This window comes from Scomber japonicus, chromosome 9, assembly GCF_027409825.1.
Source record: "Scomber japonicus isolate fScoJap1 chromosome 9, fScoJap1.pri, whole genome shotgun sequence".
Taxonomy (NCBI): Eukaryota; Metazoa; Chordata; class Actinopteri; order Scombriformes; family Scombridae; genus Scomber; species Scomber japonicus.
This window is the reverse complement of record NC_070586.1, coordinates 10,304,704-10,448,882: the sequence shown is the minus strand read 5'-3', so window position 1 is coordinate 10,448,882 and position 144,179 is coordinate 10,304,704. Positions and strand designations below refer to the sequence as shown.

At 38.1% G+C, this 144,179-nt stretch overlaps 9 protein-coding genes and 1 long non-coding RNA gene across 11 annotated transcripts; 4 read left to right on the top strand and 6 right to left on the bottom strand.

Moving 5' to 3' along the window:
• Positions 1–3,054: 3,054 nt before the first annotated feature.
• On the bottom strand, positions 3,055–4,707 carry LOC128364553 (uncharacterized). The gene is made up of 3 exons (XR_008321775.1): positions 4,678–4,707; positions 3,377–3,508; positions 3,055–3,077 (listed from the first exon to the last, which is right to left on the bottom strand). It is a non-coding gene; the product is annotated as an uncharacterized LOC128364553 (long non-coding RNA).
• Positions 4,708–15,714: 11,007 nt separating this feature from the next.
• ckap2l (cytoskeleton associated protein 2-like) lies at positions 15,715–27,041 on the bottom strand. Its single transcript, XM_053325475.1, has 9 exons — positions 26,978–27,041; positions 24,893–24,959; positions 24,439–24,496; positions 21,945–23,215; positions 20,703–20,898; positions 19,183–19,341; positions 18,284–18,344; positions 17,168–17,321; positions 15,715–16,281 (listed from the first exon to the last, which is right to left on the bottom strand). Exons 1-9 carry the CDS (start codon positions 27,015–27,017, stop codon positions 15,936–15,938), a joined length of 2,352 nt encoding a protein of 783 aa, XP_053181450.1. The 5' UTR covers positions 27,018–27,041; the 3' UTR covers positions 15,715–15,935.
• Positions 27,042–28,055: 1,014 nt separating this feature from the next.
• LOC128364852 (interleukin-1 beta-like) lies at positions 28,056–29,179 on the bottom strand. The gene is made up of 3 exons (XM_053325474.1): positions 28,948–29,179; positions 28,609–28,773; positions 28,056–28,312 (listed from the first exon to the last, which is right to left on the bottom strand). Exons 1-3 carry the CDS (start codon positions 29,177–29,179, stop codon positions 28,056–28,058), a joined length of 654 nt encoding a protein of 217 aa, XP_053181449.1.
• Positions 29,180–35,142: 5,963 nt separating this feature from the next.
• Positions 35,143–36,906, top strand: LOC128364851 (interleukin-1 beta-like). The gene is made up of 5 exons (XM_053325473.1): positions 35,143–35,362; positions 35,520–35,684; positions 35,981–36,114; positions 36,260–36,338; positions 36,875–36,906. Exons 1-5 carry the CDS (start codon positions 35,143–35,145, stop codon positions 36,904–36,906), a joined length of 630 nt encoding a protein of 209 aa, XP_053181448.1.
• Positions 36,907–38,580: 1,674 nt separating this feature from the next.
• On the bottom strand, positions 38,581–45,848 carry LOC128364850 (uncharacterized). Its single transcript, XM_053325472.1, has 8 exons — positions 45,629–45,848; positions 45,290–45,454; positions 44,860–44,993; positions 44,504–44,714; positions 39,717–39,899; positions 39,378–39,542; positions 38,948–39,081; positions 38,581–38,802 (listed from the first exon to the last, which is right to left on the bottom strand). Exons 1-8 carry the CDS (start codon positions 45,846–45,848, stop codon positions 38,581–38,583), a joined length of 1,434 nt encoding a protein of 477 aa, XP_053181447.1.
• Positions 45,849–58,517: 12,669 nt separating this feature from the next.
• Positions 58,518–59,866, top strand: LOC128364550 (interleukin-1 beta-like). The gene is made up of 4 exons (XM_053325101.1): positions 58,518–58,737; positions 58,909–59,073; positions 59,366–59,499; positions 59,645–59,866. The coding sequence occupies exons 1-4, from the start codon at positions 58,518–58,520 to the stop codon at positions 59,864–59,866; spliced, it is 741 nt and encodes a 246-aa protein (XP_053181076.1).
• Positions 59,867–68,763: 8,897 nt separating this feature from the next.
• Positions 68,764–126,014, bottom strand: LOC128364546 (metal transporter CNNM4). The gene is made up of 7 exons (XM_053325095.1): positions 124,598–126,014; positions 103,206–103,349; positions 102,810–102,944; positions 99,667–99,836; positions 80,651–80,747; positions 70,856–71,034; positions 68,764–69,021 (listed from the first exon to the last, which is right to left on the bottom strand). The coding sequence occupies exons 1-7, from the start codon at positions 126,009–126,011 to the stop codon at positions 68,764–68,766; spliced, it is 2,397 nt and encodes a 798-aa protein (XP_053181070.1). The 5' UTR covers positions 126,012–126,014.
• Positions 126,015–127,702: 1,688 nt separating this feature from the next.
• Positions 127,703–130,467, bottom strand: LOC128364548 (UDP-glucuronosyltransferase 2A1-like). Of its 2 annotated transcripts, none has more exons than XM_053325098.1 (2): positions 130,389–130,467; positions 127,703–129,758 (listed from the first exon to the last, which is right to left on the bottom strand). In XM_053325098.1, the coding sequence occupies exon 2, from the start codon at positions 129,743–129,745 to the stop codon at positions 128,162–128,164; it is 1,584 nt and encodes a 527-aa protein (XP_053181073.1). In that variant the 5' UTR covers positions 129,746–129,758; positions 130,389–130,467; the 3' UTR covers positions 127,703–128,161. The 2 variants fall into 2 exon arrangements, with proteins under 2 accessions (XP_053181073.1, XP_053181074.1); XM_053325099.1 differs by lacking the exon at positions 130,389–130,467 and adding an exon at positions 129,956–130,003.
• Positions 130,468–131,025: 558 nt separating this feature from the next.
• On the top strand, positions 131,026–132,453 carry LOC128364849 (E3 ubiquitin-protein ligase TRIM35-like). The gene has a single exon (XM_053325471.1). It carries the CDS (start codon positions 131,026–131,028, stop codon positions 132,451–132,453), a length of 1,428 nt encoding a protein of 475 aa, XP_053181446.1.
• A 3,576-nt stretch (positions 132,454–136,029) lies between these two features.
• Positions 136,030–137,475, top strand: LOC128364848 (zinc-binding protein A33-like). Its single transcript, XM_053325470.1, has one exon. It carries the CDS (start codon positions 136,030–136,032, stop codon positions 137,473–137,475), a length of 1,446 nt encoding a protein of 481 aa, XP_053181445.1.
• Positions 137,476–144,179: the final 6,704 nt, after the last annotated feature.

The window sequence follows — 144,179 nt, the reverse complement described above, 5'->3', positions numbered from 1 at the left end:
ATGAGGTGGTTCGGGCATCTACTTAGGATGCCTCCCGGACGCCTCCCTGGTGAGGTGTTCAGGGCACGTCCCACCGGTAGGAGACCCCGGGGAAGACCCAGGACACGCTGGAGAGACTATGTCTCTCGGCTGGCCTGGGAACGCCTCGGGGTCCCCCGGGAAGAGCTGGACGAAGTGGCTGGGGAGAGGGAAGTCTGGGCTTCCCTGCTTAGGCTGCTGCCCCCGCGACCCGACCCCGGATAAGCGGAAGAAGATGGATGGATGGATGGATTTATTCATACGTTTATTTTTAAATGTTCAGCCTTTTAAATTTGACTAAACCACATGGACACAAAAAAACATCATTGACCCAAAAACATCAGGACACCATTTAGGATATAAAACAGTTTATTAAAAAGGTGAATCTTTACTCTATATTTACAAATACACTGTTGTAAAAAACATTGTTGTTAAATACTTGTCAAAATATATACTGTATCTATATTATTATCAAAACCACAAAGAAGACGTGAATGGTCAACAACAACTGTTATTTAAATGCAGTTAAATGTAATTGCATCAAATGTTTAAGCAACGTTATAATATGATGAAACGGCTGCTCGAGGTCCCTGGTTTATAATTGTGTCTCAGCGTCAGGGTGTGTATCGGTCATCTGGTAGGTTTGGATGAGGCTGGGTCAGCGTGACGGCCAGCCAATCGGTGTAGTGGTTCATGAAGAACCCGGAACAAAACCGAGTGACTTTTGATGAAAAACAATTCACTAATCTGCTTCACAACAACAGCATTCACACAAATGTTTCACAAAAATATGAATATTATTTCATACCAACACATTTAAGGCTTCTGAAGAACATTTTCACATTAAAGGGGGGACGATTTTACACACAAAGGTCAGTTTACGATTCATGTGGAGCACTCCTCAGCCAGAAAAACGAATAAATTGTGTTACAAAGTGGGGGTGCTGAACTTGAAAGACAAGCTTAAAGGGATTTACCAGGAGGGACATTTCAAATCATGCAGTTATATTACATTATGAGAGGTTTAGGATTTAGGAAAATGTGCATATTTCTGCGTCTGTGCCGTACTAAGATTTACTGGAAGAAACAATGCTGTCCAAGAAAAGCAAATGATCTCAAAGCTGGTCCAAAGCTGGATATCGTCCGACGAAGTGCAAAGAAAAGCGTCTCCAACAGCAGGTAAATGTTGCGTTAAGTGGTGAAGATGAAGCTGTGATGCCTGAGAAGTAAGGAACATAGAGAGTGAGGGTTAGGGGTGGGTTTCTGAATAAATAGACATCCAGATACTTCAACATACACTGGACCACAATGAATGTCTTCAATTGTTCTTTAGAAAATAAGATTAAAATATTTTAACCTGGCTTCAGAAAACCAGAATTCCAGTTTCTTTGAGTTTGTTGAGAGAAAAATAACTTTCCTGGTGTCAAGCTACATATTTACTTATTTATATTTATTTAAGTGCCTTAGAGGTGTTGGGCCACTGCCAGAACAGCTCAATGCTCCTTGGCTTTGATTTCGGAAGTCTCTGAACTCTACTGGAGGGATGAACACCATTCTTTGGTATTTTTAACGATGGTGGTAGAAAGTGCTGTTTGACATGTAGGTCAAAAATCTCTCAGTGTTGAAATTGATCTGATGACTGTGAAGGTCAGTGACCCCTAGTGCCCTTTGGGTGGGGGCCGTTGTCATCTTAGAAGAAACACTCCCATCAGGATAGAAATGTTTCATCAGAAGATTAAAGGAAATAATTTTCTATATATTTGCAGTGCAGGACAAGTGGACCCAAACTATGGCCCTCACAAGCATAACAGAGCCACCAGATCTCTCTGTAGGGGTCAAGCAATACTTCGAAAACCTTGGAACATGGAAAAGTACATACAATATAAAGCACGAAAATAAGGACAATACAAAATAACTTTGGCTTGAATTATGAAGACCTACCTCTTCTATATCTTTTCATCTCTGACAAGAACACATTTCTCAATGTCCGAAGTGAGGTCTAAAACACTGCTTCTTCCTTTCTTGCAGATGTAGATGTAGAGGTTGGGTGGAGACACACTTCGCAGGCTATAGTGTTCACCGCTGCTCACCTCTTGCCTCTCAAAATAATATGAAGAATTCACAGTCTCAATGTTTGAAGTCTCTGTCAACTGGGAACAGAAAAGAAAGAACCACAAAGGTTAGCATTGTTTTGTCCCATATTAGCCAGAAAGAAGGAATGTGTGCAGAATAGTATCACACTTTTTAATTTTCTGCATCTTATGAGTCCTTCCACTTAATTTCAAGTGATGCCGTATAATATCAATATCTTGAGTAGCAAACACTGCCTTTAGTATTGAAAATGTGGCTGTGGTTTGAGATGGAAACTCATCCCAACTGCCAAACCCTGTGAATAGTTTTTGCTGTCGAATTACAGTACACTGAACTTTTGCCCAGTCCTTAAAATTTTCCAAAGACTATTTTTTTCTACCACATTGTGACTCAATACATTGCTTCAGTTCAATCCTCACTCATGATCCTGTTGGGCTTGTGAGCAGGTGTGTCTGTTGGTTAAAGAAGCACCTGCTTCTAGGGCTCGGCAATAACTCAATATTATATTGATATCGTGACATTCTATATATATCGTCTTTATATCATTTTTATAGCCACTTTTCTCATCTAATGTACAATATGTGATACATACATGTTGGTATTTACATTTTGAAATTTAAAAAAGGCCTTTTTACTATATTGTATTTGATATTTTTATTGATATTTGCATATAGTATATGTATCTGTAATCATATGCCTTCACCACCTCCAGTGGCTTAACATGATGTACATAAAAGTCCAAGAAGTCAATAATAAATCTTTCTGTCTATGCATTTACTTTGCTTCATTTTCTCATGTTTTTTGTATGCTACCAAACTATACATATAAGACAAAATGTATATTCCTGTTGCTAAAGGTTGATATTTACCTTCAGCTTCCCACTATCCACCATCCATACATAGCAGTGGCCTCCTTTTGTGCAATAGAAAGCCATCTTGGTTTCCTCTCTTTTTACCATCCAGCGCTGCCCTAAAAACAGAAGCAATATAACATGTTTAAATTATGTCTGAATCAACAAGTTTGTCACAATGATCCATAAATCAAATATAGTCTCGTATACTGCATACAATCCTGTAAATACTGATTATGGCACAATCAGGATAATTGGATGACTTTTTAAATTATAAAATAAATATATTGCACTGGGAGATATATCTATAAAGATGTACTTGGTAACAACATTGTTTCTCCTTGTGTCTTCTGTTTCTGATACACTGGAGAAATAACTGGCAGTTCTGCACAATAGTTCATCAGAAAAACATTCGTACCACTGTTACGACTGTTTTGCCTGTCAACAGCACGCAGCTGTTTGTTCGGGTTGGCAGTCAAAACTTTCCCTTCTTTAGTCCTCAGGAGGTATTGATCTTTAACATCGCTCATGCTGTCTCCTCAGTGGCGTTCTGACATGAGGGGAAGAATAGAAAAACATGGAATAAGTCAGACACAGTCTGTAAGATTTAAGAAGAAAAAAACATGATTAACCCTCACAGTACTTTATACTTTTAGCCTGAAGTTTGATGACTTCTCCTTTTTTGACCCATATTTATTCAAAAAATATAGTTTTTTTTCTCCATAAACAAGAAGTGTAAGAACAGACTAATAGACTCTGTCAGCTCTCATAAAGCTTCATGAAGGATTAATCTCCCTTATCATCTGTGACTGATGACACATTCATGAAGGTTTCAGAAATTTAGACTATTAGACTAATTATGAGGGGATGCTGTGAAGACTATGAATATGAACAGTAAATACTTTATATACAGTCAATAATCAGGATCACCAAACAGTTTTCACCTGTCCCTGTACACTGGGACGGTTGTAACATTGGAGTCACTGTCTTTAAATGCATTTTGCAACCTGAATATATTTCTTAAAAGCACTTTCATACATTGTTTCTGTAGTTGACACATTAAAGTTTTTAATATAGCAAATTGGCTGTTCCAGTGTAAACAGTTTCTGATTTATTGGGAAAATTGCTAAAAGTGTTACAACCGTACCTGGTCTCCCCTACACTTCTTAAGTTATAATAATATAATACTATTTTATACCCCTTTATACTTCTACTCCACTACATTTTAGAAGCCAATATGGAACTTTTTTACTCTATTACAAATAAAATATACATTTAAAGCATATAAGGATGGAAAATATAACTCATTGTAATAGATCAGATAACCAGCAGTGTATTAATGCTGAATTAATGCATAATGATCAACAATCTGCAATAGTCTAATAATGATACAATAACAATACTGCAAAAACACGGTCGGGATTATATATATATATAAACTATTGAAAAGTCTTAACGCATGCACAGGTACAATCCTACAGCACACCACTGTTTTAACAAGACGCCGTTTTCCATCTAAGCTGCATGCTCCAAAAGACAACCTACATTAACGCTGCAGAATGAAATGAGAGGAATGCATGCTGCTAAAGAAGAAGTCCTGCACTAATGTAACTTCATTTATCGCCATGCAGCCTCGCCAAATGTGGAGGACATTACGCAGCGTGCAAATAAGCTATAGGCTATGGTGCATGTGTGGAAATAATGCGTCCTTCGACATACCCTTTGTTGATAAAGTCTTGAGAAGTTGAGAAGTGAAAAAGTCAGTCTGTTGTTTGGTGGCAAGAGCAGTGGATGTCGCAGTCACCTCTGAGCTCCATGGCAGGAGGGGAGAGGACGCTCTTTTAAGTAGCCAGAGCTGCGTACCTACGCAGGCGCTGTAGAGGTGGAGGATTGGGTCGGTGCCAATAAGAGACGCAGACAAGGGGAACACAGATGGAAACAAGGGGGTGTGGGCATTATAGTGTTTACCGACATCAGGCCGGATATAACGTCTAGTTTGTAATTCTCTTGAATTTCTTCTACTCTTGATTTAATTAATTCGAGATGCTAAGCTGCAGATATGAAGATCAATGTCGCACTCAGTACAACTTGAAAAGAAGTATTTTGTGTTCTTTAAGTTCAAACATACTGTAGGAGAGCAAGGCTGCATACACCCCATAAAGGCACTCAGGGGGCAAAAGCAGAGCTGTAGGTCCCCTTTTAACCCATAAACAGGCAATGTGCACAAAGAGATACAAGTCTTTAACACCTATACTTTGATAGAAATTATTCAGTTACAGTATATCAGTTTAGAAACTAGTATGTGTGATATTAATGATCAGGGAAAGCACTTCGCTTTATCAAATAAAACATTTATATAGGGTATAGGGTAACTTTATTAATCCCCCTATATGGGGAAATTCAAAATTGACATAACAGTATTTCCAAAAGTAAAATAAAATAAAAATAAAGTAACATAAACAATAGAGTCATCTCAAAATATTATATACAACGTTAGTGTGTGTGGGAGGTACTGCCAGCTGGCTGATGTGCTTACCATTCTGACTATTTTTCATACCTTAATATGGGCAACATATCTTGGTGCAGACCTGGACTGGGACAAACATTTGGCCCTGGACTTTTTGGCCCAAGCAGGTGTTAGAGACTGTGCCAACCCGCCCTGTTGATGTACATATAAAAACACAAGCCCTAATAATATAGCTAGAAATGATCAAAAATTGTGAAAATAGCAGATTTACTTGCTCAAACCACATCACATTGCAACATGTGAGTTGTAAACTTGCAGATTTGCAATTATGTGGCATCCTTTGATGAAAATAGTGGTTAAGTGGTTAATAAAAGCTAAAACTAATCAATTAATCAGGATAGTATATGAATATGATTGTTTTCCAATATTTTAGATAACTAGGCCTAGTTGTAACACACCACACTATGCAGAGTTTGCTATTTATTATGTTAAGTAAAGTTCATAGACTGAACATTTAATGAGTGTTTATCCACACCATGCTGACAAGCTCACACCTGCTTAAGACTATAACACCATTTCCACATGTGGAGAGTCTTCCTCAACCTGCTGCTGCACCACCATGGCAGCAGGAGCCTCACTCTGACTCACTGTCCGACTGGTTTGCCGACACCTGCTGCTGAGAGGGAGCCACTGCTGAAGCAGCAGCATCACTGCTGCTATGTGGCCACGCAGCATTTCTGATTTTTTTTTTTTTTTTGCTCTTAGCAGCGTCGGTCGCGAGAGCTTTTCTTTTATTTCTCTCTGTTTTTCAGCTTTCTTTTCGTTTTTTACGGAAGCGCATTGCATTCACTGGATAAAAAAAAAATTAGACAGCTTATCTCGTAATTACGACATCCTGATCTCGTAATTATGAGATCTTTTCTCGTAATTATGAGATCTTTTCTCGTAATTACGACATCCTGATCCGAGATCAGGAAAGGTGCCATACTGGCCACTGCTTCACTCAGAATCAGTAACTGCACTTCGGATGCATTTCATCCACCAAATGATTTATTTATTCTAAATTACTCCAAACTTGTTTTTGTTTGTTAAAAAATGTGTGGAAATGTTCTCCATATGTGCAAATGAGACAAGAAAGTAATCAACATCAATTTATGTTATCTCATTTTCTCTGTGTGCGTCCTTGCATGGATCTTGGTGTCTTTGATTGTCCATCAAGAGGTTGTGACTATATGAAAGTGTCATGATCTTTTTTTGGCAAGAACTCCCAAACCCAACCTGGATTTTTCTCCATCACATTAAAGGTTCTGCATGTAGAAATGAGAGACTCCTTCAAAGGCGACACCTGTGCCACAGATGCCACACCTGTGCCCCCCGAATGCTCGTACACAAGTGTGCTTATTACCACATTTGGACTACCAACAGAAAAAAATAAGAGGCTTTGTTCTGCTTTTATTCTGGAGCCTGTTTTCTGTTCCCTTGTTGAGGAAATTAAAGCTGTGTGTTCAGGAGTGGTTATTGCAGCTGTTGTGAAATGTGTTGAGTTTTATGGAGTCAGCTTTGTCTCATCATTTTTTATTGCACTGGGTCACTATTAGGAGACAGGAAAAGCACTTAAGAGCGCAACCCAAGGGTTTCCATCCCAAAAATGGTAACGGTAATGTCTCTTTTCCTTTGGTTTAGTTTCATTGGCTCATTTAAAAAAAAAGAAAAATGATCAAACTGTGTTTTATTCTATTCAGCAGGACACTGTGAATGATATAATGAAGCCTTGTTTTGATCAGAACATTTTAAAAGTATGTATCACACATCTAAACTTTAAAATGGCAGAAGGATTAAAAATTATATGCTGTTTTCTTTAAATAAAAGTCAACAGGTTCAATTTTTAAACACAACAACAGTATAGCTAATAGGTAAGTTGTGTACATGATACAGATAAAAACCTCATGGGAATGTTATAACAAGTCAAAATATCTGATGTGAAAATGATCAGCTGGAAGTTGTTTGAATGTAACATTGTTTAGATAAATCAACATGTAATACCATACAATTTTGGTACAGTGCTGCTTGAAAGTATGTGAACCCATTACAGTTTGCTCTATTTTTCTGCATGTATATGCCCTAAAACATAATTAAATTTTTACATGAGTCCTAAAACTAGATAAAGGGAAGCCAATTAAACAAATCAGACAAAAACATTAAATGCATTCATTTATTTATTAAGTTAAATTATTACATCTTTTTCTATCCTTCGTATGTGTGTGAGGCAAAAGTTTGTGAACCTTTACTGGTGCGATCATCTTTCACAGCGACAATTTGAGAAAAACATCTCTGGTATCTGTTTATAAGCCCTGCACATCTACTTGGAGGAATTTTATCCCCTTCCTCCTCACAAAAGAGTCTAACCTCGGTGATGCTGTTGGGTTTCTTGGCATGGACTGTCCACTTCAGGTCCATGTGGTGTTTAGTCACTGCCAAACAAAAAGTGTCTCATCCAAGCAAACACATGTCCATTGTTCCCCTGATCCTAGACGTCGCTCTGGGACTATTACACATTTGCTCTTGGTGTGATCTGTGTTTAATCGATCAATTAATTAATCTTTATTTATATAGTGCCAAATCACAACAAAGTTATCTCAAGGCACTTCAACCATGGTGGGTTTTAATTTTAAAGAGACCCAACATTCCCACATGAGCAACAGTGGCAAGAAAAAAACTCCCTTTTAACAGGAAGAAACCTCAGAACCAGACTCAGAAGTGGGCGGCCATCTGCCGAGAAGCACAATGAAATGTGTTGTAACTTGGGAAGGATACTAGTGTTGGATGTCTCCCATTTCTACACAATCTGCCTGATAGTCAACTATTGGAGTCCAGACTCTTTTGAAATTGTTTTGTCATCCTTTCACGCCTCATGAATATCAGCAACTTTTCTCATAAGGTCTTCAGAAATCTCCTTTGTTTGCACCATGACGATGAGATTGTTATAGTGATGACCAAGATTGATCTTTTTTAAATGAAACAGAGCCTCCCAGAGTCACACCTGATTGTCATCCCATTGATTGAAATACCTCTCATTTCTCCTTCAATTGTGAATTGATAATCCTAGAGGTTCACATACTTTTGCCATAGACAAATATGTAACATTGGATTATTTTACCCAATAGAAACGCAAAAAAGTGTACGTTTTTTGACAATTTTTTTTACTGATGTCTTTTTTATCTAGTTTTAGCACTTGGATGGAAATCAGATCATGTTTTAGGTCATATGTATGCAGAAAGCACAAATATACAAATTCTAAAGGGTTCACAAACTTTCAAGCACCACTGCTTTTTGAAAAGAAGAAGATCTTTGAGCAACTTAGAGGAAAGTTCTAAAGAAATGAAGGGGACTATGAACAGCACTGAGCCTCTCCCAGGAATGTTCACATAAATCAGAGAAAATAGATGTCGGAGGAATAAATTTCAGATAGGGGGAAATAGGGCAAGACATATTAAAAAACATGCCAAGAACAAATGAAAAAAGACAGGAAAAAATGCAGTGCAGCCTTATTTTGGCATCAATTTGACATCAATTTGTGAAGCTCAGATTTCCACAAATTCAGTAGCATCACAGTCAGGGCACTATATGAAAAGACAAAGTGACATCTCTTAGATTTAACAACCAACAAGGGAGACATTGTCAGTGACATAAATCTAAAGGAGGAGAATCAGGATTTAACTGCACAAGAAGATGCACATGAAGGAAGTCTGAAGTTGAAATTTAAGGGAAACATAAAATCTTCTTCTTCTTCTTCTTCTAGTGGTGCCATATTGCTTCATTTCTGAATAAAATTGTCCAAATTTTGATTTTGATTTATTTTCTTGGTCCGGTGCAAAGAAGGATTGGGGGTCTTTTGACTTGACTTTTTGGGTAATTGAGTGCCAGTGTGATCTTTGTGTTGACAAATGTGTAAATGACCAGCAATGTGTTTGTTTGTGCAGACTACTAAGTAAATTAACAATTTAATAAATGTCATGTGTTCCTATTTGACAGGTGTAGCTCCACCATGGGCCAGCTGATGCATTAACTCACACCATAACTGCACCAGAATATAATATAAACAGCCAGAGGGAAATAGCAGATGGTAAGTAGAGAGTTCAGTCCATCCTTTTTGCATGCATGTGATACTTTTGTTTTGTTTTTTGTCTCTAGCATATTTGATATTTTATGAGTTTCCAGAGAAGACGTCAGGAAGAAACAGATGCGAGTTTTCACATCATCTTGGAAAATCCGCAAGTGTACAGTCCCTTTCATTTAATTTCACTTCTGAATCCAGAGCGGGGGTGGATTGGCCATTGGAAGTACCAGGATTTTTCCCGGTGAACCGATAAATAATGGGTCGATGGTTATGGCTCCCTGACTAATATAGTAATAGTAATAGTAGTATAATAGTAATAATAATATGTGTTTCTGTTGATCTGTTTCTGAGAGCTTCTCTACAATCTGCTGGATGCCTGACCTTATATGGTATTTTGGGGGCATCATTCATGTTAATTTACTATTCTCGGTGTGTCCACCACGTCATGTCTTTACATCACTCTCCAGCTACTCCACGCCACATTCATCCAGCTACCAGCCAATCTCCGCTCTACAACCCCCTCTACAGCCTGCCTGCCCCCTTGTCATCGCTGTAGTCCCCCTTCCCTTCTTCCCTCCACTACCAGTTAAATCATTAAGCTGTTTTATAAAAGAATTAAGGGTCCTGGAAAATATCTGTGTTTGGTTACTAAAAAGCCTGCGGCCCTAAAAAAAATGCAGCAAACCAGAGAGGCACCACACAGTTTGATGCCAGATTACTTATCCAAGTATGACATGGTTCTGATGGATTTTCAGTGTTAGTGTTACTGTGCCTCTATCCTCCCTCTCTCTCTCTCTCTCTCAATCCCAACCGATCAAGGCAGATGGAAGCTCACCAAGAGCCCGGTTCTGCTTGACGTTTCTCTCAGTTAAAAGGGAGAAAAGTGCTTACTCATGTGGAAATGTGAAATTAAATCAAAAGAGCATGATGAGGACCTGCTCTATGTGAAAAGGGCCTTAAGATAACTGTTGTTGTGATTTGGCGCTGTCGTTGAAATTTTGTGCTCTTGGTGAAGAATGAAATAGGGACTTCTGCCGGCCGACAAGGTTTTATTTTCTTTGCAAAGAAAAGGTCAATCAACAAAACATGCGAGCGGTTCTGAATGAAGAATGACCCCGAACATGGGGAAACATGAACATTTATACCTGAGAGAAAGGCCCACCTCTGGGGTGTGTTTAACGTCCTATGTCTGCTGTGGGGTCAGCCTCTTACCTAAGGTGTGATTCCACACTCTTTTGTCTTTCGCAGGTATCGGCACCGACCCCCTGAAGTGTGAAATTAAGAGGTCTAGACAACCTAATTTAAAATACACAAGGTTTGAATGGGTGTCTCAGGTAGTAGAGATGCAAAGGAACTGAATTCACAATTATAAGGTCTAGACAGCTTGGTGAGAAGGTGGGAGGTTGGGTAATTTACAAAGGAGTTGAAATTACTATTACAGCGCTATATAAATAAAGATTGATTGATTGATCTAGTTTTAGATTTAAGCACTAAGTCTTTTAAGAAAATGACTTACAAATAGATTTGATTGCTTAATTCGACTTTTCTCAACAAGATCATGCAATTGCACACTGAATCAGTTATTATGTCTGGAAATCCACAAAAAACCCTAATGATGCATAATGCAGATTTTACTTCATTGAACTGTTTCTGTTGATAAAAATGTTTTACTAGCAGTTCTGGTCAGAGAATGACTCACAAATAGATTTTATTGCTTAATTAAATATTTTGTACAGTACACACATGAAACATGCACAGTAGCTCATACTGGTCCCATGAAATGAATTCTTCATTTGGACACCTAAAGTATCATATTAGCTTAAGATAAACTTATATTTCTTTGCATGAAATGAGGATTTTGTTGATTTATGTCTTTTAATGTCCACTATGCACAGGAGGAATAATTATGGCAAGAAGAACCTGCTTCAATGATCTCATCTTGACACATAACCTGACTATGAATAAAAAATTGTAACACCTTCAGGCAGGATTTGCCTGAGATCATGTGTTGCTTGTTCAGTTCGACAAAATGTGTTTGGTGGTTTACTTTGGCTTAATTGTACGTTAAAAAAAAGGAAAAAAGTCTAATTTAAAAAAACATTTATCCAGCAAAAGCCTGCAAGTGTGTGTGCACAGTCTAGGAAATACGCCAATCCCACATGCTCAGGACATGACTACTGCAGATTCTCAGGAAGCAAAAAGTATTTTGTGATAAACTGTTGAATAACTCAATTTCCATGAGCGTCTCCAGGTCTAAAAGTGATGATTCAGACCTTCAGACTGACATACAGCCTGCTTTGTGTTGCTCTCAGCTGCAGATTAGATATTTTATGGGAAATAAAACGGGTACAGATGTGCAATTATCGATGTACATGTAACCTGTAACATTCTCATGAAATCCTCTGATGAAACTCTGTCTGCTTTATTTGACTGGAAAAGAGTGTGTTGTCCTCTACTCAGACCTTTGTGGATCAGCAAGTTAATTTACCCTCTCGTTTCTGCTCTGTTTCGCTTTGGGACATTTTCATTGTGTGATAGTATATCTTTCTTTATTCTTTATGTGCATGACTAACTGCATACTTTACTCATGCTTCCCGCTTGAAATAAAACAATCCACAACTACAACATTTGGCGTCGCCACACACATTCCTCATTAACGAGAAAATTGTTGTCAGAGAATAATTGACATGGGTGGCAGCTGTGACTACTTTCCATTTTTCTGGGAACCATTGTTACTTTTTGTACATGTGTTAGTTAACCCTTACATACTGTTCAGGTTTGAACCATTTTAATACTTGAGAACAGTAAAATCACAATAAACACTAAAATCACAATAAATGCACTAAATACAATGTGAAATTGAGATATTTCAACTTCTTATGAACATTTGTATGCAGCAGATATACATTTTTGTTGAGTGTTTGACCCATATTTAATTAAAACATCCATAAATGACTTGCACTGTTCACATTGAATATAAATCATTGAACTCATGATGTTCCCGTGCTATGTAACAGGTGATTGTAAATGTTTGCTTATCCATAAACAAAAAGCATAACTGAAGAATAAAGTATCTCTGCTCTCTGAAAGCTTCCTTAAGAACGGAAACCAGGAGATACACACTCTTTAATACTCTGTTAGGAACATGATTGAAGGTTTTCACCCATTCAAGTTATCATTTATTTAGCATGGTACTAGTATCTAGGTCACATGCCTCGGGTCAGGTTAACTGTCATTGTTTAATCAGTCTGATCAGAAATGATTATGGCCGCTTGTGGTGCAGGGCGTGACTACCATGTGGCAAGTAATTATAAATTAATCAGTTAAATGTATAACACTGATTATGACTAATGTCTTAACATACTATTAATGAATATTTTTATTAATAGGGCAACATGTCCTTGGAGATACAACTCATAACATCTTAAATATCCCAAATGTTTGACTTGTGAAAATGAGATAAGTAGTAATAGCGTAAAATGATTTTCCACTCCTGCCTGTTTAAGGGATAAGTTGGCACAGGGAACCATCGGCTGTAGCCTTCCCACCATCGCAGACTTCTACATGGACAGATGCAGGGACAAGGCCTCCTGCATCATGACAGACTCCACTCACCCTGTGGATGAAGTGTTTGTACTGTACCTTATATAATTGATATATTAGGATATTAATGTGTATATATTGATAATTCACCGGAACCTGAGTACTGCATTTCATTCATGTACCTACATGTCTGAATGATGACGAAATGTAATTATTCTTGTTAAAAATGTTTATCTGCGGTGAGGAAAGATCACAGACTAACTTTTGGCGTCATTTTTCATGCATGTTTGTTTTCAAACCCGCACTCTACCTGCATTTGATTGACATAGATTGTTGTCACCGTCCTGATTTCTCATTCACCGGTGCATAGCCGTGTGACAAAGCCTCACCCGAATTTCATGTCATGCTATGAGCACAGCTTCAGTTTCATGCGATATTCCAGTTCTTTATTTTTAATAAATTTGCAAACATTTCTAAAAAACCTTTTTCGCTTTGTCATTAAGGGGAATTGATTGTAGATTGATGAGGGAAAAAAGGGGGTTTAATCCATTTAATTAATCCATTTTGGAATAAGGCTGTAATATGACAAAATGTGGGCAAAGTGAAGGGGTGTGACTACTTTCTGGATGCATTGTACATAAAGCTTGGCACTTTCTGTAGGAGAAGTAAAATGTTTATATCAATTTGAGTGAATTTAGTAGCTGAGGTGGTTGACACTTTCTACTACTGTTCTTCTTCTGTGTAATAAGTAATGTAACTATTTCAATTATATAATCAAAGTAATGTAACTTATTACATTTGATTACTTTTTCCCATTAAGCACCAAAATCTAAGTTCAGGAAGGAGAAGAAAGAGCTTAACGGCAAAATTCGCAACAGTTGTTTGATCCATGAATCCACTAATACATTTCCTGGTTCACTTAGAATTGGTATTTAAACAGTCCTCCTCATCATGCTGTTCACATTTTGACATCATGAGACCAAAACAATAGATCAACAGTACCTCGGCATTGAGATGTTCTCAGATGGAAGTGGCCACTGAGCTTGACTTGGAGTCACAAAAGAACCGGGAAACCACTTGGTATATAACGAGCCAAGATGGCGGCTGTCTGGTGGCAGCAGGTGTTCCTCATCCTCCTTCTCTCCCAACCAGCCACACTTCTGCTTTGTCCAACCTTATTTGAGATTAGGGTTAGGGTTAGGGTTAGTGTGTAATCAGCAGGTTGCAACAGAGACACAGAAAGACTGGAAGAGTCACAGAAAGGCATAGAAGTGGACGTCCATTGGCCACATCCCACACTGATGACCGCTTCATTGTGAACAGTGCCCTGCGGAACCGGATGATGAATACCACTCAACTCCAGGCACATTTAAGGGAGGTGAGAGGCTGTTCTCTGATGAAAGGCGATTTACGTTGAGCAGAAATGATGGTCGCCAACAGAACTGCCCTACACTTAGTGAATGGTACAGTGAGGAGCCCATACCACCTGAATAACATCATTAACCCAGTCATTGTGCCCCTGCATGAACAACACAGGCCTAATTTCATCTTCATGGACGACAATGCTCCGCCTCATCGAGGTCGCATCATTAGGGAACGGCTGCTGGAGACGGGGGTACCTCAAATGGAGTGACCTGCACTTTCTCCAGACCTGAATCCCATAGAAAACCTACAGGATCAGCTGAGTCTGCGTTTTGAGGCTCGTAACTCGTGAGGGCCGCCCTTCAAGAAGAGTGGGATGCCATGCCTCAGCAGACAATACGTCGTCTTGTGGTGTAATTGATGCTCAAGGGCACATGACAAGTTATTGAGACATTGACATTTTTTGTTGTGGTATAAACACCACTGTTGTTGGCTTTTGTTTCAATAAATAGTTTGAGATGAGGAAATCACCACTGCATGCTTCTACCTAAATCAGGGGTGTCAAACATGAGGCCCGTGGACCAGAACCAGCCCGCCGAGAGGTCCAGTGCGGCCCAGTTTCCTTTTTCCTCCCTTCCCTCCTGTCTTCTTTTCCTTCCTTCCTTCCTGTATTCTTTTCCTTCTCCTCCTTCTTTTCTTTCCTTCCATCTTCCTTTCCTTCTCCTCCTCCTTTTCTTTCCTTCCTTCCATCTTCCCATCCTGTCCTTCTTTTCTTTCCATCCTTCTTGTCTTTTCTTCTCTTCCTTCCATCTTTCCTTCCTGTATTCTTTTCCTTCCTTCCTTTTAGTGTTTCTGGACATGAGATCAAATTGGGCTGTATGTGGCCCTTGAATGAAAATGAGTTTGACCCCTCTGACCTAAATGCTCTACTTTCATGATATAATACGACTGTAGCATGAACTTTTTACATTTTCCATAAATTTCACCCGAAAGCCAGATATCCCTAACTTTTTGTGAGTAGTGCAAAAATGAGGAAAAAACCCTCCTGAGCAAAATGTTAAAGGTCTGACTTCAGATGTAACCTCCTTTGTAATTCAACTAATTTAATTACACATTTTTTCTGTGACTGTAACAGATTTCAGTTACATTTAATTTGTAATTAGAAGATATAACATATGTATCTAGTTCCTCCCCAACACTGCAGGCAATACTCATGAACTGAGTTTGATGGTTGTTGCGTAGAGCACTAAAGAGTCCAGACACCGAATAAGGTTTTCTAAAAAAAAAAAAAAAGGCGTTTTATTTTACATTACTATATACAAGACATTATCCAGATTGATTTTTACAAAACTACCTAAAACTTCTTTACAAGGAATAAACTTAAAACTCAACTTCCTTCCAGGGGAGTAAAATAACCAACAACACCAAAATATGCACAAATTTCTTCTCCTTGACATGTAAACAGTGAAAAATGTGTAACTTTTTTCCTCAGTTACAAACGGGTGAAGATGAGTTCAGCACCTCTTCATCATCTTCACCGTAGAAAAGCTTGACCAACACTTTGTCTTTAAGTGCTTCGTTCTGCCTGTAGACGTACATCGGCGTTTCGTTAGCAGGAGGGCTGATCTCCCCGTCCTCCTGCTCTTTGCTTTTCTCTTTGGTCTCCTCGTCGATCAGGTCGTTGTAGGAGGCCACACAGACATCGTGGTCCTGGAGGGCCGCAGGGAGTCGGAGTGAGGCTCTCTCAATTCGCACCGAGCGTCTCACTGGGGTAAAGAAGCGCAACTCCTGGCCATTTATCCGTGCAGGTTCACTCTGCTTGTCTGCAGGGCCACTGCAGGAAGGACAAAAATTCATACTTTAAGTCGTGGAAGAAGTATTCAGATCTCTGCATGAAAAATGTGAAAATACCTAAGTATTAGCAGCAAAATGCATTTAAAGTATTAAATTAAAAATACTGCAGTATTATGAGTATTACAGTAAAAGTAGTGGTTTGGTTCCTCTGAGTGATATATTATTATATATGACATCATTAGATTATTAATAGTGAAGCATCAGTGTTAGAGCAGCATGTTACTGTTGTAGCTGCTGGAGGTGGAGCTAGTTTACACTACTTTATATACAGTTAGCTAGTTTACACTACTTTATTTACAGTTAGCTAGTTTACACTACTTTATATACAGTTAGCTAGTTTACACTACTTTATTTACAGTTAGCTAGTTTACACTACTTAATATACAGTTAGCTAGTTTACACTACTTTATATACAGTTAGCTAGTTTAGTCCAGTGGTTCCCAACCTAGGGGTGGGGTCCTTCCAAAGGGTCAGCAGATAAATGTGAGGTATGGTGAGATGATTAATGGGAGAGGAAAGAAGAAAAGACAAAGTTCTGATGCACAAATGTGTTTTCAGTTATTGGACCTTTTCTCTAATCTTTGATGTATGCTGAAATATTGGATCATTTGAACATTTGTTCTAAAATGAAGTCATGTGAGAAGTTTATTGTTGGAGATGTTGAAAACTCATGAAGTAACAAAAGCTTTGTCAAATTAATGTAGTGGAGAGCACAATACTTCCCTCTGAAATGTGGTGGAGTGGAAGAATAGAGTAGCATCAGATGGAAACACTCAAGTAAAAGTACTAATACCTCAAAATTTTACACAAAGACAGTACTTAAATATGTACTTTTAAGTACTCCACTCAACAAAGCACACACACACCCAGGGGTTGCCGTGATCTTGAACTTGACGACAGACGAGTCTCCTTTCTCCCCACAGATCAGGGCTCTGACAGGCTTAGAGGGTGTCATCATATCTGGAGTGCTTTCCACTGTTTCCAGGATTTCGTCCTCCTCGCTCTCCTTCTCTTCGGATGCTGGAAATTACGGAGTATTAAGTATCCACACATCATAACTCATCATATAAGAATTTGGCCAAAGAGCTGTAAGATATTGCACACAGTTGATCATCTAAGTAGATATGGAGCAACATTAGTGTTTATTTGGAGTGATGTTCAAGAAAAACATCTAGTTTATAAGCTTCTAACACTTGACTATGTTCACCAAACTAGCCCCCTAACGTTGTCTCTCTGCTGTTTGGCGCTGGGCAGGAAGTGAACTCTTACTTTTTGGAGCATTTTGCAAAAAAAAACAAACGATGCAGATAAGAGCAGCAAGATGGAATAAAGCCAGCTAATTTGAAAGCCGAATGAGTTAAAAGATGTAAAAAAGCTGATTATAGCAGCTTTGAATTGAAGAAGGGGCAAAAGGTCACACATTAAATACTAATAATTAAAAAGAAAACAAGACAAATCTACAGTGAATGAAATATAATATACCTAAAAATACTAAAAAATATATAAATGTACTAATGCAGTCTCATACAAAAGCTAAATAAAATGAGATTCATCTTTAACTTTTTTAAGGGTTGATTTAAATATGATCAGTTTTGAAGAATTTAGTCTGAGGTGCTGAAGTGTTTTATGTCAAATACAGAGAAGTGTTTCTAGTATTTAGTTCACCCAAATGCATAAAGACACTGGTTTACTGACCGTGGGAAACCATCTGCTGCCGTGCATATTAAAAAAATCAAATCAAATCAAGACAACTGGTACGTAGAGAATGACGGAAAATAAGCTGCTTGCAACATACTCGCAAGGAGTTTTGCATATTGCATCCGGTGACTCTCAAGCAGTAAGAATGATTCAAGATGTGAGTTTTCAACAGAGTGAGGCCGCGTGACGTAACCTGTAAGTGTGTAATGTGAGCGTGGTGATAATTAACAGTAAGTTCACGCAGAGTGTAATCTCAACAAGCATCTGTTAAACGGACCAAATACCTTGAATCTCGTCCTTTTTCTTCAGGATCTCAAACACCACGGTCCGCAGCTCGTCCACGGGCTTAAATGATGAAGACGTAGAGAAACTTTAAAGCCATTTAAACAAAACCAAACAAACAAGTGTGGCGGAGACTTTTTGTGTAATATAATATGAAACCTGAATATTATGGTTTTTAGACCTTTTACTCTTTGTTGTACTAAAACAGACACATGATTAATTCATCTTCTTCGTTACTTCCTCAATTAATTTGTTGACTAAATGTCTATTATAACTCTGGCTGGGATTGCATCACAAGGCATTATTTCACCATACTACAATATCAACTGATCAATCCCTGACGATGTTTCCTGTCCTGATGTTTCCTGTGAGCTGGATCAGAGGTAAAAATTCAGCTGACGTGAGTTTTATTTCTTCACCTAGTGGGAGCTGAATGGCAAGTTGTTCACAGATGATAAAGACTGAAGTTTTGGACACTGTGAGAAGCAAAATGTTGAAAATGAAATACAAAAGTGTGAATTTGCAGTTTATTATATTTATTTAATTTAATTATTTATTCATACTACTAATTTCAATTCAACTGTGAAATATAAATTGATATATAGATTTCCTGTTTTTTGAATAATCCAGTTAATTGAGTTTATGATGATATGAAATGGAAAAACCCCTGAGCCAAATTAAGAACGGTTAAAACAACCTTTACGTAAAATTATAATTGGGTTTTATTTTTTTCCCAATTGTATGTTTTTATGCTTCCAATTCTTACTGTCAAATCATCTGATGTTTTATTTTTATGTAAAGCCCACTGAAACCCTGTGTATGAAATGCACTATATAAATAAAGCTGCCTCGCCTTGCCTTGCCTAAAATGTCTCTGATGTCTAATATCACTGTTGTCTCACCTCCAACACTACACGAACAGCTTCTTCAAACATGGGCAGGACCTCCAGGTCACCCGCTAGCTCCATCAGGCGGACCTGACATATCCAGTATTTGGCAAACTTATGGGACAGCGGTGGCAGGCGTGAGAGAACCCCTTTCACCTGGTCTGGGGGGCAGCCCTGTAGAGGCAAAAAAAAAAGCTCATATTAACTCATACATTACAAGTAAGTGTGTCACTATGCTGCAAACCACAGTGCTCGAACAATCTTCACATGGAACGTCTCTGAAGATGTGTTCAACCTAAGCCATGTTTCAAAAAACACAATTTCGAATGGTGGAGACACAACAATGCAGGGTCATTAACCAGGTTTACATTTTGAACATGTCATCTGGCAAGGTGCTGCATTGGCCAATCACAAAACATACATGTGAACTAGAGCTGAGTATCTGTATCTGGTACCTTTAACGTATCGACTGAAAAAAATCGATATCAAGCGTAAACGATACCTGTAATCGACCCTTTTTGCACTCAGAGCTAGAAAATATGACGTGCTCACAGCCAATCAATGCAGGCATTCTTTGATTAAATGCAACATGTGATTGGTCCACTGCCACAGCAGCTACAATCGTCTGTGGTGGTGAACTCGTGGTGGATTTGATTTAGTGCGCTTAGCTGTTCAGCAGCTGAGATGCCAACTAAGAGGCACGCTGCAAAAATATGTGGCTCCAACGTGAAATCCTATTCATCATATTTCATCATCTCATCAGTAGTTAAACAACACGCCCCCAAACAGCCTAAAATCTTGTGTAGCAGTTAACCGGGTATTTAACATGTTTCAACGTGCAGAAAGTGCAATGCTATGAAGGGCCTTCCAGGAGAGACTGTCTAAAGTTGTCCCCAGAATTAAACCATTATTGCAACTCTGAACTCTCTCTGATGAAAGGCTTTTTTGCAGTACTGCTCAGTTTGGCCGCTAAAGAAAACATGAAATGAAATGTTGTCTACAAAATATGTTGTAGAGTAACATTTTGATGATAATTACTAATAATGAACAATGTTGTATCTGTTAAAACTTACTTACTAGTACTTGATTGTTGACCATCGTTTGCTAAAGATGATCAAATCTGAAGACATTATGTTAAACAAAGAGGTATATGTGATTCTGCAACTACTGAGTGAATAAGTACTTTATGATTGAATAAGTATAAAAAACCACAATATATGTGATTAAATATTATCTGCACTTTTATTATTATTATTATTATTATTACTACTATAGAAAAAGAATGCAGTAAGAAAAGTAACTGGGTAATATTGAACTTGACCTGTGGTAGATCTGCTGAGACAGCTAAACAGCAGCTGTGGGGAGTATCGGGTTACACTGGGTGAAAAAAGCAGAACTAAAGGAGAGAATGATGTAATCCAAAAGACTCCTAAGGACCCAAAGCACCCGATAATTTTAAAACAACAATGTCCACCCAATATCTTCGAGTAATGTATTGCCCTGTGGGAGATTACACGGGATACAAAACCACATACCTCTTCCAGCAATTTTAAGCAGTCGGCCAGAGATCTGTCCACAGCATAAACAAGGGAGTGGGCCTCGTCCTCCTCTGTCATGGTGGCCCAGAAGGGTTGCGGCAAGGAGACAGTGGACATGACCTGAGGTTTGACCATCATCGGAGGACGCTTGTAAGAAATGCCCTTGGATTCCCGCCACGCCTGTAGTTTACTCCTGGAATAATAGAGCAGAGGGTACCATTAAAAATGCAATGCTTTATATTTTAATGTACTTTTTATATCCATACTGAAACACAGGTATCATATTGGCACCTATATAGTAACAGATGTTTGGGTATTGATCTAGCAGCTTGGCCACAGTCCTTTCCATGAATCAGCTGACTGTGTTTTACTATTATGTGTCACATCAGACCAAAATCTTTAGGACAGAAATTTGTAGAACATGATATGATTTCCATGTGATTAAGCTAAACACTTATGAATAAAAAATGTGTTGTCCAGCCCTAAAAGCCAACTTTCCTTATTGTTTAAGTATTTCAGCTCTTCTACAGCAGATTAGTGCAAAACTCACAAACCAAACCTTAAACCACCATCAGTGGAGACTAAATGAATTAACGGTGCCATAAACAGGGTTGGGAAGGTTACTTTGGAAAATGTAATAGGTTACAGATTACTAGGTACTTTATTTAAAATGTAATAAGTAATGTAACTATTTAAATTATTTAATCAAAGTACTGTAACTTATTATATTTGATTACTTTTTCCCATTAAGCACCAAAATCTAAGTTCAGGTGTTTTTCATGGATACTGACATGATTTATAAGGGAGATCATTTGTTATCTCTCATTGTAAAATGTATTCATTAGTTCATGTTGATTTTGAAATTTAAAATAAAGATATTTTATCAAAAGTCTGGCATGGGATTAATGGGTACTGTGACACAATTTAAGCTCATGTCATGATTTATTTACAAAATATAAAAAATATATGGATTTCAAAGAATTAAAAACAGCAATATATGGATTCAGTAACATGTTAAATATTAAAAAATGAGGAAAAAACCCTCCAGAGTAAAATCTTAAAGTTCAGTTTTAAATCATTAACATTTTCATAAGAACCTGCAATTTAATGACACATTTTCCTTTATGTTGTAATTAAAAGACATAAGGCCATCACATGTAACTAGTTACTCCCCAACACTGGTCATGGTTTCATGCAACACATTTACCAGTAGCTTTACCTTCCTTCGCTAATACTTACAGTCTCTCCTCCTGGGCAGCAGTCGGTTTCTTTACCTCCGTCTGAGGAATGGCTCTGACTGGGACCTTTGACCTCTTCGTGTCTGTGTCCTTTCCGCAGTAGCTGATGGTCCTGGCAGGCCGCGGCACCGTCTGTGACAGCACCGGAGCGCTTATTCTTTTTGTACCTGTCAGTGGCGGAGGGGCTTTCATTGAACTGCATCCCTTCTTGCTTTCTGTCGTTTTACTTATTTTGGGTTTCCCTGCCGGCGCGGCCGCTGCAGCCCGCGTAGCTTCACCAGTCGCCCTGACACTGCACCTGCTCGCTGGCACCGTGGGTTTCCGGGGAGCAGCTTTGCACGTTTGGACATTTTTCTCTCCTCCGGCTGCCTGAGATCTTTGTTTTGTGGATCTAGCTGTGGGCTGACAAGCTGATTCTTTCATTTTTGCCACTCCTACCTTTACCTCTGGCTTAACAGATGCTACTCTGCCCTTGATGGAAGTGGACATTGATTTCACTCCACTTAATATTTGACTCTTAGAAGATGGCTGAAACGGTTTACCCAAAACTGGCTTAGGATTGGACTTTTTCTGATCTTGAGTTTTAATTGCAGCTCTTGCTCTCTGAGAAATTGTGGTTTTCTCGTGAACGGGTTTGTTTAGAGCAGTAGAAGAAAAAGTTTTCCTCGGGGCCAAGGAGGAGCTCCTGGGAACAGAAAGCGAAGATAAGGTGTTGGATCGCACCTTTTTGGCAGCATTAGAAGTATTGGTGCTGACGGTGGTGTTGGCTGCTGTGGTAGAAGTTAGGCGTGTTAGGGTTGGGTTAGTGTTTCTCGGCTGGATCACGGCAGGAACGAGTCCCGTTTTTGTTTTGACAATGGGACCGAGACTTATCCTAAAATTGACGTTGTTCACTGGGCCTGACCTGGTGGCGTTTGAGCTCCTGCTGAATCTGCTGTCGGGTTTTGTAAAAGCGGTAGATGAAGCATTAGAAGAGGTTTTGACTGAAGGCTGTAATCCTGTTCTTGGCTGCTTCTTGACATGGCTGACTGCATACAGATTAGATGTTGAGGTCACATTGTATGTATTTGTGAGCACCCGGTTTTGATTAAATTTTAACTGAGGTGCGACACTGTTGGACTTCTGCTGTGTGGTCAGGATGTTGACTTTAACCTTGTTTGTAAAATTGAATGTTTTTTGGGCAGGTTGTTGAGTGGATCGAGGAGGAAATATTTTTTTGGCTTCATATCTCAGACTGCCAACTGGAGCATTGTTCTCTTTCCCCTTGATGACCTGTGAAAACAGAAGATGTCAAAACAAGATAACTCAGCACCACAGCAACTTAAAACTGATATTAATTAAATTCTAAAAGAACAAAAGAGAGAGAGAGAGAGAGAGAGAGAGAGAGAGAGAGAAATAACAACCACAAATACCAAAAATGAAGTATAAAGAATAGAAACACTTCTAATATATAAATGTACATGAAATGAAGAATCAAATTATCACAAATTATAACCTACTGCTGATTTACAAAAACAACACAAAAGTAAATTGCACAAACCCTATATCACACAAATACACAAATAGAACAACACACTTATAAAATGTGGTTCATTTGGTAGTGTAAAAGCTGTTAGTTCACAAACTAGAACGAGGACGCCCACCGCAATGAGGTTAACTGATCCACATGGTGACAATGTAAAAAGAAGACGTGACATGCAAATGAGATCACATGAAACTAAATGACAGAAAACCGATCTTCTTTTTTTCTTCTGTCTTTTGATGCGTGTGCCCTGTGCCGCCCTTGGCAAAATGCCTCTCTGGGCAGCTGCTAGGGCTGAATATCAGTACTTGACACCTTTAAGGTATCGACCAATTTAAATCAATACCAAGTAATATTGAATCTCATCAAACAATATCTTTATGAACTTGCTCACAGTCAATCAAAGCACACGTTCAATTTAATGCAACATGTGATTGGCCCACTGCCACAGCAGCTACAACCCGTCTGTGGTGGTGAAGTCGTGGTGAATTTGAGTTCAAGAGCAAGAGCACTAAATGTATAATGGGTATCGAATGAAGTACTCAGTTGGTATCAGAATCACTTTACGGGTATTTGGATAGTCCTGGTATCAGAATTTTTTTAACGATCCCCGGTCCCATTCGCTATTATGTTGAAGCTGATAGCGTTGTAAATATATTATCCTACAGAACTGAACATATTGATGCCTTAAAGATACCCTGTGGAGTTCGTGACCACTCATAGTGCTACAGAGCATTAATTTTAAAGATGATGTCATCTTTTTTTTGTCTCCTGCACTGTCTCACACACACACACACACACACACACACACACACACACACACACAGTCCAGTCAATGGTTTCACACTCTTCAGGTTGTAGTAATGCACCAAGATACTCAGCAATGCACCAACAGGGGCATTAGAGAAGAAGAAACAACACCCAGTCACTATACCAAGCCACTGCATACACACTTTATATCCTGCACACCCACCTTCAGTGCAGACATCACAGGTTTCTTCACCTGGCTGTTGTCACCGTTGGTTACATTCCTTGAATAAAAGGAGTAAAATATAATGATTTAGTCTAACATTTATTAACCCTTACATACTGTTCAGGGTCAAATTTGACACATTTTTACATTTGAGAGCTGTAAAAACACCTTATAGACATTTCTTTTAAACTGGACTTTTCCGAATGTGATCGAGTGTGCAAAAATTGAAATAAAAAGCATAATTTTCATTTGTTTGTGCAGCTGATACACATTTTTAAATATGCAAATTTGACCCATGACGATTGAAGATCTGTAAAAACTCAGCATTTAAACGTGTTTTTGTATTCATCATATTCTTTCAAATGTTCTCCTAGATCATAAAATAGTGATTGAGTGAGTTTCTCAGAATATGAACAGTATGTAAGGGTTAAATTAACAACATTTTATTTCTTACGTGGAGTTGGACAGTTTCAGCTTTCCCTTTGCTGTCAGGTACTCCATCAACTTCTGCCGACGCACATCTGTGAAAGGAAGTTACACAAGAGTTCAGCACCTGAATTCATAATTAGTGTCTGAAGATCATCTGGGATTAATATCCACACATTCATAACATTTTATACACACACACAACAATTTGTTTGCGATAGAGAATGTTGTTTATTACCATCAACACATTTTTCAAGTCAGTCAGGAGTTCAAATTAACACTTTAATATGTTGGTTTTTTCTTGCTGTAATCATTCCTCCTGTTCATATTGTGATCCCTTCATCGTCTTGAAATTTTATCTGAAGCTAATATGAAGCTTGAATCAGTCAAATCAAGTAGATATGTTTCGTTACAGTCTTTTTAATGCCAGTGTCCCTCTTTTTGTTACTATACTTCCACCACAGCTCAACAGGGAAACACAAAGAGGGAATTTGATGCTAAAAAGACTGTAAATGTGTCAAATATCCATTTGATATGACTAACTCAGACTGCTGAAGCCTCATATAAACGTAACATCAACTTTTAAATACATTTATTTGGATTGGACACATAGATTTTGGCCCACATATTAGCCATGTATGATCAGGAGGAATGACTACAGCGAGGTAAAAACCTGCAGCTCATTTCCACGAATTAAATTAACATAATAAAGTAAATAAAGCCCATTTCACAAGCGCAGTCTCAAGATTTTGTAACATTTGGGGGGAAAATGCTGATGAAATAAAAGTTGTTCTGCTGAAAAACAATCAATCAACTCATTAAGGAGGCGTGACTGGCACAGCAATACTTAAATCACCTGAACTAACAATGGAGGCCACCAGTCAGTAACTGTGAGGAACTGTAAAGTCGATTTAATAGAAATTTAGCGCCACCTGCCTGCAAGTTGATGATTTACACCTGTAAATAAATCTAAATTGGAAAAAAAGAGTGCATAGAGGAGCTAAAACAATTTGTTAACTTATTGATCTAATGTTAATTAATCTGTCTTTTTTATTTATTTTTTTTACAAAAGTTAAGTTACGTAACATTGTTACATGTAACTAGTTACTCCCAAACACTGTGTTTATGTTTATATTTTTATAATAAAGTGTAAGTAACGTTATCATTAACCCTTACATACTGTTTATATTCTAACTTATAATTACACCAATTCACATCAATAGGTTCCCCCATCAGTCATCTGTAAATGTTTGATTAATCCTTCTGTAAATAGAAAAAAATACATTTACAATGACTATTTTATGGTCCAGTAGAACATTTTATAGAATCTGATGAATGCTGATGCTGATTCTTGAATCTGCTTTAATAAACACAGGTTACATTTGTACATTTGTATATATAAAAATATGAATCAGCTGCACAAAATTTTAAAAAAGGATGCATTTTGTTTCCATGTTTTGTATATTTGGGGTCACATGAGGTAAAGTCACAGCTCTACAATGTAAAAATTTGACCCTGAACAGTGAGTAAGGGTTGACTTTGATGAAAGCCCAGAAGACCAGATCAAGCATGGCATTATTTATCCCTTTCTAGAGTTATTTTGTCTTTGTAATATAAAGTTATATGAGCAGCATTAGAGGGTCCATTAATGGTAATGTTTGTTTAGCTTGAACAACATGTGGGCACAGGCTAAGGCATCTTAACGTGGGTCAAGTCTGGCAAAAACGTACACTACCAAATTAGTATTATAAAGTTAATTCGGACGGTTTCTTGTCTATAAGATTAAAACAATTTTAGTTAAATCCGATGTACAGATTTGTAGCGTTGTTTCGGTTTATCTGGTGACCGTGTTATCTGGTGACTTTCTCATTCATTACAAGATACGTAACGAAAAGTGAATGGGACTACTGAACACAAATAGTTAGTGTAGCTTATGGATATCAAAAACAGATGGGTTAGTTTTTTTTTTTTAATGATTAAACTACAATCAAAGGCTTTTAGGAGAAAACCTACGTGAAAGTCACAAGTTACCACGGTCAACATTTAACCCGTAACACTGGTTGCTACGGAACATTAACTAAAGGCTCGTTTTCAAGAAATTTAACACGCTAACCTTTTCTGGAAAGTATCGGTACGGTCTCTTCTTCTTCCATAACTATTAGTATTCCCTTTGTCGGTCTTTTTGTCTGGATATCTTACTATAAAGTATAGAAATGTCTAGGTAATTTTTGAGCGGCTGCGGGCGGCGGTTAAACGATAAACGTTAAATTACATCATAACAACAGACAGAGCTGCTCGCGCATCCGGTTCGAATTTGCCGGGAGTTAACGCCTCCTCTTCGCTGATTGGATAATTTTAAATTTCGATCTCTGCGCTGATTGGAGCAGAGTTTGTAAACAGAACGTGACTACAGGCTGTATATTAATCATAGACTGTTGCATAATGATAATACTAATATAATTAACTCTATCACAGCTCTGTTAGCCCTTCATTTATTTTTTAAGTTTTGCCTCCTCCTATATGTTATTTTGTTTTTATGCAATGCAAAACATATTGTGCAATCCTTTCTTGCAGTTATGTCATAATCAGATTCACTATACTTTGCTCTTTCTGTTCTTCAAACTTGATTATATGTTATTGTTGTTGTTTTGTTTGGGGGGTTTTTTTGGGGGGGGGGGGGGGCTCTGGAGTCGTGTCATAAAGTATATCAGATATAATATTATGATTTTACAATCTCATCTTTCCACTTAACGTTGCTCGGTTAAACACTAACTAACTAGGCATATTAAAACACATGCACACAAAAATTAATGGAGGTTAATAGACTTTATTAAATATTCTTGGCACTTCATTTGAATAATTGTGAATAAGAACACTTCTGAATAGATATGTTAAAATACTTTTGTAAACAGATGTACAAATACATAAATAAATAAATATGAAAACACTCAAAAGTGTAATGTCATTCAGCCGAATAAATAATCACATACTGTACACGACAAAGAGTGCCACCTTGTGGTCAAACCTGACTGTGTCAATACAAAACGACCTTCACTTATGGTACTTGGTACATACAGTAAATAGACAATCTGCAGAACATACAGAAGTTTTTCCAGCAAACAACAAAACGGCTTTTTAAAATCACTTATTTCTTGATTATTGAATCAAAAAAGGTGAATTATAGAATCTGTTCAAACCCCAAATCCTCTTCTAAAGAGGGACTTGAAGGACCACATGCAAATCCATATTTGACGTTGGATGTTGAAGGTGCGGTAACGGTTGGCGGTCTGCAAGTACATTTCCAAGACTTTTACCTCCAGATGCAGGGTTGGCTGGTCACCAACTTGGCGACACGACAGGTAGGACTTTGTGTACTTGATTCCCAGAGCCACAGGTCGGGCCTCAGCGCTCGGTGCAGGGTGCACGTAAGTTGACATGTTCAAGTGAACTGAGGATCAAACAGAGGATACAAGTTCAATAATGGCAGCAACAGATATCATCCAATCAGGAATGACAGTCTGTTATGGCTGTGATGAAGTTTTCTAAAGTCTGCAGACACATTCATTCATCTGTGCAGGCTATGATTGAGATGTTATGTTTCATGGCGTTATAGCAATAGAAACACTGAAAGCTTCAGGTAAATAGATGAAGCTGACAGACATCTGTCATCCCCTTGTTCAAATGTCTACCATGAACCAGAAAATGAATTTATATGCATCAGATCTAACTCTAAGATGCAATTACCTTTGCGGTTGTCACTGCCTCCTTGCAGCATCACAGCGTGGAGCTCCATGCTGTCCTGAACCAGTACCAAGCTCCTCTTCTGGCTGTCAGTCACACTGCACTCGTGTTCGCCCGTCCTGCTGAACTGACCTGGTGCAGGTGACTCACACTCGAACACAATTTGCTCTGAGGGGAAAAGAGGCACGGATGATGAGTTATGCTGCTGTTCGTTTACCATCAAGCAACAAGAAGTAATTTAGTATTCAGACAGTTCAGGTATGTTGTGTTAACCACCTAAACAGTTCAGTAAGTGATTTTCATGTAGTAGTGTTGAAATAAGGTTGTCATCTGTGTGATTACCTTCTACAATACTTTCAAACATGATGTCAAGCAGGTGTTCATCTCTGAACTCGGTGCTCAGCACTGACTCTGACACATTGTCCTTAAGTCTCTCCATGGCGATGATAAGGTTGGCCACACGTTTCATGGTCAGTGGATGATGGGAGATCTCCAAGTCCAGTCCCTTGGGCATCTTGGTGCTCCACATCTCGCTCCACATCTCGCTCGCGTTGCATCTCATTGCGGATTCCATCTTTTTATGAATTTGGTAAGATCTGCAGGAAGACAAAGAGATTTCTGGTGATTCACAAAATACTTAGCAAGACACAGCAGAATTTTTAGTTTTATATTATAATATATCTTTTAAAATGCAGCATGGTATAGAATAGTGCCTTTAAATCCTGGGGCACCACTGCCCTGCATGTTTTAGATGTTTCCCTTTGTAAAAACATGCAGGTCAGATGTGCCCCAGGACCTGTATTGAAAACACTGGTGAATAGATTTTTATCTGACAGCAACAGTGCGAACTCTATCAGCTTATAATGCCACAACAGGCATCAGAGTGTGTTAAAGAAACTGTGATGATTACAAAAATAACTATGAAGAAAAAGTCAATTTACCTGTTAATGTCAGTGGTGAAGAAGTCCTGTTATCGTGCTCGGTTTAGATCCCAGTAGTTGTTCTGTCAGTGTCGCTCTGTGTCGCTCTGTCTGCCTGATCTGACCTGTAGTGTTTTTATACACACAGGGAGGGAATTTTCCCTCTCTGTCATACTAAAGCTTAGGTATAGTATTATAATATGAAAAGCAGGTTAATATCAATGTTGTATATACTGTTTAGCAATGAGAGAGATCAACTGTGTACGTAATTTCATTTCTTCTAAAGAATATTTGTACTTTGGAATCATGAAAAACACAATTATGTAACATCACATAAGAGGCATAACATATGAGTTACATTTCCTAGTACAATATTATCAGTGACAGTGATATCAGATTTATAGTTTTATGGTATCCTTTTATAGTATTGCTGTCGTGTTGTAGTTTGTATCCACTACCATAAAAATACATTTTATTGCTGATACAATGATAATAATATTAATAATAACAATAATAATAATAATAATAATAATAATGGCAACACTACTACTACTGATGATAATAAATACTACTACTACTACTACTACTACTACTACTGCTAATGATAATAATAATAATAATAATAATAATAATAATAATAATAATAATAATAATGATAGCATTCCAAAGGACACACTTGTCAAAATGTCCTTGCTCAGTCCATTTATTGTAGTTGGCCAAAATGTTTTAAGTTGTTTATAAGAAATCAAATGACTTCGTTATTATTTTGTCCTGTTAAGAGAGCGAAGGGAGGGAGTCAATGAAGGTGCAATCATTCCTGCCGTTGCCAAAGAGGGGAACAAAAGCCCAGATGTGAGAGGAGAGGGTAATTCAGTCTGTCTCATAATTAGTCTCTATGCATAATTTCAGAAGCAGCAGCAGTCATTCATAAATTGGTGATTAATCTTTAATGGAGTGAGTCAGTTTCTAAATTTTGGGATTAATATGAGTCAAACAGACCAAAAAATGTGTATTTGCTGCACAGAAACATAAAAATAAAAAAATCCCAAAGGTGTTACTGTGATTCATTCATTCATGTGGTCACAGCTGCCAGGGGAATGATTAAGCCTGTTGCATCAGTTGTGTGGTGCTGTAGTTGTGTTTTTATCTTCAGGGAGATTCTCATATCATTCATATGCTTCCACCTCTCCAGTAAAGCTGATCCATATGCTTTCATTTATTTACTGTAATATATTTTGAGTTTCGCCAGGTGCCTTAACCTTTACATACTGTTCATATTCTGACTTATAATTAGTCTTGACACTAATTCACATTCATAAATTATCTTATTTAAAGAAGAAAAAGACATTTACAATCACTATTTTATGGTCCAGTAGAACATTTTATAGAATATGATGAATACAACATGTCAAATTTGGACATTTGCATATATAAAAATGTGTATCTAAATGTGCACTTTTTTTTTTTTTTAAATGATGCTTTTTATTTTCATGTTTGTATATTTGGGGTAACATTAGGAAAAGTCCACTTGTGTAAAAAGTGTTTTTACAGCTCTGAAATGTTTTATAGAAAATGTTTGAATGCTGATTTTTGAATTGTGTCTTGATGTGTACATTTGCATATATAAAAATGTGTATCAACTGCATAAAAGTTTTTTAAATTATGCATTTTATTTCCATTTATGTTTACTGTGAATCGCATTAGGAAAAGTTCAGCTAAAAGAAATGTGTATATGGTGTTTTTACAGATCTCAAATGTAAAAAATGAGTCAAATTTGACCCTGAACAGTGTGTGAGGGTTATAGGGAAATGGATCCATGACTAATTTATGGTGTGTAATTCACAGTTTTATCGAGCATGAGTTCATCAGTCTGCCCAGATTATACTTACATTATACTTGCTGACTGTTTTTGCTTTTAAAGATTATTTTATCATATATATTTGTTGAGGTAGATTTTGCCACAGCAAACTGAACAATGTGAATGTTCAAAATTGCTTCTTGTGTCAAACAGGATGTGAAAAATTGATGTGAAAGTGCTGCTCTAGCGCTGATAGAAACGGATTCCTGATGCCAAAAATTAGCCTTGTTTAATTCATTCAGTTTGTTCCTGTTTCACTAGTTTCATCTCTTTCTTTAGCCCTTTATATGAGTACATCCTGTCTTTAGTAATTTAGGTTGAATTATGGGGGTCTAATCTGTACCAAACCATTAAAGCACTTGGGTGTCTGCTCATGTTTGCCCCTTTTAATTTACGCTATGTGACATGAGGACATGGTTAACTCTAATTTACACCAGGTTTACTTTAGTTTAGTCTAGTTTAGTTTTTTAGGTCCACAAATCTTAATAGTTATCATTAAAATTATGTTAAATTATATATTGTGGGTGACTCAGAAGTGCAATGTTTATTAGCATAGTAACAAGCTTTTATTATTATTATTATTATTTATTTAACTAAAAATCAACTTAATAACTTTATTTATATAGCACCTTTCATACATAAAATACAGCTCAAAGTGTTGAAACATTAAAACTAGAGCAAACACCTGCAGCAAGTTAAATAAAAACATTAAAACACAACTAAATAAAAATAAATATAAAACACCTGATAAAACGCAGATTAACCAAAATTGTTTTTTTTAAATGTCCACAGATGTTGGCTGTTTGATATACGGGGGTAAGGTGCTCCACATTATTGGTGCATAAATGACAGTTTTGGCATGTGTCGTATTGTTTTATTGGTAATATGATCTGGCATCTTTTTTACATCAAGAACAAGAATGAAAGTAAGTTTCACACTGTTGACCTTAAATGATGTCATCTCTCAGCACCAGATTTAGCCCCCGCTGTGCAACTGTACACAACAAGCAAGAGCCACCGCCAACTTACGAAGAGCCTCTTCAAAGACGTGAGAGGCTTACGAAATCACAGAAAGAATGCAGAGATTTTTATGTGTTTAGGGGATTTTTTTCTTTTTTCAGGAATGTTTTTGATCATTTGTGACATGCGTCCTCAATAGTTCTTCAAGATGTTATAGTTATTATTGTCATCATCATTATTATAATTATTATTATTATTATTAATAATAATAATAATAGTAGTAGTAGTGGTAGAGCCTTTGCAGCTAAAATACAAGGTTGGTGGAGGGGTGTAGGATGCCTCCAATATCTGTTTAAACATCTTTAGAAACATCTTTAGATATCAGTTGCAAATGCCAAAATTTTCCACTAGCGTACAACTATCAAGGCACGTCCTTTTTCTGAGTGAAATCTGACTGGCTGGATAGTGGACGTTTTAACATACAGGAAGTGGTGCGTTCTTCGTAAGTCACCTTTTCTCTAAATGAATAGTTTGACATTTTGGAAAATTTGCCGATTCACTTTCTAGCAAAGAGATTGACACCACTTTCATCGTGTCTCGACTGTTAACCTTCCTGTTGTCCTCGTGTCAATTTTCACCCCAGAGGACCACAGGCATTAACTCAAAACATGAAGTATACTTTCATTTAAATCAGGCCTATTGACCATAATTTCCAAAACATTTCCATAAAGGTCAAACACAGAGTTGGGTGATAATTCATGCTGCATGCTTTATAAACACTCAAACCAAACCGGGTCACTTTTGACCTCGGAGGACAAAATTTGCTCGGTCGACGGAAAAACAACAGGAGGGTTAATCATAAGGCTATAGCTAGCAGCTGGTTAGCTTAGCTTAGCACAAAAACTGCAAACAGGGGGACTCCAGTTACATCCAGTTTGTTTCATCTGAACTAAAACACCTGCATAAAAACAACAGGACTATTTTCTTATCTACAACCAGAAGGTGCCCAAAGTCTGTTTACTGGGAAAAGAAATCAAGTCCAGCAAAACCTAATTCGTATGCTTAAAATTTTACATTAATTAGACAAAATAAATATAACACGGTAATCAAAATAAGTATAACATCTTAAACAGTGAGCTTCTGCATTTTGTTGCCTTTGGTACCAGTGTTTGTGCAAAGCTGAACTGGCTGCAGAAAACATATTAGAGTGATCTCAACTCTCCACTACAAAGCGGATAAACCTTTCTCCCAAATGATTGAATACCAGAGTATGTATGAAAATCAGCAGCTGATGGTGTGCAGTGGTAGTCTGCCTCAAACAGGAGCAGGAACAGGGTTACGTTGCTTTGCTCAATTATTACGAAATGCAAGTTCCTGAAATCACACTATTAGGCATCTCAAAACATTTATAGATACAAAACTGTGCTTGGAATATACTTTTTAAGTTGTTTATAAGAAATCAAATGACTTCTTTATTATTTTTATTAGTTTTTAAAAAACATTTGTGGCTCCATGATGACTGAGTTACATTTTTACTATTTTACAAATCAGGAGGAGGTTTCAATTCCACACCATGATGCAAAAAAGATAAAACGCATTTTTGTGTTATCTTTTTGCATCGTGGTGTCAAATAGAAAACTTCCGCCTGATGAGTAAAATAGACTGAACAGTTTGGTCAACTACAATAAATGGACTGAGGAGGATATGTGTGTCCTTTGGAATGCTATTATTATTAGTAGTAGTAGTAGTATTTGTTATCATCAGTAGTAGTAGTGTTGCCATTATCATTATTATTATTATTATAATTATTATCATTATTATTATTATTATTATTATTATTATTATTATAATAATTATTATTATTATTATTGTATCAGCAATAAAATGTATTTTTATGGTAGTGGATACAAACTACAACACTACAGCAATACTATACAAGGATACCATAAAACTATAAATCTGATATCACTGTCACTGATAATATTGTACTAGGAAATGTAACTCATATGTTATGCCTCTTATGTGATGTTACATAATTGTGTTTTTCATGATTCCAAAGTACAAATATTCTTTAAAAGAAATGAAAGTACGTACACAGTTGATCTCTCTCATTGCTAAACAGTATATACAACATTGATATTAACCTGCTTTTCATATTATAATACTATACCTAAGCTTTAGTATGAAAGCAGTGAGTAAGTACAGTATTTCATCATCACGTCGGGACAAACCCACTTCCTGTAGACGAGAGGGAAAATTCCCTTGACTGTGTATAAAAACGCTACAGGTCAGGGCAGGCAGACAGAGCGACACAGAGCAACACTGACAGAACAACTACTGGGATCTAAACTGAGCACGATAACAGGACTTCTTCACTACTGACATTAACAGGTAAATTGACTTTTTCTTCATAGATATTTTTATATTTAACAGTTTTAATATGGAGCAGCTTCATCACAGTTTCTTTAACACACTCTGATGCCTGTTGTGGTATTATAAGCTGATAGAGTTCACACTGTTGCTGTCAGATAAAAATCTATTCTGTATCAGATATTCTACACCAGTGTTTTCAATACAGGTCCTGGGGCACATCTGACCTGCATGATTTTACAAAGGGAAACATCTAAAACATGCAGGGCAGTGGTGCCCCAGGATTTAAAGGCACTGTTCTATACCATGCTGCATTTTAAAAGTTATATTACAATATAAAACTAGAAGTTCTGCTGTGTCTTGCTAAGTATTTTGTGAATCACCAGAAATCTCTTTGTCTTTCTGCAGATCTTACCAAATTCATAAAAAGATGGAATCCGCAATGAGATGCAACGTGAGCGAGATTTGGAGCACCAAGATGCCCAAGGGACTGGACTTGGAGATCTCCCATCATCCACTGACCATGAAACGTGTGGCCAACCTCATCATCGCCATGGAGAGACTTAAGGACAACGTGTCAGAGTCAGTGCTGAGCACCGAGTTCAGAGATGAACACCTGCTTGACATCATGTTTGAAAGTATTGTAGAAGGTAATCACACAGATGACAACCTTATTTCAACACTACTACATGAAAATCACTTACTGAACTGTTTAGGTGGTTAACACAACATACCTGAACTGTCTGAATACTAAATTACTAGAAGAACAACAGCATAACTCATCATCTGTGCCTCTTTTCCCCTCAGAGCAAATTGTGTTCGAGTGTGAGTCAGCTGCACCAGGTCAGTTCAGCAGGACGGGCGAACACGAGTGCAGTGTGACTGACAGCCAGAAGAGGAGCTTGGTACTGGTTCAGGACAGCATGGAGCTCCACGCTGTGATGCTGCAAGGAGGCAGTTACAACTGCAAAGGTAATTGTATCTTAGAGTTAGATCTGATGCATATAAATTCATTTTCTGGTTCATGGTAGACATTTGAACAAGGGGATGACAGATTTCTATCAGCTTGATCTATTTACCTGAAGCTTTCAGTGTTTCTATTGCTATAACGTCGTGAAACATAACATCTCAATCATAACCTGCACAGATGAATGAATGTGTCTGCAGACTTCAGAAAACTTCATCACAGCCATAACAGACTGTCATTCCTGATTGGATGATATCTGTTGCTTCTATTATTGAACTCGTATCCTCTGTTTGATCCTCAGTTCACTTGAACATGTCAACTTACGTGCACCCTGCACCGAGCGCTGAGGCCCGACCTGTGGCTCTGGGAATCAAGGACACAAAGCTCTACCTGTCGTGTCACAAAGTTGGTGACCAGCCAACCCTGCATCTGGAGGTAAAAGTCTTATTAAATCTCATGTGAATCTTCATCAGAAAAGGGCATTGCACACATTTATAGATTAATTTACATTTGGTATGAGACACTACTTTTATCCAGTATGATATTCAAACTTTCTGACATTTATCTTTTCTTACCTCAGACGGTGGAGGACAAAAAAAACCTGAAGAGCATCAGCTCGGGGAGCGACATGGAGCGGTTTCTCTGCTTTTTTTTTTCAAGTATATTTTTTCGGGCTTTTTTGCCTTTAATGGACAGGTTAGGGTTAGGGTCCCTCTTTAGAAGAGGATTTGGGTATTGAACAGATTCTATAATTCACCTTTTTTGATTCAATAATCAAGGAATAAGTCATTTTAAAAAGCAGTTTTGTTGTTTGCTGGAAAAACTTCTGCATGTTCTGCAGATTGTCTATTTACTGTATGTACCAAGTACCATAAGTGAAGGTCGTTTTATGTTGAAACAGTCAGGTTTGACCACAAGGTGGCACTCTTTGCTGTGTAAGTGTTTATTTATTTGGCTGAATAACATTACACTTTTGAGTGTTTCGTATTTATTTATTTATCTATCTGTTTAAAAAACTATTTTAACATATTTATTTATTTATTTATGTATTTATCTATCTGTTTACAAGACTATTTAACATATTTATTCAGGAGTCTACTTACTAACAATTATTCAAATGATGTGCCAAGAATATTTAATAAAGTCTATTAACCTCTATGAATTTTTGTGTGCATGTGTTTTAATACGCTCTAAGGATTTGATCACAACTCAAACAGGGATATCTGACTTCACAGCAGACATTAGCTCTCGTCCAGTTCTTAAGACAGCATTCCTAGGATGATTTTTGAGTCTGCAGTAATCTTCTCCAAGTTAGCTCTTATTATTTCCAGTGGACGCTGAAGATTGTAAGCTATAGTCTGACCAGTATTCCTAAAATTGAAACAAAAGGTTAAACAAGTCAAACAGATTTACTTTTAATGCTCAATACTAGGGATGTCCAATATTATCGGCCCTCCAATATTATCGGCCGGTATTTACTTAAAAATGTAATATCGGGAAGTATTGACATCGGGTTTTTATAACCGATGTTTGTTCTGTAGGCTTAAGCATTTCCGATCCTACCTGAACGCAGCATGGGACGTTTACCGGTGCGAGCTTGATGACGTAATACAACAACAACACTCGCAGGTCGCTAGTCGTAGCTAATCGTGGCTAACAAGTTCATAGCGTCCACGGCCATACACACGAACATGCAAACCAGAAACGAGGTTTATCCATGGATTTGCCTCGTTGTCATTTTCTCTGTTATGTTTTCGGCGAGTCTCCTCTGTGACGTCACCGTCAGAGTCCGGTGGGTCCTATATATCTGAGTCCTACTCTGCTACAGACCATGCCATAGACTGACAACGAGGTAAACCCATGGATAAACCTCGTTTCTGGTTTGCATGTTCGTGTGTATGGCGGTGGACGCTATAAACTTGTTAGCCATGATTAGCCACGATTAGCGACCTGCGAGTCTAGCGTATTGTTGTTATTTTACGTCATCAAGCGCGTGCTGGTAAACGTCCCATGCTGCGTTCAGGTAGGATCGGAAATGCTTAAGCCTACAGAACAAACATCGGTTATAAAAACCCGATATCGATACTTCCCGATATTACATTTTTAAGTAAATATTGGCTCATAATATCGGAGGGCCGATAATATTGGACATCCCTAGTATTGAGCATTAAAAGCAAATCTGTTTGACTTGTTTCACCTTTTCATTCAATTTTAGGAATACTGGTCAGACTATAAGAAAGCTGCTATTTACAATCTTCAGCGTCCACTGGAAATAACAAGAGTTAACTTGGAGAAGATTACTGCAGACTCAAAAATCATATTAGGAACGCTGTCTTAAGAACTGGGCGAGAGCTAATGTCTGCTGTGAAGTCAGATATCCCTGTTTGAGTTGTGATCAAATCCTTAGAGCGTATTAAAACACATGCACACAAAAATTCATAGAGGTTAATAGACTTTATTAAATATTCTTGGCACATCATTTGAATAATTGTTAGTAAGTAGACTCCTGAATAAATATGTTAAATAGTTTTGTAAACAGATAGATAAATACATGAATAAATAAATAAATATGAAAACACTCAAAAGTGTAATGTTATTAAGCCAAATAGATAAACACACAGCAAAGAGTGCCACCTTGTGGTCAAACCTGACTGTGCCAATACAAAACGACCTTCACTTATGGTACAGTACTTGGTACATACAGTAAATCGGCAATCTGCAGAACATGCAGACGTTTTTCCAGCAAACAACAAAACTGCTTTTTAAAATCACTTATTCCTTGATTATTGAATCAAAAAAGGTGAATTATAGAATCTGTTCAATACCCAAATCCTCTTCTAAAGAGGGACTTGAAGGACCACATACAGATCCATACTTCATTTAGGGTATATTTGGCAGATTTTAACTTTGATGTTGGATGTTGAAGGTGCGGTTGCAGTTGGCGGTCTGCAAGCACATTTCCAAGGGCTTGTTGTCTTGCCCAGCTGTGCTGATGTACCAGTTGGGGAAACTGGCAGACATGAGAGTGCTGACATTCACCCCAGTGTCCTGTTTGTAGAAGAGAAACCGCTCCATGTCGCTCCCCGAGCTGATGCTCTTCAGGCTTTTTTTGTCCTCCACCGTCTGAGGTAAGAAAAGATAAATGTCAGAAAGTTTGAATATCATACTGGATAAAAGTAGTGTCTCATACCAAATGTAAATCCATCTATAAATGTGTGCAATGCCCTTTTCTGATGAAGATTCACATGAGATTTAATAAGACTTTTACCTCCAGATGCAGGGTTGGCTGGTCACCAACTTTGCGACATGACAGGTAGAACTTTGTGTCCTTGATTCCCAGAGCCACAGGTCGGGCCTCAGCGCTCGGTGCAGGGTGCACGTAAGTTGACATGTTCAAGTGAACTGAGGATCGAACAGAGGATACGAGTTCAATAATAGCAGCAACAGATATTATCCAATCAGGAATGACAGTCTGTTATGGCTGTGATGAAGTTTCCTAAAGTCTGCAGACACATTCATTCATCTGTGCAGGTTATGATTGAGATGTTATGTTTCATGGCGTTATAGCAATAGAAACACTGAAAGCTTCAGGTAAATAGATGAAGCTGACAGAAATCTGTCATCCCCTTGTTCAAATGTCTACCATGAACTAGAAAATGAATTTATATGCATCAGATCTAACTCTAAGATGCAATTACCTTTGCGGTTGTCACTGCCTCCTTGCAGCATCACAGCGTGGAGCTCCATGCTGTCCTGAACCAGTACCAAGCTCCTCTTCTGGCTGTCAGTCACACTGCACTCGTGTTCGCCCGTCCTGCTGAACTGACCTGGTGCAGCTGACTCACACTCGAACACAATTTGCTCTGAGGGGAAAAGAGGCACAGATGATGAGTTATGCTGTTGTTCGTTTACCAGCAAGCAACAAGAAGTAATTTAGTGTTCAGACAGTTCAGGTATGTTGTGTTAACCACCTAAACAGTTCAGTAAGTGATTTTCATGCAGTAGTGTTGAAATAAGGTTGTCATCTGTGTGATTACCTTCTACAATGCTTTCAAACATGATGTCAAGCAGGTGTTCATCTCTGAACTCAGTGCTCAACACTGACTCCAAGTCCAGTCCCTTGGGCATCTTGGTGCTCCACATCTCGCTCACGTTGCATCTCATTGCGGATTCCATCTTTTTATGAATTTGGTAAGATCTGCAGGAAGACAAAGAGATTTCTGGTGAATCACAAAATACTTAGCAAGACACAGCAGAACTTCTAGTTTTATATTGTAATATAACTTTTTAAAATGCAGCATGGTATAGAATATTGAAAACACTGGTGTAGAATATCTGATACAGAATAGATTTTTATCTGACAGCAACAGTGTGAACTCTATCAGCTTATAATGCCACAACAGGCATCAGAGTGTGTTAAAGAAACTGTGATGAAGCTGCTCCATATTAAAACTGTCAAATACAAAAATAACTATGAAGAAAAAGTCAATTTACCTGTTAATGTCAGTGGTGAAGAAGTCCTGTTATCGTGCTCAGTTTAGATCCCAGTAGTTGTTCTGTCAGTGTTGCTCTGTGTCGCTCTTCATCTGTAGCATCTTTATACTGGAATCTTCCCTCTCGGATACAGGAAGTGGGTTTGTCCTCGCTGCTGTGGCATGCGAGATGATGAAATGCTGTACTTACACACTGTTGTCATAAAAAAGCTCAGATATAGTAATATGATATGAAATGCAGGTTCATATCAATGCTGTATATACTGTTAAGGAATGAGAGATTAGATTTGATATCAACTGTATGCGGGTCAATGATGTGACGCTACTTTTTTTGTTTCCATGTGGTTTAGTCAAAGGGGTTAAAATTTAAAAATTAAATCACATGAATACCTTGCACACGTTCTTTACTTGTGGACTGAGTATAACATTTCTGCCTTTAATCCATTTGAAACAATATATTATAGGTTTATGGCAAAAATGTCCCAGTGGTGTAACCATCAAAACTTGAACCAAGAAATTACACTTGCTTAGAAAACACTGACATTCTCAATAAAATAGCAGATCAACTAGTTTTGCATGATCTTACATTATCACTCGTTCATATTTGATAAAGGTTAATGGAATACAATTGTTCTAAATATAATTAAATATAATTTGGGGAATCATGTCACGTCATGTGAACCACATGAAGTGTCTCAAAGTGTAACCACTATTTAAGAGGCCATTTCGTTAAATTTGTGAGTAAGGCCATATAACAGGAAGTGGTTTTACAGAGAAGGACCTCTGACGATCATAACTGCTGCATGACAAGAAGCTCTTAACAATTTCTCATTAACTGATGTTTTTTGGACTGAGTCAGGTTTACTCAGTTTATATGTCCTATGGTGTAACCCTAGAAAACATTGATAAATAATAATTCACTAAAATGAATATTTACCTTAAGAATTATATTTCAAACAGTGATACCAAAGCCATGTGCTTACACAGATGTCAAACTTGATTTTAAAATGAAATGTCAAAATTGTATAACTGTTGACATCATTTGAATCATATTAAAAGCCTTTCTGTTAGAGGACAATTCTGTCAAATATCAGTAGTTTATTATGCTAATTTTGTTAGCTATCAGTAGTATATGACTTTTGTCTAACTATGCATAGTTTTAAAGGTTCATTCCACCCAAATACAAATTTTGTCTGACTACTTACAGTTTCAAAGGTTCACTCCACCCAAATATTACTTCCATTCGTACAATTTAACTTGGCTGCTAAGATGAGCATGTTTGTGTAATCAGCATAATTAACTAATTATCATGTAAAATAAAGATGGTTAAATGGAAGATGAATGCTATGCTCTTTGCAGTTACTATAGATACCAGATATTTGAATGGAGAGAATGAAGACACAAGATATATGTTTCTTTTGCATATTTTATTAATATAAATTGTTCACACCTTTGTTTTTTTTCACACACACACATACACACACACACAGGTCCCACAGTCATTGTTGCCACAGGTCATCCAATTCATTAGAAAAACTTAGGGTCCTCGAAATACAATCCCGAAGCTGCCACAATCTTGTATGGAGTCCAAGTTTAGTCATAATTCAATTATGAAATAAGATATTATGAAATAAATAACCATTTGAAATAATGAAACCGATATCAGAGACAAAGGCAAAAGGATTAGCAAATCACCGTGCAGGTCCAACCCGCTGTCTCTGATTGGCAGACAGAGTCATTCTGTTGAAAAAACACCATTGTGAAATAAAAAGGCCTTTTTGGAAAAAAAACACCATTGTGAAATAAAAAGGCCTTTTTGAAAAAAAAAAACACCATTATGAAATAAAAAGGCCTTTTTGGAATAAAGTATTATGAAGTAAACTCTGTTATTGTAAAAATAAGCAATACAATTATATTTCATAACAATGGAAAGTAGTTTATAGTAATGGAGAATATTTAATAATAATGTAAAACATTTCATAATAATGGAATATATCTAATAATCAGTTTTCTTATTTCAAATGGTTATTTATTTTGTAATATCTTATTTCATAATTGAATTATGACTAAATTGGGACTCCATGGTCCTGAGACTGCAGCATCCAGCAGGAATCCCCTCCTCGCAGGTGAATCCAATTCCAATTTAAAGGTTCATTCCACCCAAACATTACTTTTGTCAAACTATCTATAGTAAGCAAGTGATTATAAGCTGTATGTTCATTTATAATCTATGATCTATAATAATGATACTAATAAAATGAACTAGCTATGTTACCCCTTTATTTTTTTTTTAGTTTATCCTCCTCCCATGTATTATTCTTTTATGCAATGCAACAATCTTGTGTAACCCTTTCATGCAGTTATTTCATAATTTTGTTCTTCAAACTTGGTTATATGTTACTGCTTTTTTTAAAGTTGATTGTTTCCAATAAAGTTGAGGAGGTGGTTGGTGTAGGTAGTTTGATGTAGGCTTGTTGCTCTGCATACGTGTCCTAAAGTATATATCAGATATAATCTGATAATCTTATGATCTCATTTTTCCATGTAACATTGCTCTGTTAAGCATTTTCTAACTATTGCTGTGACACATTGTTGTTGTATCACTGCTGCTTTGGTAAATGACTAAATCTCTAACTGTGACTAACAGCTTTTAATCAGGGGAAATTCAGTTTCAAATTCAGAAAATATGATTGTTCATTGTGGGTGAACATCCATACTTGTCTCAATACAACAATTATCATGAGTAAAAAAGTACTCATGGCCACTTTCAGAGTGCTGATTTATTGTCAATTACATACCAAATATTATTTTACTAAATGCATCAACATGTTTGCAACATTTAGTGTTGTAGCTGGTTGGATGATCATACATTTAAGCAACTACACCTGTTGAGTAATAGTATTGGAGTAATAAGGATAATATTTCCTGTGTTTCAGCTGGGCTCTGGTCCAAAAAGTCGTCTTAAGACCATTATTATTTTGTATTACTGTCATTAAACATTTGTTGTTTCCTCTTAACCCCTCAAGGCTGATCATCTGATTAACAGACACCTGTGCTGTCTAATGGGCTGAATCTTTATGGCCAGGCCTATTTGTTAACCTCTTTCTTCAGCCAGCTGCATCAGCATCTGTGTGGGGCTAGGTATCTGTTTTTCTTTTATACAGTCTATGGTCTGTAGCTTATATACAGTCTATGGCATGGTCTGTAGCAGAGTAGGACCCAGATATATATAGGACCCACCAGACTCTGACGGTGACGTCACAGAGGAGACTCGCCGAAAACATAACAGAGAAAATGACAACGAGGTAAACCCATGGATAAACCTCGTTTCTGGTTTGCATGTTCGTGTGTATGGCCGTGGACGCTATGAACTTGTTAGCCACGATTAGCGACCTGCGAGTGTTGTTGTTTTACGTTGGCGCGCGCTGGTAAACGTCCCATGCTGCGTTCAGGTACGCTCGGAAATGCTTAAGCCTACAGAACAAACATCGGTTATAAAAACCCGTATTGATACTTCCCGATATTACATTTTTAAGTAAATATTGGCCGATAATATTGGAGGGCCGATAATATTGGACATCCCTAGTATTGAGCATTAAAGGTAAATCTGTTTGACTTGTTTAACCTTTTGTTTCAATTTTAGGAATACTGGTAAGACTATAAGAAAGCTGCTATTTACAATCTTCAGCGTCCACTGGAAATAATAAGAGTTAACTTGGAGAAGATTACTGCAGACTCAAAAATCATATTAGGAATGCTGTCTTAAGAACTGGGCAAGAGCTAATGTCTGCTGTGAAGTCAGATATCCCTGTTTGAGTTGTGATCAAATCCTTAGAGCGTATTAAAACACATGCACACAAAAATTCATAGAGGTTAATAGACTTTATTAAATATTCTTGGCACATCATTTCAATAATTGTTAGTAAGTAGACTCCTGAATAAATATGTTAAATAGTTTTGTAAACAGATAGATAAATAAATAAATAAATACGAAAACACTCAAAAGTGTAATGTAATTCAACCGAATATATAAACACATACACAGCAAAGAGTGCCACCTTGTGGTCAAACCTGACTGTGTCAATACAAAACGACCTTCACTTATGGTACTTGGTACATACAGTAAATAGACAATCTGCAGAACATGCAGAAGTTTTTCCAGCAAACAACAAAACTGCTTTTTAAAATCACTTATTCCTTGATTATTGAATCAAAAAAGGTGAATTATAGAATCTGTTCAATACCCAAATCCTCTTCTAAAGAGGGACTTGAAGGACCACGTACAGATCCATACTTCATTTAGGGTATATTTGGCAGATTTTAACTTTGACGTTGGATGTTGAAGGTGCGGTAGCGGTTGGCGGTCTGCAAGCACATTTCCAAGGGCTTGTTGTCTTGCCCAGCTGTGCTTATGTACCAGTTGGGGAAACTGGCAGACATGAGAGTGCTGACATTCACCCCAGTGTCCTGTTTGTAGAAGAGAAACCGCTCCATGTCGCTCCCCGAGCTGATGCTCTTCAGGCTCTTTTTGTCCTCCACCGTCTGAGGTAAGAAAAGATAAATGTCAGAAAGTTTGAATATCATACTGGATAAAAGTAGTGTCTCATACCAAATGTAAATGAATCTATAAATGTGTGCAATGCCCTTTTCTGATGAAGATTTACATGAGATTTAATAAGACTTTTACCTCCAGATGCAGGGTTGGCTGGTCACCAACTTTGTGACACGACAGGTAGAACTTTGTGTCCTTGATTCCCAGAGCCACAGGTCGGGCCTCAGCGCTCGGTGCAGGGTGCACGTAAGTTGACATGTTCAAGTGAACTGAGGATCAAACAAAGGATACAAGTTCAATAATAGCAGCAACAGATATTATCCAATCAGGAATGACAGTCTGTTATGGCTGTGATGAAGTTTTCTGAAGTCTGCAGACACATTCATTCATCTGTGCAGGTTATGATTGAGATGTTATGTTTCATGGCGTTATAGCAATAGAAACACTGAAAGCTTCAGGTAAATAGATGAAGCTGACAGAAATCTGTCATCCCCTTGTTCAAATGTCTACCATGAACCAGAAAATGAATTTATATGCATCAGATCTAACTCTAAGATACAATTACCTTTGCGGTTGTCACTGCCTCCTTGCAGCATCACAGCGTGGAGCTCCATGCTGTCCTGAACCAGTACCAAGCTCCTCTTCTGGCTGTCAGTCACACTGCACTCGTGTTCGCCCGTCCTGCTGAACTGACCTGGTGCAGCTGACTCACACTCGAACACAATTTGCTCTGAGGGGAAAAGAGGCACAGATGATGAGTTATGCGGTTGTTCTTCTACCATCAAGCAACCAGAAGTAATTTAGTATTCAGACAGTTCAGGTATGTTGTGTTAACCACCTAAACAGTTCAGTAAGTGATTTTCATGTAGTAGTGTTGAAATAAGGTTGGCATCTGTGTGATTACCTTCTACAATGCTTTCAAACATGATGTCAAGCAGGTGTTCATCTCTGAACTCGGTGCTCAGCACTGACTCTGACACATTGTCCTTAAGTCTCTCCATGGCGATGATGAGGTTGGCCACACGTTTCATGGTCAGTGGATGATGGGAGATCTCCAAGTCCAGTCCTTTGGGCATCTTGGTGCTCCACATCTCGCTCACGTTGCATCTCATTGCGGATTCCATCTTTTTATGAATTTGGTAAGATCTGCAGGAAGACAAAGAGATTTCTGGTCATTCACAAAATACTTAGCAAGACACAGCAGAATGTTTAGTTTTATAATGTAATATAACATTTTAAAATGCAGCATGGTATAGAATAGTGTTTTTCAATCCTGGGGCACCACTGCCCTGCATGTTTTAGATGTTTCCCTTTGTAAAATCATGCAGGTCAGATGTGCCCCAGGACCTGTATTGTAATACACTGGTGTAGAATATCTGATACAGAATAGATTTTTATCTGACAGCAACAGTGTGAACTCTATCAGCTTATAATACCACAACAGGCATCAGAGTGTGTTAAAGAAACTGTGATGAAGCTGCTCCATATTAAAACTGTCAAATATAAAAATAACTATGAAGAAAAAGTCAATTTACCTGTTAATGTCAGTAGTGAAGAAGTCCTGTTATCGTGCTCAGTTTAGATCCCAGTAGTTGTTCTGTTAGTGTTGCTCTGTGTTGCTCTGTCTGCCTGCCCTGACCTGTAGCGTTTTTATACACACAGGGAGGGAATTTTCCCTCTCGTCTACAGGAAGTGGGTTTGTCCCGACGTGATGATGAAATACTGTGCTTACTCACTGCTGTCATACAAAAGCTTAGGTATAGTATTATAATATGAAAAGCAGGTTAATATCAATGTTGTATATACTGTTTAGGAATGAGAGAGATCAACTGTGTACGTAATTTCATTTCTTTTAAAGAATATTTGTACTTTGGAATCATGAAAAACACAATTATGTAACATCACATAAGAGGCATAACATATGAGTTACATTTCCTAGTACAATATTATCAGTGACAGTGATATCAGATTTATAGTTTTATGGTATCCTTGTATAGTATTGCTGTAGTGTTGTAGTTTGTATCCACTACCATAAAAATACATTTTATTGCTGATACAATGATAATAATAATAATGATAATAATAATGATAATAATAATAATGATCATAATGATAATGGCAACACTACTACTACTACTGATGATAACAAATACTACTACTACTAATAATAATAGCATTCCAAAGGACACACATCCTCCTCAGTCCATTTATTGTAGTTGACCAAACTGTTCAGTCTATTTTACTCATCAGGCGGAGATTTTCTATTTGACACCACGATGCAAAAAGATAAAACAAAAATGCGTTTTATCTTTTTTGCATCATGGTGTGGAATTGAAACCTCCTCCTGATTTGTAAAATAGTAAAAATGTAACTCAGTCATTATGGAGCCACAAATGTTTTTTAAAAACTAATAAAAATAATAAAGAAGTCATTTGATTTCTTATAAACAACTTAAAAAGTATATTCCAAGCACAGTTTTGTATCTATAAATGTTTTGAGATGCCTAATAGTGTGATTTCAGGAACTTGCATTTCGTAATAATTGAGCAAAGCAACGTAACCCTGTTCCTGCTCCTGTTTGAGGCAGACTACCACTGCACACCATCAGCTGCTGATTTTCATACATACTCTGGTATTCAATCATTTGGGAGAAAGGTTTATCCGCTTTGTAGTGGAGAGTTGAGATCACTCTAATACAGGGGTTCTCAACCTTTTGCAAGCTGGGCCCCCCCAAAGCTGGTTCATTGCAGTTGGGGCCCCCCCTCCTCCCGGTGTCACCCTCCCTCGCGGCCCCAACTCCACTACACCACCTTGCATAGATAGATAGATAGATAGATAGATAGATAGATAGATAGATAGATAAAATAATAGATTTGTTATTTTTAGGCCCACACTATTATTATTATTATTAGCCTATTATTATTATTATTATTATTATTATTGTTATTATAATCATTATTATTATTATTATTATAATCATCAGGTAGGCCTATCATCATTACTAGGCTATTGTTATAACTGGCAGTAGCACCAGACTTCTAATGTGAGCTTGCAGGCATTATTATTATTATTATTATTATTATTATTATGAGTAGTGATATCCCTATTATCATTACTAGGCTAGCTATATAATTATAGTTACATGCTTTGCTGTTATTATTATCATTATTATTATTAGTAGTAGTAGTAGTATTACTATTATTATTATTATTATTATTATTATTATTATTATTATTATCATAGGCCTATTATCATTACTAGGCTATTGTTATAACCGGGAGGTAGGCGATGTTAATGTGAGACCTGAGCCTGCTTTGCCTTGCAAAGATCCTCAATTCTTGGTGCAATGTCTGATAAACATAGCCTCAAATCATCCTCAATTTGTGCACGATTCCGGTATTTCGTTTTGAGTGCAATCATTTTTGAGAAGCCTGCCTCACACAAATACGTCGACGCGAAAGGGAGGAGAATCTTCAATGCGACGTCACAGAGTTGAGGGTATTCCTGCATCAATGCTGCCCAGAATGACGAAAGAGGGCAGGAGGTGAAACGTTCCTTCAGCCTACTGTCACTCTTCAGCTCAATAAGCTGTTCCTGCATGTCAATTGACAGCTCGTTTGCTGTGCACACAAATGGATCTCGAACCCACGCGAAAGAGCGATAATCCTCTTTGAAATAAGTCGCAAATTGTTGTCTCATTGCAGACAGGTGCTCAGACGCTGACTGAAATAAAGAGGTGAAATCGTGTGACGTGCCTGCATCAGTGATAAAGTCTGCAAGGCTGGGGAACTTGCATTTTCGGCATGGGGATTTTCGCGATTTGTTTTTAATGATTTTTTTTTTTATTTTTATGATTTTTCCCTCCATCCTGTTGCCTACTCGCGCCCGCTCGCGCCCCCCCCCCCCGGAGAGTGTTCGCGCCCCCCACCGGTTGAGAAACACTGCTCTAATATGTTTTCTGCAGCCAGTTCAGCTTTGCACAAACACTGGAACCAAAGGCAACAAAATGCAGAAGCTCACTGTTTAAGATGTTATACTTATTTTGATTACCGTGTTATATTTATTTTGTCTAATTCATGTAAAATTTTAAGCATACGAATTAGGTTTCGCTGGACTTGATTTCTTTGCCCAGTAAACAGACTTTGGGCACCTTCTGGTTGTAGATAAGAAAATAGTCCTGTTGTTTTAATGCAGGTGTTTTAGTTCAGATGAAACAAACTGGATGTAACTGGAGTCCCCCTGTTTGCAGTTTTTGTGCTAAGCTAAGCTAACCAGCTGCTGGCTATAGCCTTATGATTAACCCTCCTGTTGTTTTTCCGTCGACCGAGCAAATTTTGTCCTCCGAGGTCAAAAGTGACCCGGTTTGGTTTGAGTGTTTATAAAGCATGCAGCATGAATTATCACCCAACTCTGTGTTTGACCTTTATGGAAATATTTTGGAAATTATGGTCAATAGGCCTCATTTAAATGAAAGTATAATTCATGTTTTGAGTTAATGCCTGTGGTCCTCTGGGGTGAAAATTGACACGAGGACAACAGGAAGGTTAACAGTCGAGACACGATGAAAGTGGTGTCAATCTCTTTGCTAGAAAGTGAATCGGCAAATTTTCCAAAATGTCAAACTATTCATTTAGAGAAAAGGTGACTTACGAAGAACGCACCACTTCCTGTATGTTAAAAAGTCCACTATCCAGCCAGTCAGATTTCACTCAGAAAAAGGACGTGCCTTGATAGTTGTACGCTAGTGGAAAATTTTGGCATTTGCAACTGATATCTAAAGATGTTTCTGATGTTTAAACAGATATTGGAGGCATCCTACACCCCTCCACCAACCTTGTATTTTAGCTGCAAAGGATCTACCACTACTACTAGTGGTACTATTATTATTAACAATAATAATAATAATAATAATAATAATAATAGCTATCACATCTTGAAGAACTATTGAGGACACATGTCACAGATGATCAAAAACATTCCTGAAAAAAAGAAAAAAATCCCCTAAACACATAAAAATCTTTGCATTCTTTCTGTGATTTCTTAAGCCTCTCACGTCTTTGAAGAGGCTCTTCGTAACTTGGCGGTGGCTCTTGATGTAGGAAGAAATTCCACCCGCTGCAGTAGCCTTGCTTGTTGTGTACAGTTGCACAATGGGGGCTAAATCTGGTATTTCATCACTTCCCTGTTGTACTGTGACTGAGATGTAGGGCGGTCAGCTGCGTCACCTGTGCTTCTCAGACTGAGCATTCACACTTTATGAAGGGGGTGGGGGGGTGGGGAGGGGGGGGCTGCAGGAGCACATGCTGTACTGTGCTGAGAGATGACATCATTTAAGGTCAACAGTGTGAAACTTACTTTCATTCTTGTTCTTGATGTAAAAAAGATACCAGATCATATTATCAATAAAACTATACAACACATGCCAAACTGTCATTTATGCACCAATACTGTGGAACACCTTACACCCGTATATCAAACAGCCAACATCTGTGGACATTTTAAAAAAACAAAAAACTTGCAGAGATTTTGGTTAATCTGCATTTTATCAGGTGTTTTATATTTATTTTTATTTAGTTGTGTTTTAATGTTTTTATTTAACTTGCTGCAGGTGTTTGCTCTAGTTTTAATGGTTCAACACTTTGAGCTGTATTTTATGTATGAAAGGTGCTATATAAATAAAGTCATTGAGTTGATTTTTAGTTAAAACTAATAATGATAATAAAAGCTTGTTACTATGCTAATAAACATTGCACTTCTGAGTCACCCACAATATATAATTTAACATAATTTTAATGATAACTATTAAGATTTGTGGACCTAAAAAACTAAACTAGACTAAACTAAAGTAAACCTTGTGTAAATTAGAGTTAACCATGTCCTCATGTCGCATAGCGTAAATTAAAAGGGGCAAACATGAGCAGACACCCAAGTGCTTTAATGGTTTGGTACAAATTAAAACTCCATACTTCAACCTAAATTGCTAAAAACAGGATGTACTCATATAAAGGGCTAAAGAAAGAGATGAAACTAGTGAAACAGGAACAAACTGAATGAATGAAACAAGGCTGCTTTTCTAACAATCTGTCACAAAATTAGAAAATTATGAAACCTGCCAATGAATTTTGGGCTCTTGACTATCTGTCACTGCGCTGTAACCATAATGCACCTTTCAGTGAATTTCAGCTCATTTTTTATTACTTTATAACTTATTCATATGTATTTTAGTAGTCTTTGTGTTCCTTTTTTTTACTTGTTTTAATGGCTTTTAATGATCACAATGAGATTATATAATGCATGCAGTCCAAATCTTCTTCTCATGGTGGAAGAACCATAATATCAAAGCAGTATATTTATATTCATTATCAAACTTGTCAAAGACGTTGCGGCAAGAACTGGGAAATAACACGATCAGTCGACAGAACAGTAGTGGAAAGATTTAATTTGTCTGGATCTGAGGGTGGTGAGCCCTTCAGTTATAATGACATGTTATTACTCTTCCAACGGTATGAATCATGGCTTTAATTGTTGCTGACTCAGCGTAACTCTTCCGTCGCCATCAGGAATCCGTTTCTATCAGTGCTAGAGCAGCACTTTCACATCAATTTTTCACATCCTGTTTGACATAAGAAGCAATTTTGAACATTCACATTGTTCAGTTTGCTGTGGCAAAATCTACCTCAACAAATATATATCTATGATAAAATAATCTTTAAAAGCAAAAACAGTCAGCAAGTATAATGTAAGTATAATCTGGGCAGACTGATGAACTCATGCTTGATAAAACTGTGAATTACACACCATAAATTAGTCATGGATCCATTTCCCTATAACCCTCACACACTGTTCAGGGTCAAATTTGACTCAATTTTTACATTTGAGATCTATAAAAACACCATATACACATTTCTTTTAGCTGAACTTTTCCTAATGCGATTCACAGTAAACATAAATGGAAATAAAATGCATAATTTAGAAAATGTTTGTGCAGTTGATACACATTTTTATATGCAAATGTATAATTTGGCCTGTGTTTATTTAAAATCAGCAATCAAACATGTTGTATTCATCATATTCTATAAAATGTTCACCTGTCTTTTTTTCCAACATTTATTAATGACTGAGGAACTGGTGACTGGGAATTTATGAATTGATGTACAGACTTATTGTGAGTCAGCATATGAGCAGTATGTGAGCGTTAAGTTGTTCTATTTAAAAGCTACATATTGATATTACTCATTGAAAAAATCCAGAAATCATGAATGTGCAAATATGTTTCATTAAGAAAAAAAGAAAAAAAAGTTGAATGTCTCGTAGTTCCCTGATGAGTCCGCTCTCAGTGAACGTGCAGGTTTCCACAGTTCCGTACTGGACCTCGATTTGCTCCGTATTGTTATCTAACATCATACATGCCTTAAACTCAGAGAAACTTTCCAACTTTAGCAGATGAATATGAAACATATATCAGATAAACACATTTTTGACAAGGAGAGGGACTTCTTGTTCAGTTCATTGAGATTTTTAACCTTTAAGTTCATTTTAACATTTGAGAGCTGTAAAAACACCTTTTACACAAGTGGACTTTTCCTAATGTGACCCCAAATATACAAAAATGGAAATATAAAGCATCATTTTAAAAAAAAGTGCAGCTGATACACATTTTTATATATGCAAATGTCCAAATTTGACATGTTGTATTCATTATATTCTATAAAATGTTCTACTGGACCATAAAATAGTGATTGTAAATGTCTTTTTCTTCTTTAAATAAGATAATTTATGAATGTGAATTAGTGTCAAGACTAATTATAAGTCAGAATATGAACAGTATGTAAAGGTTAAGGCACCTGGCGAACTCAAAATGTATTACAGTAAATAAATGAAAGCATATGGATCAGCTTTACTGGAGAGGTGGAAGCATATGAATGATATGAGAATCTCCCTGAAGATAAAAACACAACTAATAACAAAACTGATGCAACAGGCTTAATCATTCCCCTGACAGCTGTGACCACATGAATGAATGAATCACAGTAACACCTTTGGGATTTTTTTTATTTGTTATGTTTCTGTGCAGCAAATACACATTTTTTTGGTCTGTTTGACTCATATTTATCCCAAAATTCAGCATCTGACTCGCTCCATTAAAGATTAATCACCAATTTATGAATGACTGCTGCTTCTGAAATTATTCATAGAGACTAATTATGATGGGATACAGTGAAATGCCCAAATATGAACAGTATGTGAGGGTTAATACAATAAAGCACAATGTGATGAGAGATGAACCCTTCCAAAAAAAAAAAAACCCAACCTTTTGATTAAACTTCTCTTAGCCAGAGTCTTTCGGTGGCAGGTTTATGTGAGCACTTGATCCAGTTTAACAGAAGTCAGTTTAATTTAATCCTTTGTAATCTGTTATTGTATCCAAGGTCGATCCATCCCACAGAGCCAGTCTGACAACCAAAATTCCCGGTGATGTAAAGACTTGAAGATTTCCTTATAGTCATTTGTCAACACTCATAAACACTGAAACCAAAATTTTCCACTTCATTTGACCCATCATGTACATTAGGAGCAGTGGGTGACACCTTGGGGGGAGACTTCCAGTTCTTTTGCCACTGCTTACTGTAGGTCAATGACACCAGTATTAATCATTTTGATAGTTGAAGGGAACTGGAGCATCTGGCCCAACCCAAACCCAAATAAACCAGGAGAGCATAAAAAAAAGTCAAAGAAAGGACAAAGACACGTGGGATGGGTGTGTTGGCGGACGAGGAATTTCACTCCCTTGTCCGCCCACACCTACGCAAAACTGCCTGCAATAAACAATAAGTAGATGTTTCGTCATCGTGTGTCATTCATTGTTACTTGACTTAAGATCAGATAATGATATCCGGTTCGCCCTCAGGTCAGTAAATACTTCAAAGGATACTTGTAACAACAAGGAACAAGGAAGTGAAATTAGATACTTACCATATATAGCAAGGGAAGGCTTTTTTTAACAATGGTCATATCAAAATCAATTGTTTAATTATTACAGATGATTAATAAGAACATCAAACCTTATGGAAGTCCAAAACTGATCATTTTGAAGAAATCATTTTGACCATTTTGACATAAACCATCGGCCACTTTATTAGATACACCTGCAACAATTCTGCCACAAATTAAACTTTTATGAAGCTTATTAATGATCATATTTTCTCGACATTGTTAGAAAAGCAATAATTCTACTTTATGTATATTCTTGAGGTCATAGTGGCTGGTTGTGTTGTACTTGACTGCATTATATGATATATGATATGATGTGATATGGTATGGTATGATATGATATGGTATGGTATGCTGTGATGTGATGTGATGTGATATATGTTTGGTCACACTATTTAAAATATAATTCTTAAGGTAAATATTCATTTTAATGAATATTTATGAATTATCAATGTTTTCTAGGGTTACACCATAGGACATATAAACTGAGTAAACCTGACTCAGTCCAAAAAACGTTACTTTTTTGAGAAATTGTTAAGAGCTTCTAACCTTGTCGGACAGCAGTTGTGATCATCAGAGGACCTTCTTTGTAAAACCACTTCTTGTTATATGGCCTTACTCACAATTTTGACGAAATGGCCTCTTAAATAGTGGTTACACTTCATGTGGTTCACATGACGTGACATGATTCCCCAAATTATATTTAATTATATTTAGAACAATTGTATTCCATTAACCTTTATCAAATATGAACGAGTGATAATGTAAGATCATGCAAAACTAGTTGATCTGCTATTTTATTGAGAATGTAAGTGTTTTCTAAGCAAGTGTAATTTCTTGGTTCAAGTTTTGATGGTTACACCACTGGGACATTTTTGCCATAATCCTCTAATATATTGTTTCAAAATGTATTAAAGGCAGAAATGTTATACTCGGTCCACAAGTAAAGAACGTGTGCAAGGTATTCATGTGATTTCTTTTTTAAATTTTAACCCCTTTAAATTTGACTAAACCACATGGAAACAAAAAAAGTAGCGTCACATCATTGACCCGCATACAGTTGATATCAAATCTAATCTCTCATTCCTTAACAGTATATACAGCACTAATATTAACCTGCATTTCATATCATATTACTATATCTCAGCTTTTTTATGACAGCAGTGTGTAAGTACAGCATTATAGTAGTACAAACCCACACAGACGAGAGGGAAAATTCCCTGGACTGTGTGTATATAACAACGTTACAGGTCAGGGCAGGCAGACAGAGCAACACAGAGCAACACTGACAGAACAACTGCTGGGATCTAAACCGAGCACAATAACAGGACTTCTTCACCACTGACATTAACAGGTAAATTTACTTTTTCTTCATAGTTATTTTTGTATTTGACAGTTTTAATGTGGAGCAGCTTCATCACAGTTTCTTTAACACACTCTGATGCCTGTTGTGGCATTATAAGCTGATAGAGTTCACACTGTTGCTGTCAGATAAAAATCTATTCTGTATCAGATATTCTACACCAGTGTTTTCAATACAGGTCCTGGGGCACATCTGACCTGCATGTTTTTACAAAGGGAAACATCTAAAACATGCATGGCAGTGGTGCCCCAGGATTTAAAGGCACTGTTCTATACCATGCTGCATTTTTAAAAGTATTACAATATCAAACTAAAAGTTCTGCTGTGTCTTGCTAAGTATTTTGTGAATCACCAGAAATCTCTTTGTCTTCCTGCAGATCTTACCAAATTCATAAAAAGATGGAATCCGCAATGAGATGCAACGTGAGCGAGACGCGGAGCACCAAGATGCCCAAAGGACTGGACTTGGAGATCTCCCATCATCACAACAACTGCAAAGGTAATTGCATCTTAGAGTTAGATCTGATGGATATAAATTCATTTTCTGGTTCATGGTAGACATTTGAACAAGGGGATGACAGATGTCTGTCAGCTTCATCTATTTACCTGAAGCTTTCAGTGTTTCTATTGCTATAACGTCGTGAAACATAACATCTCAATCATAACCTGCACAGATGAATGAATGTGTCTGCTGACTTTAGAAAACTTCATCACAGCCATAACAGTCATTCGTGATTGGATAATATCTGTTGCTGCTATTATTGAACTTGTATCCTCTGTTTGATCCTCAGTTCACTTGAACATGTCAACTTACGTGCACCCTGCACCGAGCGCTGAGGCCCGACCTGTGGCTCTGGGAATCAAGGACACAAAGCTCTACCTGTCGTGTCACAAAGTTGGTGACCAGACAACCCTGCATCTGGAGGTAAAAGTCTTATTAAATCTCATGTGAATCTTCATCAGAAAAGGGCATTGCACACATTTATAGATTCATTTACATTTGGTATGAGAGACTACTTTTATCCAGTATGATATTCAAACTTTCTGACATTTATCTTTTCTTACCTCAGACGGTGGAGGACAAAAAAAGCCTGAAGAGCATCAGCTCGGGGAGCGACATGGAGCGGTTTATCTACTTTTTTTCCCCCAAGTATATTTTTCTGGGCTTTTTTGCCTTTAATGGACAGGTTAGTAGAGATAGACAGGAAACAGGGAGAGGGGGAAAGACATACAGGATGAGACCGCTCAGGGTGGGATTAGAACCGAGGTCGCCGGCAGCGAGGACTGTAGCCTCTGCACATGGGGCAGGTGCTCTACCCGCTGAGCAATGCTCAACCCCAGTTTCTCTTCTACAAACAGGACACTGGGGTCAATATCAGCACTCTCATGTCTGCCAGTTTCCCCAACTGGTACATCAGCACAGCTGGGCAAGACAACAAGCCCTTGGAAATGTGCTTGCAGACCGCCAACCGTTACCACACCTTCAACATCCAACGTCAAAGTTAAAATCTGCCAAATATACCCTAAATGAAGTATGGATCTGTATGTGGTCCTTCAAGTCCCTCTTTAGAAGAGGATTTAGGTTTTGAACAGATTCTATAATTCACCTTTTTTGATTCAATAATCAAGGAATAAGTGATTTTAAAAAGCAGTTTTGTTGTTTGCTGGAAAAACTTCTGCATGTTCTGCAGATTGTCTATTTACTGTATGTACCAAGTACCATAAGTGAAGGTCGTTTTATATTGACACAGTCAGGTTTGACTACAAGGTGGCACTCTTTGTTTTGTATGTGTTTATTTATTTGGTTGAATGACATTACACTTTTGAGTGTTTTCGTATTTATTTATTTATTTATTTATCTATCTGTTTACAAAACTATTTAACATATTTATTCAGGAGTCTACTTACTAACAATTATTCAAATGATGTGCCAAGAATATTTAATAAAGTCTATTAACTTCTATGAATTTTTGTGTGCATGTGTTTTAATACGCTCTAAGGATTTGATCACAACTCAAACAGGGATATCTGACTTCACAGCAGACATTAGCTCTCGCCCAGTTCTTAAGACAGCGTTCCTAATACGATTTTTGAGTCTGCAGTAATCTTCTCCAAGTTAACTCTTATTATTTCCAGTGGACGCTGAAGATTGTAAATAGCAGCTTACTTATAGTCTGACCAGTATTCCTAAAATTGGATCAAAAGGTGAAACAAGTCAAACAGATTTACTTTTAATGCTCAATACTAGGGATGTCCAATATTATCGGCCCTCCGATATTATCGGCCAATATTTAGTTAAAAATGTAACATCGGGAAGTATCGATATAGGGTTTTTATAACCGATGTTTGTTCTGTAGGCTTAAGCATTTCCGAGCGTACCTGAATCCAGCATGGGACGTTTACCAGTGCGCGCCGACGTAAAACAACAACAACTATACGCTAGACTCGCGGGTCGCTAATCGTGGCTAATCATGGCTAACAAGTTCATAGTGTCCACGGCCATACACACAACTCGATCATGCAAATCAGAAACGAGGTTTATCCATGGGTTTACCTCGTTGTCATTTTCTCTGTTATGTTTTCGGCGAGTCGCCTCTGTGACGTCACCGTCAGAGTCCGGTGGGTCCTATATATATCTGGGTTCTACTCTGCTACAGACCATGCCATAGACTGTATAAAAGAAAAAAGCTGCCCACCACAGATGCTGATGCAGCTGGGTGAAGAAAGAGGTTAACAAATAGGCCTGGCCATAAAGATTCAGCCCATTAAACAGCATAGGTGCCTGCTAACCCTGCATTTCATATCATATTACTATATCTGAGCTTTTTTATGACAACAGTGTGTAAGTACAGCATTTCATCATCTCGCATGTCAGCAGTGAGGACAAACCAACTTCCTTTATCCGAGAGGGAAGATTCCCTCGACTGAGTATAAAGATACAGATGAAGAGCGACACAGAGCAACACTGACAGAACAACTACTGGGATCTAAACCGAGCACGATAACAGGACTTCTTCACCACTGACATTAACAGGTAAATTGACTTTTTCTTCATAGTTATTTTTATATTTGACAGTTTTAATATGGAGCAGCTTCATCACAGTTTCTTTAACACACTCTGATGCCTGTTGTGGCATTATAAGCTGATAGAGTTCACACTGTTGCTGTCAGATAAAAATCTATTCTGTATCAGATATTCTACACCAGTGTTTTCAATACAGGTCCTGGGGCACATCTGACCTGCATGTTTTTACAAAGGGAAACATCTAAAACATGCAGGGCAGTGGTGCCCCAGGATTTAAAGGCACTGTTCTATACCATGCTGCATTTTTAAAAGTATTACAATATAAAACTAAAAATTCTGCTGTGTCTTGCTAAGTATTTTGTGAATCACCAGAAATCTCTTTGTCTTCCTGCAGATCTTACCAAATTCATAAAAAGATGGAATCCGCAATGAGATGCAACGTGAGCGAGATGTGGAGCACCAAGATGCCCAAGGGACTGGACTTGGAGATCTCCCATCATCCACTGACCATGAAACGTGTGGCCAACCTCATCATCGCCATGGAGAGACTTAAGGACAACGTGTCAGAGTCAGTGTTGAGCACCGAGTTCAGAGATGAACACCTGCTTGACATCATGTTTGAAAGCATTGTAGAAGGTAATCACACAGATGACAACCTTATCTCAACACTACATGAAAATCACTTACTGAACTGTTTAGGTGGTTAACACAACATACCTGAACTGTCTGAACACTAAATTACTTCTTGTTGCTTGCTGGTAAACGAACAGCAGCATAACTCATCATCTGTGCCTCTTTTCCCCTCAGAGCAAATTGTGTTCGAGTGTGAGTCAGCTGCACCAGGTCAGTTCAGCAGGACGGGCGAACACGAGTGCAGTGTGACTGACAGCCAGAAGAGGAGCTTGGTACTGGTTCAGGACAGCATGGAGCTCCACGCTGTGATGCTGCAAGGAGGCAGTGACAACCGCAAAGGTAATTGCATCTTAGAGTTAGATCTGATGTATATAAATTCATTTTCTGGTTCATGGTAGACATTTGAACAAGGGGATGACAGATGTCTGTCAGCTTCATCTATTTACCTGAAGCTTTCAATGTTTCTATTGCTATAACGCCATGAAACATAACATCTCAATCATAGCCTGCACAGATGAATGAATGTGTCTGCAGACTTTAGGAAACTTCATCACAGCCATAACAGTCATTCCTGATTGGATAATATCTGTTGCTGCTATAATTGAACTTGTATCCTCTGTTTGATCCTCAGTTCACTTGAACATGTCAACTTACGTGCACCCTGCACCGAGCGCTGAGGCCCGACCTGTGGCTCTGGGAATCAAGGACACAAAGTTCTACCTGTCGTGTCACAAAGTTGGTGACCAGCCAACCCTGCATCTGGAGGTAAAAGTCTTATTAAATCTCATGTAAATCTTCATCAGAAAAGGGCATTGCACACATTTATAGATTCATTTACATTTGGTATGAGACACTACTTTTACCCAGTATGATATTCAAACTTTCTGACATTTATCTTTTCTTACCTCAGACGGTGGAGGACAAAAAAAGCCTGAAGAGCATCAGCTCGGGTAGCGACATGGAGCGGTTTCTCTTCTACAAACAGGACACTGGAGTGAATGTCAGCACTCTCATGTCTGCCAGTTTCCCCAACTGGTACATAAGCACAGCTGGGCAAGACAACAAGCCCTTGGAAATGTGCTTGCAGACCGCCAACCGCTACCGCACCTTCAACATCCAACGTCAAGGTTAAAATCTGCCAAATATACCCTAAATGAAGTATGGATCTGTATGTGGTCCTTCAAGTCCCTCTTTAGAAGAGGATTTGGGTATTGAACAGATTCTATAATTCACCTTTTTTGATTCAATAATCAAGGAATAAGTGATTTTAAAAAGCAGTTTTGTTGTTTGCTGGAAAAACGTCTGCATGTTCTGCAGATTGCCGATTTACTGTATGTACCAAGTACCATAAGTGAAGGTCGTTTTGTATTGACACAGTCAGGTTTGACTACAAGGTGGCACTCTTTGCTGTGTGTTTATTTATTTGGCTTAATAACATTACACTTTTGAGTGTTTTCGTATTTGTTTATTTATTTATGTATTTATCTATCTGTTTACAAAACTATTTTAACACATTTATTCAGGAGTCTACTTACTAACAATTATTCAAATGATGTGCCAAGAATATTTAATAAAGTCTATTAACCTCTATGAATTTTTGTGTGCATGTGTTTTAATACGCTCTAAGGATTTGATCACAACTCAAACAGGGATATCTGACTTCACAGCAGACATTAGCTCTCGCCCAGTTCTTAAGACAGCGTTCCTAATATGATTTTTGAGTCTGCAGTAACCCTCTCCAAGTTAACTCTTATTATTTCCAGTGGACGCTGAAGATTGTAAGCTTACTTATAGTCTGACCAGTATTCCTAAAATTGAAACAAAAGGTTAAACAAGTCAAACACATTTACTTTTAATGCTCAATACTAGGGATGTCCAATATTATCGGCCCTCTGATATTATGAGCCGATATTTACTTAAAAATGTAATATCGGGAAGTATCGATATAGGGTTTTTATAACCGATGTTTGTTCTGTAGGCTTAAGCATTTCCGAGCGTACCTGAACGCAGCATGGGACGTTTACCGCCGCGCGCCGACGTAAAACAACAACACTCGCAGGTCGCTAATCGTGGCTAACAAGTTCATAGCGTCCACGGCCATACACACGAACATGCAAACCAGAAACGAGGTTTATCCATGGGTTTACCTCGTTGTCATTTTCTCTGTTATGTTTTCGGCGAGTCTCCTCTGTGACGTCACCGTCAGAGTCCGGTGGGTCCTATATATATCTGGGTCCTACTCTGCTACAGACCATGCCATAGACTGTATATAAGCTACAGACCATAGACTGTATAAAAGAAAAAACAGATACCTAGCCCCACACAGATGCTGATGCAGCTGGGTGAAGAAAGAGGTTAACAAATAGGCCTGGCCATAAAGATTCAGCCCATTAGACGGCACAGGTGCCTGCTAATCAGATGATCAGCCTTGAGGGGTTAAGAGGAAACAACAAATGTTTAATGACAGTAATACAAAATAATGAAGGTCTTAAGACTACATTTTGGACCAGAGCCCAGCTGAAACACAGGAAATATTATCCTTATTACTCCACTACTATTACTCAGCAGGTGTAGTTGCTTAAATGTATGATCATCCAACCAGCTACAACACTAAGTTGCATATGTTGATGCATTTAGTAAAATAATATTTGGTATGTAATTTGCGGCAACAATGACTCTGGGTCCTCTGTGTGTGTGTGTGTGTGTTTGAAAAAAACATATATCATATACAGATATATGTATCATATACATATATCTTGTGTCTTCATTCTCTCCATTCAAATATCTGGTATCTATCTAGTAACTGCAAAGAGCATAGCATTCATCTTCCATTTAACCATCTTTATTTTACATGATAATTAGTTAATTATGCTGATTACACAAACATGCTCATCTTAGCAGCCAAGTTAAATTGTAAAAATGAAAGTAATATTATACCCTAACCTTTAAAACTATAAGTAGTCAGACAAAATTAGTATTTGGGTGGAGTGAACCTTTAAAACTATGCATAGTTAGACAAAAGTCATATACTACTGATGGCTAACAAAATTAGCATAATAAACTACTGATATTTGACAGAATTGTCCTCTATCAGAAAGGCTTTTAATATGATTCAAATGATGTCAACAGTTATATAATTTTGACATTTCATTTTAAAATCAAGTTTTACATCTGTGTAAGCACATGGCTTTGGTATGATATATGATATGATATGATATGATATTGAAAGTATTTTTTTCCCATACAATTATTAACACATGGGGGTCAACATACTAGAAACACTGCATTAGATTGTACATGTGGACTCAAAGTGGCCACTGACATAGCATATACACATGGTCTTTGGTCAAATGTGTTTTAATTTGAGTTTGATTTCTATTTCCCAGCTCCTCACAGTTTCCCCCTCTTCTGCATCTCGGCATTTAATTGAGAGCTGCAGCAATTACTCAATTTAACAGGAAATCATTATTAATGACTGTTTTAAGTTTATTTTTCATTCCAGCTTCTTAAATATGACAGTCCTTTAGTCTTCTACCTTTACAAAGTGTTCAGGGTCTAATTTGACCCTATTTTCACATTTGAGAGAAGAAAAAAAAATTAATAATAATAATATAATAATAAAATTATTTTAATTTTCAGTTCTTTTAGCTAGAAATTCAATAACTTGTCCCAGTGTAACCCAGAATATAAAAAAATGACATGTTTCAACTTTTTAAAAATGTTTTTGTGCAGCTGATACACGTTTGTTGTGTTTGACTCATATTTATTAAGTAATTAAAATAAGCCCTTCATATATGCTGCTTATGCACATTTAACATCATTCATTGAAGCATTATATTCTCCAGTGTGATTGTGGATATCTTCTCTCCTTTAACAAAAAACATAAAAACTAAGAAATGTCTGAGAGACTCATTAAGGACTAATCACCAATTTATCAATGACTGATCAGGTATTGATGAGACTAATTATGAGGTGATACTGTGAAAATGACCAAATATGAACAGTATGTAAAAGAATAAATGAATATCTTTGGCTTGTGGACTGTTGGATGAGATAAAACAAGATATCTGAGATGAAGCAATGACCATTTATAGTCCAAACAACTACTTTTTACTTCTTAATTAATCAAGATAATAATGGACACACTGATTAATAATGAAAATAATTGTAATTATTATCATCGATTCCCCATTTTCCCTCTCTTTCCTTCTTCAGGAAAAACTTAGACATTCACGAAGATTCATAGAGAAATATATCTCAGGTTTATTAATAACTTTCTTCATCTTCAAAACTCATTAAGACAGAAATTATAAAACAGTATTTACACCTTTGTTTCTCTGTTTTGTTTTTGTTTTGTTTTTTTAAATTAAAGCATGCCGGAGAGAATGAAGGACAATCAGTTTTATTCCCCCCCCCCCCCCAAACGCCAGTCGTTCTGTTCCCAAATTAAAGTCCATGACAATAAAAAAAGATTATTGTTTACCACGATTATTGACAGTGTTTTGAGGTACAAAAACATAACCAGACTTGATTCACACACACACACACACATACACACACACACACACACTGAACCCTAACCCAGAACAATTTAAAGCAGGTGGGAGGGATACTTTTAACTCATCACATACATACACACCAACAAAAAAAACATCTTAACAATTTCAGCCTCATCTGATAAAAAAAAAAAAAAAAATCTACAAAATGAACAAATACAGTCCGTTGAAATGGGAGTGTGTCAGGAATGAACACAAAAACTAAATCCAGTATATAGTCACCGAAGAGACAGTGAAGGCAACAGTCAGTGAGTTCATTAAGCCTTTTGTGTGTCTGTTACAAAGACAGCAACAAGAAAAGAAATGCAGCGTCATGTTAAGGAGTCTGTGATGCAATTGTGATGAAATCTGGGTCAGTAACAGCTTTGCAACAGAGCTACTGAGCGAGCAACTTTGGCAAATGTATGATTTTTTTGGGAAAATACTTTTCCTCGCTAAAGTGCTTCCATTTAAAAAAAAAAGAAAGAAATGACATTAGAGTCTGGGCTGGATTGATGGAGAAAGTTGGGAACTTCTTGTTAAGAAGTCATTAAGAGAAACAGAACTGCTGCTGCAGAAGTGACCACATGAGTTGAGTTTAACATCAATAGGTGAAAATACATCATTTAATCACCGAGGTTTAATTTCATTTTCTTTTGGGGGTTTTCCTCAAAAGCTCAGACATGTTGCTGGTGGGTTGTTTTTTTTAAAAGGCATCTACTACTGTACTAGATAGTAAAAACTGAAGAGTAATTTCAACCAAGATAAAACATGTGAACTTGTGTATTTTAGTGATCTCAAAGATACCATCTACCCCAAAATGAATGCAATCAAATTATAGAGTCAAAACTGAACAGATGCTGTAGTGTTTAAATGATAACAACACAGCCATGTTTTATACTAAAATTATATAGTTTAACCACCTAGTACAGTAAATACACTTTATTTTAAGCCTTTATTGGGACTTCCAGAGTTGTGGGGCTCCCTGTGTTAACTAGTTAGTTTAGGTGATGCTCCAAATTTAAACTAGCTTTAATAATAAATATTTATGTAGTTAAGCTAGGCCCTAACGTTCAAACATCACGGATTAGTCTAACAAACAAAAAGCAATCAGTATATAGGTCTCAAATTCAGGCCGGCAAAAGCAAACTATAGTTAAGTATCTTTGGCTTTATTAAAAACTAACTCTTTATGGTGATGATGTTGTTATTAAAGGTATACTATGCAATATTCATGTAAGGATTCCTATGAATCCTGTGATGATAGTCAGGGAAAGACCATGCTTGAGGTTAATCTTCTGATCTTGTGGTTTATACTTCCTTAAAGTTACGCAACTTAAAACACCATAATGCCACAGTTTTCAAAACAATTCTCCCGACTTGCCGTGTGAGAAGTAACACTGGCCCCAAAAATGGGAAGCGAGAAGTGGTCCTTTGCAGAAGTCCACTACCCATCACTGACCCGCATCCTCCTAGCGAGGAATACCCACCTTACCAAGTCACCTTATATTGACGTCATTTGAACTATCACTTCTCTCATTCATAATTATTATAAATGATAGATAGATAGATGGCCTGAATGTAATTAAGTCATTTTTGCCGGCTGAATTTTAGACCAATACTGCTGTTTTTCTTGGAGTTGGCTAAAAACCACCAGTAGTTGACCATTTGTGGAGATTTTTTTTTTTAACATTGGTTTTGGTTTGGACCCATCATGAGACAACAAGTGAAGAAAAAAACCTGAAAATCATTATTAGGTCACAACAACTCAACTCAACTATCATCTGTACCACAAGCAGCAGTTCCTTAAAACAGGTTTTCTTAGTTTTTATTTATATTTAGACCAGATTTTTCCCTCTATCCTCATTTTCACCAACTGAGGTTCAACTCAACCAGTGAGATTAATGAAGTTCCAGTCTTTAGTGATTTTAGTGTTGTGAATCACATTGAAACATGTTCAGTGTAGCTGTGAACAATTTCCAGTTTTAAAAAAGAAAAGACAGAACCAAACAATGGACTCAGATTGAAGTGTTTTTAAGGCAGTGTGAGGCACACTGTGTTACACCATGAAACAAGCTCAGAAGCTCCCACATATCCCCCCAAAGGTTTTGATTAGATCACCTGGCTTTAATATTCAAATCTGGATGTTAAATGACGAAAAAAAAAAACAAAAAAAAACACCACGACCATTTCAAGTGAACTGGTGGATAAATGATTGGCATATTGTTGAAAAAACAACAACACCAGTACAGCTCAGACCCATGATGCATCAGCCCCATGAATCAAAACGCAGAATTATCATTGTGATTATCACAACTTGTGTCTTTGGCAACAAAAAAAAAGTCATCTCTTACTTAAACCCATGGCATAAAAAGGTACAATTAAATATTTCTACTTGAGTCAACTATCCATGACTACTTCAGAGGTTAATTATATGTTCATTTAATTTGGTAAAATCATGAGCTCAATTTTATGAATTAAATTGATTTAGAAAGCGAAACAACCCTTGAGTGTAAAAACCACAACCTGTTTCTTTCCATGTGATTCTTCCAACCTAAAAATAACTAATTTACTTGAAAAGAGTCCTGCTTTGTTTCTGTATCCACACTGAAGACAGAAATAAAAATAAGTGTCCTTATTCCTCTTTTAAGACAGGAAGCGTCCCATTTCAGTTGAATTCTGAATAATAATTACTGCACAAGAGGAAAAACAAAGTAATCAGCAGCTGACCGCATACAACAGTTGTTTCATTTTAACTTCTACTGTACTTTTCCAAAAATTTTACAGTCTCCCTCGAGTGACTCTGAGTGATTTGAATACTCGGAAAAATGTCAGTTTGTGTGCCGTGACTTTCAGATTAAGTGTTAAAATGCTTTTGTCTATATTCTAGTCTTATATTCCTGCAGCTCCCAGAATACCTTTTGACAACATTCGCCTGCGAGAGTTAGACTGTATGTGTTAAAAGAAAGTTTTAAAAAATACATGAACGGAAAGCAAAAGGCAAGAAGGTGATGTGGCAGTCATTCAACCTACTAAAATCACAACTTTTAGGATGGTTGTAGCACATTTTGATATATTGAAGCTGCTGTTAGTGTAGAAATCAATCTCTGCCATGGATTTCCTGTTGAGTCAATACTAAACATTTGCACCTAAACCTGTTGTGCATTTATTGTTCATATTGTATATTACTAAAAAAAAATAATAACTATAAATCATAATAATAACTATGAAACGTTGCTGTAGTTCTGCAAGTAATCAGACAAAGAAAAAAAAAAACAACCGTCATAAGACACAAAATTTGGCCCAGAAGAAAAACAAAGCACCTCTGCTAGTAGCTGTGTTCATATCTGAGTTTCTTAGGGTGACATTTTCTGTTAAAATCTCATCATAAGGTACAGTAAAATATAGCTGGAGTGTGTGTATGAATGTGTGAAGATCTTTGAAAAACATGAAATAAAATATACAAAAAAAAAGAAAAGGGAGAGAAGAGTTGGCTAATGACGAGGCTGAGCGGTGTGTTTGGCTACAGAAAGGCAAAATAAAACATTAACGATAAAATGTTTAAATTTGCCGTTCAGTAAGAGTAACCTCGCCACCCCCCCTTCATCTCTAGATCTGATTAAAACAGAAAAAAACCCAAATATAACCACTGAATGCAAAGGAACATTTTACATGTAAAAATCTTACAATGAGGCAAAATAAAAATCACATTTCTCACCCCTCCCCCGTCGACAAAAATGTACACACACACACACACACGCACACACATCAAAACTGTAAGCAAAATAAATAAAAGTTTCAGATTTCTTGAAGTATTTTCTACTCTGGAGGTCATTAAGTTTCCCTCTTTTGGTTTATGTTCCCACCAAGTCTGGTGATGGCCATTTTGGTCACATACACACACACACACACACTCAACACATACACACACGGACACACACAGACACACACACACAGACAACCTCTCTTACAAAGTAGGAAAGGACTCGCCATGTTTCTACGAGGATCCGTCTCAGCGCTCTCAAACACCTCCGCGGTTTTTTTTGAACGTATTTCATCGTGACTCGATTAAATAAAATAAAATAACATAAAATAAAATCGAGTCACGAAGAAAGAAAGAAAACAAAAAAAGGCGTTTCTGAGCGAGGAGGATGTCTGAGAGCAGGATGGCCACAGTTAACGTACCCTACACATTTTTAATTTTAAATCGAACACATTCAGAATCATATTGATTGTCTTAATCACGATACAGACTGGCTGCCTATCGGTGCTGAATCTCTTTAACAACTCTGGGATAAAGGCCCTGGGCTACTTACTGCTTCTATCTAGGAAACAAGAAGAAGAAGGAAAAAAAATAATATTTATATATATATATGTAGAAATCCACCCCAAAATTCCCCCCTCCCCACCTCCACCACCATCAAAAAAAAAAAAAAAAAAAAAAGAGTCTTTTGGAGTCTCGTGTGTCCCTCTCACACACAGAATTCAATAAATATCAGTTTTTCTCTCTCTTTAAATTTCTATGGAACATATATTACTTTGTTTTGAACTCTGCTGACATGCTCTTTGTCTTCTAGCTGTATGGATGAGGCGGGTGTAGGAAGGGGATGCAGGTTTGCTACACATGCGGCGGCGGAGGAAACGGTGACGGTGGTTTGGTTTGGTGAGCTAAGTGCGGCTTTCGACCATGCTTAACGTATATATGTATGTACGCTGAGAGAGAGAGAGAGAGAGAGGGAGAGAGAGAGAGAGGGGAGGGGAGGAGGGCGGATTCTCCCTGAGTCTTGTTTGGGTGGTTAGGGACAGTAAATTGGAAAGCAACACACACACACACACACATTTAAAAACACACACACACACAGAGGAAGGACGTTGCACATCGGTGAGGCCTCTAGACGCTGATGACACGTTGATGGGCGAGAAGAGAGGAGCACTCTGGTCCAGATGAGCAGGTTCTTCAGGTCTATGTAGTCAGTTAATACATTAGGCAGCAAGTAGACACACACACACACACACACACACACACACACACACACACACACACACACACACACACACACACACACACACACACACACACACACACACACACACACACACACACACACACACACACATACACACACATACATAATATACATACAGACACTCCTTTGATGTCAATGAACTACCAAAGATGTGTGTCTGGATTGTGGTGAGTCTCTTTATGATGTTGAGTAGATGAGTCCCCACAAATACACTTTGGCATGTTTGTGTGTGTGTGTGTGTGTGTGTGTGTGTTTAATTCTTGCATATGTACACAACATGGCCGCACAAGGCTCGTCTCTTTGGGCCTTGTCCGCTGTCTCTTTCACTCTCTCACACACACACATACACACGCACGCACACGCAGACTCCTCCCCTCCTCAGCGTAGTAGTGCATGCGTGCAAACGTAGGAGGAGGATGGGGAGGGGGAGGCTGGGGGGTGGAGGAGGTGTGTGTGTGTGATGGGGGGTCAAATGCTGTTTTCCAGTTGGCTGTGGTGGTTAGGTGTGTGTGGCGAGTTCTGCTCGTTGAGGAGGAGGAGCGTCGTTTCGTCGGGCCCGTTCTCCGTCGGGGTGGAGTCTGCGCCCAGGTCTGTGATGGTGGTGTTGGCGGTGGCGGGGGGCGTGGTCTGATCCATGCGGACCGTGTTGTGGCCGCTCTCCGGGGATTGGGGAGTGCTGTCCAGACGAGACGCCATCAGGCCGTTCTGGTACTGGGACCGTGTGATCTGGAGGAGAGAGAGAGCGGGGGTGATGAAGGTGAGACGTTTGCGGAGTTTAGTTCATACACCTGGGAACAGATGAAGTGAGGATGTGCACCTTTTCTACAACTGTTTAAACCAAACTTGTCAATATTTCTTCTTATTATTATTTAAGTCTTATTTATTGTATTTATGTCCTTAGTTATTTATTTTCCTCTTTTTCCTCTGATTGATGGGTTGGGAGCACTGTATGTTGTTCTGTTTGTTTAACCTCAATAAAAAAGTATAAAAACAAACAAACTTAAAGGATTAATAATTAGCATATATCCAAAATCTGATATTTCTTTTTCCTCTGTGCCTCCGTTGTTTGTTCAAAAAATGTAAACGTGATATGTTCCTTCCGAACTATTCCTTTAAAAGGGATGAGAAACATTTAAGCAATCTCCAAGTGCTACAGAGCAGAAAAAAAGGTTCAAAGGAGAACCTATAAAAGACACTTAGCAAAATGCTTTAGTAAAAGATAAGTTTTTAGCTCTCTTTTAAAAACATCTGCAGTCTGTGGAGCCCTCAGGTGGTCAGGGAGGAAAAGGCCCGATCACCCATGGTGCGGAGCTTGGTTCTTGGGGGCTTGGAGGGTGTTTATGTTTATGTTTTCAGAACGGAGGGTGCGTGAGGAGGTATTAGGGGTATTTATTTATCATAAATGATTAGATGTGTATGATTTGTATAACTGTTGTTTCACTAGTATTTAAATCCCTACATTCAAGTGTGAAGTCAAGTCTATCTTCATGTTGACATCAAAGCTACTGCACATATTTACAAGTAACTTTTTTCATTAATTTGGGAGCAGTCCTCTTTGATATAAGATGATAAAAGATGAAGATGTTTCAGACCAATCTCAGTTTAACTGAGGCCTCGTCCGCTCAAACCATCATTTACTTAAAGTCTGTGGTCAGTTTTGATTTTCTTTGGGTTATTTCCACCAGTGGCAGTTCACTGGTAAGATGACTGTATTTAGCAGAAGTGACGTTGTCATGGCAACATAATAACTGTTTTTAAGAATAATTTCCCCTTATCATTACATAGCATACCGGACATACCATACAAACAACTCACACACCGACACAGACACAGACCGACACACACCGACACACACAGACGGTTTGGTCAAATTTAAAAATAAATGTATGAATAACTTGCACACATTCTTTTCTTGTGGATGCAGAATAAAATTTCTGCTTTTAATCCATTTTGAGGGAATATATTAAAGAATATGGCAAAAATGTCTAAGTGGTGTAACCAGAAAAACTTTGTACCAAATAATTAAACTCGCTTAAAAACGCTAAATTCTCAATAAAACACCACATCAACTAGTTTGGCATGATCTTACATTATAACTTTTTATATTAAATAAAGGTAATGGAATACAATTGTTCTGAATATTACATTTAATCTGGAGAATGATGGAGATCAAAAATCAATCAAAATATGTAATATTTGTGGTTACACCATTTGACATTTTCAGGAGCATTCAATCTTACTTTTGGTGAAAAAAGGTGCAAATGTCATTTCAAATGACATAAAACCATCAAAAACACTAAATGTACATTTTAACAAACCTGATTTTAAGATATATTTGAATTGCCCATCTTGCTAACTCTTATTTGTCACTGACGCTTCAACACCTGCCCGCCAACCAACAGAAACAGGTATTTCCTGTGGCCTAAATTCTACTATTACAAATAATAATGATATACAAAGTGGTTTGGTTGTCACTTTCTAGCCTGTTAAGGAAAATATTTGGTTCCCCCGCTGTGGCTGCTTCACACACTCACTGACTGTAAGAACACCGAGGACTCACCTTGACGAACTGCAGGTCGGTGAGGGCTCGGACGTAGAAGTCAGGCGTGTACTGCTGCGCCGGGATGCTGTTGTTGAGCTGGCTGTTGCTGCCGCTGACAGACAGAGATTCAGTCCTGTCGGCTCCGCTTAGAGAGGCTGTGCGGTTCAAGCCACTGAGGTGCGACGGCGAACGAAACTCTGGAAATATGCGCACACACACACACACACACACACAAACACAGACACACAAAGAAAAAGATTATTAACATGTCTTAGCCATCATGGGACAGAACTGCGTGTTGAAGATCTAACAGGCCGTCCTGAATACATAAATGAATAGGAGACGTTGTTTATCACTACAGAAAGCTGCGGCGTAGCTTTTAAGCTTCTGCTTCAAAGCCATTCATGAATTTATGATGCAAACACAGATCAATGGAAGACGCTGTGAGCACAAGATGCAGTGTGAGTTCAAATGCAGGTTAATAATAATGATATGAATGGATAGGACTACTTAATGAAACACATAAAAATAATAATAATAATAATAATAATAATAATAATAATACAGTCTAAATAAGTGTTGAATATAATCTGTGAAAGGAGGAGAGAGACAGATGGTGGCTAGAAAAAGGCGGTTAATGTTGAGTTATTTCATCTGCTCAAACATACAAGCTCATGACCAACTCTTGGTCTCAGTATCACGGCAGCAAGTCGAGTCCCTCACACACTCAAAAAGCAGTGACACACACATAAAAAATTTCCAGTAGCAATAACAAGCAGTGACTCAAGTTTACTGTTATAAAGACGAAATTACACAAACAACCAGACTCATAGTTTCACACGCACAGATTTCAAGTAAAACAGGTGTTTTTGCAGAATGGCATGAAGTGCATGATGCAAGATAACAAACAGCTCATTATAACAGAGGTGGAAACAAGTAAAACATGGTGATCACATAAGGCTGGGTGATATGGACTAAATAGGGTTAGGGTTATCAAAAATACTGCAATATCGATAGTAAGGCAATGTTGTAGGGATGAGTACTGGTGCTTTCACAAAATATGAACAGAATTAAATGTTGGATAAATAATCGTCAGTGGATATAATGAATAAGTGGGTTAAGACATTTGGTTGTTTTTGTTGTAGAACTAAAGCCCTGTTGTATTAATAATAAATGTACATGGCTCATCAGATTACACTAAGGATGTTCTTGATTTACAAAAAGTCAGAAAAATCACCATCCTAGTGTCCCAGAGCCCAAAAGCCTGCAAAAAGAAATGTTTAGCATTTTTGTTTTAAAATGGTCTCGAATGATTCAACTGTAATTGTAATAATAATAATAGATGGATGGGTTACTAATCCTTACAGCTCTATACAGTATACAGCTGTAACTTTAGGGTTTGGGTATTAAAGGGTTAAAAGCACCTAATTTTAAAATAAAGCAACTGTCTTTTCATTTGTCCATTTACACCAGGCTTATTTTTTGAGGGTTTCAAAGTAAGACAACATCAAAATAGACTTTTAGATCAGATACACAAAACTAGGACTGATTCCAGCAGGTTTTGTCCTTTCCTGTTTTACTCTTAGTCATCGTTATAAACAGTCTCTTAAAAAGGTAGACTATGCAGGATTTTCCTCAACATACAACGTACAGTCTCCTACAAAAATATTCCCCGTTAATCATCACTTATGACTCATTAAAAGTGCATGATGGTGCATTTATCTGCAGAGACTCCACCCTCTGCCCTTATTTTGCTATATGCTTCTGGCATCGAGCTTTCAGACGCCAGATAATAAGGTGTGAGGTCAGGACTCGTAGAGTAGTGACCAGGTTACATTGCCGTTTCCGTCTCACTTTTCTGCTCTCAATTAGTGTTGAAGATGTATAAAGAGAGCAGGTCCATGTCTGTATCTCTCTTTGTCTCTCGCTCTGGTGTCTTTAAGTCATGAAAGAGAAGCCAAATTTGAATGATTGATCCGACCAATCCTGCATAGTACGGCTTTAATAACACCTAATAATCGTGCCTAAAACACTTCCGTTCGCTCTTTAATTTCCACCTCTGCTCAACCAAACTACTGAAACCATGATAAGTAACATTCAGGTGAATCATCCAGCCGACAGTTTGGTTTGACATGGTTACATGCTGATTTCACCCAAACAAAACTGTACTGTTGAATGTGTCACACACGCACTCACACGCACGTTCCACACGCAAGCTCAAAACCACAAGTGTATTATTACCAGTAGGTGTGAGTCTTCCAGCAGGGGGCCTCAGTGAGTCATAGGAAACTGTTTTACCTGGACACGTCAACTGCGTTAGCTTTTCATGGAATTAATCTAGCTAGTGAAATGCTGGATATCTACGACTACGTTCTAGTTAGTGGTTAGACTTAGTCATGAAAACGTTTCTTCATTATGTCGATATTGAAGACAGGAGATCCAGTAGGGAACCTTTCTTTAGTTAGATAATTTTATCTTTTGCTTAAAGGATATGGCTAGCGATTTCCTTTATCTTTCTTTTTATCTCAGGTGCAGAGCCAAACCAATGGTGAACTAATCTACTTAAAAGTGTTGCATCCAAAGTCTAATATATTATATTTATCTGTGCCATAGACCTCCTAATTGTCCAAAAAATACAGATAGGCAGGGTAGGGTAACTTTATTGATGGGGGAAATTTAAAATTGACACAATATTTTCAAAAGTAACAGGACAGTGGCTTTTGGGGTCTTTGAAGTCGTTTCAAACCGAACTTCTGTGATTGTAACCTTTTGTGACCAATGAACATGTCACCCAGTGCAGCGGTGCGGATCATTGATATGTTTTAATAGTTTTTGGACAACAGTAGAGATCTACCAAACGGAAAAATAAGATGTATCAGGTTTTGGATACACACATAATACTTTGTAAGTAGAATCAGTTAATTATTGGTTTGGCTCTGCACATGAGATTTTTTTGACAATAAGAAAAATATAGAAAATTGACAGCCACATCCTTTAAGAGCTATGGCTCTCCAAATCGCTCAGGACTCCTCAAGCTTTTCCAGCTATGATGGTCTCTTAAAGGCTTTGTGACACAGTAACAGAGTCCTGTTTATGTCATGTAAACTTTTATTGACATAATTAGATGAGAACCATTGTCAAAACTTCTAAATACTTGTATTATGTATTCACAGAGCATTTCACTTCACTGTTTTCTTAACCTTAGAAGCAGAAACTACATACTTGTTTACTCACAGTTAGCCGAAGCATTAACTAAACTGACTGATAGTCTGATTTATGCTTCTGCAGCTTTCCATCAAGGCTTTTTCTTTAAAAACTTTTCTGCCTTGGCTGCAGTTCAATTACTGTTAAAACACAGAGAAAAGGTTGTCTACTGGATCTTCAAGAATAATCACCAGGGAGGTTTTAAAAACAACCGACTTCTGGCTGTGATCTGGTGCCCGCAGAGTGATTAGTGTTTTTAAAATTAAGATGAAGGAGTGATGGACCAGATTCCAAAGAATAACCATCACTACCCGCATCCCACATCGTCTAATGAAAAGTCCCAGAGGCAGAAAGGAAAAAAAATACTCATCTGCTACGAGACAGTTTAACAAACAATCATGAGTCATATTCTCAAGAAGCAGGACTGAGTAGATACTGGGATTACATTTAGAACTGGACCTTTTTTTAGTTTAAGTTGAGGAGAAATGATTTTGTACTCTACCAAACTACAAACTATTTCAGCTGTTACTGCGATTTGATCATGAAAACTAGGATTGATACTACATCATGAAGATGAAGGAGAGGAAGAAAAAACATCTGAAATAAAAATCCCAGGCTGCATCTCAATAGCTCTGTATTCTCCTTCCTTATTTTTTTTAATTTAAAATCAGAAACTTATAATGAATTTAAATGTAAACAGTGAAGTTAAACAAACAGGAAGCAACCATCTTAAGCTATTGGGATGCATCCAAAGTTGATGCTGCAGAGAGTGGACAGATTAACCCCCTAGAGGGGCATCAAGTCCCGTCTGGGTGTCTCATGATGTTATCCTATCCTGCTCCGTCTTAGAGGCGATCATTTTCTGTCTCCAAGCGCACTCGCAGTTCAAGATTTGCGCTGACATTTTGGCAGATACACTCTTTGATCAACCTTCTCACTGTGCCTGTTTCACATCTGCATCTCCGCTGTGTTCCAGGTCTCCATCGCATTATGCAAATACTGTCGTGAGCTGTAAGATTAGTGTTGGCGTCACCTCTAAATAGAGACAACCTGCACGACTCATCTTCCTCTTTCTTTCCATATTTTCAAATCCATGCTGAATTTCTCGGTTAATTCACAACATGAGAGTGAAATCTTAACTTGTTTCACAGACTAAAATCTTCTCCACCAATTTCTCTTAATCATTGAATTACTCTGAAGTGCTCTCACACAAAAAATATCATTTCTATTTCTGTAATTTACTGTCTCCCCTGCATATCTCAGCCCTGATCCCCTTGCATTTAGTTTGCAGCTTTCAAAGACATTTAAACTGTTCTGCATATATAACATCTTCTCACATCTAAATACTGTAAAATATGATAAATAAAATAATTAGTTTGGAGTATAGACTTTAGGCTAAAGAAAGCACAGTGATGAAACTACTTCCAAACCCTGTTCACACCTGGTAATACTATATGATCAAGTATCTAAATATTTTATCTGGGTAAGGAAAAACACTGTGCACATTGTGAATAACAGACAGATCACAGAGGTTTCCAGATGTCTTGTGATTCATATACAGTGTGTATATTAGTAAGTAACATACTGTACGCTGACCCGTACCTGAATATTTTTGTTCATAGCTTTAAACCTTCTCACTGCCTCCTACTCATCAGCTCAGCAAAAAAGAATGTAAATAAAACAATGACTCAATAAAAACAGGAGTGCATGAGGTTGAAAGGAGCTTATTTGCCAAAACTGTCATTTGTAACTCTTTGCTGTCCTAACAGTGAATTAAACTGCTTTCTTTGGACATGTTGCACCCTTGGCCACAACACAATCAATGATGTCATAGCAGGTGATTCGAGCATCATTGATGGGAGCGTGCTCACGAGTGCAACTCCTTTCTTTCAGCCCATAGAAAGCAGTGCTGGAGACATATTCTGCCCTCTGTGACTGGGTGTTAATTTACCCTTTTCTAATTTCTAAAGCAACATGTGCAAATGTTTCTAAACCACACCTGGCGAATCAAGAGCCAGGCCTGTTAACTCAACTCTAACCCGCCCCCCCCCCCCCCCCCCCCATCCTTGGTGTTAAAAGGACCCAGACATGCCGAAGGTTACCTGGCAACCGAGAGAACAGAGAAAACCTCTTAAAGGAGAGGTGGCGAGGACGAGGTGCAGCCACTGAGAGGAGAGAAGGAGGAGGTTTTCGATGGGACACAGGGAGGAGGGGGGGATGAAGGGGAGGGAGGGAGAGTCAGTGAGACAATGGGAGACAGAGAGACAGGTCTGCTTCCAGACTGGGTGAGGACATGCAAAACCATGAAGAAACTCTGCTCTAGAGGAACATCTCGTCAGGTATTTTCCTCGAGATGTTTCGCACAGTTTCTGAGAAGGACATTTCTCAGAAGCAAAGAGGAACACCTGAAAGTTTAATCTATTAATAGTCGAGTAAACTGGGTGAATGAGCCTTGGAAATGAAAAATGTAAGTTTCATATACAACACAATCTGTATTTCAAGGTCCTGAAAGAGTGAAGAAGAGAGAAGGAAGAGCAAATAGGAGAGGAAGAGAGTAATGCTGGCATCAGATGATTCAACATTTATGCCTTTTATAAGGAACACATCAGGGCAGAAGTTGAAGGCAGCCTTTAAGGGTCTTAACTCCAAGTGAAATCACCTGCTGAGATCAGCTGAAATGAAAATATGTTCACCGTTTGGCCTAAATGAAATACAAGTAATTGTTGCCCTAAACGACACTTTAAATGGCTTCTAATACTTACTTCCTTGTATTTGGCCACGCTGGTTTATCACTTAATATGTTGTGGGCAGGATGAAGAAACCTGGTTAAATGTAGTGCAGTGATGTGTATCATGTGATTCATGTTAACATGTTACCTTCCTCAAGCTGCATGACTTGCAAGGGTGATCGAGCAGAGCAGCCTCTTTTACTTCACCATTTACGCACTCTTGCTGTTTTTAGTCAGAGCACGTTGTAGATGTAAATAAACGGAAAAATGGCAAACTGTCAACCTGACCGTTGTCAGATGAGGTTATTATTGGGTCAGTTTTGTGTTGTCTGATCTTGGCATGACTGGGTGTTCAGGCCAAAGGTGCATTAAATATAAATGCAATGAGAGCCGCGTGAGAGAACAGGTGCTTTTCAGATGTTACAACATTATCCACGAAGGCCAGTTTGGGTAAAACATCAATGAGTGTGTCTACACATTAAACACAGAAAGATTGCACAGCAGTGAATGAAGAAGGATTTCAGTTCATTCAATACTTGAACTCTCTCAAAATGACGGCCAGGTAAGTAAAAATATAATTTTGTTGAAAAATAATTTACCAGGAATGTATGCATGTGGATATTTGACTGGCTCGTGTAGTGTGCTGCTGTAGGACGCTGCAAATGTTCAGCAAAGATCAACTTTTTTGCCAAGTGTCAGTCTGAGCGCAGCCTTCGAGTAGAAGATGTAGGTTTAGAAGAAAAGAGACAGAAAAGATAGACTGACATGTAAACAGACATGAAAGGAGAGGTCAAACTGACACAAACGGACAACAGAGAGACAAGCTGACGGCCGCATGTCATCAACAGGAAGAAAACATCACAAAACTGAAAAACTGGCAAATAGAAGAAAGATAAGAGTGATGTTGTATTTAAGGGAGTGAAAACTGAGTGTGTGAGAGAGAGAAAAAGAGAGAGAGAGGGAGGTAAGGAGGGGAGGAGTTCAAAGGTCATCAGCAGGAGAGATTTCAGCAACCAGTTAGGCATTTCTCCCTGCTGCCCCATCCCCCATCCAACACATGAACGCTCCCCGTGAACTCAGTGAACTCTCTCTCACACATCAGAGAAACATTTCACTCCTCTAACTTCAAAAATAGGCTTTTATTCTAACACAGTAAAAACATCACTTTTTTTTCTCTGCTGGGCCTTTTTAACTGATATAATTTAATTTATTAAACGCTCTCTCTGTGTATCATCTGTTCATTCACTGTTGTTCACGAGCAAGTCATCGAGGTCACAGACGAGGAGGTGAACGAGGGCACGCTGCACCTGAGGAGTCTGTTTGCATGTGTTCGTTTAACTCCCGTATTTGTTAACGTACGCAGACCAGACCTCACCTCTACCACTTAATTAAATTATATCACATGCTATAACATGTATCTAAAAAAGAAAAAACAAACCTTTTAAGTTTAATTTCCTTGCTTAAAATACGACGAGGTAAACACCAACCAAGCATGTTTGAACAAATGCTGTGAATCAAAACCGCAGTGAGTGTGAACATGTGACCACAAACCTGGCAAGATTTAATTAAACAAGTAAATTATAGAAGGTTTTAAGTAAAATGGTGTAAAATGTGTAAACAAATTCTCAATAATTTTTAATAACTATAATATAAATTAAATCTTACATATTGTGAACGTATGTGTTTATATGTTTTATTTTGGGTCATTGGACTGCTTTAAAAAAATGTATGTGTGTAATTATTACATTTTCCACCAGGTGGTGCTGTTTATCCTGTGATAAACCCTTTCATACTATTCAAGGTCAAATTTGACTGGTTGGACATTTGAAAGTAAAAACATCACATTTGTTATGGCTGGACCTTTCCTAATGTGACCCACAGTTTACAAAATGGAAATAAAATGCATCATTTGTTTCATTTTTGTGCAGCTGATACCCATTTCTGTACACGTAAATGTACAAATTTGACCTGTGTTTATTACAAAAATCATCATATTCTATAAAAAGACTGTAAAATAGTGATTGTAAATGTCTTTTTTCTCCATAAGATTAATCAAACACTTATTAATGATTGATGGGGAATTTATAAATGTGGTGTAGAGACTAATTATGAGTCAGTTTATGAGCAATATGTGAGGGTTAATAGTAACTGGATGTAAATATTACGCTGCAGTTGTTTACTGAGAGCCACACAGGTTAACTTTGGTTTCAATAAAGTGTTTTAAGTGCAGTAAAATGCATAAATCATAACGTTTTATCTTAACTACATTCTATATAAACTATCTTAATCAAATAATTTTAAGCTGCTGCCCAGAGAGAAGTGTCAGATTTTTTAATACCATGTAAATGATGCTGACTCTCTTATTTTTTGCACATCTCATCACTCAGCACAGTTTTCTCTCTGCTCTAAGGGAAGCTCCCTCATGTACTGAAGGTCACTTTTTATGTAATAGTTTTAGTCCTTATAATTATATTATTGTGTGATTGTTTTAAGGCATACATGTTACACTTCATTTGTATTCTACTACTACAATTTAAGTGCCTTATCTTTTTTCATCCTTCAGTCCTTTTCTTCATGTGAACATGCTGGTAATTGATGTATTTTCTTTTAAAAGCAAGAAAAAAGTCAGCACACTGCAGCTCCCAATGCAGGTAGATTTGAAGCTCAGTGCTCTTCTTCAGACCTGCTCTTCTGCTCTTTTCTTGCTTTTACACATTTGTTATTTAGTCCAGCACCTGTGTTCTTACTCTGAATGTGTGTGTCTACCACAAACCTTTTTAATCAATGTATGTCATTTAATTTTTTCTCTGTCTGGTAATGTTGTTTAATTCTTTGCTTTTCAGGTAAACATTTCAGCTCTCAGATCTTCAGGTGGATGCGCTGTTGGTTTCAATGTGTGTGCAGCAACGCAGCTCATCTGCCTGCTTTCCATGCAAAGCGTTTATAGTCTCAGCATTTCTAGGCAGTTCATTTCAGCTTCAAGCTTCGACAGTGTTGCAGTTCAGCTCTCAACTTTATATCAGCAAATCATTTCAGTTCTTAACTTCTTCGGGTGGCGCACTTCAGCTTCCGACTCTATGGCTGCTCACTACTATGAGATGTTAAAGCTTAAAGCGCAATACAGAAAACTTATTTTCTAGTATTTAAGAATCTTTTAAAATCTACTGATTACTACTGAGCAGCCTTGTGAAAATCGTTGATATCATGCTGTGTTGACATTTGAAGCATATGCTGCACCTGTCCACCAACCGACATGTAATCAAAAACTGTGAATTTCAGAACATATATTGCCTTTTGCATTATGTAAAATGTGCATATTTCATGTAATACAAAGCTTTTTATTTTATTTTAATACCTCAACTCAGCATATCCACTAGTATTAAGAATTGATCCAACATTAGTGCCCTATTCTTGCCCAAATATAAAGTTTGTATTCTTCACCAGGTGGAACTCATTAAAATTTTATTTGAAAAAGAATCTGTATTTTGTTAATGTGAGATCCACTTAGTAAAAATCAGTTTTGGCTCTGATACCTATTCAGAGGTTCAAATTGGTGCATCTCAATTTATAGAATACTGGAATAATATCACCTATATTTATCTATCTAAATGAATAGATTACATAAGTTTGTAAAACCTAATATTTTACTGGCTGCAGGAGGCTGTTGTCCTCTAACATCATACCACTAGGTGGCAGTAGAGCCCTTTAAATCTGACCCATTACACTGTAAATACTAAAGTAATCATAGTAGATCAATTCATTGTGAAGTAATATTGAACAAATACTACGAGCCTATCCGAGGATAAGAGAAGAGAAGAGGAGAAAGGCAGGGAGGAGAGGAGAGGAGGATGGTGGGGGGAGAGATGGGGTAGTCGACTCACCCAGTGTGGGGGCACTGAGCGCCATGACGCCGTAGTAAGAGAACGGTCCGGTCTCAAACTTCATGTTTTCATTGCCGGCCTCCACCTCAACTCGTCCCTGACAGAAACAACACAAACAAAAATGGACAATGTGAGACAGAGTACAGCTTTATGATCCTGAGACTCATTATTCCTTTATTAGCATAAACACAGTAACATAATATTAGAGCAGCAGATATCATTTTCCTCATTAATTAATTCTGTTAAATATCTGAACTAATGAGAGTATTGGAATTTATTTTACAATATGATCAGCAAAATAGACTTCAAGAATATATTTTTTATTATTTACTTGTTTATATAATTTAGGCATCAGTTATACTACAGAGTACATTAAGAACATCTTTATATTCCTTTATTACCAAGTCCATTGAAATCAAGTGATGGACGACAAGCTTCAGTGTATCTATAACAAACGTTTTTTCCCACAGTGGATTATAGCTGAAGTTCATTCTGAAGAACATGTTTATAGAAACTGATTTATTTTATGTTAAAAAAAATGCAAAGAAAAGTGCAAAAGCTCAGTGTTTCACAAAAAAATCTAACATCATCATTTAAAGTCATGAGAATCACATTTTTAGGCAGCTTATCAGCTCAATTAGGGTCCAAAATCTGTCCAGTAACAATGACTTGACGATATCAACCTATCAAGAAAGACATAATACTGCCTTGTAACTCTGACATTGGGATTTTTTTGGAGGGGGTTGCACTGTTTGGCCAGCAGAGGGCAGTACAATCACAGCTCAAACCACAGTGGCCAAGGGTATTTTATTAGTGATCGACTTCTGGAAAGACCCTTAATCATTTGGGGAGGGAAACATGTAAACTATGCCCTTGTTTAAACACCAGTGAAGCACTCTATAAATCAGGATTCCTAAATCTGCTGAGTGGCATGAGCACAGATGGGTGATGTGAAGCAAATGCAAAGAGAGAGAGAGAGAGAGAGGGGAAAAGGAGGAGGGGGGTGTGACCAGACTTAATAGAGGCTCTTTGTAAAACTTAATTCAAGGGTGCAGAACACATGAATGGATAAATTAGAGACAGGGATGGAGATAGAGCGATGCCAGGACAGAGGAGAGGACAGAAGGAGGCCTCTGTGTTGGTACAGAGAGTTGGCCCGAATCGGCCCGCTGGAATGTGTGAACTGCAGCAACAACACAGCACAGTTAATCCACACTGTCGTCCCTCCTTCCCTCCATCCCTCCATCCTCCCCCCATCCCCCTTCACATGGACTGAGCTGATGAAAGCAGAGCAGGTGGTAAAATAGAAGAGAAACCAAAACAGAGAGGGCAAATAAGACATTGCATTGGGGAGGTCGCTACGTGTCTAATCGCTGATGGTACAGTCACAGTCACATTTTATAAAAGTTTTCAATTAGAGTTCCAGATAAGTCTCTTTTCATTTTACTCTGCAGAAGTTAAGAAGTTGGATTTAAAGAGATTAGGCTCTGCTGGACCTTTTGTACAGAGTCATTTTGTGCTGAAAAGTCTTTCTTATATCTGTGCAACATTAATTTAAATTCTCGTCAGGATTTTAAGGCTTCCAAGCATATCAAATATATAATAGATGAAAGATTAATAGTTACTCTATTTAAAATGTAATAAGTAATGTAACTATTTCAATTATTTAATCAAAGTATTGTAACTTATTACAGTTGATTATTTTTTCTAATTTTCAAACAAGGTTAAAATTACATGAGGAAAAATGTATTTATTTACTTGCTTTATCTGTAAGGAAACATGTAAACTTATAAGCATAAATGTTACATCTAATTTCCATCTGCAGCCCCTCGGCAGGTCACGATTAAAACATTATGCAGCTAATACTAAAGTTAATATAATACAGTTACACACAGAAGCAAGTCACACACAATGTCAACGAGAAATTACAAATATATTCTTGACTATAAAAGCAAAAATATTTTGAGAAGACCAATTAAAATATCATTGGATTCAGAGCGGAGTAACTTTTAGCAGACTTTAACTACAGTAAGCACTTATTGAGCACATTTTGGGATTTTTACCCCTTACTTTTCACTTCAGTTTTTGTTTGCTGATTTATTATGTTTGATGTACTGTTGTTATTATTTTATGTGTCTTGTAAAGTGCTTTTGAGTGCTGTAATGGATTAAAGTTACATTTATTGTTTTATTAAATGACATAATGCTGTTACATGTAACTAGTTACTCCCCAACACTGACCATCAGATATGGTGCAACCATTTAATGAAGCATCAACAGTGTGTTGGAACAAGCAGAAACAGAATATGAGTTATGCCGTCCTAAAATACAAGCTTTTCCTCTATAAATGTAAAAATGTGTATGAAAGTTTGTTTTAAACTTTAGGGGGAAAATGATAATGAGGTTAAACGCTGCAACCTTGAAATTTTACAGACATTACCTAGAGGCGCAAATGTCCAAATCAGTCGGATCAGACATTAAAAAGACTTTACCCCGGCTGGCAGCTCACTAGCACAAAGCCTGAGTAATGTCCGATTGAGTCTGTGTGTGAATACGGTCGTGGATTCTCCGGAAAATGTCTGAGCCTGATTTTCCAGACATTGCTCATAGTTCATATGTAAAAACGGCGTATGACTCAACTGTATGTGACACCTGCTGACGGAGGTTTATAATTCCACATCCAGAGATCATTAAGCTTATTTCACATTAACGAGTCAATTTAATCAGACGCTCATAATTAAGTTTAATATAAGTTTATCTTTAAGATCTCCTGGTATGAGCTGTTATGACAGAGCAACCGTTTACAAACATAAACTCCTGCTATTTTAGGGTGCGTGCCAGATTAGAAACCTGGCTTGGATATAACAGGAGAGGCAGGGGGGGATAAGGGGAGGGGTGTGTGTGTGTGTGTTAGCGTCTCTGTCACTAAACAACTCACAACATCTCCCCGCGGCTCCGCAGTGAGAGCTTCGCAACTGATGTCAACACTGATCAGAGCTAAACTCATTTATCCTGTTGCCACGGCTACTTCTCTGCCACAGCGTCTACATTTAAAGCACTAATCTGACTATTTAGCCGGTTTATTTTTCTCACAGCGACCCTATTTTGACTATATTCAGTCTTGTTTTTAATTTGATATCATCCCTCCAAATCCTGACAGGATAGTAAATTGTCAAAAAATAAACTGAAGCATCTTTTTCAGCACACTCACTGCTTGTTTTATGATCTTAAATGACACTTTATCATAACATTTTGGGGCTTACTGGTCATAATTCTTCCTTATTTATCATCTCTCGGGCTGCAAAAATGATTTATATTGCTGACTAATGTGTTAGTTGCATTTTTAGTTAATCAATCAACTGTTTGGTTTATCAAATGTCCTAAAAAGGAGGTGGAAAAAAGCCAATTAAAAGTTCTCTGACGTCTTTAATTTGCTTGTTTTTTCAGATGAACAGTCCAACAGAAAGATATTTTATTTTCTATGATAGAAGACAGAGAAACACAGCAATTCCTCACATTTTAAAGCCAACTTTGGGCATTTTTGCTTGATAAATGGCTCACATGATTAATCGGTTATCAAAACATTTGGTGGATTAATTTTATTCTTTGATCAGTTAAGCATGAACATCTTTTCTCTCTAACAGCAGAAACCTGTGGAGCAAAAATAATATGGGAATTTTATTATGATAACCCCAAAAAGGAAATACACTCATGTGTGTGACATGTTTTGAATACTTTAGATGTTTGGAGGTTGGTGCCTGTGTGGTGTGTGTGTGTGTGTGTGTGTGTGTGTGTGTGTGTGTGTGTGTGTGTGTGTGTGTGTGGAGTGTCCGAGTCAAAATTGTGCCATGTCATGTCTTTATGCTTGTGCTTAGTCCACATACTCACAGCCAAGAAGCTCATTAGCTTCCCTGCTAACATTAGCTCGTAAGATAAACACAACTGTCATCATGGATTATTCTCTTTTAGTCTTCTGCTTTCCGTCTTTCATCATGATTCAGCTTCACTTTTAGTTTTTAGTTTTTTAATGAGGACAATCTTCCCATCTGTCAACACTCATCTCTCTAGGTGAAGTGATTCTTATGTTTCATCTTCGTTTAATAATTTTTAAAAAAGGTTTAAAAAAACACTCGTATGACTTTGCAGTGACGCTCTGGTCCAAACTTATCCCGTCACAAATATTCACACCTGCTCAGGCTTCTACCTTCAGCCACTGAGTAATCAGAGGTCAAATAATCTGCTCAAGGACGACTCGCCGCTGAAAGAGAGGGGTTAACATTCCCTCCGAAACTTCTCTGGCTTTACCGCTTTGAACCCTAGAGGAATTCACAGGAAGCTTCTCATACCAGGGATTCAAATATCTGATGTTTCATTCATAATCCCACATTTCTTCAATTTATAGTTAGTATGCAAGGTTTAGGGCGGTGTGACTTCTTCACCTGACCCATATGACCAAGGTTAAACCTGCAGCTTTCTGCCTCTTAACGTATATCAGCAGATTTGGAAAGATGCTAATCTCTTGACATATGGCCGGCATGCATGTGTGCATCAGCCGGGGTTAAATACTTAGCCTGTAACACGTGTGCATGCAATAAACTCATACGTGGCTCTCCCATGTCTCACGAGCATGCAGAGGGCTGACTCCAGGAGACTTGCGGCTGCGTCCACTGTGGTTGCTATTGCTGGTGTTTTAATTTAAAAATGGGAGGCTCGGGGGAGGGAGAGGGAGAGGAGAAAGAATAGAAACAAGAGGGAGGTGGAGGATAGGAGAGAATGAAAGGTGTAAAGCCTGCCGGTACTCTGGTCAGACCTGTTTTCCTAGATCTGTGCTGACAGTACAGCCTGCCAACATTTTGCTTCAACCTGTATACTGCACCACTATCAGGCCTTCAGAGACCAGCGTGGGCCCCCACTGACACTGATCACAAGCTTTTATATTTATCATTTTTTTGCGTGTGATATGAGATATAATCTGCAAGTGTGGAGGCGAATTTTACTCCTCAGCCTCTGCAGGATCATACTATAAAATCTGCAACATAGACTGCTTAAAAGTTAAAAATGTAACCTCGATGTGGCCAAACAACTGCAGTCTGTCGCCAATTGTGATGATTTCAGACAATCAGCAGGAGTTTGACGCTACGTGGTTGCAGAGAACAACTGTAACAACATTTATATTATTCTGAAAACTGTAAACTACACAAAACCTTCCTTAAAAAAAGCACAATTTAGCATTAGCATACTCGGAAAACTGAAGTTGAGCTAAATGCAGGATTAAACTACAACACTAGTAAAACCTTTAATTAAACATGCATTATTTAAGCTTTTAGTGATATCACAATCAAAATGTGATCACATAGAGATAACACTAATTCATCAGGTTACGATCATAGGTAGAAAAGGTAACAATTTGCCAGGCTGGATTTTGGGGGAGTGTGTATAAAATGAAGGAAAACATCTGAAATATTTCCAGTTGATGAATTGGCTAACACTAACCACACTTACCGAGCACTTTTATAAGGAATACCTGAGCAATCTAATGCAATCCAATACAACAGCTGTGCCACTAAGTTTATACATTTTCAGTTCTTGTTGCATTTGTTGAATTTATAGACATCTGTGGCTGAAAAATCTACTTTTTTTTTACCTAAACCCAAAATAACTAGCTTTAGTCTGTAATGGAGACACATGCAGGTGAGGTTTATATATAAAAAAAGAAAAAGTATTGCAGTAAAGCTCTGAAGACTTTGACATAATTACAGCAGCACTTCAATTTTTTACTCTGTGCTGTGTTTTAGCTTAAAGTTCAACAGGAGTGTGTGTGTTTCTGGTTGTGTGTGTGTGTGTGTGTTTTGCTAAGACATGTGCGGAGACCTGCACAGTAGGTGGGTCTTGGCCAAAGTTCAAGTCAGTGTTTTATGACTCATCGACAACGTGAGCGAGAACTGTGTGTCCTTGCTGAAGTTTCTCTATTCATCAAATTGACATATATCAAGGTGCTGATCTATGCGGGTGTCAACAGCTTTCTAACACAACCCCTCCCCCAACGTTTGTGACCTTGTGATCATTTATACTCTACTGTGACTGCTAGCTACAGATGAGTTTTCTATTTCATTGATCAAACAAATCAAGGTGGGTCAGGGCAGAAAAGGTCAACTAAAGAATGAGGTGGAGTCAGTGAAGTATACTCTATAGTAGAGCCTTCAGTGGAGCTAGAGATGACTTCCTGTTACAGTGTTGGTGTGATTCCTCAAGGTCACTAAAGTAGAAGTTTAAATTGGGCTTTATTGACAGCAGAGGAAGATTAAAAAGGTCCTGGAAAAGTGTTGGGAAAGTTAAAAAAAAAAAAGTTTCATTACAACAACTTTAATGCCTCCATCTGTGTTACATCATCTGTGTTAACTAAAGAAAGGGACATGTTATAATTTAATAAAGAGACAGCCGACAGTTTGGAGGGATTGACCATCATCACCAGCGTTGGGGAGTAACTGGTTACATGTAACGGCCAAATTACACAATAAGTGAAATGTGTCATTAAATTACAGTCACTTATGAAAATGTTGATGATTATAATAAAGGAGGTTACATCTGAAGTCAGACTTTTAAGATTTTGCTCAGGAGGGTTTTTTCCCTCATTTTTTAAAATATTTAACATGTTCTATTAGTTCTATGAAATCTTTTTATATTTTGTAAATTAATCATGACATTGGTTTAAATGGAGTCACAGTACCAATTTAGCCCATCCCAGATTTATTATCTTTATTATCTTTATTTTATATTCCAAAATCTACATGAACTAATGAATACATTTTACAATGAGAGATAAATGTTGCTTTATAAGAAATGATCTCCCTTATAAATCATGTCAGTATCCATGAAAGACACCTGAACTTAAAGTAATCAAATGTAATGAGTAACATTACTTTGATTGAATAATCGAAAAAGTAACATTACTTATTACATATTAAATAGGGTAACTAGTAATCTGTAACTTATTACATTTCCACAGTAACCGTCTCAACCCTGGTCATCAGTGGGCTCAACGTTAGCCACAATGACTGCTACGACACTGAAGTCACGTCCTCTCAGCGACTCTGAACTAAAACCAGCTGATTCCTGAACGTTAGCATGTCAGATAAGACAAATTTGGAGCAATCAAGAGTCACATTTCCCCCCTTTTTTGGTGGACCACACCAAGCTACCCGACCAGTGTTTTCTAACGAAGGCACAGATAACAACCTGATATCAACCCTCCATCAAACTACCAGTAAGACGGCAAACACGTCGTACCCAACGCTGATTAAGGATCATTCCAGTTTATCACAACTAGGGTCTTATTTCTGTAGCTCTGGTCACTGTTTCTCTCTGTAATAATAATATTATACACAGTGAAAAACCTCCTGCAGTAAACAGAGAGGTCAGTAAGCTCAGAATATGCATGTAGAAGCAAAAACTGAAGTGAAAAGTAAGTATAAATCCCAAAATGTGCTCAACAAGCGCTGTAGTGAAAATATTTTTGCTTTATAGTCAAGAATATATTTGTAATTTCTTATATTCCCATAAATTCTCAGCTTGTTTTTAAGAAACAACTCTGAGAATAGTAATGAAGCCAGTTTACTTCAGTGTAAGAGAGTTTGAAACTGAATCTTCTGGTCTCTAAACAAAGAAGCATCGATCAGGAAAATGGGAAGATGCAACCTTCCTGTGAGAGTGCCAGTAAAGGTCAATTAGAGTGTGAGTGTGAGTGTGAGTGTGAGTGTGTGTGTGTGTGTGTGTGTGTGTGTGTGTGTGTGTGTGTGTGTGTGTGTGTGTGTGTGTGTTTTTCTTAACTGGATGGAAAATCCAGTTCAGAGGCAATAAGAAACCATAGTGTCTGAGAATACTGCCCACTTTGTGTGTGTGTGTCTGTGTATGTGTGTGTGTGTGTGTGTGTGTGTAGCTCTGATAAGCCCCTGCAGAGGTCTGAGGAATCGCTGTCACAGGTTTGTTAATAACTTATAACAAAACCAGTAGGAGGCTCCACCTGAAACCACACACACACAAACACACACACACACACCCTCATATTGTGCATGTGTGTGTATTTGTGGTTTTGTGGTGTGAGTGAGTGTTTGTGTGTATATTAGCAGACTCAGTGTTTAGTGGTCTGTGACCATGTGTTTGTCATAAAATGAATTTCTGACTTCAGTTAATGGTTGATGTCAAACTCAACGGTTTCCTCTGACAGTTTTTGCAAAGTCACTGAGTCATGTACGCTCCGTCAGACACACACACACACGCGCGCACACAAACACGGCTTCTTTTAAGTCTAGGAATACTTCCTATCCTCACAGGACTCCTTTTTTTCCAGTGCTCCTCCACAACAGGAAGAGTTGCTCACAAATATGTTCTTGCGTTATCATCCTGGAATGTAACTACAACAATAGCGTTTAAATACTGATGACGAATGATTTCCATCAGCCAGATACAGAAAATTAACGGTGACTATGTTTACAATTGATCAAGTATCTGTCTGTAGCGTCTATACGAGTGTTTGTTTGTGTTTCTCAGTTTCATTTTTAACATAAATATAGAAACTTTGTCTGTCTGAAGACATTTTAGCACTGCAGTTATAATACAGTATATTTTCATTATAGAGTAATATGATGATTATTTTCTTGATGAATCAGTCATTTAGTCAGTGAAATAACAGTATAGTCATAGAAGTAAGAGTGATTCATAGTGTGACATTCATATTTTCTCAGAGGCTACAGTGATGTCTTCAATTTTTGTGTTTTGTGTGAATAACAAAATAAAACCAAAAGATATTCAACTTAGTGTCGTCTATGATCAAGAAAAGCATCAAATCTCCACAGAGCAGAGGATTGCAGTGGCATAATTGCTTTAAAAATGACTGAATTGATTAATCTGTTATCAAAATAGTTTCATATGGAAGCTAACATGCTCACATAACAATATTAACACGCTGGAGTTTAGCAGATATAATGTTTACTATGTTCATCGTCTTAGTTCAGTGTGTTATCATGTTAATATTTATGAGTTAAGAGCAAGTGTTCAATCATTAAAGTATTAAGAAAGTGGAATATCGGCCTAATGGTGGCGCTAGATGAAACGTTTAGGGATCACTAAAGGTTTTATAATAAGCACTGTTACATTTAGACCTGTCATGATAACTACTCTTGTCATTTGAAAATCATTTTATACCACAGATATAATGATAATATAATAATGCAAAGGGGGAGGTGGGGGATGGGATTGGAGAGTGGGAACTACACTAATGTAAAAACACAGACTGCCATTATAGTTGGGGACAGACTCACTCAGCCAATGTGACATGAATAGTCTCTTAGCTGCTAATGTGAAGTGTGGCAATACTGAGGTCACACAAATGATGTCATGTATCATACAATAAGCCGATATATTGACATGATGACGTTGATAATTATGCTAATGTACGATAAGTCGCTAATTATCATGGCTAAAAACAACATTGATTAATCTGTGAATCAAACAGACTACTGATAGTTTAACTTATAATAAAAATGATCATTAGCTGCTGTCACCAAAGAATACAGCAGCTGCACAGTGAAATGAGACTGACTATTTACTGGAGCCGACAAACAGAGTATTATTCATTGATGCTCGGTACTAACTGGGAAACACAGTATGACTGTCAACCAGGAAACCATCAGCATCATATAAATAAAGATACCAAAAATAGTAAAAACAAAGCAATGATGAAGACTTATAAGCCTCAGTAGTAAATACAAGATTCCTAAGTATCCAGACGTTTAAAATAACTATCGTTGAGCTAATTCAGTAAATATGCTGAACATCATCCCATCCTTTCATCAAGACCCTAACGTAATCACTAAGTTACATTTTTCCAGAGGATGAAGGAACCTCACGAACAGTACAGTGCTCTAACTCTGTCCTGTGAGAATCACCACAGAGCATCTTTATAGACACATGAATCATACTGGTCATAAACAAACAGCCAGCCTGCTGACAGCGAGGATCACTACCAGGAAAACACACACACACACACACACACACACACACACATACATGCAAACATACACACACACACACACACACACACGCGCAAACACGCACACACACACTATAAAAGGAGTGGAACAAGGAGGTTGAATTATCTGTATCTGAGGTTTTGGGTTCTCATGAGTCAACCAGCATCCCACACATCGGACATACATACACAAATTAGGCCGAAAATACAGCCAAGCATGCAAATGTACACACACATAAACACAAACACACACACACACACACACACACACACAGACACACACAGACACACAGAGACACACACAGAGTCCAGAGCTACATTCATCATTCATTCACCTCTGTCGGTCTGCCAGGGCTGATTTTTAAGTACCACACAAGCGTTCCTCTGAGTATTTACTTATTCTGTCTGTAGTCATTCTGTTACTCTCACAGCACCTTCACAGCAGGAGCACTGTTACCGGTAATGTTAAAATTACCGTTAATGTTACCGTAAAATACTAACTCAGCACATCAGATGAAGCCAGCGGGTGGTTATTTACTCGGAAACCATCTCGAGAAGTGTTGACAGTGCCGGAAAGGTTATTAAAAATCAACCAAAAGTTGACTCAGTAAAGATTTTTTAAAATAAGATTCATATATTTGTGAGGACTTATGGTTGGGAACGCAAGATAGAAATACATTTGATTAGATAATTGACAAGTAGGGAAGTAAAGTTGGGAAGTTCAAGTAAGGATGAAACTAAAAGCAGCTGTTTATTAGGGCTGGGCCAAAAAAACTGATTTTTATATTAATCATGATTTTTTTTCCTGGCAATTTATTTATTTACAATTTTTCTTCTTTTTTTTTTCTTTTTAAAGACCAGCTAAATGTAGCAGTTTAGTTTATTGTAAGATGTTGGCGGATGTGAATGTTTTGTGAGGGCAGGTTTCACAGTTTTAAAAATAAATCTCACAAACTGATGTGTGTATTATTGTTTTTTGTAAATATGACTTATGATGTATTATCAAGTGTTTGGTTCAACCTGTTCTTGTTTAAGGAAAGAAAATCACAATAATTGAAATATAAAATCGCAATACTTGATAAAATCGAATCGGGACCCAAAAATCGTAATCAGCACAAAAGCATATCGGCCCAACCCTACTGTTAATATGACTGTTTTGGCCTTTGTGTCCTTTAACATTGTGACATGAATGGACTACCAATGAGTAGTTCTGGTTTACGAGAAATAAAGAAACAATGGAGTCACGCAAGGGTTAAACAGTGCAGAAGATTATACTCGACATCCTTCTGGTTCCCGTGTTTTTAGCCTCATAGAGCATGTAGTCTTCCTCTGACTGAGCCATTTAACAGCATGCACATTACTGATGCAACAGTGGGGCCGGCTGACTTCCTCTTGGCTCCCTGCACACATGAATAGGATGAAATAATGCATCCTAATGTGACTCACTACAAAAGAGTCATCTCAGGGTGTTTGCAAAAGTCTTTTTGAGCCTGTAACATGATCCTGCAACAGTCAATGTGGCCAACTCCAAATCTAGTGGCTGAAATCACCTCACAGGCCGGCAGCAGCTTCAGGACTGCTCAGCGTTGTTTGTGAGGTTTAAATCTGTACGTGACACCAGTCATTTTACAAAGAGGAACTAAACATTAGATGTAACAGACAAGTCAGATGTGAGATATGTTTTGGTCTGGCTGGATTTGTCTGGGGCCGTTATTATGAGTCATATCCAGTGTTGGGAAGTATCTAGTTATAATGTAACAGTGTTCACTGTAATATGTTACAGTTACTGAGAGGAAATGTCATTAAATTACAGTTACTTATGAAAATGTTGATGACTACAAAAGGAGGTTACATCAGAAGTCAGACCTTTAAGATTTTGCTCAGGAGGATTTAACCTCATTTTTTAAATATTCAACATGTTACTGAATACATACATTGATGTTTTTAATTCTCTAAAATCAATATTTTTTATACTTTGTAAATAAATCATGACGTGGGCTTAAATGATGTCACAGTACCAATTAATCCCATGTTAAGGCTGATTCTGCGTCGGAGCGATACCGTCGTTGTCCTTTCGAAGTTCTGCGTCGAGGGAACGTGTTGCTAGGGGGTGTGACTGTGTGTGTGTGTGTGTGTGTGTGTGTGTGTGGTTTCAGAGGAGTCTCTTATCTGTATCCTTGTTTATCTTCCGGTCACAGTAGCATGTAGCATTGCGCTACGTGCTCTAATAACAGAAAACACATACCTTTTGTTCATTATTAGTAAATAAAGCAACTGCCGGAGCAACTGACCGGACCAATCACAGCCCTTGCGGTCCGCGTTGCCGTGACGCGTAGTTAGAATTTATTTGCGGGTTCTTTTATACAGTCTGTGCTACGGCATAGGGGTCCGCATCAACGCACAGGGCTACACGTAGCTACGCTGTCGGTCCGACGCAGAAGCATAAATCGGCCTTTAGACTTGAACTAATGAATACATTTTCAAATGAGAGATAAATTTTGCTTCTTAAGAAATGATATCCCTTATAAATCATCGTATCGTATCCATGAAAAACACCTGAACTCACACTTACCCTAAAAAACATTAGAAAAGTAATGAAATATAATAACATTACTTTTGATTAAGTCACTTAAATAGTTACTTATGCATTTTAAATAGGGTAAGTAGTAATCTTTCAATGCTTTTTTCTATCTCTACTATCTGCCAATAAAGGCTAAAATGCTACAGCCTTTATATACTAAAGATTAAGTACATAGCAGTTGTTTACAGGAGGGTAGGTTTATATGCAGCAAGTCATTAAACATGCAATGCAGAGAGGATTTGACCACCATCTCCACTCTAATGGTTACAAGGATCCCGAGGATTTCCATCCCTCTTCTCCATCCCTCTTCAGCATCCCCCCCCCCCCCCCCTCTCTCTCTCTCTCTCTCTCTCTCTCTCTCTCTCTCTCTCTCTCTCTCTCTGTTTCCAAACAAGCAAACCTGGAATGTGAAAGTCTAATTTTATTTACAGTACAAACATAACTTGCACACAAACTTGCAATTTTCCACAAGTTGTCGACATGCAGGCTCAGTCCAAGAAAATTTGAGGGAGGAAATTCATAATTCACAGAGTAGTCAGCAGTGTGTGTGTGTGTGTGTGTGTGTGTGTGTGTGTGTGTGTGTGTGTGTGTAATTACTGAAATTTAATATTGATTGAGTACAGAATCTTATGTAAACATTTCCTGTGAGGTGAACATTTTTACATAAATCCAGGTTCCTTAAAAAAAAGAAAGAAAAAAAAAAGAAGACAAACCAACAATGGAAAGTGGCTTACACGCTCAGAAATGGAAGCAAAAAAAAAAATCCTTTATGACAGAAGTAGTTCATCTATCTGCTCCCTGCGACTCTACTTTTAAAATATGACTAAAACTTACACACACACACACACACACACACACACACACACACACTACTCAGCACTATTCACAACTCCTAGCTACATCAGTAATATTCAGCGGTGGAAAATTCCCTTCCTGGCATGCCGACACTAAAATGCCGACCCCCCCCCCCCCCAACTCCCTCCTCCTACTAAAAAGGTCTCAGCGGATTATTCCACATGTGGGGTCTACACACACAACATCCTCGATATCCGGCCTCCCACGGGGAAGATCTCAGCGAGACCGAGAGCAACGGGGAGAAAGCTAAAGTGATTCCCCCGGATCATTGGACCGGCGGCTAATGACTGTTTGGGGACAGTGACATAACCGGCGTGTGGGAAATAAATGTGTGTGAAAGAGTGAGATTAAGACAATGAAGCGTAGATTTCCCACCCCGCGGGATTTGAGCGCACGTGTACATGTACACAGAGCGGATACAGCAAAGGCAGTGTAGTGATTTTATATGTTTACAGTGTGCTAACATAAAGAGGGAGGTGGAGACTCTCAGGTTGCGGAGGGTGTGTGTGTTGACATTAGTGTATTGACAGCTGACTGACTGACAGCCCCCCCCCCCTGTTACTACCTTATATAACGGGGATCAATTAGTGAAGAGCGTGTCCTTTAGGACCAGCAACAGCCCTTCTCACATCTCCATCTCTCTGTTGGAGGTCACAGCTATGTGAAACCTCATACCTCATTTCTCCTCTCTTTCTTCAGCTTCCTCACACTTTTACTTTTCTACCTCAGGACAGGAGATACAGGTAAAGAGAGGACAATATAGAAAATTAAATAGTGGAAAAAATGTCCTTTGTCTTTGAATTTTGACTGAAGCTGTATTTATTTTAGTGTATACTGACATCTCATAATAAGGATGGTCATATCAGAATTTGCAGCTTTTTATTTTGAATAATGAATCTTCAGAGAGAAAATAAATGGTTGACACTAACAGATCTGTAGTCTTTAATGGTGCAAAGAGACATTACTGTATCTTCAAACTTAAATATTTCAATAAAAAGGCACAGATTTCATTTTTTCCTGTTTACTTTCTTCTTTTAGTAAGAAACCCCACGTTTTTGGTTCATTGGGACATGTCATTTAAGTGAAAAGTAGTTGAAATTGATCACTTTTTTTTTTACATTTTCAGCTTCCCCATAAGAGACTTTAGCTCCCCTTAAAATAACAGTTCAAGTTAAGGGGGTCTGACAAAAGTGAAAAATGATCAGTTGAAATAATGTTCTCTGCACATCTTAAAGCAAAGTTCAAAGACACCACTGCCCTCTAAAACACTGGCTGTGTCAGAAATCACTCCCTATCTATTGCATCACATTTACCCTCCACCATTTTATTTGAGTGTCAGAATGTCTAAAAATATTCCACAATGCAACTCTACAGCTGATGATGATGATTAGTTAATGTCTGAAATCTTGATTGACTGAGTGAACTATTTTATGTTTATTATATAGAGAACAGTGATTGAATGAATAAGGGAGTGATTTCAGACACAGCCATTAGCAGCCATTTATGAATAATTGCGTTTGAGAAATAATTAATAAATTGATCTCTAATGTCCCATCTGTTGTTTTAATATGTGTGCAGCTCTATACTAGTCAATGCAGCTGACTTTAACTTTTGTCAATAATGCATATGACATGATTGGACTGGACATGTGCAGGGTGTTGTGGTATGTGGGCTGGTTTTGTGTGAAACTGTTTTAATTGAAGGTGACCTGGATGTAAGATAGATCACTGAGGCTGTGAACTTATAGATGTAGATGTTATTAGTGCTGGGCGGTATACCGGTGTATGTTTTCGTTATGACGTGAATTTTTAATGTACCGCCATACCCGTGTATTTCATCACACAACGTTAGGAACGCTGCGCGACACTGTTTCAGTGTTGCACTTCCTGCCGCTCAACAAACAGCAGAAGATGTTTGCCTGCCGAGCGAGTTACCATGACGATAGTTCACACATCACATCCTGGTTTTTAATAATTAGTAAACTCAGCATCGTCTGACGCAGGCAGGAAACTTTTATTTACACTTAAAACATTTCGCTGTGTGTTTCAGCTTCTGTCAAACTAACAGAGCTTCAGTTTCAAGTTTCAAAATAAAACCTTAGTTATTGTGCTCTTCTTATTATTAACAAACAAAGTTGGGGCTGTAAATTACAGGAGATTCCTGAGAGAAAAGACAAAACGGGAGAGCCGTGGGAGATGAGTCTAAAATACGGGAAAAACGGGAATGTTGACAGCTCTGATATTACTAATATTCACTCATCATGACAGTATAACAGTCCATCCTAAGTCAATCTACTTCAGTAGAGTAGTAGTTCTCAGTCCTCTCTCAATCACTAGAAGATGTTGTGAACAGCTGATTATGCATGAAAAAAAATATCGTCATATACGTGAAACCGTTTTTATTTCGAAAAATACCGTGATATACATGTTTGGTCATACCGCCCAGCACTAGATGTTATTAAACATGAATCTGCTGCCTGCTCTTCTTCTCCTGATGCTGATATTGACACTGCGATGGTACAAATGCCTGAAAAAAAAAGGCTTCACTTCAATGGGAAGTAGCTTCATTAATGTTTCTGCTTTTACGTTAAACGATTTGAATAAAATCACAAACCCTTCAGTTATTGTTTTGACTTCCTTTTTTTTGGTTTTAGCACCAACAAACTGATTTCAGGGTTTTTCTGATGTCAAACACAAACTGAATTTTCTTCCGCTGTATCCCACACCCAACTTATAACCACACCTTGTCATGAGTGTGAGAAATGTTGCTATGTTTTCTTTAGAAATGTTAAACTGATGATGTAGTGAAACAGACATCATGATTATTATCCCTCGTAGTGTAGAAAGGTGGTGCATTCATCTTGATTTGTGTAACCCATTTTTAAAAGGAACACTTCAGCCAAAATCAGTTTATTATCTTCTATCGTTTTAGTGACAGTCGCTCCATTATGAACAGAACTAACAACCAGCACTGAAGTCTGGAGATGACGAGCATTTGGAAAGATGTTGGGTTTGGATTAAGAGCCTGGCACTCCTCCAAATCTGGCTCATTATAAACACCTAAAGTAGACACTAGACAGTTAATCTCCTTGAAGAGTTGATTGACTTTGGATCAGTTTTCACTTCGAGACTGTTGTTGTTGTTTGTTGATATAAAAACACAGACTCACACACACTTATTTACCTTTTCTTTCTCACCACGTCTTAATTTCTCTCTATAGATTCTATTTTAATGAAGATTTCATCCCTGCAGTGCGCTTTCTTTTGTTATTGGTGTGATCAATGTGTCATAATTTGTTGAATTTGCAAAAGCTCACAAGATACAGCAGCGATTCAGCCATAAATGTATCATAAATCTACTCTATATTATGTATATTATACTATCTTATTTAACAGTAACAGTGGATTCAAGGATTCAAGGATTTTACTTACCATTCAGCCATGTAGCTACATGAAAGAAGGAAATACAGTACTCAGGTCACAGTGAATTAAACACAGCTCAGAGGAAAGTATAAGAAGAAGAATCCTGTCGTGTTGCCAAAACTTTGAACCTAAAATGCTTTCTTAAACTTTTGTTGCAAGTTGTGATTAATCTCAAACAGAAAGCATTGTGTTGACTGAAAGACTTTTAAACAGCCATTATGGTCTTGAGAGACCGTCATGCCTTTCATTTATCATATCAACAATTTACAGCGTAACAAATTCCATTTAAAAAGGGACCAAGGTGTAATATTTAAGGTGGGACTTTGGCAGTGTTTTCATTAGTGTATAAAATAAGGAGCGGGTTCTTGTCTAAAGAGCCCACCATGTTGCATCACCATGTTTCTACAGTAGCAGGAAGTGAAACAACAAATCAAAGTTTATTGTGACAGAAGAAGACACGTTCACCTGCTCGTCACCTGTCCACCTGAGTGACGAGGCGTTCAGGGACACCGTGTGCCTCAGAGGAGCGATGTGAATCAATCAGTTTATTTCAGCACAACTGGACATGAAAACCCTGCAGAGGCCTGATGAAGGTGGATGAAACTTGCCACAAATACAAAAGGATCTCTCTCTTTAGAGCCAGTTTTTGGTTTGTCCATTCTGGGCTACTGTAGAAACATGGCGGTGCAACATGGTGGGCTCCGCTGAAGAGGACCCGCTCCATATGTAGCTATGAAGGGCTAAATGTCAGGTAAAACATTATTCTTATTTTCAGGTTATTATACACTCATTAAATCATACTTATTATACTTATTCTTATCATATTCAAACTCTTCTAACTCTACCACTTAATTCTACACACCAGTCCTTCAAACCTACTTTTAAAGATCATTTAGTTTAATTTGCCACTTACCGCTCGGTGACTCAACTTATTTTTAAATGCCGGGCAAACCTCCGGACTCAGACCTAAACCGAGGCGAACACCAACACACACTTTTGCTTCATCGACAGTTTCTGGACCCCCGTCGGGTCGGCGCTGTGTAAAAACGCCTTCTACCATCTGTCACAGGCTGCAGCTTAGAGCCTCGTTCAATAACCGGGCAGATCACACATTGCTATGCTATGCCCCAAATACACTTGGTGAGGGGGTTAACTTGACAGGTGGAGAGGAGAGAGGAGGAGGTGAATATAAGGGTCACAGAAGAGAAAAAGAAGGAGGAGTGTGTGTGGAGGTCAGTCTTATAATTCATGCTGCACAGCTTTTTTCTAGGCTGAAGCAACCTTATGTGAATATGACATTTAGAGGGACTGTAGGGGGGGGGGCGTGTTCATCCTGATGAGTCAGAAAGGAGTTTGTGTTTAAACAGTGTTCAAGAGTCACGGAGGCAAAACCACTGAAGAGTTTTATCTAAGATGATAGATAAGCAGATCTTTCATAACTGTAATGAACATACTGTGAGCATGCAATCACACTTCCTCTTTTCTTTACATGTTTTAAATAATCACCTTTATTATAGGACGACGAGAGACGAAACCTATCGAACATAAACTGTGAAGCCGATATAGACGAGAAGTGCTCAGCGATGACGTCCAGTCTATTTGAATATCTCCATTTCCATTTACAACTGGGCAAAGATGATGTGATAGGATTGAAAGCTCCACAACCGGCACTAATGGACCTGATTGTTTTATCAGCTTGTATTTCCAAAGTCAAGACTGAAACTCAAATGATGTGCATTCATCCTCTGTGAAAGTTAATATTTGCCCAGTGGAGACAAAAAAAAACAAGACAAACAAACCAGTAAAGAGACTGTAAGGGTTATGTGAGAGTTAAGCTGAGATAAAAACTAGATTTTCTCTTTGTTGGAGGTTACGTGCGCTTGTGTTTGGATGTCAGTGGCAGAGAAAAGATTATATAAGTATTCTCACCCCAATAAATGTCAGATCTCCTCCCTTTCCGTCTCCTTTTGACAGTAGCATGAGCAACTCCTGACTTTTGACCTGCCGTTTAACTCACCCACGCCCAACTGGATAACAAATTGTGCACCGAAAGCAACAAAGAAGCCACAAACCAGAGTCATACTTCACCCCCACCCCCAACCCCACCTTTTCCTCCCTGAATCACTGTCGTACCTGTAAGATGAGAACGAAGTAGTCGACAGGTTTGCCCCTCTGGTAGACATAGTGATGTGGGGAGCGTTTGTCGCTGTCGTTGAACTTGATCTCCTGGATGACATCAGGGTGGCGCAGGATTCGTAGCAGCACCTTGTCGGAGATCTGAGACGGGCTGAACAAGCTCACCTCTGCAGGAAGAGAGAGAGAGAAGAAGCTTTAACGTTTACTTTCAAAAAGAGATTTAAGTCAGATGGGGTTTTTTTACAGTCCTGAAATAAAAAATGGTTTATAAAGATTGATAAAGTACAATTTAGATATCCAGATGCTCCAATGTCATTTTCAGGAAACACTTAATTACAGTGATTCAATTAGCTGGTATCAATACTCATCTCAGCATTTAAAAATACATTTAAATGAGTCACTTAGGTTGATGTCAGTAGTTCAACATGAAATTCAACAGTTACATAAGCGGGTGTGCCAACTATTACTTAACAATGTAGTACAAGACACTCAAAGCCACAAGTACCAACACAGTTAAATACTTAAGATGATTAAAGAAGATTTAAAAATGACATTGAGAACTGTGATGGGTTCAATATCAACTATTTGAATCTGAATCCTTTTGTATCCCTTATTGAATTTTATTAGGTTTACCTCACAATATTTGCAAGTAACTAAAGGCTAAAGGCTAAAATAACTACAACTTAAAGATGTCTAATCACCTCTTGTTGGCTGAGAAAGCAGAAAAACAACTTGTACTTATTGGCAGCGTAGTTATTGTAGGATCATATATTAAATCTTAATTAAATGTATCTGAGACATTTAATGAACAGCTGTAGCCTTAAGTACTACTTAATCTAAATTCAGAAGGCCCTGATTATTTATAATGTGATGTCATTTATTTATGGATTATAGAGACACAACAAACAACAAGATCCGACATGTAGGAGTGACAACACTTATTTCCAACAAGGTGCTGATTGAGAACTATTAACTTGAGTTTAACTGTGCCAATCTAAAATTGACGAAATGTGATCAGCAGGTCGTTCCTCTGGAGATTAGTCGCCCCTATGTTGGTTATTGTTAAACTACAAAAACACACATTTCACTCACTGACTCACAATCAACAGCAAAACATCATTATCAGAGCGTAACAAAAGGTTTATATTTTAATGACCAGCACCTTTAATCAAGCATCCTAAACCAAGCTCCTCTTCTCTTAAATTAAATAAGAGGATACAATAACAGAATATCTAATAAATTGAAGCTTGTGGGTGCAGGCCAATTAGGTAGTACTTATTACTTAAGTACTTAGTACTTATAATTACATTAGGACATTTGGTTATATAGTATAATTATATTAGTGGTTTCATCTGTCACATTTCTATCATCTTCTTCAAAGACTTTTAACATCCTTCATAGAGAGAAAAATATCCTTATGTCACCAAAGTTCAGGAGTTTTACTGGGAAAGACACCAATACCATGACTGCCGAAACAAATAATTACCTAACTGATCTCTAATACACCTTTTTTCCTTTTTTATTTCTCGTGTGCATTAATCTAAAATTGTTTTACAGTTTTTACTTGTACTTTCTCATTATGTATTATTTATTGTATTATTATTATTATCATTATCATTATTATTATATTGTGGTATGTTTTGTCACCAGTACACCACTTTGAAAGCACTAACCTGCATGAAAGGTGCTCTAAAAATAACATTTGATTGATTGATTTCTATAATACATCCATAATAATTGAAGGAAAATGGAACAACCAAACAAAATAACTTCACCCAAGACATTTTATATCTTTACATTTTCTTTGCCTTTTGTGGCTTTTGTTGTAATGTTATTTATTCCTTTTTTTTGTCCCATTAAGAACAGTTAACAGTCATCATTTAAACAGTAAAACTGACAGCATCTCTATTTTATCTTCATTCTTTTCTTCTGTAAAATAAAAGGTTGAACGACACATTGACGTGTATTTCTCAACTGTCGTGAGCCAGACTGTTGCAATCAGAGCACAGCCGTAAGTGCCTTCGCCGTCCCCGCCCATACTGGGAACAAAGAAACAGTCCACCCTGCAAACAAAACCCTGTGCAGTAACACAGTGAGGGGTGAGGCATATATGACCGGTGTTGGAATCCATCATCTAAAAGTCAAACAAACGTCTTTCATTCTGGTTTACATATTAAATGAATGAGTTCATCTAGCGTACCAAAGAAAGAAAACTGCGGGTATTTTAAATTAGTTTTAAATGTATGTTCAGTAAGTAATCACACTTCACTGGCTTTTAAATTTCACATCTTTCTTTTGTCGTTTTTCAGCTCAGAAGAAAAATCTACAGACTTGTTCCCACACAGTCGAACTTGCTGTTGCGAAACAGTAAAGCTGACATCCTGGTTTATGCAATGACACATAACTGTACGTGTAAGTGTGGTAAGACATTAATAAGACTCAAGGAGATTCCCTAACTTTCCCCAGCTAGAGCACATCTGTCATATTCCAGATACGTCATGACAGATGAGACAGAAATCTGGCAGCAGCTGGGAAATAATAACCAATATCAACAGGAATGAAAAAAAGGAACAAAAGAAATACAGAAACCTCCTGCACTGTAAAGCATGACAAATTAAGTGAGAGCCTCTCGAGAAACGTTCAGTTCCCGTGTCATGAATCATGACTGAAAAGCAAAACTAACAACCTGAGAAATAAAACAGAAACTATGTCGTTATGCCTGCAGAGGCAGACTCTGGCTTGCTCTTACACCACAGTGTCTGTGAGGCAGGGGAAGTGCTACGTCATGCTAGCAGCAGCTAGTGCTAACTGCTTCTGGCAGAGCATATCGGCTAACGCTCGCTAACCAAGCTGATTGCAACACTTTGAAGTGATTTGGAGCAGTGGCGAGGCATCTCTTCCAGCTGGCCAAAGTCCAGTCTTCTTATGATGGTAGACAGAGTCAGGCATGCTGCTCACATCTTAAATACATTTTTCAAATAAATAAACACATTTAAACTGCTTTTACTGAATGTGTGCATCTGTTTTGCCTGTCAGACGGCAGAATGGAGACATGTGTTCAAATGTGCAGCCGGCTCATGAGTTATAAATGAGAGTAATAAGTGTAATAGTGTGTATGCTTGAATTAGTCAGTTTCCAACCTGTAGCCAGGAAGCGATGAGCGGCCAGAAGCAGCTGAGGGGAGATCTTAACTTTTGATTCACTCTCATGTTTGAAAGCAGAAAAGTCTCTCTTATTCTTATTAGGCGCCACCCTTTTCCTGGTGCGGTTATCAGCTGAGGAGATACAACACAGAGCAGATAAAGTTATTCATAATGAATCGAAAACATTCAACACAAACCTGAACCTGTGTTATATTTATTAATGTTGTGTTTATATGCACCAATGTAAAATCAATCAAAGATAAAACAGCAATTTAGATATGAGTAATAAAGTAATTCAATAACTAGGCTAAGATTAAGTAAACAGCTTTATCTGCACTTACAGCAAAAACAAGCTTAGGGATAAATGATAAGACAAAGAAAAGCTGAACTCACTGTAACAATCTGATTCATCCAGAATCTCTGATTTAATTATCTCCTCAATCACGTCTTCCAGGGTGACCAACCCCACCACCTCGTAGAAAGGATCTCCCTCCCCCTCGTTGTTCACCTTCTGTACAATGGCAAGGTGAGACTTTCCTGTGTGGGACGAAAAGAAGCGTTAGAAACATTATCTGGATTAGGAAATGTATTAATGATCAGAGAAGCAAAAAAAAAATCCTCAACTTTAGGAATTTATATCAGCATTTAAACTTCATTGATTGCACATTAATGCAGATGTGAAACATTCATATACAGCTGGACAACATCTGCAAATGTTGGTGATGAAAAATAACAGAAAGCAGTAAGTAATGAAAGATTAGAGATTAATTTATCTACAGTACATCAATATTTTGCCACAACAATTACACCATACTAACAATCATCTATGTTTATAAGCCGTGTCGACTATTTTCTCAATATTTTTGTCTATAAAATGTCAAAAAACAATGAAAAGAGCTCATAGTAATGTCCTGATGTTTGGATTTTGGACTGTTGATTGGATAAAACAAGACATCAGGACATTACTATGAGCTCTTGTCATTGTGTTTATCATGTATGACACAGTTCTTTTTTATTGCTTAATAAAATGATTGTTGACTGACTTTTGCTCTGTTAAAATGAATTAGTTTATCAGTGTGCAGCTCTTCTAGTTTTTGTATGTCTAACTGCAATCTAGCACCTCTCTAGAACAGATGTGTGTTTTCTCTTTTTTCTTTTATTCTCTAAAAATACTCCAACACCCTGATCATGATCCAGTCACATGCTTTCACATAGTCTCATTTTCATTTTACATCTTCCCTGAAAAAATAGCAGCATTAAACAGGAAGTTGCTCATGCTTTAAAAAAGGCAGATGATGTGAGGCATAACTGTAGCTGCTGATATAACTTATCATCTTCAATTTACTATTCATTTCATGTTATGGTGCTATATTTAGATCATTTACATTTAATACAGTTGAATTCTCATCACGTAACCCGACTCCTGCTCCCAACCACAACATGCCACGATGCTTATAAATGATGTGACACAGCAACACGCGATCCTGGCCGAGCCCCATGACCGACGTTTATATTGTTATGGATTACAATCTGATAACAGCTCTGTTCTAACATTAACCCATCTGCTCACTCCTTCTGCTTGCACCACAAATAGCCTGTTAATGTGTACGGGTCGTTACAGTCAGGGCTGGGTCTGGACTTTGGCCCATGAGTGTTACTGTAAAGCAGACACACACACACACACACACACACACGAACACAAGGAACACACACACACACACACACACACATGAACACAAGGAACACACACACACACACATACACAGACGCAGACGCCCTGCTGAACTCTTCACATGACAGACTCCTGGATGGACGCCGGCCGGCTGCAGTGCCAAACAAGTGCCGAGTCGGCCCCAGTGATGCTCTGAATTATTAATGATGCTGCCACTGTGAAGCACTCAAGAGGATATCTAGGGATAGCGGGGGGGAGGAAGGGGGGGGTGGGAGGTTAGTCAGGCCCCCGGTGGATAATTTCTTCCGCTCCTGACAAACACACAGCACACATATGGGGATACACATGCAAGCAACTGGTCTAAACTCTATTTGTATCCACAGAAACATACAATGATACTCTCTCTGTGTATTTGTGGCACATACTGTTCATATTCTACACCTTCACAGTAGGGCTGGGCAATATATTGATATTATATCGATATTGTGATATAAGACAAGATATCGTCTTAGATTCAGGATATCGTAATATCGCGATATGTCATCAGAGTCGTCTTTTTCCTGGTTTTAAAGCTGCATTACAATAAAATACGTAATTTTCTGAACTTAGAAGACTGTTTCTAACTGTTCTGTTATTTATCTTTTACCCACTTTGTCATTAAATCCATATTACTGATGATTATTTATCAAGATTTCATAGTGTAAATATTTAGTGAAAGCATCGACAGTCATTTCTATAATATTGTTGTAATATCGATATCGAGGTATTTGGTCTAAAATATCGTGATATTTGATTTTGTCCATATCGCCCAGCCCTACCTCACAGTATGTTCTGGGTAAATTTTGACCCAGTCTAAGAATCCCCTCATAAAAAGTGTGTATACCAAATGTTGAACCACAGATCAGTTTAGAAAGCATCAATAGCCAACTGACTGATCAATAAATGTGTGATTAAACCTTGATTAATGTTTCAGAGAGCAGAGAGAGTGTATTTTTTAAGTTTTTACACCACTCATTTCACCTACTATCACAATATCATGTTCCTATTTTACACATGAATCTGAAACTGGGATGATTCAAACTAAGGAGTGATGTTATTCTAAGCCCGGACTTCAAACTTCAGAGGAAAATGAAACGAAGCATTAAATCACCATTAGGTCATTAAGGTCCTCTGACCAGGGCTTACTGGTCTTCCTGTAGACGTAGGATCCGCAGTCTCTGTTGTCTCATTTATTCAAACTGGCCTTTGTTTCGCATCGTGCCGTCCACTCTTTGTAATTTTATGTGTTATTAACTTTCTTTACATCTTTTAATGGTGTTATTTTAAGTCATCTAACTCTTTTGAAGCACTCTGTGAAATGTGCTACACTGAATAAACTTGACATGCTCACTTTAGTGGGAGCGATAAATCACAGAGGCTCATCGAAAGTTTGACAGGCTGCCTTTGTTTCCAAAAAAGAGAGAGCAGCAGATCAATGAGATTTACAAAGAGCTCGTATGACCGCCAATTAAATGAAGACCAAAGGCTATAAGTGTTTCTTCACTGTTTTAGTCTGCGTGTGTGTCCTTGATGTCTGCCTGCATATCCTGGCAAAGTGGGCGCCGCCGCTGGCACCATGACACAAACACACTCCGCACATTCTCGGCTTTGACCTTGCTTGGTTTTTTACTACATGAGTAGAGCGAGAAAGAGAGAAAGAGAGAAAGAGAGAAAGAGAGAGAGAGAGAGAGAGAGAGACTTTGAAGAATCTATTTCCCACCAGGCCGGCTTTACCGTGGGAGACTATGACATCACAACCTGAGAAGTGGATGATGAGCTGTATATTTAGTCTGGGACACTCGGGTCTGGGAAATGTATCGCCGGCCGTGAAACAAGTTACCAACAACCCAAACAGTTCCTGTTGTGACATTAGAGTTCATTTAAGGACTGTGACTATCATTGATCATTTTGACTATCATTCAGTTCAGCTTTTGGTTTACTAGATGTCATAAACTATTGAAAACATGGCTACAAATGATCGAAAGCCAAAGGTGATGTCTTCATATTGCCAACAGCTCAAAACCCCAATAATAATCATTTTATTTTATTATCATGTAGCTATAACAGTAAATACCATGTCATTTTTTTCTTTTATCTTTTTTCTTTTGTTCTGTTTTTGTTCCCTCATCATTTTTATTTCTTCTCTTCACGATGTCCTTGTTCTAAACTTGTTCTGTCTTATTATCAGCTTGTCAATCAATAGTGAAAGCTGCCATATGAATACAGTTTGATTGATTGATGTATGACAAAGACATACATCAATCCATCAATGTACATCTTAGCAGTACATCTTAGTAATAAAGAAGCTAGTTTGACATTTTTGCCAGAAAAAACTAATTAGCTTTAAAATTAGCTTTAATTTCATTCATTCAAATTCATGTATCTGTGATTCTTTTTGGTAAATCTATTTGTCATTTAGTCTATAAAATATCTGACATGATGATAACTGTCTTTCACAAGTTCCCAGCAGCAAGTGATGTTTTCAAATTTCTTATTTTTTCTGACAAAAATACAAAAAAATATATTTATATATATATATATATTTTTTTTTTTTCCCGGGGCTTTTTGCCTTTAATGGACAGACAAGTAGAGAGAGACAGGAAACTGGAGGCAGAGAGGGGGAGTGACACGCAGGACAGGACCGCTCGGTGCGGGATTCGAACCGGGGTCGCCTGCAACGAGGACTGTAGCCTCAGCACATGGGGCGGGTGCTCTACCCACTGAGCCAAACACCGCCACCAAAAAATATATTTAAGAAAAAGATAAGAAGTAGGCCAAACTTTGAGATTGAAACACTGTGAACAGCAATAATTCAATAAGTGACTTGTCCGATGTAATCACTGATTACCTGATGTAATCTTCCAGCCCTGTATGATAAACAGACTGCATTAATAGATTACCTTTTCACCTGAGCAAGTTCAAATGCTTCACAATGCTGCTCTGGTGAGTTGCTGCCCTGCTTATAGAAAACTATTTAGAGGTTGTATTTGGTCTTGTAAATTGAGTCATATCACGTACTGAGTTGCAAACCACAAACATCAGAGCCGCAACAATGATCTCTATCACCAAGTTATCTTCAGATGAATCTAAAAAATGTTAGAAAACTGTGAAAAATGCTCATCATATTCTTCCAGAGTCCAAGTTAACACCTTTGAATGTGTAGCTTTGTCCTTTAAATACAAAACCCCCAAATATATTCAGTTTATCGTCACATAAAACAGAGAAAAACCAGCAAGTCTTCACATTTTAGAGGGTTGTTTGGCATTATTTATCTAAAATAACTCAAATGCCTAATCAACACAGTTGCTGAGTAATCTTGTGCTGCCTGCCAACTTGACTAATCGTTGCAACTGCAGCCAACATTGTTTTCACACAGCTGATGTCCAGCAACACGAAGACCTAATTTTTCAGACTTCAGCAACACATTCTCAAGTATATTTTGGCATCATACGACTAAAAAGGTAAAATACTGTGACTGACTTTCACTTTCTAGCAAAGAAAATCGATTTGTGTGCTTAAAAATAGACACTGTTCTATTTCTTTTCAGCACGATGTTATGTGTTGTGACTTCTTAGTAACAATCGGAAGCATCTAAAGAGTCTCATATGCAGGTTCCTTAAAGACTGCATGAAATAAGTACTTAAACTTCCTGGAAAGCAGTGCATCCTTGGTAGTGACCTTAAATGCAATATCCAAAGGTCACGTGCAGCATCTGTTACGTGATGTGAGGCAGGTGATGTAATGAAGCACACAGCAGATGAGTACCGACAGGAAGAATAGCCGAGGTATAGAAGAAAGGATGTGCCAATCCAGAGCTGACGCATTGTTTCACAGAATCATCTGAAAAGCTATCTTTCGAAACGGAGAAAAAAGAAAGAACACTTGGCAGGTGATTGGATGAACCGTCACACTTCTCGCTGTCGTCACACCTAAACCACACAAGTTGTTCTCAGATGCCACAAGCACATAACTCGAAGCCTGACAAGATGGATCCTCACATGATCTCGCAAATCTAGCTGCCTTGCAAAGTTAATCCATGACACTAATGTGGTAAAACTGCTGTTTTTCTGGAGCACTGATGTAATAAATCAATCCATATTGTGATATTTATAGATATCATAATATTGGTATTGATCATGATATGGGATAAGTGTTTCTCTTTTCCTGCTTTTAAAGGCTGCATTAGAGTATAAATGTAATTTTCTGAGTTTAACATACTGTTCTATTATCTGCCTTTTATCCACTTAGTCATTATATCCACATTACTGATGATTATTAATCACAAGTGTCATTGCGTAAATATTTTGTGAAAGCACCAAAAACATTGTCAAAATATCGATATCGAGGTATTTGGTCAAAAACATCATGATATTTGATTCTGCCCATATCGCCCAGCAGCACCTCCTGATTCAAACAATAGGTGCAGCATTTTGAGCTGTATCATATACAACCATATATGTGTGTTGGCTTTGATGCAACACTGGTGGGTGTAACTAAACTTCCAACCACTTCAGTCCCCACAAATCTTATTCTATCAAATCAAACCGCCTGTAATTTACTGACTTAATAATCTCTCAATTTGTTATCCTCAAAAACGTTTTTCATCAGAAGTGACATCACATTCGTGTAGCAATGTTATCATTTCGTGGGACCTTGCAAGTGTTATTTTCACAGGATGGAGAACATCAGTCAACAGAGTCCCACAGTTAGAAACCCTCAGAGTACATTCATTAGCTGATCGTTGTTCATTCCACACTACATCACTGTAGCAACCAAAATAGAGACATCATGTAATGGAAAAGGCAGTCTGTGTGTGTGTGTGTGTGTGTGTGTGTGTGTGTGTGTGTGTGTGTGTGTGACCTCTCCCTGTGGTGCTGAGTCAATATTTCAGAGGAAGTAGGGACCCCAGGGGACATGCTTACCCCGAGTTACGGGAGAGTCACTTGAGAGTCTATTGACTTCTTCAGAGCACACACACACACACACACACACACACACACACACACACACACACACACACACACACACACACACACACACACACACACACACACACACACACACACACACACACACACACACACACACACACACACACACACACACACACACACAGAGAGTTCACAATGTGGTTCAGCCAAGTCCAGACTGCTTCATGCTTCCAGTGTCTGACCTGCATCAGCTGAGTCTACATTATTAAAATAAAACCCAAAGTCACCCCTCTCCGCTCCTGTGCATCCGTAGCTGCTGATTTTCATGTGAGATGTGTGTTTGTCACAAAACATGAGATAAGGCGACCGAATCAGCTCAGCTCGCTCACCTAAGGCTCACACAGAAATCCACTCAGCTGAGAATCTGACATAATTATCCTTTTTACAAGGCTGTGGGCTGAGTTGACAATGATTGCCTTCAGTGCTCCTTAACCTTAAGACCAGTCACCTCTGAAGTCACTCAGGACAAGACTTTCAAAAAAGCTATTTAATTCCCTTTATCGTTATTAAAGTCCTCTTGAATTGATGTGTGCATGTTTTCAAGTGTTTATAGGTGACACAGATGAAACTGAAACTACAGAATAGGCAGAATAATGTAGTTAATGTGCAGTCAATTTTATTCTAATCTATGCAAAGCCAGTTCACCACCTACATGTGCAGAGAGTACAGTGCAGACTCAGCAGAGAAAAGTCGTAGTCTTATAAAACAAGGGAATAAAAAATGGTCCTTTCTCTGTGTTAAGCAGATTTTTTTGGACTTCAAGCACATAAATGTCTGGTTTTATGTGTGGATTTTATAGTCCTTAGTTAAGTGAAGAGAAAATCAGTCAACCTTTATTATACTACCAGTCATTTGAAGATGACCAATTCAGTCAAGTAAAGTGAACATTGTGCTCTATATAAGATTATTGTTCTGTTTGTGATCACTGCAGGTATTTTGTGCTTAAGAAAAAAAAAAGGAAACTACAGATTTCCAGAGACAGAAAACTATGTAACAGCAGAGAAGAACAACCCAACAAAACAGGAACTGAGAAACATTTTGACCTCTTTTTCCACAATCTGCAGGCTGTAGCTTCTCTTTCTTTGACAGAAACCACACAAGGGAACATAAACAACTGATTGACCAACAAAACACCACCAACACACAAAAACATGCAATATTTTATGGTTTAGGTTTTGAAATGTTTCTAGGTTCACATAATCTCATTTAAGGATGAGTCAAGTCATCGAATACCTGCTCATCCTTTCATTTAAGACATTGTGTTCCCTTTTTTTCAGTTTCACATCATCATTAAATCGACCTGAATCTATCTATCGGTGGTTATTGCACACATGCAGATATTCCCAGCATGTCAGGTGACCTTCCAGCCTGTTTCTCTGCCCTCTGGCTCTTCCGTCACCAGCTTGCGAGCGGGACTGTTTGTTGACATGAAACATCGGCGACAAAAGGACAAGAGGGAGGGTGTGTGTGTGTGTGTGTGTGTGTGTGGTGGTGGTGGGGGGGGTTGATGAGGATGAGTCTGTATGGGAAAGGAATGCCACACGCATACCGCCCACGCACAAACACGACCAGCTGACCACATATCAGCGGCACTGAACGACTCCAAAACATGGCGTGCTGTGAGGGGACGAAACTGAAAAAAAAATGCACGCCTGCAAATATGCTTGTGTGCACGCTTGTACTCACACACACACACACACATACTTCCATGCATACACTTACAACAAAAGCTTGTTGTGCAGGACAGGTCAAGCTCTTACAACCTGCTTTTCCAGCTAAAACTGAAGCTGGAAGCAGATAGACCTATACTCCTGGTCTTTAGGGACAGTAGGGCACTAACTACTTCACTGCATCCCATGTCAACATGCAGCAGAGGGAGTGAAATACTTAGGATGTGTTATGTGTTGCTCAAGAATATCAGCCTGACAAGACGAAATATAAATCAGTCTGGTTTGAAGGCTCTGAATGCCAAGACGGCTTATTCGCCAACCGAGGAAGGCTTTTACAACTCCAGTGTGACATTACAGCCGCAGTCATTCTCACTCTCCTGTCTTGACACTTGCAAAGCACAAAGCAGAATTAGCACAATGCTACGTGACAAGAAGCAACAAGATGTTCTTCCCGGTATGTGCAAAGGCGTAGTTCACGGACAGATGACGCTGGACCACGCTGGGTCAAAACAAGAGCCTGGTCCAACATCTATTTAGCTCCTCTGCATCAGGAACCTGTTAGACCAACACTGTGATCTCTGTAGGACAAATTAAGAGACAACTAGACCTGAAACCTGTAACATCTGCAATTATTCTGACACTCGAACAAGCAAAAGTGCCACCATTGTCTCAAACAAACCATTATGCCTAAATATACTTATCAGATTAATGAGTAATTCAAGTAATCCTGCAGTAATCCCTCAGGCTACATTTTTTCATCTAGTTTGCCCACTACAGCTAACAATCAAACCTCAACCCTGAATTAAGAAACACATGCTCGGACAGATTCTTCCTTTTGTTACTCTCTCTGATCAGATATTGCTTGATTTTATTCCTTTTGTTAATTCTGGATAAAATCTATTTAGTTGAAGCTGTTGTATAGTGTGTTTGTTTTAAGGGCGTTTTCACTCTGCATTGTTTAATTTGATTGAATCGTACTTGGGTGCGGACCAAAGCAACCGGACCGAGACTTTGTTGAAGAGGTGGTCTCGGTTAGAAATTAACTCTTGTATGGTTCATTTGTAGGACTGTGGATCTGTACTTGATATCTGTAAGGTATCGACTAATTTAAATACCAAACATCGATACCTGCAATCGATCCTTTTTGCACCCAGAGCTAGAAAATATGACTATTTGTATGGACGTCCTCAAAGCCAATCAACGCAAGTGTTCTTCGTTTTAATGCGACATGTGATTGATTCACTGCCACAGCAGCTACGACCCGTCTGTGGTGGTGAAGTCGTGGTGAATTTGAGTTAGCGCACTTAGCAGTTCAGCAGCTGAGATGCCACCTAAACGCTCTAAAGTGTGTCTACACTACACGCCTGTTACACCAGATAAAAGACAGAGCACAAAATGTGTAATGAGTATCGAATGAAGTACTCAGTTGGTATCTGTATCACTTTAAGAGTACTTGGATTGGTGGATTGGTACTGGTAACGTAATTTTCTAAAACGATACCCAGCCCTTTTCATTCGTAGTATGAATGTGATCCGACCTCAGTCCGACCCAACCGCAGGAAACGTTGTACATTTTAGACTAAACCAACCCGTAGCCAGCTGTGCTGTTTCTGGAGGTCCATTTTAGAAGAAAAACAAACTCTTCTTTTCTCCACTCACCAGATTTCTGACCAATGAACAATAAGTGTCAGCTCCTGTGCAGCTTTTGTTGATACATTTTGGTTTGCTTGATATTTTGTCTGTTTGTGAAACCAAACCGACCCAGAGGAGAAATGCAACATAGCCATGACTCATGCACTGATTCAGACCAAAATAAACAAACTTTAGGTGTGAAAATACCCTAAAACTAAAATTAAACACAGTTAAATTTAGCAGAAAGGTGATGTATTTTATTTGTGGCGTTGGGACTGAATCTCTGACGCTGCATTTGGAGAGTTGTCAAATTACTGTAGACAATAGTCCGCCCTGCCGCTAATAAACTAACATAATCTAAAAGTTAAATGCCTCCAGCCCGGCGTTATGCAATATGATGTGTAGTAAACTCGCAGTTAAACCAAACAGTCGACGCAGCTGTGTGTGCTTTGGGACACCGAGTCATTTCTGCTGAGCTGCCTTTTTTTCTTCATGCTGACTGATATCATTACGGCACACAGTCTGCGTGTCGATGTGACACACGCACACACGCACACACACACGCACACACACAGTTGGACTTGAGAGGGCTGCAGCCGCGCCATCAGCACTTCAAGCTGCAACGACAGGACAGGAAGAGAGAGAGAAAAAAAAAAAGAAAGGAGCGAGCGGCCGATAAGAACGCATAGAGTAACAGAGTTGATGCTACTGATTTCTAGCTGCTGATTGTAGCAGCCGTCACATGGAAGAGTAGAAGCTTGTGTCGTAATCAAAGGGAGCATCTAGAGCTGCGAGTAAAGGTGATTTTTAACTATCAACTGATTGAAGAAGACTTTCATGTGAAGTCAGTGAGGAGAAAAAAAGCTTTATAGCCTAAAAATAGCATCAGAAAATGTGAGAGAACATTTGTATAGCTGCCACTGAAGCAGTTTTAGAGATAAAAGAAATATCTCTCTGTCTGACTTTCTTTAACATTAAATAACTATTAAAAGGGAAATGTGTGTGTGTGTGTGTGTGTGTGTGTGTGTGTGTGTGTGTGTGGGTGGGGGGGGGGGTTCTAAGCTGTTGTGGGAAAGAAAAGGTTGACTGCAGACCTAAATCAATCAGTAAAAAATTAAATCAGACCGCAGCAGACAAGATGGGGAAGTCAGCTGATGAAAGTGTGAGTGAGTGAGTCTGTGAGTGAGTGAATGTGTGAGGGAGGGCGTGAGTGAGTGAGTGAGTTTCGGTGACACGTCTCAGTAAGGGTTTGGGTAAGTCTCCAGGAAATGAGTGGTGGAAGTCTACGTAATGACTTAAGTCAAACATGTGCCCTTTTCTGCCTGGTTTGTAATTAGGTGAGGTGAGTAATGTATTCTGGGAAAAAAATGACCAAAAGTGTCACCTTCAGAGGCCTCTCTTAACCTCAGTGTTGCTAACAGACTAACAGGAATCATCCACGACCCCTTTACAGGAAGACACTAAACCTATTTATGTTTCATCTTTTTTGGCTTTCTTGCTAATGATTGTTCAATGAAGTAGTACCTATCTTAAGCCCATGTGAGTTAAATGTGACAACTCTGTATCTAACAAACTGTAAAATGACAAAACAGGCTCAGACAATACAACCAGATAATTCATTATGTCCATGTTAGTCCGTTTTTTTGTTAAGAGGGGAGCTATTTTGTCCTGTTTTAGTCTCACCAATCAGTAATGGGTGATATATTCATCCCGCCAACATTTACAGTCAAGCTTTGGTGCCGATTTCTTAACTTTTTTGACATCCCCTAAAAAGAAATATATTGAATAATTGATCTGTTTGTTCATCAGCGTTGTCCCCATTTTCTTGTCTCAGTTTTTATGAGTGTAGTTGGGTAGATGCTGTAGTTTAACTATGTGGGAATCCCTTCTACCTTCAGCTGTGGCTCAGGAGGTAAATCCAATAATAGGGAAGATTGGTCGATCGATTCACGGCTCTTCCAGTCCGTTCTCCAGTCCTCTTCCAGTTCAATGTGTCCGTGGGCAAGATACTTAACCCCAAATTGCTCCAGATGGCTGCGTCAACGGTGTGTGAAAGTGTGTGTGAATGGGTGAATGTATGAATGTAACTTGTATTGTAAAAGTGCTTTGAGTGGTTTTGAGTGGCTGGGAGACTAGAAGAGTGCTATGTAAGTGCAGTCCATTTATCATTTACCATTACTAAACTCTGACTGGTTGAGACTTTATCCAAACTGGGGAATGGCCTTTACTTTATACGACACCAGACCCACAGTCCATGTATTCAAAGCTTTGGAAGAAACAATGTAATGTAGAGGTCAAAATTATGAAATATTGCTCAATGAAACAGACAAATAACTGTTTGAGTGGTCGCATGATGAGGCTCAGAAAAAAATAACCACAATTAAATAATAATAATAACAAAACATTTTCTGATTTATGTCACAAGTGATGGAAAAAAATGTGAATTTTGGCGACAGATGGGCAAAATTATATCAAGAGGAGAAGTCTGGTTCATTTTGTTGAAGGCAGATACACAAAGAGTAGATTATGGATAGTAGATTAATTATGTAAACTAAAGTGTGTGAATAGTTGTTCATGTACTTTCTGTTAGCCCTGTAATGGACTGCCGACTTGTCCCGCCTCTCGCCCAATGACAGCTGGGATTGGCTCCAGCCCGCCCCGCAACCCTCTGTAGGATAAACAGTAGGCTATAGAAAGTAGATTGATGAAGATATAACCTAGTGATTCCCCAAAAAAACCTTAAACTTGTTCAAAACTACAAACAGATGTGTTAAACATGAGATAAAGCATGCTGCTGCCACTGACTGGCCTTTTCACACTAGGAATGTATTAAATATACATAGAGCTGCATCTATTAGTCAATTAATCAATTACTCAATCAAAATGTAATACCAACCATTTGATGATCTATTATATTGTTCTGAGTCATTTTTTATTATTATTATTTTCTGTTTTCTATGATAGTAAATTAACTTGTGGACTATTTTTTGGACATCACCTTGATCTTTGGGGAACAGTGAGGGACTTTTTTACAATTTCACAAATCAAATAACTAATCAATTAATCAGGAAAACCCTCAGATTGAGTTACAAGTCTAATCAATAAATGAACTACCTGAGGTTTTAGAGAATAAATAATTTCCTGAATTATTGGCAGACTCTCATTTTGCCTGTCCTCACCAATGTTTTCACTTCACTGGCACACTTCCAGCTACAATGTGAACCATGGCTGTTACATAACGCGCCTTCTCCTAAATCCTGTTAGGTTTCTGTTACATCTATAAAGACTATATTAGTATTTTAGCACGTTCAGCTGCTGCCAAGATTAGATTAAACCGTTTTTTTCTTCCCTTACAACAGTCAAAACAAAAGCTAAAAAAAAAACAAGGACAGATGGGCAGCGAGAGAAACAACAGAGAGCCAGAGAGAAACAGACACGCCTGTTATACAAAATAAGAGGTGGAGATTCATGCCATGCCTTGTGACAACCTTATCAGCCTGGGATTGGGTAATCTTCTACTCAAAGTCATAAAACTAGGTGTTCTTTTATCCTCAAAAAGAAAAAGAGACATAGTAAATATAGCTGTCAGGTTCATGTTCAGGATCACGGTTAAAGGTTGAGATTAGCTTTAGTTCAGACGAGGGGCTGAAAGAGGACTGCAATCAATCAACACTGTCCGATGTATGTGTGTGTGTAATATGTGTTTGTGTGTGCAGGGAGTGTCAGTGTCATTAAGAGTATGAACAGAGGTGTGTTAAAGGTGCAGTTTGTAGTTTTAATAATTAGTGTAAAAATCACGTGAAAATAAGAATTCACGTGTTTTTGTTAACTTAGAATGAGTTCCTTATATCAACATAAGGAGCAGGTCCTCCTTCATGGAGTTCGCCATGTTTCTACAGAAGCCCAGAATGGACAAACCGAACACTGGCTCTAAAGAGGGCCTGTCGCAATCGTAGGCCTGTCAGTTTCGTAGCGACCGCAGGTTCTACTACACGCTTGGAAGAGGAGGGGGAAATGAAGGGTTAGCCTGCTGGATGCATCAACCTCTAAATCTCAGTTTGCATGAGATACAAAGGTCATGGATGCCACAAATTGAACAATTAAGATTAGATTCAACTAAAAAATGGGGGAGGGCAGAGCAGAAAGAAAAGCAGGAAAACACCATCAGCTACACAATCCTCTAAATTTGGTATATTAACAAAATGAAAATAATAAGAAACATGTTTATTTTCCAAGCAGCAGAAGTTGAGAAGTATCTCTAAGGCTGGAATTAATGATTATGTTTGTAATAGTCAACCTCATCGTGGTTTGGGTCAATTTTTATTTTACGATGAATCTGTCAGTAATTTTTTTTATATTAATTGTTCAATTGATGAAAATGCCATAAAAACTGTTTCCAGACCAGCAGTTTCCAGTACAACACAGTGAAATACCTTATACCTTATTACAATCGCATTAAAGAGAGAAAAGCAGGAATTTAGGCTGAGATTCTGCAGATTTTTTTTTCAATTAATTAATAGTAAAAATGTCAGAAAATGGTGAAAATGAAAAATAATACTTTTTATTTTGTCCCAACCAGTAAGCCACAACCCAGAGATGTCGAAGACTAAACATAAAGACTAAAGAAACCAAAAAAGTACTCAGATTCATGAAGCTTCAACCTGAGAATCTAAGCTCTAAACAACTTAAAACAATTCACTTATAATCAAAATAGTGATTAAAGATTAAAACTAAAGATTTGAGAAGCTGAAACCAGTGAATGTTTGAAATAACTCAGTAAACAATGACTGAATTATCACAAGTTGGTTGTAGTGAGTAGTAACTGCTGTTTTTTCGGTGATTGATTTATCAGTGAATGTTATTTTTGTATCGCTGTACTAAAATCTAAACCTGATCTCCTTTTAATAATCTACACTAAAAATCTAACCAACCACTTGTTGGGCCGAGAAATTTAATGAAAATCTGTTTTTGAGATACAGTGCTCGCTTACTGAACCAAACCGCCATTAAACCTTCAGACTGGGTGGAGTGGACAGATAAGTGGCCAGACGCTGATAAAGAGCAGACAATGTAGACGGTCCTGACAGCCACAAGCAAAACACAAGCTGCTCCGTCTCCTAAGAGGTACAAAGTGGTGAATGTTAAACTGGGATGTCTTTAAGTCCTTAACCCTAACCCACCTACTCTCAGTAAATCTAAGTATTATTTAGATATTTTGACATGTTGATATAAAACAGTTCATTCATTGTCTTTCTATATTCATGATAACAAACACACTGCAGCTGTTACTTTATCTTATTATTACTAAAATACAACAATAATCAGACTGCCTAAATTACACTTTATATTTTGTTTAAAAAGGGGAAAAAAATATCTTGGTGAAATGCTAATATCAAACATGTTATATGGTCATAAATGATTCATCAGTGACTTTCAAGGCAGAGCTTGTAGATATCTACTAGATTTTAACCTTAACCCTAACCCTAACCCTAATTTTTATTCAAAATGGTTAAAAACGGTTACAGTAAAGGACCAGTGTGTATAATTTAGTGGGATTTAGCAGAACAGACTTGGCGGTAATGGAATATAATATTCATAAGTATGTTTTAATTAGTGTATAATCACCTAAACAAATGTTGGTTCAGTTTCTATATGTTAATATGGTGTGTTTGTATGTGATGTAAGCTTACTTAAATCACCTAAAAATGATAATCTTTGTGTTTTTCTTACCTTAGATTGAGCCCTTTATATCTAAAAAGGAAGCACGTCGTCTTCCAGTGAGGCTGCTATGTTGCATCACCATGTTTCTACAGATAAACCAAACACTCATTCTTAAGAGGGACTTTCACGTTTTTTGAGAGTTTTTGCAGCCGCTATAGGTTCAGACCTCTAACCCTAACCCTACATGCTTGAAACAGGAGAAGGGAGTGGCATATGTAGTTGGTTGTAATCTCCAATCTCACAACTACATGCTACTAAATCCTACACACTCATTTAAAGTATAAAATCATTAAGGCATAAAATCATAAAGGGATAAAATAATGAAAAAAAAAGATGACTGCTGTCTTTTTAAGTACAGTAGCAGTGTGTTTAGGTTGAGCCTTCTTTGTTATCACTATCAACAATTTAAAAAAAGGGGGTCAATACTGGTATAAAAAGATAAGATATAACTTTAAACTACTTTAAAAGGATCACACATTTTCTCACATGAAAGAATTTATCATTTAAAGGGAGGCTGACCCCACCCTGCTGACCCCCCACTGCCTAGGGATACGTGTAGGCTAATATAACCCACACACTACCCGAGGGTGCAACATGTGACCGTCTGTTGACAGAGTGCCATGTGCTTCCAGTGACTTCATGGTTCACTTGCGTTTGTGTGTTTTCAAAATTACGCCTGATGTGTGCGGTGTGCATGAATTTGAGCGTTGCTGCCTTCAGTAACGCCACATAAAAGAGGGACAAAACCGGTGTTGTCTTCACTCCACTGGTATTTAATTCAACTTAAAGAGGGTTTTTATTCATTTCTGTATGTTGTATGTTCTACAACTACTGACACTGTTATCCACGATCCACATCCTCTTAAATTCATAAAAATAAAGTGTGCTTTCTATCATTTTTTCCCCTTTTCATTGATGGCTCTTGTTACTATTTCCCGCAGTGATGGTGCATCATAAAAATTTCATCACATCTTAATAAGGTCACTTTATAGTCCATCTAAAAAGGTCACACATCATGTTGACTGAAAGGCTGATGAGTACACACACAGAGACACACACACAAAAAGACACACACAAACACACACACACATTGAAGACTAAATGTCAGTATATAAAGTATTGATGGTTGTCTTTATTACTGTCCACTCAGAACTTCTGCCCCTAACTTAACAGTTCAAGTCCTGGACTGAGTGAGAGGATCTGATAATATAGACGTGTAAACACACACGTACACACACACACACACACAAACACAAGACGCTGTGAGATGCCATCACCGTGGTAACTGAAGCCAAGCTGCAAGTGAGTGGAACTTGAGATGTAAGCGGGGAGTCGGGTCAGAGGAGAGACAGGGAGCCAACAGGAAATCAAGCCTACTCGTTACCATGTCAACGCGGTCCACCGCTACGGGGCCACAGGCTGCTCAGTCACAGCGGGGAGGATGACGTGGTACAAAAAACTAAACTTCTTAAGTAAACAAGTGATGTGTGATTTTTGAGGGGTTTTTTGCACTACTTGCTAGAATCAGTGAGATGGTGTGAGTGACTTCATGTGGATGTAGCTGACGTTTCTGTGGTCGACACTCTCTTAAAAAGAGCGGAAAGGCACCACTCCCAGTGTGTCAGAGGATTTCTGAAGTTAAAATCTCAGAAAAAGAGGAAGGGATTCGTGAACTGCAAAAAGAAGTGAGAGAATTTACCAGAGCGTCCTGACAATAAGACCATAATGTATTCAGGGAATTTTTAAAAAGTGGAAGTCGTCTAATATTCGAGGACTAGACATTGGCGTCTTCACAACATTGGATGTCCTTTTTGAATGGAGAGAGTGTAAAACCGACTTCTACACAGATTATTTCATTGTGAGTTGTTCGTAGCCTTAAAGTTGCTAAACTAGCGAGTGTCTTAACCCTTTACATACTGTTAGGGGTCAAATGTGCCCTATTTTTACATTTGAGAGCTGTAAAAACACCATAAACCTCTCCTAATGTGACCCCAAATAGATATAATGCATAATTTTCATATATACAAATGTATAAATTTGACCTGCATTTATTCAAAGATTCTTCATATTCTATCAAATGTTCTCCTGGACCATATATGTGATTGTGAGTAATATACATATATGCCCCCCCCCCCCCCCCCACCCATAGATAACTAGAATACACTCTGTTTGCTCTCTGGCAGCTTCATTAAGGCTTAATCAAACATTTATTAATGACTGAGGGGGAATATGAATGGGTGTAGAGACTAATTAAGAGTCAGAATCTGAACAGTATGTGAGAGTTTAAGTCTGTTTATAGTGAGTCTGATGGAGTTTGTCAGTATGAAAAATGTTTTGTTGCTTGGTTTTAAAAAGTTTATGAAGTCTACTGTAACGTGTTTTTCTGCTATGAGTCCAAAACATCTTCGGATGTTTTTACTGCACAAACAGACCATGGATTAAATAACCTGTCAAACTGCTGCTTACCAATGTTGCAATTTATAAAGGAGCTCAAAAAAGACAATCAGTCTGCTGGAGAAAGAAATGTTGCCTGGTCAGTATTTTTCCAAAAACAGGAGCCGCCCTTTAATCCGAGATGCCCTGTAGTTGGTCAAATACAGTAAGATGCTCCATATGTACGTAAATACAGGTTCTAAATAGCAGGAAGGACACGGACAAAGGCTTGGATCTGCAGCTGGTGAGACCTGCAACATGTCTCAGGTTTGTTGCTCTTCGTCACGCAACATTTTATCAAGTTTAAAAAACAAGTTTAACTCTGACACTCAATTAAAGTATAGGAGATGAATAGCAGGAAATAGATAAGATCTGCTCTCACACGCAACCAACTGAGGAAGACTTACAAACAACAAGACTCACCAACACACCACCGCTGTGAATCATCACTGCAACAACTAAACACACTGTGCCACCTTGACATCAAACCTAGAAATATGTATATCTGTTATTTTAACATCGGAAAAAGAGCCTCTTCCTTATCTCACCTTATCATATTAGCTCTATGTCATACATTTTGTAAAACTGGATCAAAAATTTCCAATCAAATATTTAGATTAGAAAGAAACCCTGCTGTTTTAAAAGTAAAATCACAGGTTGTTCTTGTTGGTCACCCTTCTTAAACTAACCCTAACCCTCCATGCAAAGATTCCCTCATATACACACTACAACAGGCACAATAGACCAAACATATGGCGTTGACTTTATAGCCTTGTTTATACCAATTTATACTAACTTGAACTACAAGACAAAGACACTCTGTTTCCTGATTTGGCCACAACTTGAACCAGTGACTACATTCAGATTTGTTGTTTCAGCTTAATATCCGTATTCCTGTTAACCTGCAACAAGCAGAAACTATCAATATTAGTCAAAATGTTCACTTTCTTGAACAGTTGTACATAAAACTGGGCCCTTAAAACAGAAAATATTGGCACAATATGTCATCAAGGATTTGTTGTAAAAAAAGTCTTTCAGTCTTACTCCCATTAAAGTGTTGATTTGTCTAAAACGCATTTCAATGAAGCCGGTAGCTCCCAGTCTGAAAAGTGAAGCCAACGCCGAAGTGACTTAAACCTGCATTGCAGCAGGGGTTGACTCTACTAGTTACAAAAAGTAGTCTAATTGTATGGAAGTCAATGAGAAAATGACCCTACTACTTCTCACATGATTTAATAACCCAGTAAACAGTTTCCTGATGAGTTTATTGTCTCAATCGGCAGTTTCAAGTCTACAGCATGATGTTCATTTTGTAAACTACAGTCACATTTATAGTAAAATAGAAGACAGAAACAGGGTATGCTTTGGGTGTAGCTACCTCGTGATTGACAGGTCACAACAACAACAACAACAACAATGTTGATTATGCAACGTAACCATGGCGGAACCTCAGATTTATTGAGTACAGGATTAGCTGCCACTATTTAACAGTGTGTTTAATTGTAATATTTTCGTGGCGTAAAAAGTCTTGTTCAACATTTGGTTGTACTAGACTAGACCCTCTAAAGACTTGTTAGCATTATCACAGTTAACCATAGACTGTAAATGCACCATCCTAACCAATCTAGCAGCTAGCATTAGGGTCACCTTCACCCTCGAGTAAAAATATGATCACTTCTGGCTCCAAATTTCAAAGATGATGATGGTCAAATTGCTAAACTCAAGGCTTCAAAACAGCAAATGAAGCCACAGTGACTATATCCATATGTTTCACTGTCTATGACTTCCATAATGTCACTAAAAGGGGTGACACTAAAGTCAAGAAAGCCCTAACTTTAAAGGTTTACACACAACAAATGAGTGTTTTCTCATAGCTACTTAAACTTTTTACCAAGCTTTGAGCCAGTGTCGACTTTTTTAAACTTTCTTTGTTGTCAGAGTGTGTGTGTGTGTGTGTGTGTGTGTGTGGGTACTGCAGCCTGCTTGCCAAAACCCTCCAACCTCACCAGCCAAGTCTACAAAGATGAGCCGCAGAGCTGTTTCTTGGCCAAATGTCACACTGCGCCGTACACCACCACTAAAGCAACTGAAATGTCAATCTACACCAGCAGCTGATCGCAGATATGAAGCAAAGTAACCCGAGGAAGATGTGAAATAAAGAGTGTGTTATTGTATTGGGTCACATTTAGAGAGATTAAATCAAGCTTTGGTATAAACATGGAAAATTTCACCTTCATTACGACATCAGGCAGTCGGATATGGATGCTACTACAGACACAGAAACATAACAACTCATTCCTCACAGTGCTGGGATACAGACACAGCAAGTATGTGTGTGTGTGTGTGTGTCCACTGTCTGTGACCTTGAGACGAGATGCCTGAGAAAGGGAAAATATATCCCTGCGGGGGATGGCGTCAGCTTATGTACGTCCTCCTGAGAGAGGGAGTGTGCACATGTGTGAGTATTAGTATAAGTGTGTGTGTTTGTCAAAAGAGGAAAAGCAGCAAGGCAAAAAAAAAGAGGAGAAGTGAAACAGGGAAGTGTTACGATATCACCAGGCATCGCTCTGACTGACTGATTGTTAGATTTAATTTAAGTTTATAAATCACCAACACTGTGTTTGATAGAGCTGTAATGAATAAAACTACTTTCTCTACCCTTGTAATAGTTATCCTATTAATTTAATCTTACTGTTTTCTTACTCAAATCCTGTAATTAAGGTGAGCACAAAGAGAAATGTGTTTGCTTCATGTTTTAATAAGTGCCACACACATAAAGCCAGAACTATTTTCATTATTATAATTCAGTATTCTTACCAAGAATCTCTTTGGGCTGAGTACATTCAATGATTGACCAAAGAAAACACTACCAGTTTGACTCCAAAAGTAAAACTAATATGTGTTTAATTATTAATGCTGAAGTACATGAGTGCATCTGGCAGGACAGACTCTCCTAATCTATGCTTTGATGCACGTAGTAGCTGCCATGTCAGGTTAGTTTCACCGAGCGAGACATCGAACGACAAACCAGGATGAGAACATCGCCGAAAAGACTGAAACAGAGATTACGTTCAAGTGTTCTTCCTCTACACTTTTCTTAAATCTACAGCAAGCATCACTTATCTACTTAGTTACAGGCAGGATAAATCCTTAAATCACTCATCCACCAATGCCTGACCAACTCCACCGACAGGTCAAAGGTCAAACTCAGCTATAATCTTGTTTAAACACAGCTTGACTGCTCACTAAACCAGGCAGAGCACACGGTGTCACTGGCTATCTGCATACGGTGCTTTCATTGCATTTATCAAGTCGTTCCCCTCCTGATCTCATTATCTCAGGAAGAGATGTTGCATCACAAACACCTACCACTACAAATTAAAGGCTTAAAAATGAGAATACGGTTTAGTCAAAAGCTTTGAGTGTCTAATTAAACACCGAGAGCTTCATCCAACACCTGCTGCGTGGAGTTGTCGAGATGTAGAGTGTATTTTAAAAAGAGGCTTACTTTCATTAAACCTTCACACATGTTTTTGGGCCTTTTTTGGGAGGTAGAGGGGTTGTGACACCTGACTTTAGTGAGGCAAAAGTCTTCCTAGCAGGCTTGCTCAGAGAAAAACTACCACAAACCTTTCTTGAACTCCTCCAGCATTGAGTCCAGCTTGGTGTCGTGGAAGACAAAGTGGACCGGGTGGTTGTAGAACTTGGTGATGGTCTTCAGTGTGGTGCTGTCGTCTGGGTCCACGAAGGCTAGGTCCTTGACGAATAGGATGTCCACGATGTTGGACTTCTCGTCCTCATACACAGGTATCCTCGTGTATCCGCTCTCCATGATCTCGGACATGGTGTTGAAGTCCAGCACGGCGTCGCTGTGGATCATGTAGCAGTTGTTGATCGGGGTCATAACATCCTCGACTGTTTTGGTCCTGAGCTCCAAGGCGCCTTGGATCATGTTGAGCTCCTCTTTCACCAGGTCGTTGTAGGGCTCGGTGACTTTAAGCATCTCCACCAGCTTCTCCCGGTTGTACACAGTGCCGATCTCCTGACCCAAGACGCAGTCAAGGAGCTTACTGATGGGCCACGACAGAGGTAAAGTCAACAGCATGAACAACTTGGTGACCATGATGGTGTTGGCTCCCACTGCCAGGCCGTGTCGAGAGCACAGCGCCTGGGGGACGATCTCTCCAAAAATAACGATGCCAACGGTGGATGCGACCACAGCACCGAGCCCAGAGTTGGTGAGGTCGTCCAGGAGGATGGTCAGGGTGGTGTTGACCAGGACATTGCCTAGGAGCAAGGAGCATAGCAGGTAGTTACCCTTCCTACGGATTGGCTCTATCTTCCTTGCATACTTCTTCTCCTTCTCGGTGCCACAGCTCTGCACGATGCGCAGCTCCATGGGGTCCAGCGCCATCAGACCCAAGTTGAGCCCGCTGAACATACCGGACAGCACCAACAGGAAGGCGATGAGGATCACCTGAAGCCAGATGGGTAACAGCGACTTCTTCTCCTCCACCACCCGCAGTCTGCCGTCCTTGTCGTCCAGCAGATACCACTTCTCTTCCTCGTCCTGGGTGTCGCGGATGCACACGCCGAACACCTTCACCGCCTCGCTCTTGCGGAGCTGCTTGATCTTGAGTCTCACCACCCCGGAGGTGTTTTGATTGCTGACATCCATGAGTCCCGTCACGACTATATCCTTAGTGTGTTCGGGGCAAGTCCTGTTGGAGGAGAATATTATAGCTTCGGCGGCATCATCCTCTTTCTTACTGGAGTAGAGTTCCGTGAACCTGATGAGCGCCGAGCTGTTGGGGAACAAGTGGAGCCCGTAGAACCTGAAGAGGATGTCGCTGCCCTCGGTCACCTGGATAACTCCTCTCTTGGTGGTCTCTGCCGGCGTGTCGCTCTTCTCCAGCCTCATGCCGAGTATCCGAGTGGCGGCTCTCGTCTCCGGAGCCGCCGCCTCGGCCCACCTGCCCGCAAAAACGCAAGAAAAGACGATTAAAGTTAGCGTAAACCTCCGTCCACTTGAGTCTGTCGCCATGTTTGTTTCGCTCTCTGCGAACGGGGGAACTGACGTCACCTACTCGTTGCCAGAACCCCCCGACACCCCTCCTCATTAACATAGCTGGGAGATTCAGCCAATCAGCGGCCGAGACGTAACTCGAAAACCTTGACCGAGCCCCCTCAGCTGTAGGTTTTAAGGTGGACTGATACTGTTTATTTTTAAGGTCGACTATGAGAGTTTTTGAATCTCACTGATTTAAAAAAAATATATAGATCATTCATTTATACTTTTGTTAAAATAAATACATTTTAAAAAATTAAATCAATAATAATAATGATGATGATGATAATAATAAAAATAACCAATAATAATAATAATAACAGTAAAAATAATAGTAAAATAATAGTGATAATGATAATAATAATAAAAGTAAAAATAATAGTAATAATAGAATAATAACAATGATAATAAAAGTAATAATAACTGTAATAAAAATAATAATAATAATAATAATAATAATAATAATTTTGAGGCTTTAACACCAGGATTGTAGCCATCATTTTAGACAGATTAGGACAAAGTAGAAGTAGTGCTTGATTTACATGTAATGCAAACTCACACAGGCAGGTAGGGAGGAAGCAGTCTATTATTGGTCGAGGTGTCCTGCCTCCTATGTAACATGTTCACCTCTCACTCCCACTAAAAAAAGACTGATACTGTTCTTACTATGTAAATCCCAGGAACATTGCACACATGTATATACAATAACCTCAGGAACATCCTGTACATTTATATATTGCCGATTTCTTTACACAGACATTGTTTAATTTATTGTATTTATTTTTATCATTTTCACCTTAGCGCTGCTACTGTTGTGTCAATTTTGAATTTCTCCCTAAGGGGATCAATAAAGATACCATACCTTACCTTACCTTACTTTACACCATTTCTCATTAACCCAGACTGCACACTGGAAGTTAGAGGATGATACTTTGGACAACAGGTCAACTTAACAATATGAGTTCAAGCCTTATATTATCATCCATTCACTCTGCAAAACTTTTACTGGACCCTGAATACCCACCAGCTCCATTATGTTGCTAAATCTGACCTTTAGATGAAAGGTTATTAAAAGGAAGGATGGTGTTGAGAGATTGCACTTTACCGAGAAGCACAGAATTCGTATATTATTTTGAAAATAATAATTGAGTAGTTTCTATTTAAAAGATTTTAGGGTGATGAATCACAGGGTCGAAACTGCAGTGATTGTATTCTGAATGAACTAGTTTCCTCTTTCTGCAGTGTATGTAAACGTCTTTATTTAGGACAGAGCTCCACCTAGTGGTCAAATCATAGACAGTGCAGACTGATGGGTTGCAACTACATACAGTTACTATATGAACACAGCATTTTGATATTGTGGCTGGTCAATGTGGAGCTCATGTTGCCTACCTACTTTATACACTGTTGGGTAGTTTGAGATCCACTCCCAAAATATGGAGTTATATTCTTTTACGTCTACATTACCACTATTTAAAGTGAACATGTAAATTGTATTGAATAATTGTTAAATCCTAATCTATTATTCACTGGAAAGCCTGAACTTTTCCCACACACTCATTGACAACCTACTCATAGTGCATTATGGCCTGCTAAGCAATCATAACTTCTCCGGCAATCCATTTGACAGATAAAACAGTCATGAGACTTTTGAGATTTTTTGGAGACAACTTTTATTTATTAGGATTTGATTACCCTGCTGTTGGTTAGTAATCTTGTAACTCCATATTTCATTTTGAAGATGCTAGGCTTCCAACAGTGACCATATATTAAAAGGAGTGATTATTTCAAATATGATGTTACTCTAAGATGGAGTACGGAAAATATTGCAGTATGAAACTGCAAACTAAATGTATGAGAAAGATGCTCTTTTTGAACGTTTCCTGAGTTGCCATTTGTGTTCAGAGACTAAAAACAAAAACTGTTCCATTTGTAAAAGAAAATCCTCAAATGAATTATGTCTCTGCCAAAAGCCTTTTCAGCTGTGAAGATTATGTGCTGCTGTACCATCATCATTAAAACTCGGTAGTCCAAGTTACAGATTAGTATTGAGTTTAATATATCTTCATCATCTTTCTCTCTGTGTTACAGAAAAACTCCACTCAGCTGAGAGGATAGTGTCTAGATTATTTTGGGTTGTATTTCTTCCCACCAAACACTTTACGCCACAAACTTCTCACTATTAAAATGCAAATCAGTGACATCAGCGTGACAGACGTTAGCAACAGTGTGATTACATCTACACAGTGGTACTGAATCCAGGACATCTTGTAGGAGTTGGTCTTTAAGTGCGGAGCTCCCTTGTGTCTCATGACAAACTCGATCCAGAACATGGCTCGGTCCAGAGGCTTCATGGGCTGGTCTCTGTGCAGCCTGGAGAGCTCCTGAATGTTCTTCCTGTAGGACGGCTCATAAAGCACCACCTTCAACACCTCCAGGAAGTTGTCTTTGTTCAATGTGCCGATGTCCAACACTTTGGCAACACCCTTCGCTCTCATTCTGAACAAGTTATCATCCTGGTCAAACAACAGAGGAAGGCCAACGATGGGAACTCCATGGTAGATGGCCTCTTGAAGTCCGTTGGTGCCTCCATGGGCCACAAACAATCTTGTCTTTGGGTGTCCTAAGAGGTCATTTTGGGGCAGCCAGTCCACCAGCAAGGTGTTGTTTCCCAGGGTGGACGGTCTCTTCCCAGTATGCCTCCAGATGACTTTCTGAGGTAACTGTGCAAAAGCAGCAGCCACATGTTCTGCTATATCCTCAGGGAGATTCCCCACCAAGGTCCCCAAGCTCATAATAATGACACCATGCTCTGCAGAGCTCTGGACAAAGTCCTCCAGATCTTGAGGAAGCGTTTTGGAGGGTTTACACTGAAACCCACCCATGTAAACAATGTTGGGCATGGTGGGACGAGGGAACTCAAAGGTGAAGTCAGTTCTCATCAGCCAAATATCTGCTGCCTGAACGAGCTCATCATAGTGGACGTCAGGACCGAAGTGACGGTGGACAAATGGTGTGTAGTGAGGATCTTTTATCATCGTGCGGTTAATAAGTATTATTAATGAGAAAAAAACATTTTTCACCCTTTGCCAAAAACTCATCTTATCAGTCAGTTCACTGCCTGCTATGGGAACATATGAGAGAGGTGAGGGGGCAACTGTGTAATGCCCATCTTCCATGATTGTCCATCGTACATTGAAGACGAGAGGCAGACCCAACCGATGGGCCAGAAGAACCCCTCCACCGAAGCAAGGGTCAGTCAGAAGAACATCATATTCGGCCTCTTGGAAGAACTGCATCAGTTTAGCATCCTCAAAAATCTTTTGCATGTTATCAACCACAGCTTTGTGAATATTATCTACCATCTTAAAAAACTCTGCTGCATTTTTGATGTAAGCTGACGGTGACATTTGGAGCTCACGCCGGAGCTGCAGCGTTTTTGTTGCAAAATTATTCATTTCGTTCACATCAAATCCAGGAACAACATCGAGGGTGATTGACTGGTACTGTTGGGACTCTGCTTTGATGTACCCGCTGGTTTTGGGTTTGATCACTGTGATGTTGTGACCTCTGGAGTGGAGTTCTTGGATGAGGACCTTCATGTTGACCCAGTGGCTTCCATCCGCAGGGAAAACAAGGACTTTCCCTCCATCTGCACTGAGAAGAGAGCAGAGCAGTGCAGCCATTGTCACCAGTCTGAACTGGATCATCTTTGAGGTGAAGCTGGAGCCATAAAAACAAAGAAGAGGTTCAACTTTAACAGGTTGACTACACATGGAAAACTGTGATCAGGAAGCTATCAGTGTTCACTACGTTATAAACAGCTATGTTATAAACTGACAGCAAAAAAGTCTGTGAATCAGATAACTTTTCTGATTGTTTTACAGCAGTTACGTTCAGCACTAATAGACTTCACACACCTCCACCCAACCCTGCAGCTCCTCAATCCTCTGAACCTGAAACCTCGGTGTTATGTCGAAGTCTGTACAAATAAAACAATGAGAGATGTCATTGCAGCTGTGGTCTCGTATTGAGAAAAAAATCATGAGTCCAACTAGTTTAAGACCGAGTGAAAATGCGGTCGTTTCCGAGACAAGACCAAGACCGTAAGACCCATTTCGAGTAGCTACTACTACAACAACACTGCAGACTGTCTAATATTTGCTTTCTGATCCAACAGAATTTGGAGTTCATTGCTATTTAAAACACTTGAACAGATCTTTGAGAAAACAGAGAATCCACTCTATGCACATGTTCGCCACAACTCTACTCTGCAGGGAGACAAACAAGTAAAACATCAGCGTGTGCATGACAACATCTCCATTCAATGACAATATCTCATGTTTTACTCACAATGGAGAGGTGTTGTACAGCAGATTAACAGTCTATTTGTCTCCGAGTCAGCAGCAGATCTACATTTGGCATAGTCATGTGACTGAAAAGCTTGAAATTCAATGTTGTGCAATATGATCGAAGTTCATTGTTCAGAGGTGATTTTCTCATTGAACAGACTCATAAAAGAGATCACTGTAATTTTTATATTTTCGATCACTTATTGAAACAAATGACCAAACAGGAGCAGACATCGAATAAACTGAGTGAAATAAACACAATCATACCTTCATGTAACCAGAACAGTTACAGTTGGGTAAAATAAAAACGTTTAAAAAAACTGGTTTAGTGTCAGTCTCTTGCATGTACAAGCACGTTTGGCTTTAATAAACTGAAGAAAAAATATTCACCTCTGAAAGTTGTCCTGACAACACCCCCTGGTGGTGGCAAAGCTACATTGCAGTGTTTCCTGCCAGTCAGTCAGTTGAACATAAAGGTGAGAAGTAAATTTAGACATAGTAGATCAGAGCTAAGACGCCATTACAGGGTGTGAGATCTCTTCTGGAAATAACACATTTGAAGAATTTGAAGTGATCAAGTGAAGGGACAGGAACTTGGTTAGTCTCACTCTTGAAAGTTCATTTAGACAACAAAACAAATGGCTGAGAAAATTGCTCTTTTAGAAGGTTTCCTGAACTGCCATATGTGCACAGAGACTTTCAGAGATCTTGTGTCTCTGAGCTGCAGCCACAGCTTCTGTTCAAGGTGTCTGCAGAAATTCTGGGAACAAGCTAAAAACACGAACTGTCCCATTTGTAAAATAAAACCTTCAAAAGAAGATCCTGGGGTGAACTTCACACTGAAGGAACTAGCTGACTCATTTGCTGGGAGACTGAAAGCTGGATCATCTGAGACAGAAAAAGGAGAAAAGAAGGTGGAGGTGGTGTGTAGCAAACATCAAGAAAAGCCTACATTGTTTTGTGAGGATGAACAGAGAGCTGTGTGTCCTGGCTGTGAGGTTTCTCTCCACCACGGTCACAATGTGGTTCCTGTAGAAGAAGTAGTCAGTGACTTGAAGGACCAGCTGACATTTGATTTAGAGTCTTTAATGGACAAGAGGGACAAATATGAAGAAGTGGAGGATACATACATCGAAATGATTCAACACTCCAAGAAGCAGCTGTTGTCCACAAAGAAGCAGATCAGAGCAGAGTTCAACAAGCTCCACCAGTTCCTAGAAGAGGAAGAGGAGTCCAGACTGGCAGCTCTGAAGGAGGAAGGGAAGCAGAAGGGGAAGACTATGAGCAGAGAGATGAAGAAGATTCAGGAGCAGATCTCCTCTCTGTCAGACAGTATCTCTGCTGTTGAAGAAGACCTTCAGAAAGACAACATGTCATTCCTCAGCATTTATAAAGCCACTCAGACCAGAGCCAGAGCCCAGAGCTCACTGTCAGATCCACAGCTGGTCTCAGGAGCGCTGATAGATGAGGCCAAACACCTGGGCAACCTGTCCTTCAGAGTCTGGGAGAAGATGAAGGAGAAGGTCCACTTCAGTCCTGTCATTCTGGACCCAAACACTGCCAGCCGATGGCTCTTTATGTCCAATGATCTGACCAGTGTGAGCGATAGAGAAATTAAGCAGCAGCTCCCTGCTAATCCAGAGAGACACATTAATTATTCCAATGTTCTGGGCTCTGAGGGCTTCAGCTCAGGGAAACACAGCTTTGAGGTGGAAGTGGGAGACCATCCTAGCTGGAATGTGGGTTTGGCTAAAGAGTCCGTTTCCAGGAGGGGAAAGCGATTTGCTACGCCTGCCTATGGAATCTGGTGTTTCACGTATCGCAGAGGAGAATACACTGATGTTGCTGGTGAGACTGTTACAGTGAAGAAGAGTCTCCAGAGGATCAGAGTCCAGCTGGACTTTGAAAGGGGGGAGGTGTCCTTCTACGACCCTGAAGACGAGACTTGTATCTACACTCACAGTGAACCCTTTACGGAGAAACTCTTCCCTTATTTTAATGTTGGACCATCTGGTGATGCTAAAACCACTGATATCAAAATCTGTCAAACTGCAATTTCTCTGTGATGTTCAGAAAGGTTTGTGTTATCAACATTTTTGATTAAAACGTTTTTATAATTATTTTTCTTTTTTTTTAAGCAGATTTCATTTCATTTTCAGGGTCACTGAATTGTTTCACATTATGAAGGTAAACCCAGGGGGAAAAAGCCTCACTGTATTATTGAGACTCTATTGCAGCATCTGAGGTACAAATCAAAGCATTCTTTTTTATTATACTCACCCCCCATCCTATTTCTCTCTTCCTGTTTCTTCCTCTCTTTCATAGAGCCCTGAGGGGGGTCTGCACTGCCAGAGTTCTACGGCAGACTTCCTATAAGCGTCCCCACAACGGAGTAAGCAACCAGAGGAACCATGCTCATCAATTGTTTTTCATAATAAATCGTTTAAGCACATCTTGTTGTTGGTGTGGTCCTTGCTAGCAAAAGAAAATTTCAACCTTTCATATTTGCTTTTCAGCTGTTAATCTAATGATGATGTTGTTGTAACCATTGTGTAATGCGATAGACTCAAGTCCTTCTGTGACCCTGAACAGGAAAAAGTATGAAAGCATAACTGAATGAGAACATTTAGTGAAAAGAAAAAACAGCAATGAATTCTCCAAGATGAGAAAAAAATAATGAATGAAAATTAAATAAAGGCATGTTCCTGTTGGTTGAGAAAAAAAGTACAACTGGTTTAGTGTCTCACAGCCAGTTGAAATGTTCACTCCTCCCTGACTCTCCTTATGTCATGTTTAGTGAGTACTAATGAAAGGAGATGTTGACATTGTTGAAAACAGCTGAGACGCCATTAAAGGGTGTAAGATCTCTGCTGGAAAACATACATTTGAAGGATTTGAAGTGATCAAGTGAAGGAACAGTAACTTGGTGAGTCTGACATTTGAAAGATCATTTAGACAACAAAGCAAATGACTGAGAAAGGTCTTCTTCTTGAAAGTTACCTGAGTTGCCATGTGTGTTCAGAGACTTTCAGAGGTCCTGTGTCTCTGAGCTGCAGCCACAGCTTCTGTTCAGGTGTGCAGGGACAGGCCGTTCTCATCCTCAATTTGTATGATATTGTATGAAAAGTTGTGCACTACTTTTCATACGATATCATACTAATCTAAATACATGCATGGCATAATAGCCCCAAAATTGTATCTATTAATTCATGTCCAGTTATCCACAAATATTATATAGTACTTTAAATATATAATTATTCAACATTTAAACAGTAGATTTTACCCCTGTTGTGTCTTTATAAGTCTCGGGAAGACCGGATAATTCACTGACGATTTTATTTATATCCTGAACATTTCTTAACACAAAAACAAGAAAGTGTCCTAGATAACTCAATGAAATGCTGGGTGAATGTAATGACCATCTCTTTTAATTATTTCACTTTCCATTGTGAGAAATATGTTTTGTTTTTGCTGTTTCGGACAATACATTAGCCTACCCATGATCCTCAGTGACCGTTACTTGTTGTGAGGAATAAAAAAGGGAAAAAACATTTGTGCCTCAAATCTTCTGCTAATAGTTGTCTACTACCTCTGCGGCTGAGATACTGGGTTGCCCTTAGGAAAGAATAGGGCAGAAAAAACATGCCCATCACACAATGTTTGAGCCCAAATTGTGAGATGGCTACGTCTTGCACTGTGGACCAATGCAGATGTGATACGTTTTGATGTGAGACTGGTTTTAAGTTTAGAAAACACTGAGTTCAACTAAACTAAATAATACATTTTAATGTGATATTTAAAAAGTGAGATTAAGTGTATTTAGGGGAACGTTTATGTATTTAAAAATGTTACAACATTTTTTAAACTGTCAGGACAAACAATCATATGATGAATAATGACTGATTGATATTGAGGTCAACACTTTATTTATTTCTGTGTATTGTCTCTTTGTTTCTTGTTCGACAGAAAACTTTTATATTCAATTGAAAATATTTTTCACATTCATACTGTGTACTGTGCATGAAGTACTGAAAGGTAAATCAGTAAATACTATATTGTTTTCCTCTTGAAATATAATTTGTGCTTGATCATCTCTGAAGAGAAATACTCGCGTTGGCACACCTTGAGTGAGGACAGAAACAGCATTTTAGGGTTTTTGCAATGACAATGAAAGTCATTTTGATTTCTATTAATTCTGTCAAACTATGCAGTTATTTTTTATTTTTTTTAAATGCTAGAAAAGCGCATATCATAAGGAAGTACATGAGCACTACCCTGTGTATCACAAAGCACTGATGCATCTTAGAGTCCAAAGGACAGGACCACGGTAATAAAAATGTCACAAAAGATGAGTCCAAAGATGAGTGAATGAGATATAATATGCAGATAAAACGTTGATGACACTGACATTGTCTGCTCCACCCTGAAAATATGGTTTGTGAATGGAGACACTTACAAACACACCTCATCAATGTTTCCTCACATCATACAGTAAATAAATGTCACGTTTTTTGTAATTTGCAGCAGTGTCTCTGTCTTCACTGTGACCTAAAGTTTGTGATGCAGTACACATCTGCTACATTAGTGGGATAAAAATGTTAAACATCCGGTCTGTGTTTAGGCTTATGTCACTGTCCAGAATCAACTTTAATGTCTTAAGGACAAAGTGCACAGGTTTTAGGCCACATATTCTTCCATCTGTTGGTAATGAAAGCAGAAAACAGCTTTTATTACTGTTAATGATTCACCAATAAAAGAGGTGGGTGAAAATAATAAAACCACAAAAATCCCACAAACCATGAGGAAGTATATGATAACTGTGTGTGCACCTTAGAGTCATAAGGGTAGGAGCAGACTAATAAAATATATCACACAGACAGAGTCCAAAGACAAGTAAATGAGTGTAATTGTATGTTTTAAGTTTCTCAAATTACATGTTTTTCTGTTTTATGTAAAGCACATTGAATTGCCATTGTGTATGAAATGCGCTATATAAATAAAACTGCCTTGCCTTGCCTTGCCTAATCAGCTACAAATCTATTGAAATCTATTTGAATATAGAAAAATAAAATATCAACTAAGAAAATTATAACTGAACACAAATACAGATAGAGATACTTATAAACACATTTCATTAATGTTTCCTCACATCATTTAGTAAATAAATATCATCTTGAGAATCTATTATCAGTGTTTTTAAATCATTAGTTTTTCCAACAGTGTCTCTGTCTTCACTGTGACCTGAAGTGTGTTTAACTTTGTGATGCAGTACACATCTGCTACATTAGTGATTAGTGAGATAAAAATCGTAACCTTCCTGTCTGTGTTTAGATTTCTGTCACTGTCAAGAGTAAACAATACACTTTTATATCTTAAGGACAAAGTGCACAGGTTTAAGACCACACCTTCTTCTATCTGCTGGTAATAAAAGCAGAAAGCAGCTTTTATTACAAAACATGATTAACCAATAAAAGAGGTGTGGTGAAGCTGAATGCTGATATTGACATTTTGAACAGAGCCACAACGCCATTACAGGGTTGGGATCTCTGACTGAAGAAAGCTCACTTGGAGGACTGTAAGAAACAACCTGGAAATTAAAATTGGTGAGTCTTTCTTTGAAAATAATTTGGTATACAGAAAAAATGGCTCAGAAACATGCTCTTTTCAAAAGTAACCTGTGCTGCTATGTGTGTTCAGAGATTTTCAGAGATCCTGTGTCTCTGAGCTGCAGCCACATCTTCTGTTCAAGTTGTCTGAAAAAATTCTGGAAACAAGCTAAAAACAAAAACTGTCCCATTTGTAAAAGAAAATCTTCAAAAGAAGATTCAGATGTGAACTTTGCACTGAAGGAACTAGCTGACCTATTTCCTCGGATACAGAAAGCTGGATCATCTGAGACAGAAAAAGGAGAAAAGAAGATGGAGGTGGTGTGTGACAAACATCAAGAAGAGCCTAAATTATTCTGTAAAGATGAACAGAGAGCTGTGTGTCCTGTCTGTGATGTTTCTCTCCACCACGGTCACAATGTGGTTCCTGTAGAACAAGCAGTCAGTGACCTGAAGGACCAGCTGAAATCTGACTTAAAGCCTCTACAGGACAAGAGAGACAAATACAAACAAGTGGAGAAAACATACAATGAAATGATTCAACACTCCAAGAAGCAGCTGTTGTCCACAGAGAGGCAGATCAGAGGAGAGTTCAACAAGCTCCACCAGTTCCTGAGAGAGGAAGAGGAGTCCAGACTGGCAGCTCTAAGGGAGGAAGAGGAGCAGAAGGAGAAGACTATGAGCAGAGAGATGAAGAGGATTCAGGAGCAGATCTCCTCTCTGTCAGACAGTATCTCTGCTGTTGAAGAAGACCTGCAGAAACACAACGTGTCATTCCTCAGCAGTTATAAACCCACTCAGACCAGAGCCAGAGCCCAGAGCTCACTGTCAGATCCACAGCTGGTCTCAGGAGCACTGATAGATGAGGCCAAACACCTGGGCAACCTGTCCTTCAGAGTCTGGGAAAAGATGAAGGAGAAGGTCCACTTCAGTCCTGTCATTCTGGACCCAAACACTGCCAGCCGATGGCTCTATCTGTCTGATGATCTGACCAGTGTGCGAAAAGGAGAGACAAAGCAGCAGCTCCCTGATAATCCAGAGAGAAACACTAATTCTCTCATTGTTTTGGGCTCTGAGGGCTTCAGCTCAGGGAAACACAGCTGGGAGGTGGAGGTGGGAGACTATCCTATCTGGCTTGTGGGTTTAGTTAAAGAGTCATTTGACAGAAAGGGAAAGATATTTGTTTCACCAAAATATGGAATCTGGTGTTTATGGCATCACAATGGAAGATACACTAATAGTCTAGGTGAGACTGTCACAGTGAAGAAGAGTCTCCAGAGGATCAGAGTCCAGCTGGACTATGACAGGGGGCAGGTTTTGTTCTACGACCCTGAAGAAGAGACTCACATCTACACTCACAGAGACACTTTCACTGAGAAACTCTTCCCTTTTTTCTGTATTGTATCAGCTGGTGACGCTAAAACCACTGATATCAAAATCTGTCAAACTGAGATTTCTCAGTTATTTAATATTTATCATTAAAAATCTAATTTAACAGCAGCATGTATTTTTTGCTGTGGCCTTGGTCTGAGAGAGAAGTTTGTGGCAGAAACGTCCCCACGGAGGAGGTCTGCAGCCAGACTCCCCTCCTCTCCACCAGGAGGCGCTGCAGGAGCGTCTGTTCCAGCAGACCTGCTGCAGCTGCATTTCATCCACATCTTTAATCTCTTGTAGTCATGTTTTAGTAGGATGGAACAAATAAATAATAACAAATACATTGTCCCATTGCACAGATTTAACATTTAAGCTTCATCACACACTGCATATGGATTATTCTTATATGATCATGCATTGAATTAGTATTATTACAGATGAGTTAACAATTGTGAAATTGTGTCAGAAAATCCAGTCTGGTCTCTTGCATCAACAAAAATTAATCCTTAACCTTCAATCTTAATATTTATTGCAAAAGCAGAAGATTTATTTATTCATTTATCTGTGTTCTTCAGTTGGGTGTTTATCTTTTGCACTACAAACTCTCATAATAATTTACTTTTTTTATTATTATCATTATTATTATTATTTTGTTATTAGTTAATTTGTAAGTGAGATAAACACAATTTTGAGTCACTTTAACTTTGACAACAGATGATATACAGATATAACAGATATAAGAGCCTGTCCTTGTCACTCTGGACCCAAACACTACAACCCTCTGTCTCTATCTGACCACTGATATCAAAATCTGTCAAACTGAGATTTAACTGTGATGTTCAGGAAGGTTTGTGTTGTCAACATTTAGATTTTTTGTTTTTATTTGTATTATTTAGCAGATTTGATTTCTTATTGAAGGTCACTGAAATTGTGTTGCTCAACAAATTATCCAAATAGTTTTCCGAGTATAAAATAGACAGATGTGAACCTCAATAATTGTTTTCAATTGTACAGTCACTTTTGAAGCCTAACAAAACTATTCTGACTTGAATATCTATTTATATTCCATTATCAAGATAAATAAAGGTTGATCCAGAAAAAAACAGCATCACTGTATTACTGAGACTGTGTTACTTAATCTGTGGTTGAACTTTTATAAAGATACAAATCAAAACTGTTTTTATTATAACTGTTAAACCTGGTTAGTAGCATATTGTTTTTATTCAGACAACAATATAATGTAGATAAAATATACACTGTAATGACTGTACAGATTATACAGTTTGGACGGATTTTTAAAAATTTCATTGTAATTAAACTTCAGTTATTTCAGATTTGATCATGTTTAAATGTCATTTCTTACACTTTAAACAGAGTCTCAGTTGTTTAGTGTCTAACATCATTCTGACTCTGATTGATTATTATTTGTTCTTTTGTTCTTCAACAGATCTGATTTGTTGTCACAGTTGCAAGAGTTATAATTTTCACAAAAGATCTAATGAGCAGGTTTATTCAGTTAGCTCTGAGCCGATCCGTGTGTACAGAATATAGCATGGACATGTTGTTGTTCCTGTTACAGCCACAAGATGGCGACATTTTGTACACTGGATATGTTATTCCACTCTGTCTCTTTTTTCCATACATATTATTATTTGATCAACAGTACAACACTGTAACAGAATTTTGAAGAAAAAAAAACAATTCTGTGGCACCTGATCATTTGTTTAATAAAGCATGAATCTCAAAATCGTTGTAGAAAATAAATAAATATACACATTGGATTATATCTTTGACAAAAGCCTTTTTGGCTCTGAAGACGCTCACATAGTCAGTGCTGCTGTACCATCATCATTAAAACTCAGTTGTCTAAAATATGTCACCTAATTTTTCATTTAAACAATGTCTGTATACTTTATTGGTATGTGCTGCCTATTTTATTATTTACTTTATTATATCACTCTGTAGATGATAATGTTTATTTTAATTAAAGAGGTTAATTTAAGTTACATGTATTTTAAGTTATTCATTAATTTTAAGATATTGTTTTTATTCATGAATTTTGACATTAAAGGTACATTTAGATTATAAAAGATTAACTTTAGCACTTTACTTATAGAGAGTGTCAGTCTTTAATTAAAATAGTGAATTCCACTGTATGCAGAATGCTGCATGCAGGTCTGCACAGTGTTATATTTACAACTCAATGTGAAGAAACACTGTACAGTTAGTTTTGGAGTAAAAGAGGGTTGCAAACAACATAGGTAGAGATCTGAAATGTGAGCCAGACTACACACTGCTTGATGTCAAAAGACAAAAAGGTTGGAAATCACTGGTTTCATCTTTAACAATATGTTGCATTTTAAAAGCTTGTTATATTATCCATTGTGTCAAATCTTCATCTGAAAAGTAACCCAAACTGTCATATAAATGTAGTGGAGTAGAAAGTACAATATTTCCCTCTGAAATGTGGTGGAGTGGAGAATAAAGTAGCATCATATAGAAATACTCAAGTAAGTACCATCACCTCAAAATTGTTCTTAAATAAAGTACTTGAGTAAATGTACATAGTCACTTTCCATCACTGGATATTTAGCATGTTTGTACAAAGCAGTCATCTGATGGATTAACTAAAAAACATTTACAGTATTGACTCACTGCAAAATATTGTAAATAGTTTATGTATATATAAAGTTCATGAAAACAATCTGGAAAATATTTTAGCAACAGAGCTCAATATTTATCAGTAAATCAGCAACTTCTTGCTGTGCTTCGCTGCAAAGTCATGAGTTATATCTCGAAACCTGAATCTATACCCATTCACACCAGAGATGGTGTTAAATATATAAAAATAAAACATTTTGACATTTTTGGAGGAAAATCTGTAATTTTTGGAAGGCCAGGTAGGAAATTAAGAAAAAAAATCAGTGTACTTTGTCTAAACTTGCAACAAAAAGACTAAATTCAGTCTTAAGTTCAGGAAACACTGAGATCAGCTAAAATCCTTAATGTCTTAAGGACAAGGTGCACAGGTTTTAGGACACATCTTCTATCTGTTGGTAATAAAAGCAGAAAGCAGCTTTTATTACTGTTAAAGATTCACCAATAGAAGAGAGAGAGAAAATAAAAAACAATAACAAAAACCCACAAACCATGAGGAAGTACATGATAACTGTGTATCACAATGCACCTTAGAGTCATAAGGGTAGGAGCAGGCTAAGTAAATGGGTGTAATCAGCTACAAATCAACTGAAATCTATTTGAATATAGAAAAATAAAATATCAACTAAGAAAATTATAACTGAACACAAATACAGATAGAGACACTTTTAAACACATTTCATTAATGTTTCCTCACATCATTTAGTAAATAAATATAATCTCTTAAAGTATATTAGTCTATTATCAGTGTTTATCCAACAGTTTCTCTGTCTTCACTGTGACATAAAGTCTTTTAACTTTGTGATGCAGTACACATCTGCTACATTAGTGGGATAAAAATCTTAACCTTCCTGTTTGTGTTTAGATTTCTGTTACTGTCCAGAATAAACTTTAATGTCTTAAGGACAAAGTGCACAGGTTTTAGGACACATATTGCTCTATTTGTTGGTAATAAAAGCAGAAAGCAGCTTTTATTACAAAAAATGATTAACCAATAAAAGAGGAGGGTGAAGCTGAATGCTGATTCTGACACTTTTAACAGAGCCACGAAGTCATTACAGGGTTGGGATCTCTGACCGAACAGTGCTCATTTTAAGGACTCAGACAACTTGCCTGGAAACTAAGAATTGGTGAGTCTGTCTTTGAAAATAATTGGGAAAACAGACAAAATGGCTGAGAAAATTGCTCTTGTTGAGCATTTCCTGAGTTGCCATGTGTGTTCAGAGACTTTCAGAGATCCGGTGTCTCTGAGCTGCAACCACAGCTTCTGTTCAAGCTGTCTCAAGACATTCTGGGAGGAAGCGAACAACAAAAACTGTCCCATTTGTAAAAGAAAATCTTCAAAGGATTTTCCGCATGTGAACTTTTTACTGAAGGAACTAGCTGACTCATTTGCTGGGACACAGGAAGATGGATCATTTAAGACAGAAAAAGGAGAAAAGAAGATGGAGGTGGTGTGTAGGAAACATCAAGAAGTGCCCACATTATTCTGTAAAGATGAACAGAGAGCTTTGTGTCCTGTCTGTGAGTTTTCTCTCCACCACGGTCACAAGGTGGTTCCTGTTGAACAAGCAGTCAGTGACCTGAAGGACCAGCTGAAATCTGACTTAAAGCCTCTACAGGACAAGAGAGACAAATACAAAGAAGTGGAGAAAACATACAATGAAATGATTCGACATTTCAAGAAGCAGCTGTTGTCCACGGAGAAGCAGATCAGAGCAGAGTTCAACAAGCTCCACCAGTTCCTGAAAGAGGAAGAGGAGTCCAGACTGGCAGCTCTGAGGGAGGAAGGGAAGCAGAAGGGGGAGACTATGAGCAGAGAGATGAAGAGGATTCAGGAGCAGATCTCCTCTCTGTCAGACAGTATCTCTGCTGTTGAAGAAGACCTTCAGAAACACAACGTGTCATTCCTCAGCAGTTATAAACCCACTCAGACCAGAGCCAGAGCCCAGAGCTCACTGTCAGATCCACAGATGGTCTCAGGAGCGCTGATAGATGTGGCCAAACACCTGGGCAACCTGTCCTTCAGAGTCTGGGAGAAGATGAAGGAGAAGGTCCACTTCAGTCCTGTCATTCTGGACCCAAACACTGCCAGTGGTGGCACAAAGCAGCAGCTCCCTGATAATCCAGAGAGACACACTAAGTATCCCTCTGTTCTGGGCTCTGAGGGCTTCAGCTCAGGGAAACACAGCTGGGAGGTGGAGGTGGGAGACCATCCTGACTGGAATATAGGTTTGGCGAAAGACTCATTTGACAGGAAGGGAGGGCTACTTGCTTCACCAAAATGTGGAATCTGGTGTTTACTGCATCGTAGTGGGAAATACACTGATGGTCTTGGCAAGACTGTCACAGAGAAGAAGAGTCTCCAGAGGATCAGAGTCCAGCTGGACTATGACTGGGGGAAGGTGTCCTTCTATGACCCTGAAGACAAGACTCACATCTACACTTACAAAGACACTTTCACTGAGAAACTCTTCCCTTTTTTCAGTATTTTATCAGCTGGTGATGCTAAAACCACTGCTATCAAAATCTGTCAAGTTGCTCAATTAAACAAATTATCCAAACTGGTACAAAACAAAACAGACAAAACAGACAGATGTGAACCTCAATAATTGTTTTCAATAGAATATCTTTTTAGATAGATCACATTACCAAGATGAATAAATGTTTATTCAGAAATAAATCACTGTATTATTGAGACTGTATTACATCATCTGTTTTTATTCAGACAACAATATAATATAGATATAATATACATTGTAATGACTGTATGAAATAATATGGTGTAGTGCTGTTTTAACTGTAATTGTAACTTGACAGAAGTAATTTCAGATTTGATCATATTTTAATTTCATTTTTCACAATTTAAACTCAGAGTCTCAGTTTTTCAGTTCATCAAAAATCATTATGGGTCTGATTGATTATTTGTTCTTTTGTTCTTCAACAGATCTGATTTGTTGTCACAGATATTGTTTTTTCACCTAAACTTTTGTTCTCCTCTGAACTTTTTAAAGACATTGAGCCGTTCAGGATTTATTTATTTTCTCTTCAGAATAAATGTATCAAAGATGGTGACTCCTGCTTTTGATATTATGCTGACTTTGTAATGAATTTCAACAGAATATTTACTGATGTTGTTAAATACTCTGATTGCTCTGATGCTTTCTTGGCCTTCAAAAAGATAGATTTAATGTGTAAATTAGTTGTGTCACCTCTTAAAATAAAGATGAATCCACAAGAAAATATGACAAAATGCTGAAACTGTATCACATCATCAGGCCACAAACTTTACAAATCAAAGCTGTTAATTATCCCGGTTATCAGCATCTTGTTTTTAGTCAAACAACATTGTATAGTAGTATATATCCACTGTACTGAATGCTTTGATTGTTTCAGTTTTGTGACAGTTTCAGTCATCAGATTTAGATTTTTATATTCTTGAGTCTTTTGATGAGTTATTTCTGTTGTGAATGTGTTGTTTTATTCTTTGGAAACAAGTGTTTTAATATAGTTTTATTTTAATTCAGTATTTAATTCTGACAGAGCTTCTGCAGACTGTGTGTGTCATTTTGGTGATGTATACATGGATTGATGAACTGCAATGTTGAGATGATGATCACCATAAAGGAAACAAACACTAATTTTGTGAATCAACTCTATTTAATGAAATGTATATATCTGGGTCTTTTGGTGAGTTAATTATGTTGTGAATCTGTTGTTTAATTAAACTAAACGAAACAAACAGCAGTACAATGGAGTTTAATTTGTTTTCTTGAGTTTAGAGTAAAATACTTAATTCTGAGTGACATGTTGGCGCCATCTGCTGGTGACAGAGTTACAGAGCAGCGTTCGCTCTATAAACAGGAACTGACAGCAGATTTTGACATTGTTGACCAGAGCTGAGACGTCATTACTGTAACTACTGAATATTATTAGGTTATCTATAAAGCCAACAGTGCCTAATGTTAGCTTCTTAATTCAATTTCACATTCACAAAGCAAATTTCTCTCTATATGCTAAATCAATATACGTCAATGGAGCTAGAGTCTTGTAAATACAACCAAAAACAGTGTGATCAATAATCAATGAGCAGCTTTTCACATTTAATTCACCTGATCACAGTCTGTCTGTCTGCAAAGAGAAATTATGAGTCA

Bases quoted from the DNA above. Each gene is read 5' to 3' on its own strand.
- ckap2l (XM_053325475.1), bottom strand. From the start codon at position 27,017: ATGGAAGAAGAAGAGACCGTACCGATACTTTCCAGAAAAG. The intron at 24,960-26,977 runs GTTAGCGTGTTA...TTCCTTTCACAG, and splicing joins ACCGATACTTTCCAGAAAAG to ATGTGCGTCGGCAGAAGTTG. The intron at 16,282-17,167 runs GTGTGTGTGTGC...TCCTTCCTGCAG, and splicing joins AAGATCACGGCAACCCCTGG to TGGCCCTGCAGACAAGCAGA.
- LOC128364852 (XM_053325474.1), bottom strand. From the start codon at position 29,179: ATGGAATCCGCAATGAGATGCAACGCGAGCGAGATGTGGAGCGAGATG. The intron at 28,774-28,947 runs GTAATCACACAG...TTTTCCCCTCAG, and splicing joins GTTTGAAAGTATTGTAGAAG to AGCAAATTGTGTTCGAGTGT. The intron at 28,313-28,608 runs GTAATTGCATCT...TTTGATCCTCAG, and splicing joins AGGCAGTGACAACCGCAAAG to TTCACTTGAACATGTCAACT.
- LOC128364851 (XM_053325473.1), top strand. From the start codon at position 35,143: ATGGAATCCGCAATGAGATGCAACGTGAGCGAGATTTGGAGCACCAAG. The intron at 35,685-35,980 runs GTAATTGTATCT...TTTGATCCTCAG, and splicing joins AGGCAGTTACAACTGCAAAG to TTCACTTGAACATGTCAACT. The intron at 36,339-36,874 runs GTATATTTTTTC...ATACGCTCTAAG, and splicing joins TCTCTGCTTTTTTTTTTCAA to GATTTGATCACAACTCAAAC.
- LOC128364850 (XM_053325472.1), bottom strand. From the start codon at position 45,848: ATGGAATCCGCAATGAGATGCAACGTGAGCGAGATGTGGAGCACCAAG. The intron at 45,455-45,628 runs GTAATCACACAG...TTTTCCCCTCAG, and splicing joins GTTTGAAAGCATTGTAGAAG to AGCAAATTGTGTTCGAGTGT. The intron at 38,803-38,947 runs GTAAAAGTCTTA...TTCTTACCTCAG, and splicing joins AGCCAACCCTGCATCTGGAG to ACGGTGGAGGACAAAAAAAG.
- LOC128364550 (XM_053325101.1), top strand. From the start codon at position 58,518: ATGGAATCCGCAATGAGATGCAACGTGAGCGAGATGTGGAGCACCAAG. The intron at 59,074-59,365 runs GTAATTGCATCT...TTTGATCCTCAG, and splicing joins AGGCAGTGACAACCGCAAAG to TTCACTTGAACATGTCAACT. The intron at 59,500-59,644 runs GTAAAAGTCTTA...TTCTTACCTCAG, and splicing joins AGCCAACCCTGCATCTGGAG to ACGGTGGAGGACAAAAAAAG.
- LOC128364546 (XM_053325095.1), bottom strand. From the start codon at position 126,011: ATGGCGACAGACTCAAGTGGACGGAGGTTTACGCTAACTTTAATCGTC. The intron at 103,350-124,597 runs GTTTGTGGTAGT...CGTCCCACACAG, and splicing joins GCTGGAGGAGTTCAAGAAAG to GAAAGTCTCACCTTGCCATT. The intron at 71,035-80,650 runs GTGAGTCGACTA...GCATATTTCCAG, and splicing joins GCTCAGTGCCCCCACACTGG to AGTTTCGTTCGCCGTCGCAC.
- LOC128364548 (XM_053325098.1), bottom strand. From the start codon at position 129,745: ATGATCCAGTTCAGACTGGTGACAATGGCTGCACTGCTCTGCTCTCTT.
- LOC128364849 (XM_053325471.1), top strand. From the start codon at position 131,026: ATGGCTGAGAAAATTGCTCTTTTAGAAGGTTTCCTGAACTGCCATATG.
- LOC128364848 (XM_053325470.1), top strand. From the start codon at position 136,030: ATGGCTCAGAAACATGCTCTTTTCAAAAGTAACCTGTGCTGCTATGTG.